At 38.1% G+C, this 144,179-nt stretch overlaps 1 protein-coding gene across 2 annotated transcripts; it reads left to right on the forward strand.

Moving 5' to 3' along the window:
- The first annotated feature begins 37,682 nt into the window (after positions 1–37,682).
- Positions 37,683–87,583, forward strand: LOC118781866 (cadherin-11-like). Of its 2 annotated transcripts, XM_036534988.1 has the most exons (12): positions 37,683–37,742; positions 70,611–71,029; positions 71,702–71,996; positions 72,862–72,981; positions 74,964–75,131; positions 76,545–76,732; positions 79,219–79,472; positions 80,605–80,741; positions 81,326–81,447; positions 82,015–82,132; positions 84,572–84,823; positions 86,210–87,583. In XM_036534988.1, exons 2-12 carry the CDS (start codon positions 70,799–70,801, stop codon positions 86,704–86,706), a joined length of 2,382 nt encoding a protein of 793 aa, XP_036390881.1. In that variant the 5' UTR covers positions 37,683–37,742; positions 70,611–70,798; the 3' UTR covers positions 86,707–87,583. The 2 variants fall into 2 exon arrangements, with proteins under 2 accessions (XP_036390881.1, XP_036390882.1); XM_036534989.1 differs by lacking the exons at positions 37,683–37,742; positions 70,611–71,029; positions 71,702–71,996; ... (4 more) ...; positions 80,605–80,741; positions 81,326–81,447 and adding an exon at positions 81,482–81,560.
- The last annotated feature ends 56,596 nt before the right edge of the window (positions 87,584–144,179 follow it).

A 144,179-nucleotide genomic window follows, 5' to 3' on the forward strand; every position in this document is an offset into this window, starting at 1 on the left:
GTGCTAACCATTCAATATCAAACACAGACCCCCAGATTATTAAAAGCAACATAATATGAAATTTTATTTTATATACATTATCAATGGATAATGTATCAATGAAGCACCCACATACACACATAAAAATACTTATTTATTGATTCCTTTATTTTATTACCTTAAAAGAGCATATTTGGAAAGGTCCTCTGATCTTTTCTTCTACCACGTTCATATCTCAAACTTACGTTTCAAGATTAGAGAGTTTTTTGTATGTGATTAGACATGTTGAAGTTTTTCTTATTATAAAAATAAAAGCAAAAAGAAACTGCTAATTTTTTCATTCTAGTTTGGCTGACCATGGTTATTGGGTTATTGTATATGTATACAATATCATGGATTTATCACTGAAGTCTATTTTCTGTGATTAATTTCCACTGATACGCGGATGACACTCAGTTATACATATCAGTCAAACCCGATGTCCCTCTGAATATTTCAAACATGGAGGCCTGCCTAACAGATGTAAAGAATTAGATGGCCCGAAACTTTCTCCTCCTCAACCCGGACAAAACCGAAATATTGGTCATAGGCCAAAATTCAATCAGGAGCAAACTCACTCATTTTACATTGGACCTTGATGGTGTCTCCCTTGCCCCGAGTGCAGCCATCAAAGACCTTGGTGTTGTTATTGATCCCGAGCTCTCCTTTGAAACTCACATAACTAACACCTCTAGGACTGCCTTCTTCCATCTGAGAAATGTTGCTAAAATCAGGAAAATCGTGTCAATTAACGACGCTGAAAAACTAATCCATGCCTTTGTAACATCCAGATTAGACTACTGTAATGCCCTCTTGTCAGGATGTGCAAACGTCTCATTAAAACCCCTTCAGCTGGTGCAAAATGCAGCTGCTCGAATCTTAACTAAAACTAAACGCTTTGAGCACATCACCCCAGTTCTGGCCTCTCTCCATTGGCTACCTATTAAATACCGGATCATTTTTAAAATACTCTTACTCACATTTAAGGCTTTAAATGGGCTTGCCCCCCCCTATCTTAAGGACCTTCTTCATCCATATCTTCCGCAGAGAGCCCTTCGCTCCCAAAATGCCGGGCTTCTCACCATTCCAAGAGTGGGCAAAACTACTGTAGGCGGTAGAGCCTTTTCCTATCAAGCCCCTCTCCTGTGGAACAGTTTACCCTCTGAGATTCGGGGAACAGACTCTCTCTCCACCTTTAAGTCTAGGCTCAAAACATATCTATATAGTAAATCCTTCAGCTGAGGGACATGGCCTGGTGCTGGCGTGGATCATAGAGTCTCTGGTGGACTAAGTGGTCATTGCTCTCATGGACCCTGCGCCGTGATCTGGTGTTGACTGTCTTAGGGTCGCCCTCATGACTATGCCGGTCCCTTGCCTCCCGTCCCCTAGGTATGCTGCCATAATGTTAGCCTGCCGGGGTCTTTCCTTGTTGCACACCTTTTTCTCTGCCCCTCCTCTCCTGCCTCTCTGTTCTACATCCCTGCCATTCTTATCATCCACTAACCACTGTTTTCTGTTTGCTTCCTATTCCCTGCTCCGGGCTCCTGTCCGGAGCTGTAGCCCAAGTGTCTCATCTCGTTTTCCAGTCCTGCTACCTCGCTGCCCTGCCCATCAAAGCCAACTGCATTCCAAGACCCGGACATTCTAGGAGACATTCTTATAATCACTCTACTGTTAACTGCTATTGTTTGTCAATAACAAATGTACATTGCATAATTTTGTGTCTAACTCTATCTGCCCAGTGCCGGCCAGAAGCAGATGGGCCCCCCCATGAGCCCGGTTCTGCTCAAGGTTTCTTCCTGATAGGGAGTTTTTCCTTGCCACTGTTGCCTTGTTGGCTTGCTCTCAGGGGGTCTCAGGCCTGGGAACAATGTAAAGCTGCTTTGTGACAACTTGTGTTGTAAAAAGCGCTATACAAATAAAAATGAATTGAATTGAATTGAATTAATATGTGCAGATTTTATTAAATCACCTTTGCAGGGTTGGGAGGACATTTTCATAACATCACTACATTTGAGAACCTTGTATTTACCATACCTCAGACAGGGGTCTATTTTGATCAAATGTGCATGCTGGCAAGGCAATAGGGAGCCAGAAGGATATTCTGTGAATGTTCTCTTCTATTCTAGTCTATGGTAGTTTGTTTAATCAGCATAAAACCCCTTTAAGAACAGTCAGATGCAGAACATTAAATTTAATGACACAGGTAATGACTTTGTTACACCAAATTACTGTTGCCGGCTGGTGCCAGAAGAAAGCTAGACCTTTATTGCTGGCTCATTAGAAAATGCATAATGCAATAATAGGACTTTTTCCATAGGTAAAAGTTCTATCTATCCCCAAGAAATGAGTCATCTTCTATGCCTTCAGTTCTATTGATGTTATGCTGCCACAACCCTTATCTTCAAATAACATACATGCAGAAATAAACAGGGCTTATTTAGCCTTCATTTTACAGTGTAGCAATGTGAAACATTTAGTTAAAATGAAACTCATATTTTTAGAGTGTCACATTTTAAGCTGTGATACTCGGTCATGAGTAATTCTCAATGCTTTTTTTTCAATGCAAGCCTTTTTTACAGTTCTGATAATCTATGACTGTTTTCAGAATATTGTTTAGTATTGTTGTCAGGATTTGTTTACACACAACCATTCATGCCGTTTTCATGATAAAGATTATGAAACAGTGTTAAATCATAAATCAAACTTTAAACATATAAATTTAGAGGCAAGCATAGAATGCTTCTTGACTATGCCCCCCCCCCCCCCCCCCCCCCCCCCCCGCCCTGCAGCTATAACAGCCTCCACTCTTCTGGAAAGGCTTTCCACAAGATTTTGGAGTGTGTCTGTGGGAATTTGTGCCCATTCAGCCAAAAGAGCATTTGTGAGGTCAGGTACTGGTGTTGGACAAGAAGGCCTGGCTCACAATGAACGTTCTAATTCATCCCAAAGATGTTCAATGGGGTTGAGGTCAGGGCTCTGTGCAGGCCACTGGAGTTCCTCCATACCAAACTCGTCAAACCATGTCTTTATAGATGTTGCTTTGTGCACAGGGTCACAGTCATGTTGGAATTGAAAAGGGCCTTCCCCAAACTCATGTCTTTATGGATATTGCTTTGTACACAGGGGCACAGTCATGCTGGAACAGGAAAGGGCCTTCCCCAAACTCTTGCCACAAAGTTGGAAGCATACAATTGTCTAAAATGTCTTTGTATGCTGTAGCATTAATGTTACCCTTCACTGGAACTAAGGGGCCTAGCCCAAACCCTGAAAAACAGCCCCAGACCATTATTCCTCCTCCACCAAACTTTACAGTAGGCGCTGTGCATTCCGGTAGGTAGCGCTCTCCTGGCTTCCACCAAACCCAGATTCGTCCATCAGACTGCCAGATAGTGAAGTGTGATTCATCACTCCAGAGAACGCGTTTCCACTGCTTCAGAGTCCTGTGGTGGTGTGCTTTGCATCACTCCAGCTGTTGCTTGGCATTGTGTATAGTGTTGTTGGGCTTGTGTGCAGCTGCTTGGCTATGGAAACCCATTTCCATAGCCAAGCAGTTGGGCTTGTGTGCAGCTGCTTGGCTATGGAAACCCATTTCATGAAGCTCCTGATGCACAGTTCTTGTGCTGATGTTGCAGCCAGAGACAGTTTGGAACTCTGTAGTGAGTGATTCAACAGAGGTTAGGCTGTTTTTACATGCTACGCGCTTCAGCACTTGACGGCCCCACTCTGTAAGTTTGCCTGATGTACCGCTTTGAGGCTGAGCTGTTGTTGCTCCTAGATACTTCCACTTGACAATAATGGCATTTACAGTTGACCGGGGCAGATCTAGCAGGGCAGGAATTTCATGAACTGACTTGTGGCAAAGATGGCATCCTATGACAGTGCCATGTTTAAAGTCACTGAGCTCTCCAGTACGACCCATTCTACTTCCAAGGTTTGTCTATGGAGACCGCATGGCTATGTGCTTGATTTTATGCACCTGTTAACAATTGGCGTGTCTGAAGCACCTGAACTCAATAATTAGGAGGGGTGTCCACATACTTTTGGCCATATAGTGTATATTTTTAGGACCTATATTATTACAAAATGGTGGATGATGCTAGTGATAATTAAAGTGTTGCATGGACTTCTGTCCCATCTCCCATCAGCACCACTGTAAAAAATCTGTCAGCATTAGTCTATTGACCTCATCCTTGCTGTGAGAGCAGAGATGAACTGGAGTTACCTTTATCTACAAGTGTTTTTTGAACATCCTATGGAGACAGGTCCAACCCAGTCCTTTAACAGTCCATCCCAAAACTATAGAAATTCTGATGAAATGTTCCAACTGTCAAAGTTTGACTAAGATAAGTCCTGGATGTCTATTAGACTTTTTCAATTGATACTCTTGATAAAGTAGTCTTAATTAGCTCAATCAAAGTCATGCACTGAATAAATGTCAATTGCTTTGTAAAACCTCACCTCGCTACCCAGAGCTTGGTGGCCTTGTTGCAGTACACATCTGGAAACTTAGTTATGAATGCTGAGCAGATCTGAGACAATAAAGCACTTCTGTGACTTAGATGAACCTTTTCAATATTTTTACAAACAAAAGTACATAATAAAAACGTAAATATCAAATATTTTTACTTTAAAAAGGAAAGCACCGCAGCATACTTGACACAGCAAAGACAATCAAAAATATTTTTATACACAATCCAGTCGTGCAGTATTTGAACAAATTATTGAATTCTTTAAATGAGATGGTAAATTTAAAACTGAATGAGGAGGAATTTTATGAAGGCATTTGTGTGTTGTAGCATAGTACACGGGGACTGGTCGAAGCACCTGGTCACTGATGGAAAGAAGGTTGTCTGTAGTCTGACCTTTTTAGTCTGCATTATCTTGCAAAGTGGCCTTTCAGGGACAATTATGTCAACTCTCACGTGGCACTGTGTGTGGTCTGGTATGATTTTTTTTTTCCTTTGCAACTATATCTGTGCAATATAAATGTAATGTATTACAACTTTCTCTATTTGCTGGAGAGCCAGCTGTGTGTGCATGCATGACATAACCAAATTCATTAATCATACAAGTTGAGTTAATTATCAAATGTTCATTAATCAGTGAATTGTATCTTGCCATGTGTGCCTCCATGTTTCAGACCTCAGAGAGAATATTATGCCTTTCTCCCACTCTATGCAACCTATTTCTGGAATGGCCAATTGTATACTAGGCTAGTCTCACAGCACCAACCTCTTCATTACTTCAGGAGCACCGAGGTGAGCTGAATGCAGTTCTTCAATACACTTACAGGCAGCCAATGGCTTTTTTCACTGCAAATCACACACCATACTACAGTGAAGTGAGATCTAATTGGTGTACTGACAGTATTCCATTGGCATCATTTGAACAAGTTGGAGACGAGTTGTAAGGTGCCACTGAGTGGTGTACTTTTGCCTCTCCATTGTACTCTGTTATTTCTATTGCATTATCTACTGTTTGTTATTTTGGACAACCATACATTGTAACAATAAATTCATTTATCGTAACTCGATGCTCATCGTCCGTCTTACTTGCTGCAGCTGATCACTGTACAGTAAGAGAACTGCTATTTACGCGCTCATAGAATCATTATGCTATTGGTATATTCCGTAGTCCCTCGCCTATTAAACTAGTGTCATTTTAGGTCAAGCTCAGGCCACAGGCATGTATGCATCTCCATGAGAGACTGCAACCCGTATAGAGCAACACTACGCGAGACCAGAGGCTACAGTCCCTCGGTTGCATATATAAGCATTCTATCTTAGTGATTAGCAGAGAGGCATCTGAGCAATCTGGTTACTAAATTGGAATATGTTAACAATAACAAAATTGGAGTCAGATGTATTAAAACAGTTATATTTAATGAATTCTGTTCCCAAACTGCCAAAGGTAAGATGGCACGCCATCCTTCGCCACTCGGGCACTTCCATCCTTGGTGTGATCGAGTGAGAGCTCTACGGGCAGCTCTACAGTGGTATTTTTATGTCCACCATATTCCCTTCATCAGGGCCGGCCTGACGCATAAGCAAACTAAATGCATGCTTAGGGCCCCCAAGAGCGCTTGAAATGTCCCACAAGAGAGCTTGATGTTTTTTTTTTTTTTGTGATACATTATATTATGTCAATTATATTATATCGTTCAAAAACACAATATTATGTTATCGAGCTGGCTAGCTAATACTACTGGTTTAATCAATTACCGCTGCCTCTGTCAGAGCTGGTGTCACGTTCCTGCACATGCGCACTGTAACGGACATTAACTGCATTTTGATGCAAGCACAGTCAGTCAGACCAGGGGTGCCGTAAGGGGGGGATTAGGACAATTCCAAGGGCCCACCACTGACCAGGGGCCCTCATAGAACACTGTGAGACTACTAGAACACCTAATAGAACTTATTATTATCATAAGTAAGTCAATGTCATTACAATTACAGTTTTATCTATTACTTAACTTACAGTGCAGTGTCAGTGTCATTTCACTTAAATCTTCGGCAGGTTAACTTTATCGCCACCGAAAATGAGATGAGTGCAATTTTGGTCCAAATATAATTAATATAGCTCAGTGAATTTGTAGCCAGCTAGTGCGCACTCTTGCTATAGCTAGCTAACTAGCATACATGCTAACTAGCTTGTTCACTAATCAGGTCTGCCCTCGTCATGCACAGATGCAGCTGCAGGATTAGGAACCCTTCCCTCAACCCACCTCCCAGTTGAAGGAGAAGGAGGTGAGCAGTATTTTGTTGATAATGTATTTACAGTGCAATCCATGAAGCTAAAAGTCTTTGGAATTAAGGCTCATACAAACTGGTTTTGAATATTTTAATGTATGCTGTATTACCATGTGAGCAGCTAGCTAGCTAGCAAGCATGGAATACAACTGTAGCTAATAGTCACATTTAGCTCATCTAGTTCTTCCAGTAATGAATATTGACAACTGGCACATTAAAATATAATGGTTATAAACATATAAACAGTTAAGATAGCTCATCCGGTGTAAAGGGGGTATTGCCACTTTTATCACCCTTTTTATGATTATTTTTTTCCAATCAACCACCGAGAGAGAGCAGCAGATTTGTATGGGGCCTTTTTTTACAATTTCAATTCTCTCCTTATCTGTCAATTTATCTGGCCACAATGCAGGGTTTTCACTAATGATGGCAGTCTCACTCACAGATTTGCTGCTCTCACTGGCACTGCTCAGGTTGCTCTGTGATGGTGGTGGTGCAATTGCTGCTGCTGGATGCTGAGCTGGAGCGGTCCGAGCGGGTGTCTAGTTTGTGGTGGGCTGCTGCTGTCTGTCAGTGTCACCTCTGACATTTTCCTCCCACACTGTAGCTGGTTCACTGCAACCAGCAGAGGCACTAACGCTAGAAGCTGTAGGTGCTGTGGGTGCACAACTGGCTGAAGCAGCAGTAAGGCTGCTAATGTTAGCTAGCTCTGCTTCAATTAATTTTACACCTGTTGTAAGGTCAGCTACTTGTTGCTCCTCCGTCGTGGAGTCTCTGGCTGTTTTATTAAAGAATTTCGTCAGTTTAGGCAAACTTTCCTTAAACTGGACATCTTCCTTCTTCCTCTTTCTTTTCTCAAATCCACTTTGAAAACGCTTCATGGCTTCACAAAGATAGTGACTGTCTCTCTGATGGTAACTCGAATTGCTACGTCATTTGATTTGGCGCAAATGCAAAGGTGGAAGGTCAAGGTGGAATAGTCAATTAATTGTGAAATGTGGGTGATAATAAATACTGTATTTGCAAATATAGATATTTAATTTGATAGGCCCACATTTACATGTAGACAGATTTATTTTTATCTATTACGGATTATCATTCGTTTGGAGTGACAAGAAAGAAAAAATGTTTTATAAACAATTTTAAAACAAGGAAACACAAATTCACGAGGCGGACGAGGCCCCAAGCAATTGGCTACCTATGCTGTATGGTAAAACTGCCTATGATAATGACATACCCTTAAGTGTTCTTATATCTAACTGTACGTAAATCTGCAAATCTGTAAGCATGTACAAGAGCACATTAAGATTGTTCTATGTTATCAATTGATGTGCATCTAGAATAGTTCTCCAAAAGAACTGAACCTCAGCTGTTTAAACAGATACACTTGTATGGGTTATATATGCAGTGTGCTTGTGATATAGTGCATCCCACCAAACCAATGTATTTTAAATGTATATTAAAATTAGGGATTTATCTCTTATTTGATATGGACATATAAAGTTGGTTTTTGGTTTTCAGATAATAATTCTAGATGTGTTTCAAAGACACCTCATGTTCATATCACAGATGAAAACATATCTACAGACATTATCCAGATAACACTGGCAAGAAAGTCAAGACTATACCACAACTGAACTATCACAGAAAAGACATGCCACTAATTGTACTGCACAACTGAAACAGAATTTTTATGCTGTCTTAAATTTGCTCTTTGGGTTATTTTGCATTATCAGCTTTTCAGATGTGTGTGGTATAGCTGAATATATGGATACTTTTCTCTAAAAAGAGATATACATTATCCTAGGAGGTTCCATGTCATCTAGAACAACAACAATAAGTACAAAATAAAAACTGTACATAAATATTTTTTGTTAGAGTCCAGCCTTGTAATTTTGAAAATGACGATAACATTCTTGTCTCTTGACAAAACTCCTAATGGCAACCCAGAGAGGCACATATGTGTATCCACGTAAAGGCAATGACATGCTGGTGAAAAATAAATCACATTCAAGGCCAATTCCATAATAACAAGGCAAACTGCACTCTTCAATGGCAAAATTGAATATAGCTCCATAACAGAATCCAGCAAAAGTGACTAATATGTCTGTATCGCTCAGAGCAATTCAGACCATGCCAGACCAGAGCCATTTGTCTTTAGCTTGACTATGAACTATTCCAAGTAACAAAATAACACAATCTGGAGTTACTGTCTGTGTATACTCTTGATTTTATGTCATGATCTCAATTTCCTCCTTACCATGTTTCCCACTAGTATTAACAGGAAATAATATGAAAATGATAAAACCTTTTAATTGCCCCTTCTTGGTGGATGGAGTGTAATGTAAAGTAATATGGATGTCTCAGTCTACCATGTGTTGTTAATCATGCATGGCAATAATTTTTCAAACAATTATAATTCACCTATTATATCATTCTTAGGAGGATATTTCAACAACCTGTTATAATGAAGTTACACTTAATCATCACAGATTTTATTGAGACAAATGTGTTGTTACTTGAAAAGCAGATTTGAAAGCTCTCTCTTGCCCTGGATGGATTTCTGTGGTGTGATGCCTCTTGGTTTACATGTAAGCAGCCCATTACACTGAGTGCCAGACAGCCAATATCATGTCTTTGGTGTAACTCAAGGGGACACAAACTTCAGGTGTCAGAGTGTCAAGAACAGATTGTTGCATAGTGTAAGAGACTCAAATGACTCACGTTAAATGAGTCCAAGGATTCAAGTTTTGGAATATATGTACCTGTCAGGATTAATCTGACTATAGGACTTAATGGTCCTGTATCCTTCATCCAAATGTAGCCCTCTCTTTTTCTGGAATAATCCTGCATTATTAATGCCACTAATGTGCCTCAGAGGTTCCATGTTGTGTTTCAGGAGGAGCACCTCTGTTGACTTTCACAAGTGAATTTTTCATTTCACACTAAGAGAATGCTCTTCTGTCTATTGCACATATTTTATTCAGGCCTGGCTTTCAAAACACAGGTTTAATTGAGCATGTTCTCCCCTTCTTTTGATTACAACCATATTGTCTCTCAGAAGTGTTCAGGACTATACTGTGTCTGACAGTGAGTAAATTACATCCTGGCTAAATAACTAAATATCACCTTTGCACTATCTGTAGTTGTGCATCTTCACTAAATGTCGTAGTAGGAACATTTCATTTCCCACCTAAAACTTGTAATGAATGCATACAAGAAGAAGAAGATGAAGAAGAAGAAAAAAAACTGCTGTGTCTCAAATAGTAATTCAAAAGATTCGAAAGTAACAAAGTGATATATTGCCAACTTTAAATAACTGGTTTCCTCTTGATAATCTGCATTTCGGCACGGCATGCATCAGTATGATCACTAACCGTGCCCAAGCACGGAACTCGAACAAGACGTCAATGATGCGACTGTCCCATTTAATATAGCAACAGTTAGCTAGATATCTGTTAGTTACATGGCCAGTTGTAATAATTCCTTTAAGCCATCATTTGATTAGCCAGCTGACTTCCTTGAATATGACAAGCTGGCTACCTCCAAAATGCGATTGGTTAGTTCTGTAGAGCTATACCTATAAATAACTCTGTGGATCCCCACATTAGCTTGATTACTAGCAAGCGAAATAAAACTAACCATACTTTACGTAGCGTAATGTAAGCATTGCTGTTGTCAAGTACTTAGTCAGAGTATCACAAAGGAAGCAGCCAACCTGTTTAAGTAGCTAGTCTTCAACAGTCGTTCAGATAGGTAGCCTGTTAGCTAACTAGCTATGTTTGTCAAATCTATCGCTAGATAGCTAATGTTAACTCCCCAGCCAGTTAGCATCGATTATGCAACGCAGCGATTTTCAGTTAATCGTGCTGCACGTATAAGAAGATTTTTACGGAGGCAGCTGACATTGAGGGAGGAATTTGGAGCTGCTTTACTTGCAGACTACAATTCACATTCATCAATAAAGTGAGAACCAGACCCATTATTAACCCAAATGTTCTCGAATGAATTGAAAAGTGTACTATCCAAGCAGTAATAGAAGATGTTTGTTGTTGTAATGATGACAGTAGCGCACACACAAGTAGTAGCCCTAACTGGCATTACCTAACTGGGCCTAACATTAGCTAACATTATTGTGATTAGGCTACTGTAATCTGACACAAAATATTGGTCTCTCCCCTTAATGACTGAAATGTCAGCTGCCTCCGTAAAAATCTTCTTATACGTGCAGCACGATTAAATGAAAATCGCTGCGTTGCATAATTGATAAATCTATACGGCATGTGAGAGGGCCGTGTGTCACTCCAAATAAGCCACAAAGTAAGTACAATCATGAATTCCATTGTGCTGTGCGAGAGTGCTTTTCTTCAACACAAAAAAAAAGTTGCATCGTGATGACGTAAGTGTGCTCGGGCTCGGAATGTTAAGCGCAATGTGAGCGCAGACCAGCGGGGGAGTGGGGAGGGGGGCAATCGTGCTTGGGCACGGTACAAGGAAACCGGGCCTAGTGTGAGTATGCCCTTACTCATGCAATGAAGCCCATTCTACCGTTTGAAAACCCTGCTGTTGAAAAACTGTGGCAAAACCATAGGCAAGTGAATGTTGTATAAAATTAACAAGCCATAACGATGAAATACTGTCCAGTATTTAAGACCATTTATTCCAGTAATTGCAATTAAAAATGAAGAAAGGGTTTTTAATACAGAGAGGAAGATTGCTGCCAGGTGCTTTTCCTAATGATTGGGCGGGGCTTTCTGTGCCAGTAATTTTCCAGGCTCCAGTCCCTCAAAGTGCCCTGGGGTTGCACCACATTGCACTGGTGTATCTCCCATCCAACAGCAGCTTTCTGACTCCTCATCTGGTTGTGCCACAGTATATGTGAAATTTATCTATTGAGCACATGTTTTATAGAGTGGTTTGTGGTTAAGCTGTACCAATTTCTGACACTAGAAGAGAATCTCAGCTGCACAGTTGTACAGTTACATTACTATTGGGCATATGTAGTTGCTAATGAGTCGAGATAGTGGTGGCTAATGCTCATATTTTATCCACTGTTCCTCATTTTTTATACCACACATATGGTAATGATTGTTAGCCAGAGATGAATATTTTAACCTACCACCACAATCCAGTTGGCCCCTTCTCAATATAAAACACACTATGTTAGGCTGTTCAGACATATAAACGAAAATGACGAGTGACTTGCAAACTTAAACAGGAAAGAAGAGGCAAAGGAAAAATTTCACCGTAACAGATAGAAGACACAGGTAAACACACTCATGTTGTATGAGTAGGAAAACTGCCGATTACAATTAGGCATGACATATAGTGATAATGAAAAAGGATAACTCAAGGATGCACAAAATTATCAATATAGGACCTTAAAAAGATACCAAGATACTCAAAGGTGTGCAATGGAAAATCTGTCTTACAATGAAACGTAGGTAACAAAAACCAGTGGGACCTCTCAAATGCTAAATGAAAATGAGCAGCATGATTCAGCAGTCACAGCGCCTGCAACAGGTGGTCTCACTATGAAGGGCTGGCACAACTGCTTAAGAGTGGGATGGACTCTAACTAGGCACACATAGGAGGCCTGGTCCTTTTGCATGGATTATTTTGCATTGTGTTGCAAGTGTATATTAATAAAACCTACTTTGTAAACAGAATCTATGCTGCATACCTAAAATAATGGCCATTCTGTAGGCAATTGGATGAATACTTACACCAGACCTTTACAATTTACAAATGTTTGAATTTGCTAAAAGAATCTTTACAAGATTTACTAAAATAATGCTCTTGTTAATCACATTTTTTTTTTTTTGCAAAAATTGAAGATGTGCTAGGATGTGCAAAAAAAAAAAAAAATCAAAAATCAAAAAATTGGGTTGAGTGGTCATCCTTGTGTCAGCAACTGTGGGACAGGAGTAACAGCAGGCAAGTGCAGGTGGTCAAGGTCAGCAGATTTCTGGGAGAGGTAGATCACCTCTTAATACAATGGTGCTAATCAACACCCTACAGTCATTGCTCAGATTGGGGAATTAGGAACTTGTTTTTATATACAACTTGACATATTTTTGTGTCCACCTTATGGAAGCAGCAATATTTCTTATGAATAAATCAAAAATTGTAACTCATGGAGAGATGTGAAGAATGGGAGAATTATTCAAAACATGCAATTCTCTTGTAACCTCTGTGCACAAATGCCATAGATATGCTGTCATAAATATTTTCAGACATTTTTTTTTCAGTTTTACCAGTAACTGTGATGACCAAATCAACCTTTTTCAGTGGGTAGAAATATTAATACTATAAGGGGCATTACTGATGATGATGGTAGAGGGGAACAGATCTTTGGCTTGTAGCCTGAGGAAGGGGACACACTTTACCGTGTGCCAAGTTTGTTGACCACCCATCTTGTCATCATATGTAGGAATAGAAACAATGAGGCGATGGGGAGGAGAGGGATGCCATAAATGCGTCTATACAATGAGGACAGAAGTCTTAAAACTAAATGCTATTTCAAATAATCCTATTCATTGTATCATGAACGCCTGCACAAGAATTAGGGGATAATAAAAATATGTGAAAGTGACAATAAAAAAAACTTAATCCATTATTTACGTTTATTCATTTGGCAGACGCTTTCATCCAAAGCGGATTACAAGTGAGGTAGAGTACAACACAAGAAAAAACAAAAGGTAGCACAATGTCCAAAAAGAAAATGTAGGTTTTGTCTTAAACTATATTTTCAGCTTAAAATTTCATCACTTTGGAACTTTACCATATCCAGTAGACCATATCCAGTAGATGCTTGATGTCAACAAATTAAGAAATTATAATAATCATTATTTTTTTTTTTAGTAATTTTTTTAGTAATTTTTTTAGTCATTGCAAGCTATTATTTTTTTTTAGTCATTGCAAGCTAACTGAAACTGCATAACAAGGTAAAAAGTGATTTATATTCTTTTCCTGTTGTGGTTGGTGTTTACAGCATTATTTACAAAATTATGAGTTGAAAGCAAAAAGAGAGCTGTCAGATGGTCACAGTGAAGTATGGGTACAAACATCACTAATGTCTTCCATCACCTTTTCAGATGGGTTGATGAAATCTCTTGACAAAAAAGTTCCTTTTTTCCCTTAATAACTTATAGAGTATGGGAAAATATGTACATAAGCAATTGCCTTTTAGATCAATAACATATATTTTGTTCTGAGTTACAACAAAGTTGGTAAATTAACATTTGTGGAACTGAATCACTTTCCCATATTGAAATAAACTGTCAGTGTTTGACAGTGTGCGAATTACCCTGCAGCTCCTGGGGGGGCCCACCTTACGGATGGCACTCTGTACACAGTACTGTATAACCTCACAACAATTACGCAGGAAACAACTACTCACAGCAATACAGCCTAGGTATACATTGCCATGAGCACTGCCACATCATAGATGAACCTCTGCCACACACCATAATAACACACAGGTAGCATGAATTATTACTAAATGCACATGGATGCATAAATGGAGAGATGATACGGAAATGAATCTCATTAGAGCAAATACTGTACGTGAGGCAACAATTACCCACAGCAATTGGCCACATCTATAGACCAAAAATGCCACACACCATAAACAAAAACAATAAGAAAATCCACCCAAATGCATAGAAAGATTACTATCACTATTAGTGCTGAACATAAAGGAAACAATGTGTTAACATGTCTGCAAGAAAAGCAGGCTGCAGAAAGGATCTGCCTGAAACATCTGTGCGGCATTAAAATTTTAAACATTAAGTTACAAGTCAAGTTGTGCACACCGTTACTTCATTTCATTCATTTTCACTATTAGTGCTACGCATCTCAATTATTACGCACAGAAATAATAGACGTTACAACATTCACATTCACTGACCATTGCCACTGACACACAAAAATACATCGTAGCACCAGTTATCACAAAATTCACATGCCTTGTGTACACACGACAGTTTATCAGCTCACCTATTGGAGGTCGTCCCAAAGTGGCCTCTTGTCCTCTTTCTTGGCATCTTTTCCAGTTTTCCACACAGTTGAAGGACGATGTCCTGCCTTAAACCATGACGTCACGAAAGGCTTCAGGTTGAATTGCTCCAAAGGAGGTCTGTTAGTGTCCAGAAAAAGAAGCGCCGTTAAGTTTTGCTCCCTTATACGGTTTCAGGCCTTGTTGTCAATATCATTAAGCGCAGAGAATCCTCTCTTGCATTCTGCTGAAGTGAGTGGAAAAGTTTTACCCGCAATTACAAATCTCTTCAGGGTGTGTCCTTCAGGTCCCCCCTGCATTTTCCAGGCCTGGTACTCCTCAACAGCCTTCCTGGATGGCTCCCCGAGCAGCTTGGCTAGGTTGTGAACCTCCCACTCTCCAGATGAAACCAACTCGCCACGATCAGCTGGCCAGTATCGTTTGTCCAGTGATTTAAGCATCTGCTCAAGGGTTGAATCGGGCAGGAGTTTGGCTAGATTGTCTATTACAGCTTGGTGAAACTGCAACCTGTTTATTTTCTCCTTGCCATCCACCAGTTGAACTCCTTTAAACGTTCCTGTTGCGATGTGCTCCTTGGCTGCCTGGGATGATTTATCGCCCGAGTCGTTCATTGCTTGTAAAACCTCCATAGTCTGTGTGATATCATGGCTTGTCTGGGTCAAGGTTGTATCCCTTCTCTGTAGTTTTTATGAAAGGCTCTGGAGTTCACGTAAAACATCCTTCATGCATGCAAGGTCAGCTACAAAGCCTTCGCATACAAGTTGCTTATGAAGACCACCGAACTGCCGCTTGTCCACATCCATGCAATTCGGGTCCTCACTTGCCTCCTTCAGCTGCTTGGCTAACACAGTATAGTCTTGCCACACTGCTTTGACAGTTTTGAAACTGCTGGCAACCCAATGTATGGTGAAAACCTGGCCTATCTGCAGAAGTCTCATATTGAGTGCCTGAGCAGCTTCTCTCAGAAGTCTTTTGTTCTTTGGGGATTGGTGGTAGACTGCATAAAGCTTTGAAACGAAAAACTCAAAATGATTGCACCCCGTTACGGCCTTAAGTGAGTCGTGGATGGCAATTTAAAGCCAATGGGCTAAACAGTGTACTGCTTGAACTGTGGGGAAATCGCGTTTGAGCCGTGCTATTAGTCTGGACACTTTCTCGGTGAGGACGGAAGCCCCATCTGTTGCGATACCAATCAGATGCTTTTTCAGCCACTCGTCATCCAATCCAGCATTCAGTAAGCTTTCTCTCAGAGTGTAAATGACGCAGATGTAAATTGACGCAGCGTCAGTACCACGTTTCAGTTCAACTAAGTCCAAAAAGATGTTTTCCATGTCACCATTACCACTGATGTCTCAACTAAGATAGATGATAAGATAACTAAGCCCATGTGTTGTGCTTTCATCTACAGAGATGCTGATAGGCGAGTTTGCTTTTTTAAGAATGGATATCATTGTACGTCTCATTTCATCGGCTATGTGTACTGATATTGTTGCACATGAGTGGTCGGGCCTATGTACCTGTCCCATTTTAGTCCCGTTTTGTTCTTGCAATGCGATCAAGTGATTCATTTTCATAAAAGAGAGTCACTCTTTTGCTATACAGTAAGCAGTTCGGAAAGATGCTTCTGTTTCCTTGAACTGATGTGAACTAGCCCTAATAATAATGTTAGGAAGTGCGTCTCTATTTCTCTTCTCAACTATTTGCTCTGCCTGTTTGTGCGCAAAACTGTCAGTATATTTTATTTTGCATATGTTTAGCATTGTCAGTACTCACAGTTCCTTTAATCCATCCATTGGATAAATGAACCCCCTTCTCTGCTCCAAGAAGATGTTTTGCTTCTTTACAATTCAAACACCCAACATGTCCTTCTTTACAGAATATCCAGGGACACTGCTCCTGCCATTCCTTACATTGGCTTGCGGTCCATACTTTTGCAAGGTCTGTCACTCGGTTTGGATGATCCACTTCGCTGCAGCTAGAGCTGGTAGGCACAGGCCCATAGATGTTAGGCTCATCATTTTTGCCATGAGGTGGGCTCAGGCTGTTGCTACTTCTATTGCTGGAGCCTGGTTGAGCCTGTAATAGTTTGCTGGCAGTCCCACCAGTTCCTTCAGGTTCTTCGTTATGCTTTGCACATTTGGTAAAACCAAACATGATTAAGTCAATTTGCTTTTGTTTTGACATTGTTGTTACTTCCTCTCTCTGTTACTAATAATTTATAATTTGGATTTTTTTTCAACTGCTAGCTAGTAGCTTGTGCGAACAAACAACAGTAAAGTACATGCGAGCGTGATCCTGCTACTGCCAGAGAGTAGCTGCTGAGCAGAAACAGTGCTCCCTGCAGTGTGGCTGAAAATTACACCCAATGACATGGCAATTTATCACACCAGTTATAGAATTAACGAATACAAGGAAAGAATTAAATGCCCACCCCCACCCCCCACATTGATTTCAAATGGAACTAGGGATGCCCTGGCCAGAACTAAGGGGGGCGGGCCATCCCGGGCCTCAGCGTAATTCGAACCTTGGTGCTTGATATAGACAGACATCCATAGTAATAAAGACAATGCACAGTTCGAATACCATGAATTGGGATAATGATGTCAAATAATTGAATGATAAATTATTAACTATTGGAAAATGAGACAGAATTAGATTCATTATAATAAAAATATGAAAATCTTCTCAGTCAGAAGAAATGTTGTCATAAATTATTTATGCAACAATACTAGAAGAAGATCTGTGGGGTTTTTGTCCTTGTCCTTGAGGAATGTAAAGAAACCGACTTGGAAACAGAAGCAAATGGAGGAAAAGAGATAGCTTCTTCTGACAAAGTTAAGGCCAAAGCAAACTGTGAATATGAAAACTGCTTGAGTCACTAGACTAAGAGTAGACATGCTATTGGCAAATGTAGTGGGACTAGATCCCACTGTATCGTAATAGACCCCCACCACATAGTAAATCTTTGCATAGCAATAAAAGCAAATGTTGCTGGTTTGATTCCCAGGTGTGACAATGCCATTATACCATTGGGAAAGGCTCTTAACCCACACTGCCTCAGCAACTATCCATCCAACTATACAGTAAATGGAGAATGAATATTTCAGTCTGTGTTGATGAAAAACCACCTGTGATTTGTGCATTTGAAACTACACTCAGAGACTACTTTATTAGGTATACGTGTACACCTGCTCATTGATGCAAATATCTAATCAGCCAATCATCTGGCAGCAACTCAATGCATAAAATCACAAAGACATAGTCAAGAGGTTCAGTTGCTGTTCAGACCAAACATCAGAATGGGTAGGAATTCTGATTTAAGTGACCATGGGATGATTGTTGGTGCCAGACAGGGTGGTTTCAGTGTCTCAGAAACTACTGATCTCCTGGGATTTTCACGCACAAGAGTCTCTAGAGTGTATAGAGAATTGTGCGAAAAACAAAAAACATCCAGCAAGTGGCAGTTTTGTGCGCAAAAACACCTTGTTAATGACAGAGGTCAGAGGAGAATGGCCAGCCTGGTCCAAGCTGACAGGAAGGCGACAGTAACCCAAATAACCACACGTTACAACAGTGCTATGCAGAAAAGCATTTCTGAACACACAACATGTCGAACATTGAGATGGATGGGCTACAGCAGCAGAAGACCCTTCCTGGTACCACTCCTGTCAGCTAAGAACAGGAAACTGAGGCTGCAGTGGGCACAAGCTCACCAAAACTGGATAGGTAGATGATTGGAAAAACATTGCCTGGACCGAAGAATCTCAGTTGCTGCTGCAACATGCAGATGGTATGGTCAAAATTTGGTGTAAACAACATGAGAATCCATCCTGCCTTGTGTCAACGGTTCAGGCTGGAGGTGGTGGTGTAAGGGTGTGGGGAACATTTTTTGGCACACATTACGCACCTTAATACCAATTGAGCATTTTTTAAATGCCACAGCCTACCTGACTATTGTTGCTGACCATGTGCATCCCTTTATGACCACGATCTACCCATCTTCTAATGGCTACTTCCAGCAGGATAGCACACCATGCCACAAAGCACACATCATCTCAAACTGGTTCCAGGAACATGACAATGAGTTCAGTGTATACCAATGGCCTCCACAGTCACCAGATCTAAATCCAATAGAGCAACTTTGGGATGTTGTGGAACGGGACATTCACAGTATGAATGTGCAGCCGACAAATCTGCAGACACTGTGTGATGCTATCATATCAGCATGGAGCAAAATCTCTCAGGAATGTTTCCTACCCAGTATTACAGAGGTGTACCTAATAAAGAGGTCACTGAGTGTGTATATCTATAAACATGCACCTACAGCATTATTAACTGATGACACTGAACACAAGATTCAATGCTTTCTGGGTGAATGAAGTCTTCAACCAAGCTGCAAGTGGGTGCTTTTCATAATGAAGAGCTGAAACTGATTCACAACTTTTACCATGGCTACACTTTCTATGGCATGGCCATTATAAAGGGAATAGGAAAGGAAGGAAAGAAGACCTGCTAATCAATGTCTGTGTGGCATGTACTAAAGTAATAGTGTACTTACGTTACCACTATAAACAAATCTCAAAAATTAGTGACCAACATGTGTCAGGTAATCAACCAATCAATCAAATAAATCAGGAAGATTTTTATATGAGCATAAGTGTTTTCCACAGATGTTACAATCTGCCACATGCCTAATAAAACAATAAATTAGTCAAACTAGAGACATTTGCATTTATTCATTTTTTGTATTTAGGAAAATGTGCTCTTTTTGTTAACTACTACAACCTCAGCACCAACATGCCATATAATGTAATATTATAATACAACCTGTACACTAGAGCTTTAGAGTGTCTACCTGTAATAGCAATTGGATATTACTTCTCTAAATACTTAATACTATATGCTCTGGTTACAATCAATACCTTTCCATGACTGGAGGGCATACACAAAAACAGTGGTGTGTCAGACTGTACAACTCTGTGTTCCATTGAGAATATATGGTTAGGTATCCATTGTGCCTCAAACTCTTAAAGAGAGAGCAACTCATTGCTGCCTTGAAGCTGAAAAAAAGTGTGCTAAAATGGAAACCAGGTACTCTCTGAATGAGCATTTCAGTTTGACAGAATCAGATATGACTTTTTGAAGTGACTTTCTTGATGTACCTGACTGTCAGTATTTGTTCTGTTCAAATTCATGATGAGCAGGAGCAGCTTTTGTAGATGTGTTCTCTGTCTTTCAGGAGTGTGACAAATTGTCCCCGGTGAATGACAGATACCTTGTTGGAGGAGTAATAGAATTCTAACAAAGATTCTTGGGCTTGTATTCCTTGACTTTAAATTCATCATGTTACCATTGCTTGTAACACACAATCAGAGACATGCAAAATAATAATAGTGAAAACTCTATGCAAGGTAATTTTCAATTAGTAAGGGAATTTTTTTAATGGATGTTCTTTTGTTTTGAGTTTTGCTTTTAAGTTATTATTGATGTGCACACTGATCATATTTCAAGGGAACCAGGCTACACACCAAATATTTACCAATACATTTTCATATTATTAAACATTAAGTACTGTTTCCCAAAAATTTAAGACAGAAATAACAATTGTATTTTTGTAGATCCAAGAGATGCCAAACAACAGTTCAACTGGATTTCAAGAGAAAAAAAAATAACAAAAAAGAAAACCCAGTGGAGACTCAGACAAACTCCCTGTGCTTATAACATATTGGTAATCAAGAGCAAGAGAGTTACCTCTTTTAACACCAGACACAAATCTGGAACAGAGGAAGTGAATACGTCTGCTAGGAAGTTGTGAAAAGCTTTCTCCTTAGGAGGAGAGTCCTCTGTAGGGTAGATGACATGGATACTTACTGGACCATATGTCTGTGGTATTGCTGCAAAGGGCAGGCTTCCTCCAGGAATCTTAATTTCTTTTCACTCAACAGCTTAGACAAACTGCATCAAGGTGACAGTGGCAGTAAACAAGAAAAAGGTTTTCATACTACATACTTTCATACTACAAACAAACCTTAAATTGTCAGGAGAAAGGGAACTATGATATACTATTTTTTTGCTATGTTCTCTGCTATGTACATATGTTGTATGTAAAGTAGTGATGGTCACCACCCTAAAATGACAGCGTTTATTGAAAAATTCACTAGGAATTCAATGTGATTAACACATTACCCTTTGCACATATTGAGCTGAATAATTACTGTTATGTCAAAATTAAGATATGCAGGTTATCCTGAATAAAACCTTCTGTTACATAAAAACATAATAAACTGTGTGATTTCAAATTTTGTAAGAGAATGAGAATGTGTGTTTGTATTGAGCTGCATGAGAAATAGTCCCGAGGTGCAAATAACCATACTAAACAGTAATATGTTGAAAGATAGTGAAGCTCAATTGTTCAGTGGTAAAAGATGAAAATTTGCAGATACATGCAAAGTCAAGGTGAGAGGACAGTACAGGATTCTTGTTGGCTAGGGCAGCAGTAATATAATTCCATGCTGTTCATATCAAATAAAAAACAGCATGTGCAAACAACAGGGATTAGAGTGGACCGACAATGTTAGAGACCCTCTCAATCAACTATTCTAATGTTGGAAGTAACCAGTGGCTGTCTATGCACCCATTATCACAACCATGTCAAAATTGTAATGGTTTTCTCAAAAATAACACTGTGCTACTAAGAATGTACATGACAAATTGATGTAATATTGTACTGTGGTCACAACACCACTTTTTTACTTAAATAAAATGTGTTCATCATCTTCTGCCAGCACAGGGATATTCTGTACAATGATTGATTTCAATGCAGAAGAAAACCCAAATTTACCAATATAATCATCAATTATAAAATAAATTAGTGATTTCCATACTGATCTTCATGCAGAGTATTTTGAATGAAAAGGGAATGTTTTCTTCTACTTATCCATGTGGAGTTGGAAAAAAAAAATAAATAAGAAAGGAGGCATTGCACAGAAAAGTAAATTGCACAGACATCGTGACATATATAACCACCTTTGGTTTTCATCTGGTTCTCATTCACTTTGACTCTGGCTGGGAATTATCATGGCTTAGAAAGGTCAAACCTTACTAGATTGTAGCAGGACACTAATCATCCCTGTCACTCCATTTCCTAGACTAACATTCTCTCATTTGTTCTGAGTCTTCGACTGGCTACAAAGTGTTAAGAGCCACAATTGGTGTTTGTTTTATGGATAAATAAGAGGGAGACACAGAGGGAGGGAGACAGGTGATGAAGCACAAGCAAATGCTTCATCAACACTGTTGCTTCTGCTGCTGAACAGAAGGGCAGACTTTATGTAAAATTTATTCTGTCTGTCTTGTAAATGTCTTTTGAAAATGTGACTTGTCAACTTGCTGTCTGATACCAATCTGTAATACTAGTGTTGTCCAAGCTGGGGCTCTGCTCTCCAATCTTTTTTAAAAATTATTTATGTATTTATTTATTTATTTTATAAAAAAACAAGTGGAGGTTGAGTGAGGATGATATATTATTTTTTCTTTCTGGCCTTCACACTCTTTGTAAATGATATCCCCTTTGAATTATTTCTGGGTCTAATTTACTCAGATTAGATTATTCCAACAAATTAATATATGCAGAGTAAAACATGTGCTGCACCAGATTCTAAGATTCTGAATTCTTATTAAGAATTCCATTTTGAGATTCAGACTGCACTTACACAAGTGCTAGTAGGGGTTATAAACAAAGCAGTAGATATAATATATTTTTCTTGTTTTCCTTTGTTCAGGTTCATTTAAACAACTATACTTTACATATCATACATTAAATGGCTGGACACATGCAAATAGTTACAAGTTCAGGTTCTTTGCTGAACAGCAATGTCCTGGGGATATGAACTTACAAAGTTCTGCTCACAAGTCTGGTTCTCTAATGAGTCTGAACTACCATGAAGACCTTGCTGTAGTATGAGTGGCTGACAGTTGTTACATCATACACAGTATAGTATCCCATTCCCCTGCATTCAATTTCCTCTTAATAGCAATCACCCTTTATTTTGCTCTCCAACAAGGTCCACATGACTTGTGTCCCATTGCAATTTCTCAAATAGTAGAAAGTGGAGTGAAGAGTTAACAGTTTTAGAGCAATACCTTCCATTCACTTAATTTTTCAGAGAAAAAAAAGATTACTTCATTTCATTAAGTACAATGTGAACCAATCAGAGGTAGTGAGGCTGATCCATTCAAGCATGCTAATTGAAGATATACACGTATTCTCCAATTCATGATCATATGTGCTTTCAACATTTATAAAAAAAAAAAAAAAAACACATACACACACACACACACACTACCAGTGACAGTTTGGTCTAGGTCTATGTTTATGAGGAGAGAGGGTGGTTGAGTGAGAACTTAGTAAGAAAAACAGTCAGAAGAAGTAGGGAAATAAAAGCAAAAGTGAAAAGGCAACAAACCCTCCCCACGCCTTACCGCCATATTAAGGATCTTTAATTTACCTTGATGTGCTATTGTTCTTATCTTAGATTTGTTTTTTTGATTTAGTAAACTCATCTTCAAACCTGAAAATGTTTTATCATTATTTTAGCAATTCAGCCATTGAGAGTGTATGTGCTTTCTTGATTATTGTGATCATGTTCTCTTCCCACTTGATCCTGTTGGATGATGGAGCCAAGGAATTTATAGGACTTCACTCTGCTGACCATGGTGCCATGTATTGCCAAAGACGGGTGTGGGGTGGGCTTTTTCCTATAGTCAATAGTCATCTCCATGGTTTTTGTGTGTTCAGCTCCAGGTTGTTAGCTTCACACCATGACACCAGAGATTTTTCTTGCTCCCGATATGTGGACTCATCACCATTTGAGATGGGGCCAGTCAGAGTAGTGTCATCAGCAAACTTAAGAAGTTTGACAGATTCACTGTTAGAAGTGTAATCATTGGTGTAGAGTGAGTAGAGCAGTGGGGACAGCACACATCCTTGAGGAGCGCCAGTACTGAGGAAGAAGGGGTCTGAAATGTAGTTACCCACCTTGACGTACTGTTTCCTATTGGTTAGGAAGTCTTGGATTCAGTGGCAGACAGGGGAGGGCACGTTAAGCTGTTTTAGTTTTTCCAGTAGTAGGTCAGGAATTACAGTGTTGAAAGCAGAGCTGAAGTCTACAAAAAGGATGCAGGCATAGGACGGCATGAGGGACGTCTAGGTACTGCAGTATATGGTGCAGAGTCAAGTTGATGGTATCATCAACACACCTGTTAGCTCTATCTGCAACCTGCAGGGGGTACTGGAGGGCATCAGTCGTGGTTTTGAGGTAGTGCAGGATTAGTCTCTCAAAGCACTTCATGACAACAGAGGTTAAGACAACCAGCTTGTAGTCATTCAGGCAGGAGATCTTCTGTTTCACTAAGCATTTTGTTAAGCAATCTGTTTTGCTTTTATCCAGATGGTCCAAATCATCACCATTATTATGTGTATGGATACTGTCTCCAGCCTGTTAAGGGATAAAAGCGTGGTTGATTTATTTGTTCACAGACAGGCACCTAAATCTGCTGTTGTCATGACTGTAAACAGCCCTCGCTGAAGGTTCACTGCTGTGGATAAAAGTCAGCAGGACAGTGTGTGCCAGGAAATAAGTCTCAATCAGTAGTGTAGAAATTGGTTTTCTGAGTATGAAAATGAATGCAGATCCAAGTCTTCTTTTTCATGTTTCAAAATGGAAATTTTAATATATAGTAGAGGTACTAGTGGGTCCTCTCCCCATGTATAGAAAAAAAAGACCCCAGCAATTAGAAGACACTGCTTTTTAAGTTTTTCCACCCCCTCCCATTTCTGGGGTGCACATCTAGGCCATTGTCCTGTTCAGAGTGGACAGTGTGTCTCATCATCACCACAGGATGGAATTGTTTGCATACACAGTTACCCTGGGAAGGAGTCTTTGCATTTTAAAAGGTGAACTTAAGCAACACCTTTCTTCAACTTCCCAGGATGAGACTGACCTGGCAAATGGCTAGCTGCAAGATTTTTTCACTTAATATACTGTATCCTTCCACACAACATTTCAACATGTAGTCCTGACTCAGAGCAACCAATAATAATCATAATAAGCCATTAAAAGTAGATTAGCACTCGTACTACCATAGATCTTTACATAAATAATTCATTACAATCAATGTGTTTTTAGAATCACGATTCAACATCCCATTGAGGTTACATATTGACTTGGTCTGCACATAATGATAATTTCCATTCATTTTCTCTATGCCACATGTATCACACATCTGCAATTGATCTAGTCTTGTGTAAGGCTGTGGGTTTGCATTTGGCTTTAGGAGATGTTGAGCAGCATAAAGGGTCACCATGGTCTGGGAATGCCTGGTGCACCAAACTCATTACTGTGTTGCGGGAGTGCATTTAGATATGTTTGGAATGTCTGGAGTTCATAGTGGTGACCAAAGACTGATTGTAATTTCTTGCAGGCCTCTTCATAATCTTTTTTAACATCATCGAGGAGACTTTCCAAATAACTCAGTACCCACTAATCTAGATGGAAGTACTGTAGCAAGCTGGGCTTTGACCAGTCTAACAGCAGACTTGGAAACAACAAGCCCACAGAGGAAAAACCTTCACTGCCCTCCCTTGTGAAATCTAGGGGTAGCATAGTCTTGAGCTGTACAACAGGCATATTTGCCATAGCTTTAAGCTTATGTTTTGCTGTCCTTGAAGAAATAAATCCTTCACCTTTTCTCTGTTGGTTTCTTCTCCTTTGATAGCTAGCTTGTGGTGATAAAAACATGGCAAGCATGCGCACAGCCTTTTAATGATAACTAATATCAATTTACAACTTACGAACAATTTGTCTTTCACAACGGTCACCATGTCAGAATAGGCAGTCATAGTGCCATAAAATCTTGCCGCGTCTTGGTTGGAAGACTGGCAACACTACAAGTTTGACCCCGACCAACCATCGTTCTTCTTGCGTGTCGTTGGGGAGTAGAAAGGTCAAGAAAGTGCCAATCATTGCTACAGAAGCACTATGTGTGATGCTGGCGGTCTTCTGTTCAGAAAAGAAGAAGAAAAAGAAAAAACAATTGTGGACCCATTCCTGGGTGTCACGAAGAGGACAGTATGGGCTGTCTATCCTTCAAAGAGAACTTGAGGTAACGAATGTGTTATGTCAAGACCATTACATAAATGTAGCTAGCTATAATGTTCGCTGGATGTACACAGAGGGTCTTGCAGAGGAAAAATTATTGGGTTTTGGCAATTGTGTACTCTCCCTGGTAAATGAAGATACAAAGATATGTTTTAATATCAGATGGTTTCACAATCACTATAACTGAAATCAAGAAAACGGTAAATACAGCTCCAGTTCTTTTCATTGACCACCACCTGAAATGATCCACATCCGGACCGACCCTGCCCATACCTCGTGTTATGAATAAAATAATACGTTATGAAGTGTAACTTTTTCTATTTTGAAATAAATTTTCTATTGATCAATAAATGTTAATGACATGGCTTATTTCCTTATCATTGACATCATTGTCATGGCGATGTTAACTGCTGGAGAGTGTTGTGTGTTGTTGCTGTCGAGCACGCATTAACGTTACATCGGAGAATTTGCTATCAGCTCCTAAATCGCAGACACACAATGTGTCTCGTCTCTAGTACAGAAATTCTATAACTAGTGTAAATGTAGTTGTAAGTTTAACAAATATAATAATAGGCCTACTGATTATTGTTATTACTGTAACAACATGCAACTGACAGTTACTGTAACACTTTGTGTGTAACCACAATTACAATAATATTACAGATGTTTTTCCATGTTTGCAGAGATCACTCTGTTATTCTATTGGTCAACTTCAGAACACGTCGTAGGAGATTCTCAAAAAATTCTGACATGCTAGACTTTTTGTTGGGGTGTTGTGGGGCATCCCAGACACCGCATCACTGTTCTTTGATTATGTCACATTACAAGACCCGTTCATCGTTTGGTGTTGTTCTCGATGTTCATATTTGGGCCCAACGCTGGAAATTTGTTGGCTACGACAAACTCGTATCAAAATCAGGCTGAAATTGTGTAGTCTGAACCTGACAAAAGTCACTGCAGAATTCAGAGGTGTAAACTGAACTCAGGTTTATTTTCAAGGCTATTCTCGAGGTTACTCAAGTCTGTAAAAATAATGAAAAAGGAATACGGAAAGCAGTCCCCATCTCCCATTTTGCCACTCTCACTTCTCCTTCACTTCCTCTTTCTCATCAGCCCCTCGACATCCTCACCAAAGACCGCCAAATCATATACAATAAACATAAACCAAAATCCAATATGCTGTGTCAAAATAAAAGTCCTGAAATAAGAGTCTCACAGTAGTTATGGTTTAGATATATGCACACTGCGGGGTAGGGGCTGTGCTTCAGGGGGCTACATAAATATATGGAACAAATGCTGAACTAATTTTTATTTATCTATATTTTATTTATAATTAATATCCATTATAAAACAGACAAGATAACAAAGTGGAGTTTTTTAGAACAAAAATGTTATCAGTGAAAACAAACTATATCCTCTGTCTATGTTACTATGTCTATGTGGTAATTCTCACTCAGAACTTTTCATGGTCAGGTATTCACCATTGATTTTAGAATTGTGTTTTTCAGACTACGGAAAGCAACCACAGCCAAACTTCATCCTGGACTATATTTAAATGTTTAAATACTTTTTAGATTTTTTACTATTATTGTAACTAAACATGATCAGACAAGTATACATATGTACTTGTATGGCCTTTGTTTGACATTTATATCCTCAGTTCTTTGCAGAGTGTCACTGTGAATAAATTTCTATTAGGTGATTAAACTGTTGTGTCCAAATTAAAACCACAAATACACTGCTGTTTATCTAGAGTGTGTAATAGGACAGGAGTGTGCACAGCTATTCCAGCGAAACCTTGATTTACCCAAGTGTAAAGTAGTTAAAGGATACACATGTTTAGAGGTTTCACAGTGGAATTGAGGTGGAAGCCAGAACATTTTCTGTGTAAATGCAGCGTATATCAGTTTGATATTTCCACCACCTCAGTGTCATGAAAGATTCCTTTTTAACAGCAGTGTGTCATTCAATACAAGACCATGAACTGTGCACTTCTTCTGAGACATTCATTGTGTGTAAAGTCATCAACTAGACTCTTCATTTTTATGGCTTAGAGGCCAATTGAAGCTCTCCTGAGAATACAGGGGATGAGAAGATTGCTCCATTCATGGCAAGGTCATTAGACTTTTAATGCTACTCTAACAAACAGCCTGACATCTATGTCATCCCTCAATGGCCACAGCCACTTACTATATGGCTATACACTTTCCATCAATGCCATTAAAAAAGAATGAATATGAAATGGCTCCCCAGAGGTCTCCTTAATCTGCTGCAGTGGCTTAGAGGAGGCTGTGTGTTGCAATGGCCACTTCTGTATCCCTGTTCCACTTCTCTTTAGCAGGATGTTTGATCCCTTGATCTTTCTTAATACCAGAGGCTGGATTCCTACTGTTATAGTTCTTTGAGGACTGCCTAAGCATACAAGTCAAAAAGGAAGAGGAAAAAATAAAACTCACTCCCTGTTTCATCCACCTGTTCCATGGCTTTGTCTTTCTTGCTCTGTGGCTCTTATTTGTTTGTCTAATATACAATATACATCTCATACACTTTATTATTCTTTAAAGTAGTTTGACAGATTACACTGAGCAGTCTAGGTGGACCTTTGCACTCAGTAGAATTAAAGGCATCATTTTGTTGTACAATGGATGTCAATTTCAGGCAACTGCTTTTCTTTTCAATCAGATTCATGAATGCTTGGTACTATACCACATATCCTTTACCAGTGCTTTTGAAATAAAACATAGTGTCTTGGTTTTGTCTGTTTAGAAAGAAACATAGCTATGTACTACCTACTTTAGCTATCAGGGTCTCTCAGTGAACCTAACCCTATTGTTGAGTTAACATCCCAGTTAGATGAGTTAACAAGTTTTTTCAAATATTCCCACATCTTCATCCATAAAAAAAGTAATTACAAACATAATGTTTGTTTTTTGAAGTGATTTCATTTTCCAACATCTCTTCTAAGTAAAAAAGAGATGTCTGCTGTATTACTGTATGTAAAACTATTTTCCACAAAACACCAGATGATATGTTAATGAACCTTATATAAAGCTAATAATTATGTCATTTTTTTCAAAAGACACTTGTTAAATCATCTTCATTTTACAACTCATGTCTGGTGGATGCTATTGAAGGCTTCAGGCTTTACATTTTCCCATAGAATGCTTGCACCAACAAACAGTTCTATTAACACCTGTATCACAACTTGTGTTTTTATGAAGTTCTATTATACCACAGCCTATCACTTTGTGTTTTTCAAATTCAAATGTTATTCTTTAAATGAACAAAGGATGAAAGTATACATAATAAACAGTGCAGTATTGCTGAGACCCATCCCTCTACCCATCAATCAATCAATCAGCATTGTCATGTTACAGTACTTCATTATATTACATCTTGTTCACAATTTGAAACCTTGGCACATATTGTGTATGACATATTTTTGCAAATTCCTATAAATGGAAGGATTTGTAGCCAAAGTTTATGAAAGTTCAAATTCATATAAAAGTAACCATGCTAGGCACATTTAGCTCCACCTTGGAGTAAACATCATATCACTTTTCAATAAACAATAACTGTATTTAATTTATTTCGAAGAAATGAAGTCAGTTAGAACTCAAAAAAGACACTTTAATTAGTTGAATTGTTAGTTTTCCTCCTGCCCAGTGCAGAATTTCAAGTAAATAATGCAGGAATTAATCATTTGGAAGAGCTAAAAGTGCATGTACCTTGGGAGGATTCGAGGGAGTCACCTGCTGTCTAATGTGAGTCCCCTTGGGCCAATATTCAGTCTGTGCCGTGTGGTGGAGCGCCATGGTGGCACAGTCTTGTCACTCAGGAGTTGCTCCATGCCCCACCTTGGCTGTGGGAGAGAGTTTATTGGAAGCCAGCTGGCTGCTGACTGCTGACTCCCACCAGAGTTGAATTTGGAACTCCTGCATAATAAAGTAGCAGCCTCCGGCTTATCTGTTATTGTTAACTGATGCACACTAAAGCAAAATAAAACAAATCATTAAACTCACTATAAATTTTCCTGAGGCACCACTGTCCCATAAATTTCCCTTCGTATATTCATTTCAGAATTATGAAATGCTAATAAACATTTGGCTGAATTGTGGTAGAATAATTGATGTTAAAACATGAGATTTACCAACAAGGCTCAGTTGTGAGCTGTTTGTGAACTGAGACAGAACTGAGGTAGAGTCAGTGCCCATCTTTGCACCTGATGTATTTTTTTCAAATACATATGTATAACTGAAATGAAAGCGGTAAACCCGAGAGTGAATTCTATGCATAGGGTCCATTAAGTATTTAGCAGAATCTACTAAAGCGTTTCTGTGTAAAGACCTCATAATTACAAGAGATTTCATGACCTTTCTTGTTTTCAATAGAGCAAATTTGCCAATAGCACCATAGCCTAAAACTAACTATTAGTTTAGAAATCTAAGATAGGTAATGTATACTTTATATTACCTTATCAATACAATACAATATTATTTTTTGTTAATTTCACATCATATAGAATAAATATACAAAAAACAATTAAACTTTTTACTGTCACTTTTTCAGTACAAAACCCAATTGTTTTAGTTAATTGTACTGTGTAATTGCTGAAATTCCTGAATGGAGTTTTTGAAGAAAAAAAAAATTGTCAAATTTAAGGACAATGTTTTATTGAATTCAAGCCTAAATATAAAATATAGATGCCACTGTCAAGCAAAATCAAATTCAGCTATATTTATTTGATCTTTGGATTACTGTTTTCCTATTCATGGACATAGGTGTTTCTTTGATTGATAAATATTTTTTTCTTAAAGGTATTGCCTTTTGCTAGTCTCTTGTTAGCATAACTGGACTGCAAAAGTTTGACATAAATAGCATGTATCTTTAATTACTAATTAACTGAAGCTTTCATTTTACCATTATGCCCTTATAACGTCAGCCAAGTAATGTGCTGTCCATTGTGTTTTGAAATGTTAATGCACATAATTTCTGTGTGGTTCCACCTATCAACTGCAACAACAGGGTGTTTCTTTGGATTGACTGCATAATTAGTTGTTTTGCGTAACTAGCCTTTGTAAATTGGTCATGTGTCCACAAACACATGAAACTGCATCTTCTTGTTCTTTCTGGTTGTGTGTGGACTATTCTTACTTTATTATTAAGTATTGTAAATAAATGTCACCATATAAATGCAATTAAATAAAAAAAAGATCATTGGGGTTTCTGGAACTCACTATCAAGGAAAGATAATGGTGGTGTCTTCAGTATGTGACACAATTGTGACATTTAAAAAAATGTGAAACTAAAATTAAATGTCAGATTTTTATTTCCTGTTAAATTGATATGAATGGATTTGGACAAAGTCTTGACTTTGAACCTGCAGGTTTGACATGCAGACACCTTTGCTTTGATGGACACAAATGGTTGAGGGACAAAGCATGGCTTGAGTTGTTCAACTCATGGCCTCCAGCTGAGCAGGGGAGCAATTCTATTACAACACTGGGAGAGTGATTGACAGGCATGGCCCGAGTGGAGACTTCCTTAATGAAAAATAACATTTTTTACAAATTACCATTACTGTCTCATCTTGAGGAAAAAGTACAAAAACAGTGCACTTCAACACAACCTTCTACAATCCTGGTAAGAAAATAAATTTGAGATGATAATATTAGATAATATATTAAGGCAATAAAAACATGTTCATTGAACAAAAAATGAGTAAACACACAAACCTGTACAGATCTTAATTGATTTCCATGTTACTTGCCACTATGATAATCCACATGTGATGATTAACACATTTATGTGATAACAAATCTTATGTTTAAATTGTTCTACTACTACCAGTCAAAAAAAAACACATCTAAAAATGTGCAACTGTTGTTTATCATACCTAAATTTAATTGATACATACAGTTTATTTCATTGGTTTAATGTCTCAGTGAGGTAACACAGAGAGATGGAGAGCGAAGCAGTTATATTTCTTCTAGCACTGCATAAAGACCAACTGTCTGCATAAAGCCTCTCTATCTAATCACAGATTATCTAAGTCAAGCATTATTAAAACTGACCATATACTAGGTTTAAAGGCCCAATCTGAAACCAGGACCTGAGGTAGTAATCTATTAAGAACAAGGTGACATTAATGTTAGAATAATGTTATCATATTATTTGCTGGTCCATGCGAGTATAATACATCCACCAAGTCTGGTCCATTAACTCCTTACCTGTCGTGAGAATGAGAGCTTCACAGGCATGTCAAACAGTAATGTTACATCTTACTTTAGTTCATTTAACTTAGTTCACAGAAGAGCTGTTCAAGTTAAATATCAGCCAAAATGAAGTCTTTCTTTATAGGAGTCATACAAAGTCATATGTTCTAATTTATACGTTTTCTGTTAAATTGAGCGATATGTTAACGGAGTCTAGAAAGTAGTAAGGCCGGCAGTCACTGAACTCCAACTCCAGAGTGTGTATTTTCGGAGCAGTGGGCTTTGTTTTCGGGATAACGGGCCGTCAGACTATGGGCTTTTGGTCCAACAGAACATTTTTCAAACCACTGGGGTTTCAGAATAATGGGCCTTCAGACCAATGGGCAGTCCCCCTGTTCTGCAGGCAATAAGGCTAATGCATGTAGCTAGCTTTAGCTTCACTTAAGATGGCTTTAGTTAGCTAATTTTTGCTAAAAAAAGACTGAGCTTGTGCTGAATCCCAAATCTCTCTAGGTTAGTGGGAAATTATAGTCACTCACACCTATAAAACAACATTGTTCTCACCAAAGAGCTGACTTTGTGGCCTTATGTGGGTGCTCACTGAGGTGGTCTGGTGTCTGCTTCATGCCTGATGTTACAACACATATACATTAGATTAAGTCTACTACGCTCAGTTACCATAGGGAAATTTGAAATGGGTAAGCTAACAATGTCTAGTCGCATTGTAACATTATAACCACTGTACTTTTAGTTTTGATTTACCATTAAACTGCTTTGCCTGGGATTGCTTGTTCAAAATATTCTCTGAAAATTCTCTCGAAAACTTTATTTGGGGGCGTGCAAACCAGGCTAATACACGGTTAACTTACGTTATGTTAACTAACAAGCTGAATCACATTTCAATTTTGTAGGCTATTTACGTTCAACTTACGTATTATGGATTAGTGGATGGACACCGTTGTTGCTCCTCTGCTTCCGTCATCAAATGCTGTCATGTCAAGATCCTCTTTCAAACTGCCTTGTGTAACGCAATCCGATATCAACAGTATTTAACTGTAAGAGGCATCATCTACAGTCAGAACACAACTTGCCTGTAATTTTACAATATGTTACTGTGGAAAAATGCTGTCAGCTACTGTAATTATTTTGGACCCATGAGCCATTGCGATATACAGTTTAACTTTGTAAAATGACAGAACAAGAAGTTACTGTAAAATTTTACTGTAGAAATTACAGCAATTTGTTACAGTGTAAGTACACAATATACAGTAAATAGTTTAAATACTGACATTTTAAAAAACATAAATGCATATAAATGTAAGCCAAAATATTCCTTAGAAAGAATCAGTGGTACATTCTTGCATTATTGGTTTTACATCATGTCTGCTTAGTAGACACTCTAATGGAGAACAATTTGCATACCCTTTACATTATTCATTTATATATCACGGATATGTACTGAGACAATTCATGTCGAGTACCTTGCCCAAGGATACAACAGTAGTGGCCATACCAAGGAACTGAACAAACAACCTTTGGGTGACAAATCCTGCTCCTTTTCACTATGCCACACTTACATGAACTAGCATTTTCTTTCAAGACTTTCTTAAAAAAAATGTGAGTAAGTAAGAGATACAGTACTGCCTTAAAACTGTTACTTTAAAGGTGTTGCCATGACTCAACTTTTGTGTTTTGAATCCACCCGTTTGGCTGGTAAGAGAACCTGTTTGAAAGTTAAACCTTTTGATTGAAACCAGGCTTTATTTTATTGCTTTTACTACAGTTTTCAGATGAGGCTGAGTGACTGTGAATTTTTCTTTCCTAATTATTAATTTGATTGATTTTAATACTGTTTTCTGGCCAGTTTGCACACTTCAGCAGAAATATATACAGACAGAAGCTGAAAGTTCAGCGGCAGATTGTTGCATTTATTTAAGGGGCAAATTAAGCAAACACAATTATTGCTTACCTTCAGTTCTATGTAAATGTGCTTATTGAATCAATATTCCGTTACTAATATTTACAATACTCAAGCAAGGATAAGCAAGCACATAAACCCTATTACTTGCATGTGTGTGTTTGTGTGCAGGAAACCACACAACATATAGTGAGTGCATGCTTTTATTTGCATTGACATTATCTAGCTCAATTAAGATGTAGCTTTTAGACCCCTTCGTTAGAGAGAAAACATCATTTTATCATATTAGGCTGGATTTTCTGGTCCCCCTTGGGCAATGGGAGGAGAAACATTAGATGGATCTCCTTTTAACAAGATAATTTTCTGGTTCTGCCAGGCCCTGCCCCCTCCACTGATGGATCCCTGCAGGGCCCAATCCTATTTACTTGGTATCACAGGCACAGCAGGCCCCTCCATGTGGGCTGTGAGATTCACACTTCAGCTCAGCAGCTTGTTTTATTTCCATTAGGCGGCACAGTAAAGCTCAAAGCTCATTTGATTACATCTCCTGTTCTGGCCACTACACCTCTAGTCCCCATACTTTTGGGATATTCTGACCATCAGCTGCATTGGCTTTTCAAGAGAACTGCCTATTTATTTACAGAACCTATTCTATCCAAATTGGGGATTTTAAAGCCATACAATGTCACTGTAGTATTTTATTGCAATAAAGTATTTTTATGTATTGAAGAGACAATTGATGAGACAATACAGTACTTTGTGTTCAATACAGTATGCTCAGCATTATCTTGACCCAATGGAGTCAACTGTTGTAAATTGTAATGAATGTCCCTAATCTGTGAGATGAAAATAATAGTAATAATGGTAATTTACTGAAAAATAGATTCACATTGCTCAATCATTGCTGTGCAGGTAGTGACACTTGTTTCCACTGCAGGAGTATTAGTGGCAGAAATGAGAATACATTTGATAGGCTGATATGAACTGTCAGAAGAAATTTATATGGAAAAATGCACAATTAAGAAAATTAAGTCAACGTTTCCTACAAATAATTTCTTTGTAAATACCAATTTCCCCATCTTTATAATATGCTACTTTATTTTAAGCATATCCCTCTGTGCTGTAAGTTGGCAGATATATCGGTTAATTGTGATTATTTTAGCTGTATGAAATGGCAACAGCCTTAATTGTATATTTGTTTGGTCTATGGTGGGCTACAGTAAGCTAATTATCTCACCACTTGAAAAATGTGTTAATGTAATTTTATCTCTTTTCATGATAACCCATCACTTTTAGCTTGTGATAACCCTTTCTCTTGGCACAGCATAATCACTAATGTCCAATCCAAATCTAAAAAAATAAAGTGAGCTCAATTTGATACAACCCTATAGCTGATAGTGTCAAATCTTTCCCTTCATGGGCTTATCAGCCTATTTCTGGTCTCTCTCTCTCCACCAAGACAAGTCATCTCTAAGTTTACATGTGACCAATGGAAAATATTTCATCTGTCATCAGAATATCTAAGAGTACCTCAAAAGCTGTCATGAACAACTCTGTGTGATCTTTCAAAAATCAAACACCTAATAAAATATCCTGCTTTTGTGCTTCAAGACATGAAATAGTCAAAGAATCTGGAAAAATCAAAATTTCCATATGTTTATATTCTAACATCCACATTTCCAGACTGCACTTGAAAGAAGCATTATTTTGTATATCTAACCATCTTGGGGTTTTGATGGACCAAGACTGATACTTATTGATTCAAGGCAAAGACCATACATTTACTTTCAGCCCAAAGAAAACAAGATATAAAACACTTCAGCATAGCAAGTATGCTTAAATGGTGTTTTAAAAAGAGGACATTGCCTTTACCTGACATCTAATTTGTGCTTTCAAGGAAGCTGATTAAAGCCTGACATATTATTAATTGCAGTGCCATCATGGACTGTCACCTCAGAAGCTGGCTTGTTTTTTTTTTTCCCCTCTTTCCAGATAGATGCTGCTAAGTACAGCACCATGATCAGTCAATCCATTACTCCAGCGACAGCCTATTTCAATTATTAGACAGGCTGATAGTCTAAACAAATTGACTGTTCGCAACATTTATGACCAAATGGCCATTAAGACATGGATGCTGTGCAAGATTCCAAGACATTTATACGGGAATAGCACAGTTTTCACCTTACTTCTGAATATGGGATATCATTGGATGCATGAAAATATAATGGCATTGTATTAATAGAAATTGCATAAAAATATTAATTTCAACCCTGACAACATGGGGTCATAATATGACATGTGGTTATGATATGATGTTATAACTAAACAATGCATTAAAGCAGATACATTTGTATGCAAATTGGCCATTTTTTTATCCTCAAAGGAATACGAGATTTTCTTTTTAAATTTTGTACCATTTGGCCAATGCATTGTAAATAAGGTTTGCCAAAGCCTTGGCACAGAAAGTCAGAAGAGGACAATAACCCTGTCATGTCTCATCTCATAATGAACAGCAGAGAGAGAAGAGAAAAAAAACGCCATCCACTACTTTCTCCCCATCTACAATGGATTCTAGTCTACATCTCACACTCTTGAAAAATACTTCGGGACGTCACCTCAAGTGAGTTACCACAATTGGCCTTAGACGTTAGCAAATGTGATTGATAGTTGTTGTGATCAGCATGATAATACATAAATCCACGTTCTTCTGCTGCATTAGAAGCAACTGAAATGACACCATAAAAAGTGTACGTGCGTTGTTCTTCTCCTGGGAGTTACATTCGGTGCGAGATACAAGGCGGCGAACAAATGTGTGCACATTCTATACGAAGAATAAAACACCTTAGTAAAATCATTTCAAGACGTGCTATTTGTTTACTTTAGGTAAAACGAGTGGGACATTAAATCCTGCTGGAGCTAGCAAATGCGTCCCTTCATTTTAATTTTAGATTTTACACACACACACACACGCACGCACGCACACACACACGTATGTGTATATTCATGCAATCTGCTTAGTCTAAATAATCGTTTAATTTGTCAGCGCACATACCTGGTAGGCTATTGTTTATTTATTTATTTCCACCGGACGTCTTGAGAAGGCGTGGATTTTTTCACAATACTTCCCCGAGTGCTTGGTCCCCAGGGAAGGCTTTGCTGCCACCCGAATGTTTTCATTGGGCGAAGGTTTCTGAACCCAGTTTAACCATTCGAGGTATTGCTGCGCGAACTGGGACTGCTAGACAGATGAGAAACTGCTTCCATCTGGAAACGGAAAAGAGGGCAGACTCGTCATAGTCACAACAGCAGAGCTCAGTGGCTTTCATTACATTAAATAAGCGTCATCCAGTCTCACTGAAGGGGGCGAAACGTGCGCTAGCCAGCAGAACGGATGCACAGGATTGATCGCGGAGGGATGCTACAGTTTTATTCTGTTATCCAGTCTTGTCTTTAACAGACACTGCGTTTCCCAATTTTGTATCTTTCCCATTGCAATTCGCAACCGCACAGCAAGCAAACCTGTTTGTGGAGCATTGACACTAAGACTGATGGTGTGGGATGTTCGTTTCTTGTCACAAAGAAGTAGTCGCAGTCTGTAGTCACTAATGGGACTGTCATTTGGAGCACTGAGGTGGCAACCGTGGCTGGCATTGTAGAGAGGTAAGGTCTGTGTTTTTTTGTTTTACTGTTTTGGAAATTTTGGAAAGTTTTTAAGTTTTTTCTTTTTTTTTTTTTGCTTTATATGATTATTTTCACAATAGTTTAAACCTGAAACCCGTGCCGTTTGATTGGACCTCTATCGCTCAAAGTCAACGAGCCAAGAGGCTCACCACTACAGGAAGGTTCAATAAAATATTTAGCTGAAAAGGGGAAGCACAGAAAGTTTAGGCGCAACTTGGATCCTGTTTCAAATACGATTTTAAGCATCTTGTCATGGATACTGTACTTCCTGTCGTCATGTGTGAAGAAATCACCACCCATTAAGTTAAAAAGGTACTTTCATTTGTATGTATCTTTGATATGTATTTTACCCAAAATGATATTCGCTACTTTAACAATACAAGAGAGCTATACACACAGGTACTAGACTGATATCTTACACTGTTCATATAGATTTCTCTTCTTCCATTTTCAGATAATGGAAGGATGGAAATACAATGCAGTGACATCAATTCAATGATATAGAGACGAGTTTGCAATGCCGTAACTCATGGAATTTTAATATATGAAATTAACATAAATCACGAGGAGTGAATAGGCACTACCGCATCGTAAGAGTAGCCATAAAATACAAATAATAATAATAATAATAAATTTAAATGTAAGGACAATGTACATATATGGTCAATTTGCTGGTGTCGTATGCGTCCATCAATTACAACCAAATATGAAAGATGCAATAGTTGTAGCCATGCGATACTTTCACATAATTCGCTGAAAACATAATTACAAGTGACATGGAGAAGAACAGCAGTAGTACTATTGGTAGGTTGTTGTTTTAGCGACGTTTGAACAAAATACAGAAAAGGCTATGCTTTATCGAAAAAAGACAAGACGTAAAACCAAGAGTGTAGTCCACTTCCCATCACTTCGGTTTTATGTATGACCCTCTCGGTATTCTTGCGGACAGCTCAAGATCACTGCGTTCAAGTTGTTAGTAATTTTATTGCCATCCCACCCTAACAATCAGCCGTGCCTAAACACTGTTCTCGGAGAACGTTCCATGGGTCATTTAGAATCGTGCTCTTTAATGAACAGGCAAAAACTGGGGCTGCGTGTTACGGAGGTCGCGCATATAGCCTTCCAGTGTATTTTAAGTAAGCAAATAACTTCTTGTGTCTGAAAAGAATCGGTACAGCGATTAGTCTACTAAAATTCGCTGGGGGTTTTCGTTCCATTAAACAATCAATAAATAAAAAAAAAATGTGATTCTTTATTAGTATGAGAGTTTTAGCACTACCCAATGACGTACTTCTCAGGCATAAATTGTTGAAGGCATTCTCTCTGTTCGTCAGGCTTTTGAGAGAACTGATGTCAGAAGAAGCGAGTCGTTTTCTTAGGAACGCGGCTATCTGAACAGTTTCGTCACTAAATTGATATTGTTAGACTTAGCCTCAAGAATCTTAAAGTATTCTGGGAAATAGTTAACTTAAAAGGGAGTTCTTTATATGTTGTTACTAACATACCATGCACAGTACACTAAAAGAGGCAACAAGGGTAAGTCTTATTTAGCTACAGCTGGACCTTTATTTGCTGTTTGTTGAATAAAAGGCCGCCAATTGTCAACACAGTGATACACTATGTTCCCTGCATTCATATTTTAGTCTATACCTGCTGTTGCAATCTTGTTTTACTCAAATTAATAAAGTAAAACAAACATGACGGTTAATAGAATTAAAATGTCATAAAATTCAGTTTCAAAGCACATACATTTCACTTGAAACAAAATGCACAAAATGTTTCATACTACATGGTCTGTGAGAAACCCGTTATATAACCAAATTAATTGCATTTATAAATTAAATAAACAGCTCCTCAAAATATGTTTAGGATATTACTGAGAATAGTGGACCACGGACCACTTACCTGCAGGGCCAAAGCTCTCGCAATAATCCTTGGGTCCACGTCGTCTGGAAAAAAAAAAAAAAAAAAAAGCATTCTCCTGAAGTGAGTCTTGGATTTCAATAGAGGGTGCTGTTGTTCTTCTGAGCGACCCAGTTTGGAACATGGCAGCTGTCTCCAAGGAGCACTCAAAAAGATGGAGCGCCACCACCAGTGTTGCCTGTGGTCCCTGGGGATGCAGAATTCAATCTAGCTGCGGCTCGGGCTAATGCTGTGGCACTTTGTCAGGATTAATATCTTTCTAGTCAGTGGCTTCTGTTACCTTCAGTGTCACATTACCACGTTGGAGTCCTAGGGAGAAAAAATGAAGCTCTCCCTTCCTGCTCTGGACTGCTATGCTAGTGTTCACATTAGTATGGGTCGATAGAGGAAGAGACTCAATCATTTTCAACAAATAAAGGCATTTGTTATTTTGCTGCTAGAGTTGTTTCTTTTTAAGGAATACTTCTGCCTTCACTGGGTGACATAGAATCACTGAAAGGTATTATGTTGGAAATGTAGGTTTACTGACTAGCAGTTTTCTGAATATGTTTCAAATAAATAGGTGTTTTCTGTCTGATGTCTAGCTGTATGGCAGTTTGGTATGTTGTGGCATGTATTTGCTGGCACATTTGCATTCCTCAATGAAATTTTATAAGAAAGTGAAGCTTCATGAATCCCAAAATAGGTGAAGCTATCATGGTTAATCAACGAGTCACTGCTTTGAACCAGTCATGCTGCTTGGTTGTGGTGAGTAAAATATTTTGGTTCCTACAAGTGAATCATTGACAGTAATCAACATTATTGCTGTGTACTCATTATCAGGATTGTGAAGCCTTAACCATCAGGGTGAATATTACAAGGATGTAACATTTTTCAATAAATAGTGCTTGTAGTCACTTGGCAGCACAATGCTAACCTTGATTCCCAGAAGGGGGTGGCTTTCTTGCATATAAATTTTATTGCAACGAGAGATTGTATTATCTTTTTAGGGTCAGTTGAAGCAATCCACTTTTCTGTGTGCTTCCACTGAAGTGCTTATCATTGTTTAGCACCTTTCATGTCATATTTTTGGAGGCACATGTTTAAAAAACAATGTAAATGTAATTTTTTTTTATCCTTACCTAAAGAGGTCTGCTTAAAATTGTTTTGAACAACAGCCTTTTCAGGATGTCTGTCCATTGAAGAGCCCAGTACAGTTCATAGGTGATGTGATTTGTGCAGATAAATTCATTTTTTTTCATTTCATTAGCCAATGCCACTGAACAATGCCTTCACATATCTCTGTCAAGGCTTTATTCTTTGTGTGAGTACTGAATCTCAAGCATGCTTAAATTAAACTGATCATATTGCTTGCTCTTTCCAGCTGACAGAGAATTAGGTCAGAAAAGGTTACTTTTCACAGGCTGTGGATGCTTCTGCATGTTACATGTATACAACAAGCAGTCTCCAAGAAATAACAGAAGGCTTGCCAAGATGGGTCTAAATGATGACCTTATGGGTATGTAGCAACAGTGTAAAAACTCAAAAATCAAATCAAAAAGCAAACAATTTTACAAAACTATATGTGGTCCTTTATATTGGTGAAATAGGGTTTCATTTTCATTGAGGCAATATTGTGTGACTCGCAGAACTACAGGATCTTAGTAAGAGGTGAAAGGATCTATTTAGTTCATTATTTTACACAGAGGGATTATTAGAAACAGCATGCGTGACTGCAAGAGAAGATGATCACAGTTCTTTTTACTTTGAGCAGTCTTGTGACAAACTGATGAGCATGGCTGCAGTGATCGCAGAGTGGGTGTAATGGATAAAATTTTCACTTTGAAAAACAACAATTACCAATGCTTGAAACATGTAATAATTCATAATAAATTTATCTCTGTGTGTAATGTTTCCATGGTTTTGTTTTCTTGTTGCATTGGTTATTTTTTTAGTAGATAATTGTAATGGAAAGTTAAGTAGATAATTGTAATGGAAATTTTAGCCAAGGGAACCTGGAAGATTTGCCTGTATAAATATGCAGCCTCAGAGAAACCCTATAGTCTCCTTTCATCACATCTGTGGGCATGTCTGCGATAATAAAGGATTCATTTGGTCAGAGCTTTATTATTTGTTTAAAAGGTTGGACAGTCTTTCCTCTAACTTGTTAGTATCATGCTGTCACAGGTGCTCAATTTGTAAAGGAACTGAAGTATGTCATCACAGTGAATTATCTCAATATACTGTATCTTCAAGGACATTCAATCTGTGACAATACATGCTTTGCATTGCTGGTGAACTTTGACACATGCTATTTGCTGATAATGCTAAATATAGCAAGTTCTAGCCTCTTAAAGCAGTGGCTCTCTGTTGGAGAGACTGGGGTCTGTTAGGAAAGGTGTCTGTAGGAAATTCTAGAATTGCATATGTGTTTGAGTCAAAGACACCCATTCAGAACATGATATTGACTGATGTTTGATGTATATGTATGCATTCATGAACATTCTCTTCTGGTTGTGCGGCTTACACTTTTCATGTCAATCAATCATTTGCAGGCTATAAATAAATGTGAATAAGTTAATGTGGTTCTGTTACCACCATGCAAAGAACAACTAATCACAGATGAGGTTAGATAGCTACATCTTCTCATCGCTACCATGTAGCAGTTTGGACAGCAATGTGCAGTAATTACAGCAAAGCTTTAGGACTTGAGGAAAATTTATAGCAATATTTGTGTCACTGTAAAAAATGATCTAGCTTGAAAACATAACCTCTGTTCTTTCATGATTCACACACTGTAAATTATTTTACTGCTGGTGAGATAATGTTGTTCACATGGCCATCTTAGATTAGTTAGCTAGCTAGCTATCACTCCAACATATAGATTGATTTGTTGTTTAATATCTCTAAAATAGCATCTATCTTATTAATTATCCCATTTGTTGGATAAATTTGAGTTAGCTTTCTGTTTATAGGCTATTAAATTCCATATGGGAGTTCTGATCAGTAAATAAACATGCTGACTGTATAGAACAATTGATTCTGGATATCCATTGCTAGTTTGACGATAGGAAGCCTCAATTTTTTTGAAGCAATTTATTTGGAAAATATGCACTACCCCTTCAAACTTTAACTGGAAAAAAGGAATGAAGTATATTGGTTTTCAGCAAGTTAAAGCATCATGGGGATGAATTAGGAGGCAAAACTGGGCACTATCCATGTTTGTAGATTGGTGATTTAACTGCTAGGGTGATGAAAAAGTCTTTTCTTAAAGAGTATGTTGCTTTCAGAAGCAATGTGCATACATGTGTGTGAGTGTGCATTAATATGTGGTAGCACTTACGTATCTGTGATTCAAGGGTATAACTTAAAAGGTTTCTTGGAGATATGACATGTTTTTGAGGCTTTTGATTTTTAGTCCAATACAAGAATACATTGAAATTGATTTTTGTGGAGGCAGCAATGAACACATAGTCTGTGTCTAAAGGGATGTCACATTCATGCTTTGATCAAAGCATACATTAGAATTTATTGCAAGATTCCTCTCTTTCTGCAGTGTGTGCTGGTCAAGATGATTTACCTTTTCAAAACACTGACAACCAGGGGTCATGCACAGCAGAAATGTAGCAGAATACCATTCCAGTCGCCTTGGTGTGATAGCAATTTTTGAAAATACATGAAAGCATACATGATTTCCCACAAGCAATTTTACACAGAGCTCTTCCTTTACCAGCTTTTCATAATCTTACCCTTAGGTCAGTAAGTCTCACACAGCCTACTGAAGAAGTTATCAAGCCCCCTGGATTAAAACTTCACCATGCACTGTCAGAAGTCAGGAGTAACTTGTTCCAGTTGGTATAGTGTGCACTGACAATCCAACATTTTCCTTATTTTACTCAAACATTACAGCTTTTCATATAATAGACTGATGGAAGAAACCCTAGAGCTTATAGATTTAAATTTTCAGAAGGAAATCTGTGGTTTGAAAATGTCTTTTCTTTTTCCTTTCAAAATGTATTTTAATCAGTCTGTAAAATAAATAAGAAAATAAACAAAAGGTTGTTTCAATGGTTCATGACTCAACCACATTACTTAGGACCTTACCCAAAATGTTTGTAATATATCCCAAAGTGAATTTACACATCTGTATTAATGCAATTATGTGTAATACTAATTTGGCCTCTGTTCATTCTTCTGAAATGTTGATTTGTTAACATTATATACATTTTAGGACCTTTACTTTGGTATCAAAAAAGCATAAAATATGCCATCAATATCCAGTATAAATCCTTTGTTGAGATTATCAGATCACGGTTAGTAAATTTAGTATTTTGCAGATTATCTATCATTTTACTTAGGCCAGATACGTTTACATAAATAAAGGAATGCAGAAAAGTTAATTATTATAAATATACCATTCCCATTCACATATTCTGATAGGTTTGTTTATCTTTCTGAATTAGAAATTCCTAACCAGTAGCCATTGAGGGCACTCTCTGTGTTCACAGTGAAGCTAACTGAGTGCACTACTATTAAAAAAAGAAAGTTTAAATGGCCTGACTGAAAAGGTTACACACATAAATAAATGTTATACAGCACAAACACTGTGAAGGACATTGAAGTACCTCAGTATAACCCCTGCTGACACCTTTAATGCATTATGGATCATCTTTGCACAGGAGCTGTGTCATATAAATTGTCTCCATTTAAAGTGTGAATGTTTCTTACTGCATGCAGTATAACTCTGGATGTCAATATATAAATATTGTATGTAAGTAAGTAAGTATATAAAGCTATCAAAATTAAGTTAACTTGTGCAAAATGGGCAGCAGCTAAGTTTGTTCATAAGCACATGATATTTTGGGGAAGTATTTATATTTATATATCATAATATCAGAAATTCACATCCTTGGTGGATCTGAGCTTACAGAAGTGGGTGATTGATTTCGAAGTGTTTGTCAAGGTTTAATTCTATTACTGAAAGAATGTATTGTTCAAACTGCTTTTTGTCTGTGCAAATGCTTGATGCTAAACGTTTTGTCTTACGGACCTTACTACCTACATATTTCACCATTCTTAAGTTTCTTATGTACTGTTAAGAACTTCTTAGGAAATTCTTTACTACTACTCTATTTGTCCACCCAGTGCCAGCAGATCCCCCCCCCCCCCCCCCCGTTCTGCTAAAGGTTTCTTCCTATTAGTCAGGGAGTTTTTCCTTGCCACTGTCGCCTTTGGCTTGCTCTGAGTGGGTATCAGGCCTGGAATACCGATGTAAAGCTGCTTTGTTACAACTCCTGTTGTAAAAAGCGCTATATAAATAAACTGAATTGAATTAAATTGAATTAAACTTCTGTGTGACTTTGAATGTAACACATTCAAAATAACATTATCATGATCTATATTTACATTTTCTAATTAAAAAATGTTGCTGCATGCTACTCTGCAGCTGAGGGTTCTTTCCAGGAAGATTTTTTTCTTTCTTTTTTAATCTGGCACAGATTTTTTCATTAATTTATACCTTTTAAGATACAATAGAAGTAACACTGCAGCTAACCTGGATGAGGACTGTTTGCAGGTACTGTATAATATGTGTTTCTGTCAGATTTACTTCTGTTATAATTATAAAATTATAGTTGTAAAAAATGTACTTTGGCAGGAATATTTTAACTGTTGCACTTTGATGCATACCTCCAATCTTTAAGTTTGTTCAGTAGGATGGTTGTGTTTGATACAATCTATGTTAGAAATAGAGTTATATTATTACAAAGTAATCCAAAGAGACTATTCTACAAAGACATTGACCAAAAAAAAAAAAAAAACACCAAAAACAACTTGGCCTGAAACACAGTAAGAGAAATATATTTACGCTCATGCCAAAGTGAACCTTTAGGGTGCTGATCCTACGAAGGTAGAATGATTTTGAATAGTGTTAATACTGCAACCTTAAATTATTTTTGTTTTGCAACTTATAACACATACATACCGTTAATATAATTTACACAAGAATTTTTTTCCAATTAATCTCACAGTCATTATATCATTTACAGTTATTACCATGCGGTATTGCCAGACACAGAGTGTGTATTTAAATGTGTTAGGACTTTAACCTCAGATGTAATGACACCATTCTCTAAGCTTAAGAGAGGGGCACTAAAAATGGATGAGCCAGCTATACAATGCTGTGTTTGACCTTTTGTACGATAGTATTACTCCCAGGATCCCATTAATGCCGCACTGTCATATTTTATTGTGTACTTTGATCAAGAAAACATTTACCCTTGACAAACCACTAAACTATACACCTTGTTCTTGATTTTGTTGAAATTTTAAGTCACACAAAAAATCCTACACTATTCAGCTACAACTGATTGTTCCAACAGTCCTTTCCATAACTTTGTAAAAATGTGATAGCAATGCTCCAAAATTTTAAACAATCGTCTTGGAATGATATGTGTGGTTGGTTTCTGGAATTCAACTTATGATGCACTGGAACCATTTGTCGGGATTGTGAAGGTTAGGAGGAGGAATTGATTAGCAATTACATGCTTCATTACCTCTTTCTACATCCGTAATCAGCCTAATTGTAGTTCTTTGCACCAGCCTGCCCCACACATACTGTAACACTGCCCCCACCCTCTCAAACAGGAAAAAAAATACATAGTTTTGGCTATTTGCTCCAGAGGAACCAATCAAATGCGACATCCATTTACAAAACCCTTCCTTCAAGCTTTAATTGTGAACCAGCATCTTTTTAATTTACAAAGCACCCATAGGCTGCAATCACAGTAGTAAGTGCATAAGGTTTGTTCATTATCTGGTGGCACATGGTGATACATTTGCATAATCAGCTAATGCTCACTTCTCCTCTGTCCCATTTATCGTTCTTTGTGCTATTGGCAGTTTAGGATTTAACACAATTAAACTTTTCAGAGAGATGTGTATTTGTTGTTCTGTAGCCTAATTACAAGTTGGGGGATAATAAAGGGGAGAGGGGAAAAAGCAAAAAAAAAAAAAAAAAATCATAACCTGTTTGCTGTTGTAAGTTTTGAATAAATTTTGAAAGTTGTTCTAAATATAAAAGATCCCCTTGTAAATTCCCATCTTAATTATTCAGTCGTACATAATCTCTATAAAATATTTATCTTGCTTCAATGGTTTATGAAATTGGTAAGCTGTGAAAAAGAGACTGCCATGCATGATAACTATGTCTCTTAACATATTTCAGCTTTTTTCTTTGTGATATTCTGCTGCAGCTTTGAACTAGGCGGAAGAGCTTTTTCTCCTGTTATCACGCAAATCAAGCATTTCTGCAGCTGCATTTCCCCCACTTTTAAATCAGCCTCTACAACATTTCAACAACGGGCCTACTGCTGTGGCCATAATTTTAAAATCAAATAAGATTTGACATTGATGACATCGAAACACTAGTGTTTTGTATAACAAGTATATAATATTAAATTGTAGTTTTGATGGATTGCTACCGTAAGCATCAAGCTGTAGTGCTACCCACATAGGTCAAAAGATCTTTCATTTTCTCCTTTTTTTCCCACAGTCTTCATAAAACCACAGCTTCAAAATCATCCCTCTCAATATTACATGTGATGGAGGGCCTGTGGGGCTTGTAATGAAGGCGCGGTCAAGAGCTGCGGCTGATTTCCCTCCTTCGAGTCAGAGTCTAAATGTCAGCCAGGCAGTAATGAAGGATTCTGAACTTTCCCTGTCTGTCTCCGCCTGCCTCTTCTCCTCTCTACTCTTCTCTTAAGTCAGAATTCATTACAAGCCTTCCCACTCTCAGCAGTTCATCCTGCTAGGGAAGGAAACTCCCTCGCTTTGCATTGCCACATCAACTAACGTCAATGCTCTTCTGAGATGGAATCTCTCACAATAATAAAAAAGCATGTTGGCTGTGTCTGCTGTCACAGCTACGTTTGAGTCAAACTGAGAGTATACTGATATTATTTTGAACCCATGACAGCTTTGTGAGAGCAGGACAGCAGGATATATTTGGCTGTACAGCGGGCCCAGTAAGACTCCTTCCACAGCTGAGATGATCAACAGACACTCTGTATCTACATAGGTCATTTGTGCTCCTGTGTGGCCTGGGTATCTTTTGTAGCATAAACTAATATTTAATCCCCCTGAAGCTAACAACATAACCAGTTTCCACATGGTTCTCTTCTGAGCAACTTCTACAGGAGGAGGCAAGGTCAGGGGGCAGCCATACTGAATGGAAATACTTTTTTCTGTCTACACAAAAGATTTTAAATTAAGGTTGGCGTAACACTGAAAAGATGCTGAGAGATTCAATAACAACTGGTCTAATCCTGGTTTAGTGCCTTGGTGGGAAAACTTTGATTTTAAGTAGCCCAAACTAGGGAAAAAAAAGAAAAATCCTACAAAAGATTCAGTCCACACCCACATGATACTGAAAGCAATCAGACAGCAAAGATTTTTGCACACTGACCTTACTTCTTTCATGAATTAAAATGATTGTTTGAATTTACTTATTTCTACATATTTGAGACTCATTTCCTTCAAATGTCAGCAGACACATGACACAGGACTGGAACATCTGGCAGCCTACTAATTGTTTCCATCCTTTTTATTGCTCAGATTCTATTTCTTGTAGAACATAGCAAACCCTGACAGAATAGGAATATTGGTTTTTTTACAGATTGAATATATATTTCTGAAGTCTCTTCAGCCAAGTAGAAGTTCTCTTTATTTGTTTTATTTATTTATTTATTACTAAAAGTCCGTCAAATATGCCCAAATAAATGTCTTAATAATTAATATAGTTAAGCTTCTATTAGTTTTGGGAATTGGGAATTATTTAGTTTCAATAGTATACATTTGTAAATGAGGCAGATGAGCTTTTGGGCTGACAAGGAGAGTTTTGTTTGACAAGAATCTTATTGTCCGCTGTTTTGGTTGTCAAGTGCTTAGGGTACGTAGGACATGTACCATTGCCACAAAGGACCTTTCAGCCAAGAATTTCAGATGCAGTGAGATTCTGTCCCACCTCTTTTCAGTGCTTCTAATCTCTTTATCAGATGGCAACAATGGAGAATTCAGCCCAGCACTGCTTCTCCAGGGCCTTCCTTTCACAGCATAAGATTGTGAGGGACATGGTACACTGTGACCGTAGGCTTACCCTTGTCAGCATGCAAGACTTTGAAAAATGTTCATGTTGTCAGTTCCCATTTCAATTCTGCTGAATGACAGCTGGCAAGCAAAACCAGAGTGAAAAAGCAGCAGGGGAAGATGGAAAAAAGAAAGATAAACTTCTTCAGAATTTACCCTAACTCTATTATAGCATGGTTTGTTTTGTGGAGAATGTTAAAGTAGCTCTGCATCAGTGAGTCCATTCATACCCCAGATATATGCACCAATTTAAGTCTGCAAGCTATATATCTGTAGGGCAGCATTTTGCTTTGGCTGCCAGTGCTATTTGTCCTCTTGTGATGATCGACTTTCCCATGTTTTGAAACATGGATAAAATTTCTCTCTGTGTTTTTGGAAACAGCATAAAGTATTGTAGCCTTTTTGTATATGCCTACTATTAAGTTAAACTACATTTACAATTCCATAAGGATGCAAGCACTATTATATGTGCTTCTTTGAAAGCACTGACATGAAGCCAGATTGGCTGTAAAACCAACTTAGGCCTGCAAAATAGTGCACATTATTTGATGTGAAGAATTTTAAGGTAAGGAATTTAATGGCCAAATCATAACTTTATTTGACAAAGACAGACACTCATTAAGGAAACCAATCATTTGCTTTTTTGATTGACATGATACTGTGTCTTCTTCTTTTGGCTGCTCTCGTTTAGGGGTCGCCACAGCGGATCATCCATTTCCATCTCTTCCTGTCCTCTGCATCTTTCTCTGTCACGCCAACCACCTGCATGTCCTCTCTCACCACATCCATAAACCTCCTCTTTGGCCTTCCTCTTTTCCTACTGCCTGACAGCTCCATCTTCAGCATTCTTCTCCCAATATACCCAGCATCTCTCCTCCGCACATGTCCAAACCAACTCAATCTCGCCTCATTTGCTTTGTATCCAAACCGTCAAACCTGGCCTGTACCTCTGATATATTCATTGATACTGTATAACGGGAGTATAATGATGACAATGCAGGACTGTGATTTGCACAAAGGCATCATCCCTCAGAGATCAGTAGCACATTCATGAACATATCAGTCAGCAAAGTGTTCAAAACCTCAGTCTCAGTATTCCAAAGGGACCTGTCCCCTACTGTTTAACTCTCCTCAGCCAAACACCCCCCAGAGGATAAACAGGGTCCAGCTTGTGTTTGCCTTTGTATAATTCAGCTGTCAATGGAGGTCCCATCTAAATAGACAGTTCTTATCAGTTCAAAAGTCCCTAGATCCTTTTCATTGCATGAAGAAAACACCCACAATATTCTATGATCTTGGTGTGTCATTGCAGGCCCAACCACAGAATTCTTCAAAAACTTTTTCTTTGGAACTCTAGAGCTGAAACCTACAATGTGCCATTGCAGAAAAAAAGAATGAAATCATAGTCTGTTTAATATTCTGATAACAGTATAACTATATTCAAAAGCGGCCCATTGTATCTGATATTGGTCTGGTCATGAAGTTACTATTTGCAGTAACTGGCAATAATTACAGAGAGTATAATGGTAGAGTTGTTCTGAGAGATGAAGCAAGGTCTTCCCTCTCTGCCTTAATTTCTGTTTGATCTCACTTATGAAGTCAATGTCCAAAAACAAGCAAGCCAGTCTTCCATATTATTAAAGTTGAAAAGAATTTGTGAACTGCATGTTTAGATTTGCATGCAGAGGAGACACTTAGGTGTCATGTAGTCTCATGCTTGGAGACTTTTATCAGCTCCCAGCCTATGTTTTGGATTAGGAGGTTGCCATGGAAATTATTTAATGAGTGATGTATTTGAGACTTTAAACAGTAATAAAATATCATATTCTCCGTTTGACTCATAAAAATCTCAGGCAAATATCCCATTGATAAGTAGTTCTTGGCTTAATGTGTGTGCTACCATGTGAGAACTACCATGTGGGACTATGGGATATCTTATGATGAGCTAGGACATAGTATAATTCAGTGATACATAATCTTCTCTCTTCACTTCGGAAGCTGCATAAGAGAGAAGCATACACTTCTTGATGGGCTATTAAGCGTCGGGGCAATTATGCTACAGTCTGAAATATTGACTGGATATTTGGAGTGAGCTGTGCAAAAAAGCAGCAGAGAAAAAAGGATGATTTGTCTTTAATCAAGGTTCTTTACCTGGTATAAGTCAGCCATGTGTGACTTTTGGCATGTGGACCTAATGTTAATAGAATAAATGCTAATGACAAGAGAGAGGTTGTGCTTTTAGATATTATTGTGCTCTTTTTTAAATCTCAGTCTTGTCACAACATAGTCAGTTAATGAATCAGATGCATGATTTGAGGCGTCAGTTTGATTTTAAATGCATATTGCTGCAGGAGGAATTTAAGCAGCACATTGTAGTTACAGCAGGCAAATGGGGTCCTTCATCACCAGCCTCTGCCTTGAAAGCAAAACAGCACCTGGGGGCCATACTGAGAGTGGAAGGAAGAGGAAAAGAAAGGTAGAAAAAAAACAGTAACAGAGAAGTCTGAGTGTCTGGGAAAGCCATTAAGAAATGAAATTGCACAGCCTCACCAACATAACAGAACAGTTTTGCCCTGACTTCAAGGATTTTCATGACCTGAAATGTTTTCTCACCTAGAAACCCAGCCCCATATTCATCTGCAGCACATTTTTAAACATCAACACATCCCTTGCTGCAATTATAAAACCCGGCTCCACACTCACACATCCTGACAGTGACAACACACAACTTTCTGAATGGATTCAATAGAACGGTTGTCTAAAGTCTGCAGATCACAGTTGAGGACCTCGGCTTGGCCTCAGACTCAGTAATGAGGTTAATAGAATTGGTCGGGGCCTCACATGAATTACTTTGCCCGTACTCACTTTCCGACACTGAAAAAATCTAGTCACTAAACATGGCTTTGGAATTACATACTGGAGCTGTTGGGATAAAGTTCTTGGAACAAAAACTGTGACATAAACCATTTATACTGCAGTTCTATCATGGCTCCAAGCAGCCGGGACAGTTACTTTTTAAAAAGAAGTAATCATACATGGTTTCAGGGAAAAATATAGTACATGGGAGCCAAGTGATGGTACCTCACTAAATTCATGCAGTGAAACAAACAATAAAAAGACTATCCACTCTCTGGGAGATGAGTAAGCTTTGGGAATTTCCAAAACTCCACTGGAGTGTGAGAACTCTGAAAAGTACATATGTGCGTTAAGAGAGTAAACCACAAAATATACCTGAATAATTGATTGCCTGAAGAGTTTTATAAAGGCCAGCATTTTCAATCATTGCAATTTCTGTGGTGTCTGCAATGACAGAAATATTTATTTTGTAACCATGAGACAGAATGTCAGTACTTTGAATTTCACAAAATCAGAAAATGTTTTGTGTATATACCACACAACTTAAATTAAAACATCATATCAACTTGTTAATTTTGGTGTCATAATTTAACGCAGTAAAATGTCAATCTTAAGTTCAGCCAATTATGGATCAATTTTATAAAAAATACACATGTAAACATTAATTGTTGATGTAAAAAATAATGCAAGTTGAACCAGTGTGAATGAATCAGAGGCAAAGAGTACAAGTAAAATTAGCGGTCACAAAGATAAGCACAGAATCCTTTTCAAGAATTTTTAAATTGAACACCCCTTTGTGACATTTGGAATACATCAATACTGCCAAGCTCACCTCTAGCCAAAGTGATGTAAAATAATGACTTTTCTGAACATGGAAGGCGACCTTAATGGAAGGTTATTTTTTGTTACGACTCTCTCTGACTCATGTCACTTGATACTCATTGGAGGTTGTCAGACCACATCCAGCAAAGAGCTTAGACTTGACAAGATTTGAATTCAGTGTTAGGACTTCCAAGTATTCAAAATAAATAAATACAGTAAGTCATGTTCAATAACAAGAAAAGCAAGGGAAATACATTCATTACCATTGACAAAGGAAGATAATTTATCTGCAAAGAATGACTTTGCTGGCCCTAAACATTTAGAAGGAGAATTATGTATGCATTAATGCTAATTACATCCCAGTCTTACATTGACTTTTATAATCAAATATGACAATGTTCAGTAACTTAATGTTCAGAAGATAAAGAGGTAGTTCAGCTTATTGAAAACATATATTTGCTTGATGAAAGCTGTGTGTGTGTGTGTGTGTGTTACACCACAGTGCCTGCAATATGCTGCTATATTGAAATTATTTCCTCATTTATTTATTTATTTTTTTGTAGAACACTGTTTTCATTGGGAATACAGAATAGTGCATTGACATTGAACTTACCAAGACTAAATACTTGGTCAAACCATATTTATTCCCTCAATGGCTGATTTCCACAAGCAATACATTGCAGCCAGAATTTCTCCTTGAAATCAGTTGTAGTGAAAAGGTGGAAGGGGAATGATTCAAAATATAAATGAGTTGGGTGGGCAGCCACAAAGACAGGTCCCCAACCCCTTCCTGGAGAAATAAAGGACGGTTCTTTAGTGCCATACCTTATAATCTGCCCAATATATATAAACATCCATCCATACACATCACTGAGAGGAAAGTAATTAAAGAATGCACAAAATGAAGTTACATCTTACAGGAAGCCAGGATGGGGAAGCAATTTTCTACAACTTCGCCCCCCCCTTATAATAGTACCTGTGAAACCTGCTCTGTGGTTCTTTTCCATTGTCATTATATACATTGACACTCCCAACTTGGCTCATTAAACATCAGGCTGGCTTAAAGAAAGTTGCACAGTGTCTTCAGTAAATAAAAGGATTTGGGGAGAAAATAACCTCTTTACTTGGTGTGCATCCATTCCTAAAATCTATCTAAAAAGGTTATTAAGGGCATTGAACCAGCCATTCCTACAGACCTCTTACACTTCTGTGCAGAAGGAAAAAAAAGGGGGGGAAATTGACTCAAATAGTCTCATTTTATCAACAACTCTGTGATAGCATAGGCCAGTGAAAATTCAGTCTTATATAAAAGGCTGCTATTTCTGAAAGGAATGGGAAATGAATATTTGTCAAAGCTTACGCTTAGATCGGCACTCTCAAATTATCTTTTTCTATGCAGGGGCTGATAATGGTTTGTTTTGGGGGATCCTCATGAAGCAGAGCTCTCAGAATATTAGAATGGAACATACACTGTTATGCCTCCATGTTTGCTCAGATTATTGTTGTGTGCACAGCAAAAAATCGGCTGGATGCCTGTATACCCAGGCTGCAATATTATCAGATTGGACTGTCCAGCGTATTGGGGCCTCTCCAAATTGATGGAGATGTATTTTGTTTTAAATGTGTCACTGAGAGTGCTATTCTATCTTCCTTGAGAGATTTTTACTCATTCAGCCATTCCATTTATCAGATTTGTGGATACTGTTGATACTTACATCATATTTGGATGATTCTATATTAAAGCCCCAGACAGAGCTTCTGTGGTGTTACTGTGCATGTACCTTCTGTGAATTACAATTTTCAGTGCAGTGGTTTGAAAGCACAAGTTACTATATCACTATGATCTATTCATGTGAGAATATTACAAGAGATCCTTCTGTTATGTCTAGTGTTACATTTTTTCTCTCATGACACCTATTCTAAAAAGTAGCTATGAGACAATGTAGTTCACAATATGAAATGATTACAATATTTAACAATATTTCTCATAGAAATATTGCTGGTAGGTAAATAAAAATATGACATAATTTAACATATTTTTGCCATTTATTCAAATGCCATTCTTCTTACAGGTTTCAGTGCTATTTCACTTTTACAAAACATATCCATAATTGGCTGAACTACTTAGCTGCATAAAATAAGTGAAGAGTTAACAATTTAGCTGCATAAAGTAAGTGAAGAGACTGAATTTAGCAAGTTATATTCATTACATAAAATTACCAACGATAGCCGTACCTAGTGTGCTACAATATTGTTGATGTAGTAACTTTCCTAACATTATCTAAATGGTCCTGTTGGATTCGTTAGCTAGCCAGTGAACAAGCTAGCTAACAAGCTAGGTTTTTGAAACTTCTTTGTATATTTCATAATTATAGAGTAGAGTCCAATTGCCTGCTTCAAGTTTCCATGTTTGGTAACTTAGCGCTTGGCAATGTGAAATGACGTTGTGTGGTAATTTTGGTTTTGTGGCATTGTTCTCAGGGCCATGAAATGTTTTGTCTTTTCCGATTCTGCAAAATTCAATATTGTGACATGTAGGGCTGTCAGGGTGAAGGAATTTCCCCTGTGGTGATTTAGGGTGGCTCAACACTGCAATATGTGATATTACCGCCAATTTATTTATTTTTTTTTTTTCAAATTACTTCATTTATCCTGATTTTAGTGCTATATAAATAAGCTTTATAGTTAGGCTATTATTAGGTATATTGTTGCTTTTTAAATGACAAAGATGACACAGTTTTAAAACAAATACCGTGAAACTTCCAATAAAGGCAGAGGCGTTTATTTGCTTTAATTACTTAACTTTACCGGCATTTATTGGAGACTCAGCGATAGTGAGACCTGCGTTTATTTCACCTAAAGCCCTTAGGCTTCTGCAGTAGCTGAACTGACCAGGAAAATTCACCATGTTTTTTTTATTTTTTTTTTACTTAATGAACATTATACAGCGCTCTTTGGTAGCAACTCAAACAGGAATCACTGATAAAATAAGTTAAACATTGCCATTGCAACCTATGATGGGACAGCACAATCTGTAAGAATAGCACTTACAGACTGTGTATAATTGAATTCACTAAAACAACCTCATTTAGCCTAATGTTAAAAAAAACCTCATTTAGCCTAATGTTATTTCGTTTTTTTAACCACAAAAAATAAATAGGACTACTGTAAGCATTTTAACCCACTGCTCTATCATTTTATAGTCACGAAAAATAAATACAATTTTTTTCCAGTGTTTATTTGAGGCAGGCATTTATTTCAATGAAAGGGTTGCACATACTGGTGACTATAAGAGGCCTGCGTTTATTGGAGACTCTGCTATTATTGGAAGTTTAATGGTAATTGTTTATTGCTAAATCCTAAACACAGAAGGGCAATGAGGCACAATAAAAACGCAAGGTAGGCTACACGCCTTTTCTCCTTTATCAAAAAAAAGGATTAAGCCTAGCCTATAGCCTAGGCTAGATATATATTGTGAAACAAAAATAAATAAAGCTATTGTTTAGGCTAAATCTTTAAGTGCAAATCTACGGAGCCCCTAAAGGGACATGAGCAAAAAAAAAAAAATTAGGGGATATGAGAAAAAAAGATTCTTGTGCACATGAGAAACTACTTTAATTTTTTATTTTTTTTTTTGCTCAACTGAAATAGTTTCTCGTGCACACGTGCGGTTGTGTGGTTGCTTGCCATCCCCTGCGGTTGGCTTGTCAATACCGCCGATGTTGCAATATTGAGGTTATCACGACAGCCCTAGTGACACGTATGCTTACTAAATGGTGTTTATATGTTTTATGTGTACACTATATAATAAAGTTATATGAAGCATGTGTAGGGAACCTTTTACTTTTCTTAATTCCATGTGCTTCAAAATAATATTTGGACCTGAAAAGTCATGAAATTTGTGGAAGCAAACATTAATAACTTAGGGAAAGGGTACTGATGAACTTCGCACATTGAGAGCTTATTAAAAGACAAACACAAAAACTGGCCAGTGGAATATCCCTAACTTTTCAGCTGTTCATTTCTAATTATATATCTTTGTTTTTTGTTATTGTTGTCTGGATGCCAGCTGGCGTGGTTGCCCATACCAGTCATCCAGTGCCTTCACTGCCCGTGTGAAGGGGTCTTGGGCCTTGGAGAAGGCGAGCACCAACCGCCGGGCCTGGTCGACCTTCAGGTGGTCCAGGAGGTTGTGGTACTTATACTGATCGGTCTTGTCAGGATCGAGCAGGTTGTTGAGGGCCATCCGGAGCATGGTGTACTCATCCTCCTTGGTCAGGTCCAGAAAGGTTGGACCTTGCACCCTCCTGTAAGACCGTCTCCATGCGTGCTGTTCCTGCTGTCTGTGGCAGAGCCGTCTTTACAGTTCCTGGGTGATGCATTTGCCAGTGGGAGGGAACCAGCTGTGGGTAGGGCGTCAGGTACAAGGGCACGTGTAACCTCCAGAGACATCTGTCTACTCTTTTAACCTCATTTGCATGCATCTGTACTTGGTGTAACCAGCCAGTTTGATATCCAGCTAGTTTGCTAATGATATGAAAAGCATTTAACAGCATGACTTGTCTTGGGTCAACCAGTGACTAACCGGTTTATATCCTGGAATACAAACATTAATGTCAAAGAGAATTAGTATCTCTTTGTGAAAACTAGGTCTTGGTTTCAAATGAAATGATATTGATAACGAAGTAATCTGTGTTCCTTTCAAACTGACCTGTCATGCAATCAACTGGAAAGTTGGAAGTTGTAATCAATCAACAGCATCAGTCCACAATCAGCAGAGGATTGAACGTTGAAACGGCCTGCTATAACCCTCCATATGTTGCAACTTTTAAGTAGTGGCGTGGCCAAGAATGTAGTAAAAAAAGGCAAATTCTGGAAGCCTCGCAACTGAGGCAACAGGGCTGTTATATGTAATTCACTTACTCCCCTTGTGAAAACAGAATTGTCTGGTATAGTAAGTGCATTTTTTTTCACATTTCAGATGTCCAGGTTTAAAAACAACAGGTCTACAATGCATTTTAACAGTCAATGCTTTGTTTAAATTTCCTCAGATTTACTGCTACCACTACTTTACAAGTTTTCTCTGATGTAAATCAAGTGAAGGTAATGTGTCTCAACTTCCATGGTATAATTGTGGAAATGTCTTTGCAATGCAGAGACCACAAAAGAAAATGCATGCCTTGTACACCTACTGCATTGTTGCTGGACTCGGGCCAGATATTGAGCTGTTCATATATTGGAAGTTAAAATGCAAAACAGACGGTTGGGTTGTCGAGGTAGAGCTATATGTCTTTGTGGAGATTGAAATTTGTGCCTGGGGATGGATCACAGTACCTTTTCTTCTGGTGTCCTTTAAATTTAAATAAGTGATATTTCAGGGAGGAGGTTTCATGCCACGATGTCACTAACCTTGTGAGTCTTTGGAATGTGGCAGTAAACCAAAGGATCCAGACATAATCCAGAGAGACACAACAGCAACAGCATGTAAACTCAAACAAAGAGAGATGCAGATTCAAGTCCAACTCTGGATTTATGGGACAATGGGGAAGAGGAGCTTAATTACAAAATTTTGCAGTAGAGTGACAACCTTTACAGGTAAATTATTACTAAATTATGACATTGTTTACAGCTGTACATGGAGAATAGCCTAACAATATAAAAATAAATAATACTGAACAAATAGTGAATCTCAAAAACCTCATTTAAACTTTAATTTATGAACAGCATAAATATAGCCTGGAAAATAGCCTACTCATTACACTGTTTGAGAACACTACTGTAACAATTGTTCCTGACTTGATTTGTGTAAGTTGAGAAAGATGGTAAGAAAGGTGGTGTCTTGCCTTTTTATGAAACTTTTGAGAAGAAGCATTCATCTCCGCCAGTATGATAAATTAATCTGTCTACCCTAACATGCTCATTGGTCATATGTGAGCACACATGTACATAAATACCTGAAAATAATGACTCCCGTCATATGTGTTCTATACAAACAACTTGTCATGTGCCCTGTAGGTGCTATATGTACCTGTAGTTTTTGAATCAGGAGAAAAAACTCAGGGTTCCTCTGAAAACAATGCACACACAGAAAATGAACTAATTTTATTGTAACATTTGCACTATAATGCTGTGTTTTGAAAGGGGAGATGAGCATGATGATTCAGTCCTCTGTTTGACAACATTGCCTATGATGTAAAAAGTAGCCAGCTCCAGACATGGTACAGTACTGTGAAATAGCTGACACAGTTGGAACAGTTGAAAAGTGTCTGTCACCACATTGCTAGTTAGCTACCTAGCTAGCTATATGTTTGAAGTGCAGAATATTATCTTCTGTCTCTAGCACAGGGTCTATACAAAAATTAATTGAAATGGGGGACATTCAGTTTTAACTGGAAGGCCTGCTTTGCGCACCCATTTGAGACTAAACTCACATATGTTCCTACATTACAGACACCATCATTACATTTGTGGGGGTGGACAGAGATGACAGACTGTTATTACACTAACACAGAAGGAATATGGGAGAGGAAGACTGATTTCACGTCAGCAACACAAAGCAAATCATGCAAGTAATAAGCAGTTGTGGAAGCCTCTAATTTCTAACAGGAGGGATCTGATGTCCTTAATCCACAAAGTGACTACAGACACAGTGGCTAGATAGCCCGTCTGTCTCTGGTCAAGTAGTCACTTTAGGCATTCTCCCTTACACTTCAAGGCAACAGAAGACTTTCTAAATAATTTGTGCAGGGAGCTACAAATATCAAATAAAGTCCATAATTGATTTCTCTATTAACAGTGACAACCACCACATGCAGCTGGTTATTTAGGTAATGCACATAATGTTTACAGTATTTATAGTTATTTATTATACAGGTTTCTTTTTAAGTAACTTTCAGACCCCTCCATGCTCCCTGGACATCATTGAGGCACCATCATACAAATGTCCCTGATGCTGCTCCTGATGCTGCTCCGGCAATGGCAAATGCAGCAGAGCTGATTGGTACACAGCTTCTACAGAGCATGAGAGTGAGAAACCCCGTTGCCCCATTGACTGTGTGGCTCTTCTCTGAACCCCTGAAATTTGCACTGCAGTCTTGGCTATGCTGATAAAACAGTGTCCATGTGTTTCAACCAGTTCCCACATGGGATGCTACGGCACATAGATGCCTTCATAAAATTCCTCCACACTGAATTTTAAATTGACCATGTCATATAAAGAATGCACTAATATATGTTCAAATATTATTATGATTATGGCTGGCTTGCATTTACTGTCTTATTGAACTAATGTTACCTGATGAATAATGTGAGCAAAAAAACAACTTTGAAATAAGTACCCTATCATGTTTTTTTAACAATGAAAATATTTATTGGTATATTATTAATTATTATTTGTGTTATTAATATTTATTGTTAACTTTTGCCATTTATACTGAAGTATTGAAAGTATAGTTACAGAAAGTATTGCTCCAGAAATGCTTTATTTCCTCAGAAGTATCTGCTCAGTGTCTTGCGACTGCATTTTTCAATGAGGAATGCATATATCAGGCGTGCAAAAATTACTTATGGCCTTACAGCCTGAATTGACTGTGATGGTCTCAGTTGAATCGGTCATCTCGCATGGACCCCATGACACTGTTTTTCCAAAGGGCAGATCTTTAAAACTGTAGGAGTATAGGCCAAGAACAAAGAACTTACTGTTTTCCAGCAGTAGATTATAGATTTACTCATAGCATCGCAGTGGATTGACTAGATTTATTGTTTTGTTGCCATGGCACAAGACTTATTGTCTTCTGGACAGTACTCAGTTTGTCACTAGAAATAGACAAACCTGCTTGCTGTCTACCTAAAGACCTTTACCTTGCCAAAGGCTTTTATAGGATTTTTATTTGGGCTACATTTATTCTCCCAGTATACCTGTGTTATTGATAGCTAGGAGTTTGATTAAACAGAGATACAAAACTGAGATATTAATGTTAAAGTTTCAAAGATATAGCATGATGCTTATGCCTCTTAACTGAATTTGTGTGGGCAGACTGAAAACTACAGAAGGATACATTTATTACATTATATTATGTTGTGTTTCAGACATTTTATAATCAGAAGCATGGAAAGTCGTGGCCAGTTAAAATTAAAATTCAGAACTAATTCATTATTCTAATTAAGAGTATCAATGAGCAACTCTCGCTCACATTAACTTTTACATTTAATCATTTAACTCATGCTCTTATCCAAAGTAACTTCCAATGTGGAAAAAAAAACTTCTTTTTATTTATTTGTACATTTCAGCAAAATGGAGTGAGGTCGATTCAAAATAAAGGTGTCCTTGTGGATATGCTTTTTAATATCAACACTGTTCGGCAAATAATTCGAAATGGTCTACAAGTATTTGCCCAACTGCATAATGATATATTTCAAAGCAATGTCATCACAGCCCCAGCAAAGGAAAAGACGCTGTTTGGTGGATTAGCAGAGTTCATAAATCCCAAAGAAATCAAATTCAGAGATATAGAAAACAAACGTAAACCCTTGAGGATTAACAATCTCATCTTCCCCACTCATGAGAACTGAAAAGAAGATTTCCTAAGTTCCTTTGATGTCTGTCACATTAATAATATCTCATTCATTTCAGTGGTTTCTGTGAAAACATACTTGGGTAGACTGTGGTTTGGATGGCTCAGGTCAAACTTTGTAGAACCACCTTCCTCTCCTCTTTACGTTAATGCCCCTTACATGTAAGATTGTGCTAACTAAGTCTGAAAGTCCTAAACAGCATATAGAATCTTGTCTTTCCTCTCAGAAAAGTCCTTTATATGTAATAAAGAATGATTGGATAAACCTTGAGAAGACCATTCTAGTACAGAATGTTAGATTAGACCTAAAGAATAGGGAGAGTTTAGCAGCTCCAGAGAGATGGACCTAATGACAAGTCAGTATCATCTGTAAGCCACCCCAGACGTTAGTGCTTTCACCAAGCATAATAGCAACATCACAAATGTTTTGAATGCATCAGTTGATATCTGGTTTAAAATTGATATTGTGAAGCTGACTTTGATCATAAATGTACGGGTATAATAGTAACAACACCAAAACAACAGTTGTTTTGGTTCATTGGCTGTTTGTTGTTGCAGGTGTCTATTGTTGCACACTTTATGCATTAAAAATTAATTCATTTGCCAATTATTTTTGTAATGAACACTTGAACACTTAAAATGAACATCCTATCAAATTGGAATAGCAAGGGAAACTATTAACATCATTAGATTTTACCTTGGATCTTGAGAAGCATAAACAAACAAGAAAATTGTGTATTGAGAAGAAACCCTCTGTCTTTACACTTTACTTTTAATGAAGAGCTAGACCTTGATGTAGTGGGAAATCATTCAAAAAAATTATACCAAGGGAATGAACAGATCATAAGTCTTCAATCTAAGTCATCTTTTGAGATACAACTCGCAATGTTCCAACTTTCATTTTGTGTCCAATTAGATTCCACAATTACATACTATTCAGTACAGTGCAATGGGTATTTTCCTCAGCTGAGACTCCCAAAGCTTTAAACTAGATTTAATTGACATTGTAATATGGCTCATTAACTTGGGTCTGTGGAATTGATGGTATATGATCTATGGGATTGTTATTCACAAATAGACATATTAGCCCTGGGCATGAAGTACATTGCTAATTAACCTGAATAGCTATACCCAAGAAGCATCACATTGCTCTTTCACCTTATTTTTAAAACATTACCTATTGCTCAAAGCTTGTGATTCAACAACAGAACTGTGCATATTTTGAAAGATCTGCTCGAAAATACATATGGGAGCCAGTCTGAGAGGGTACTCTCCTGAATGGGCGTTATCAACAGATGTTTTAACAGAGAGGAAATGCCTTTGCTGAATCTGCATCCTGTGAGGCCTATAAGAACACTCTCCCCTCTCTGTTAAAAGGAAATCACATGGCTTTTTAAGCCTTAATAAGAAAAAGGTTTAATTGCAATGTTGCCTTGGTGGAAGCTGCTGTCCTGTCCATTGTGATGGCATTTCAGATTTTTCAAAAGCAACTTATGCTTGCCTTCCCCAAGACACCCTTGGCACAAAGTGCAATCATTTTCTGTGGCATATTCTGTCATCATTGGAGGAGGTTCATTTTCATTTTCCTTATTTTACAGTAATGTCTAAGGGCTGAGATTGGGTTGAGATGGCCAGAATTTTTTAGGATTAGCTGTTTAAGTGACATGATGTAGCAGAGAGTATTTAAGACTATGGACAGGGGACACATTTATCTAACTTGCATCATAGTCTAACACATAAAGGGTCATTTTATGTGCAGACTTAGAGGAATGTTTTTGTCACAGTGGGATATTGGCAAAAAAAAGAGATTTTCTCTATACACAATCCATGCTGTCTTCATGTTGGCTGCTGAAATTATAATGTACCAAAAGAAACACACAACTGCTTAACCATACAAAGTTCATTAATGATAAAGCACCCTACAGTTATACTAATTATGGGCCTTAGTGGGACAGCTAAACATTTCCTGCTAAGACAGACAACGTCCCACTAAGACTAAAAACACGTTAAAACAAAAAATGGCCCTGTATGTAAGACAGTGATGTAAGACATTGAAATGTAATCTATTTTGTAGACTTAGCCTTCAAAGGTCATCATTGAGAAGAACACATGAGAATCGCCATTGTAGTCTCCAACTGTCTTTTTCCCTGTGATTTCTCCTCTCTGCCCTTTTTTCTATCTTTCTCTGTCTCTCACCTTGATGTCTTTGTTTAACAGCCATGCTGACAGTGTCAGGTTTGCTGCCTGGAATAAGAACTGTCCAGCAGCTATAATAACAAAATGTTATCATTTATATTTGTGCTCCTGGAAAACCAGATTTTGTATCAGAATTTAAGACATGCCGGCCACATGGCTGACATTATTATTATTATTATTATTACTATATTTGTTCTGTAGTTGTTTTAAATGTATAATTTTAAAAGTATATCAGTTAATAAACATCAAATAAAACCAGTGGCGAACCGTGCCTATCAGAACTGGGCCTTCTGTACCTCCCAAAAAAGTGGGGCGTCCCTGCCCATTTTTGTGCTTTGGGCAAAATATAATTTGCGATTAGAACACGAGATTGAAAAAAATTCTAGCTAATTTTAGCATTGAGGCAACAGCGATTTAACATTAAAAAATATAGCAAATGGGGCGGTGAAAACTACAAGAAGCTTAATAACACTAAAGAAAACGTAACGCACCATGTAATGTAGACTAACACCCGCTATATAGCATAAAATACGTGAAGTGCAAAAGGGTTGAACTGATCTGCTGTGTTTTGGTGTTTTTGTGCAGCAGTTAAACAGCTAAAATTCTCGTAGCCCTTCCAGTTCCTCACACCCTTGCTGGTCCCAAACAACAAGCACTCCCAGCAGTAGAGCCTCTTGTGTCAAACTCCTGTAAGCCTGTAAGCCAAGTGTATCGTTCCCAGTTATAGCCTGGAAATGACGAACATAGCCTGCTTTTGCAGGTTGGGCGGCCTTTTTAAACAATGTCCATCTTTTCATTGAACAGTCGTCTTGAAAAGGGTACTGATAAAAAATCCGTGACAATATCATCTCCAGCTGTTGCCATTTTCGACGTTGGCTATCAATCGCTAGTTAGCACTGAGCTAGGTCTCTTGTCTGAGGGTCTCTTGTCTTCTAGAATACCTGGAGCTGTAAGAAAATCTGAAAGAATACACCCATTGGCTACAAATCCAAATATGATTGTTTCATACGTTGGAAATTCATGTTGAAAATTGGGGGTAGCACTGGGTACGTTGCTGGGCCCAGAGGGCGTCCTGTCATTGAACATCAAAATTTTATTGGCTGATGATTCTGTTACTAATGCTTATTATAAATCAGATGTGTGGTCTTTCAACAAAAGGCTAGCAGTATCTGTAGTGCTGGCCCCAGCGAGCTGAAATCACTGTGAGGTGTTTAAGTGACTTTTTTGATGTAGGATATTCCAGTTCAACCTCAACAAAACTAACCATAAGAAATTTTGTGGACATTTTACTAATGAAACTGATAACTAAATACTCAAGAAAGACATTTTACACACACTTGATTTTATTTTTTATAGGGCCAGCAGAGAAGGCCCTGCTGGCCCTGTCAGCCCACCACTGAATAAAACATATTAAATGCATGGAAAGTTGAGAAGTAAAACTTATCTTGTGTCACAGGTGAATTACCCATCCTTCAGAGATGAGTCTATAAAGCACAAAAATTTTGCCTTGCAATCATGAAATCACTCATAAAACGCATGTTGTGCTGTGTACACTAGCACCATTTAAATACAAAATTTACTTGGAAAACCTTTGATAACAACATTTTTGCCATGTGTTTACACTACCTAAATAGGGAACAAAGTAGTTTTCAAGTTATTGAAAATTTACATTAATACAGATGTCTCCAATGACTTCCTTTACAATCAAATCCTTAACATTAGTGGATATGCTTGAAAACAATAATTACATTCTCAGTGTTGACAGTTCAATTAACCATCTTAAATTTGTGGCACAAAAGTTTTTCTGACTGAAGATGCAGCTGTGGTTGGTCCTAAACCTGCTATGGAAACTCTTTTTATGCTTTGAATGCAGAAGGAAAGGAATTTGGCAGATGTTTTTTTTTTTTTTTTTTTTCTATATCGATGTACTCTGGATTCTAATTTGACTGGTCATTTTGAGCTAGTTTGTTCTGGGTTCTCAGATAGTACTTCAGCTGTGTGTGCTCATTTCATATTTTATGGTTTTGACCCAACTAGATGAAAAAATAGTCAATCTTTAGCTGATTGTTAAAGGACAGTAGTTGAATGTAGCGAATTAAAATTAGTCAATTGGTATCATCAGAATAGCTTGGCTGGTATTCCTGTATTTGTATCCGAGCATTGTAAGTCATTTATTTGTCAATCTAGTTTGGCGCTGAGCAGAGATCAAACATGGTGCATTATAGAATTCATTGGGGAAGATATTATTCATTGGTACTCATTAGTATATTACAGTGTTTTACAAGTTCATTTGTTTTCGTAAACATGAAACATGAATTCTAATAATAATTCTCCACATTTAGAAAGATGTCAGAGCACTTGATCAGCCACATTGTTTGGATTATTCAGGGAAGGTGCCATCAAATTTAAGAATTTCAGAGTGAGAATTCAGACTGTTGTCAACACTAATGAATGAGTATGTGTCCTGCATGAATAAATGATGATATAAAGTGTTGTGAACTGGGATGAATAAAATAAACATCATCATAACCATGTAGGTGCTAATCTAGATCCTTAATTGTTGCTGTAAATACTGCTAAGCTTGTGTACTGGCTGAAGAAGACTCAGAGGCTCCCTCTCTTGCATAGGCATGAGAGGCAAATGATAGACAAATGATTCAGGCCCAGAGACAAAACCTAAAGTGGCAGTTTATGTTGCAGAGTCATGTTTGCATTCAATGTGGAACCCAGTGCTCCCCTATCCCCTATCCCCTTGTCTATTTGTGTGAATATGGATGCACTTTCCTAGCTCTGGTAGCTTGTCTGGTGTCTGGTTCATGTCCTTCCTCTTTGTCTCAACTCTTCTCTTTCGCTCTGTGGTTGTTCTTCATTTAACATTGTAAGGAGTTGCTGTGAGCAGCTGAGTTGAATATGTGTTTGTTCTCAAATGAAAGATAGATTTTCTGCTTTCAGCTCCCTGACAGAACTTAAAGGCATGTATTTAAAAAATGCTGAGATTTTCCTGTTGACTCTCTTCTCTTACACATCGTTCAAGGTAACTGAACCTGACTGCTGAGCTTTGTTTGGCACGGTAAGGTGATCCGCATCCATAACGCTTTCAACTCCAAGGGCATAAACTGCCTTCTTGAACATTGAGGAAGAGCTGAGTCAAGGGCTATTCTGAAATAACATCACTTAAAGTGCAGGTCCTCTGCAAGGTCGCCACCTCCCAGCTATCCTTGGTCATCCACTGTCCATTGAAGCTGTGGTTTCCGTAGCAATGCTGTCTTTTCCCCTGAGCAACAACAAGATTCACAATGTTCCTTCTCTTCTAGCAATTCTGGAAAATACCATGATGAGATCATTACCATATTTCCTATTTTGGTACAACTTGCACATCAATCACCTGTTTGAATACAGATTTCTTTGGCTCCACAATGCAGAAAACCAGTTCAGGTTATTTTGGTTTCAAACACCTACACCGATTAGTCTTAGTAATTGAACGGCAATTAAGAGTCGGGTTCCTTTTTCTGAACAGAAGGTATTTTCTTTAAATTAATTTCTATTAATGGCCACAGGAAGCAAGCTTCAGTAATGAGAAACCAAAAGCCTTCTTCTTGACAGCAAATTAAATAAATAATAATAATAATAATAATAATAACTACTGGCTTAAAGACCCCTCTTTGCTAAACAGGAACAATAGAATAATTTCTTTTTTTTTTTTTTTTTTTTAGCATTTTTCCTTATTATTATAGGAAGATTTATGGATATATTTTCTTGTTTTGTGAAAAAAAAAAAATTGAAATGTATTTTTCTTTCTTGAAGCAATTCGTTAAGGTTTTACAGTAACATAGCTGCATTGAAAATCTGCAGCAAGATAGCATCTTTTCACAATATTGCATCCAGATTATGTTTTTCACAGGCAAAAAAGTTTCAGAGTATGCTCTTTGAACAGGCTTGAACAACTGCAGGAGTGGGTGCACTTGCCTGTCAAAACATGAAAGATCCAAATGCCAGAGTTCATGAGACAACTGCTTGCAGTTTTGAATATTTGACACCGATCTACTTAATTCCCCATCAGCAACAGAGTGATGTATACATGTCTATCAGCAAAGGTAGACATTGAGGTGAAGATGAAGAATGCATCCTCTGATTGATGGGTCATGAAGTGCACTCTAAAAATAGAGCACTCTTAGAGGAAATGATTCCAAGATATAAAACATTCAGTGTGTAACATACAGATGCAAAATAACCTGATTTCTCCATTGAAATGGTATACCAATAAGCATTATAAAATGAAGTACAGAGGGGGCTTTTGGTCCAATGGACATTGTCTTTAGCAGGATGTCAAAGAAAAGGAGAATTTAGCTTCCTGTTGTAACACCAGAATGGCACAATTTTCATTGAGAAACATAGTCATATTTGTTCCATTTCTGTGACAATATTATCTTGGCCACAAGACTCTGTGTCCTTTTCATTTTGTATTAAAGGGACAAAGATGTGAATGCTTCCTTTCATTTTTTTTCTCGTGACTGTTATTAAATTTGTTGTGAATAACAAAAAGAAAATAAATAAAAATCTAAACGTTGTGGGAAATGAAAGGAGTCTAGGTCTAGTAGCTAACAGAAATTAATTTGCTTTTTCTCTGAGTATTTCTAATTCAGATCAGTCATGGCAAGATGCAGCAGTGGAAGTGTAAGCCAGTCTTGAAGTTAATTTTTATTTCCTCCCAAGCTGTATTTTATATTTTAGCGCTAACCTTTTCTCTGCTGCTTTAAACCATGCCATGACACTTTAGAGACTGAGTAGAAGAGTATGGAGAATTAATTTAGATGTTATAACATCCCTTGTGGCAAGTCAGTCTGTAATGATAGTGACTCCTCACACTTGTGACAACAAATGTCTTGCATGTCTTCTATTTCATAAGACATTCCAAGTTTATGATTTACTTCTGAAGGTGAATAAGATGCTCTATCACCCAACCCACTCTGCTGTGGGAAAATATCAGGGATTATTTTACAGAGCTGTAGGGTTTTTTTTGTTTTGTTTTTTTGGTACTTTAGCTGTAGAGGGTAGGAACATTTCAGACCTACATTCCACTGAGTCTTTTTTTCTGCAAATAGCATATAAATTGTGAGTGGTTAACGTTACATAATAAACAGCATTAACATATACTGAGACTGGTAGTATATACGGCACATTATATGTTTAATGAAGCAAGGTTTTTATTGACAAAGATTTTGTCCCTTATTTGCAAGGTTAGTGGTTCCTTGTAATTGTAGGCCTTGAATGTAATTCACCACAGAAATTATTGCATTTTTTCCTGAATTGCCAGTCTGCTCCATTTTTCTTCTTTGCTGACTCTGCTCCTGACTCCATATGATGGAAGCAAAAACAAAAGGAAGAACTACTGATTAAACCAATAAAGGCAAATGAATGAATGAAGTGATGACAGACTATGCCTTGAGTTGGAATTCAATTAATAGAGACCTTGAAAGTGGGGTGGGTCAAGCCTCAAGAATAAAAGTTGCTCATATCAAAGAGCTTCTCAGCTCAGTAGATGACAGTCATGTCAGTTTAACCTCAAACAAGGAAGCTCAGTATGTGTCTGAGACTTGTTTAATGTCTGCCTCTGTCCTTTGATTTGACGCGAATTGAAAATTAATTTGCCTTTCTGATGCAAGCCTGGAACAGTTACCAATTTCTTTTTTTTTGTCTCAGTGCTTGGTCAGAGGACATCTCAATTGAGAGTGTGTTGCTGGACATGTAAGGAAAACAGTATGTGTTATTTGTGAAAAAAATTCCACAGCAAACCTGCCTCTCGGGATGTAGGCCTCAGACAATGAAATCACATTTGTTTTTTTTTTTCCTTTTTCCATTTTCTCCCCAATTCGGAATGGCCAGTTCCCTGAATTCTGGAATGCCCAATTAGTTATCATCGACGTTTGGTCCCATTGCACAACCCCCACTGTCAATCCTGGAGAGCGTGGACAAGCACATACCCTCCTCCGGGACACGTGATGTCAGCCGCTGCTTCTTTTTGCACTGTGGTCCACAAGCTAAGCTAGCACAGAGATGAGTCGAAGGAAAACGTTTCATATACAGGTTGGCACGTGGACCACAGGCGCCCGATCGACCAGCAGGGGTCACTGTTGCTAATGGGACCAAATCCCCTGCCGACGTACCCACCCCTATCCCTGGCGGAATGAAGCCAATATGCTCCGCCTGTGAGCTCCCGGTCACTGTTGGCTAGTGACACAGTCGGGTTCTAACCTGGGCCGTAGCATTCAGTCTACACTCAGAATGAGTGATTTTTTCTGAGCCACTCGGGAGCCATGAAAACACATTTTAACACACAGCACAGAACTTTGATGTTTTGGTGACCACTCAATAACATAAGAAAGAAAAAACATCCTCTTTTCAGAATAACTGCCAATTTACAGCCAATTGGAAAGCAAGAAGTGTTATCAGGTGTTTATTATGGGGGCTGACAGAAGAGTGGCTAGTCGAGAGTTAGGATAGCCATTTTCCTATTTCACTGGTAGATGCACTTTATTTGGTCTAGATTTATTGGTCTGACACAGAGCTGGAAGATTCGGTTTGCTTTCTGCACTTGACCATATATTGGCCATGGTGAGCTCTGTCTTTAAGCAATTTGTGAAACTGTAGTCTTTGAAGCACTAGGAACATAACAGTCAACGCAGCTGAATGTTATTAGCAGTTCAGTGGATAAGAAAATCCCCTGCAGGCTCATTTGGTACACTGTCTATCATTGATTGGCCAAGCAAAAAACTGATGAAAACATATCATGGGACTGGCTTTGACACCTCCTCTCCACAATTTTGTGGTGTGAAGCACCAAAGCCATTTACATCAGATAAACTCTGTATTGTTGCTACAGATGTTTAAATTAGTGCCATATTTTTAGCAATTATTTAATGATTTTAAATCTGTTGTTTGCACATAACCAGGAGTTTAGTGAGCCATTTGTTTTAATTTATGTATATGAAGTAAATAATGAATATCTGTTTTCATGCATTGAAAAATGCTGGGTACTTTGAAATCATATGTAAAAAGAATCTTGAGATTTTCTTGCCTTTGTGAACATGTCTGGGATGATATTTCAGCATTAAGGCTGAAATCTTGGATGTAGTGTACTCCATCCTCCACAGCTTTAGAAAGGAAAGGCATTTTTTGTTAACTCCATTAATTAGAGCAGCATACAGGAGAATAAAATTATTGGTTAGATTTTGTCAAAACAATTAAAATTTCATTTCACCAAAGGCTAAAAATGACACACATATATACGGTATTTACTCCAGGATGTCCCTTTTGATTGATAGTTGTCTTTTCTGTTTTTTTTTTTTCTCATAACAGAATCTGATCCAGAATCCAATTGCATAAGAGAGGGAATGGTTACAATGATTCACAAAGCAAACCTTGGAATTCGGGGGTGAGGTCAGGCCTGGCCTCACAGCAAGTATCAGGAACGTCTTTGGAACTTCTCCAGGATTGTATCAGGTCCCAGAAGGACACACAGGAAGAGACTGGCGAATATTGTCAGGATGTGGGAGGGCTTTGGACTGCAGGTGTTTCTGCTATGTTTGGGTTTGGCAATATGCAGCCATGCCTTCATTCCCTCGGAACACACACACCGGCGATGGCTATCATTGCATAGACACAAGGAGAGGGGTAAGGAGGGTCAGGTCCTCCATCGCTCCAAAAGGGGCTGGGTTTGGAACCAATTCTTTGTTATTGAGGAGTACACGGGACCAGACCCTGTACTTGTGGGACGGGTGAGCACAATTTCAAACTTTTTTTTCCTCAGGTTAACTGATGATGGGGTTTTCATTGCTCACAGAGTCCTTGCATTATCCTCCATTCATTCCAGAAAAGCAATCAGTGCCCTAGTTGATTAAAGGTCATAAATTGGATTTCCTTCTTCCCCCAAAGATACAGGCATCTGGGAAAAGGAGTGATATATTGGTCCAAAGAAATAATGATTATGAATTTGCTTCTTTAATTCCTCAAGGGCCAGGCTGGTGCAGTTTTTGGATGGAATTATTTAGGGTCAAGAGGTCCTATTGTTGTATTATGTTTTAATGATTCACAGGCCTTTCTGGAAATCAGTCAATAAACTACAATAAGTACAGTATGAAAAGAGTACCACATGCTGAGCTTGTCAGTTTTCCTCCAGTCTGATAAATAAAGCATCTGCAACTCTGCAAATATAGGGCACAACCAAAAAAATGTTGACTGTGGCATTTCGAATGGTAAAAAATGGCAAATTTATTCAATTTATTCATGTGACATTACTGTATGTGCTTACATTTAAACAAATTATTTTAATTTACACTATTCTACACTATTCTCTTTAGTTGTGATGTATGGTTCGCAGCTCTTGGCCTTTAAACTCAAATACTGATTCTCTCAATGTATGCCATACTAACTGTTTTCCATCTCACCAGCTTCATTCAGACATTGACTCTGGAGATGGGAACATCAAGTACATTCTTTCAGGGGAAGGTGCAGGTACTATTTTTGTTATTGATGACAAGACGGGGAATATTCATGCCACAAAGACATTAGACAGAGAGGAGCAGGCCCAGTACACGCTGACAGCACAGGCAGTGGCCAGAGACACCAATAAACCCCTGGAGCCACCTTCGGAGTTCATTGTCAAGGTGCAGGACATCAATGACAACCCCCCTGAGTTTCTTCATGGCCCGTACTATGCCACGGTGCCAGAGATGTCCAATGTGGGTGAGTTTTGTTTTGTCTGTTTAAATGGAATCTTTTTCTCTCAGCAGTTCTTTCCCAGAATCAGCTTGGTGCCATGCATTTTAGACAATGTTTTCAAATATTACCAGGGCAAAAAGAGCAGAAAGTGTTACTGCTGTGGTTAGAAAGGCCAGGCCAGGTCAGGTCACACCCATGCTGCTGGCACAGTAGTAGTGAGTGGGTATGAGCTGCATAAACCCAGCTCCCTGCAATGCATCATCCTTAATGCAGACCTGTCGCTGAGTAACGATCTGTTACCTTGCGATTCCGCCAGCTGACAATGTAAATGATGCTCCTGTGGGCTCAGGACAGGATTCTGAGCCAGGCCAATTTCAAATATATTTATATCTGCTGGCTGCTGTAAACATTGTGAGTGAATTGATTTGAAATGATCAAGACTTGGGGAATTAGTTTTGCTCCTTATAATTCTTTCTGCCTTTCATTGATAGACAATAAACTCTGCACCGTGCACTGGAGGACATTGTCTGCACTAACTGATTATTTAGCATGATGCATCAGTTTTAGTTAACTATACTGCCATATTTTCAGATCACAATTTCATGTTTTAACATGCTTGTGTTTCTGTTGCTTTTGTTTGGGCAAGACCCATGAAACCCAAAGAAGCAAACCCTATCAACTGTGAATTGGTTTGGCTCTGATCAAATTCCATCTGATCATACTATAATTCAGGGCTTGATTGCAGTGGATTTGTTCATAATCTACACAATGTATTTATTACTTCTTGTCACTCCATTAAGGGTGTCTGAAAGCTGTTTGCAGTAACTCCCCACATTGCTTGAGTGGTTGTTTTTGTTTTCATTGTATTTTGTGGTCTTTTGGTGTCCAGGTACTTCAGTTATGCAGGTGACAGCCACAGATGCGGATGACCCAACTTATGGAAACAGTGCCAGACTGGTATACAGTATCCTGCAAGGTCAGCCATATTTCTCAGTGGAGCCACAGACAGGTATATGATTTCAAAACCCTGCACATAATAGAAGTGTATATACAATCATCACAGTAATGGGAATATATGATACCTTATCGCTGTAATTAATATTGCTATCATAGCAACTAATTGGATTCTACATGCTGAAAAATAAAAATGCAGCATTTTTTTTTTCCTTTGATTTTGTAATTCATTTGTTAATGCTGTTGTAGCTATATCACACAGTATATATTGTGTTTTTCTATCAAGTGCATTGTAATACCTCATTGGAGATTTGTTCCAGTAAGAGCTTTATGAGGGTAGTTCTCTCCTGCCTTGGGATTCTTTTCATGCTAGGCCGTAGTCCACCTGTTCTCTGCCAGACCATTCAAAACCCTGCACATAACAGAAGTGTACATACAATCATAACAGTAATGGGAATATATGATACATTACCCCTGTAATTTATATTGCTATCATAGCAACTAATTGGATTCTACATGCTGAAAAATAAAAATGCAGCATTTTTTTTTCCTTCGATTTTGTAATCTATTCATTAATGCTGTTGTAGTTAGTATATATTGTGTTTTTAAGTGCATTGTAATACCTCATTGGAGATTTGTTCCAATAAGAGCTTTGTGAGGGTAGTTCTCTCCTGCCTTGGGATTCTTTTCATGCTAGGCCTTAGTCCACCTGTTGTCTGCCAGACCAATGTAACTTGCAACTAGATTAGCCAAGCAATATCCTGATTGGACAAAAACCCTCCAAGTGCCAGACCTGCTAGCCAAATGGAGACAGCTCAAAGGGAAAAAAAAACCTGCTAATAATCCAAAGCTGAAACTATATTGCTGGATCACGTCCAAGATTCAAATTCTAATTCGTTTTGGGCTTATCTGCATTTCAAGCATAAGGCTCAGCTAAATATCACAGAGGAACAACTGTCCTCATAATATTCTGTGTTACAAGGAGTGCCAGCCCGCTTGCTGAAGAACCTGCAGCTTAATCACAGTTCCAGTGACAACACAATTACAAGCAATCCTTAAAACACACATAAAGTCGTATCATTGCACAGTTACAAAAGTTGCAAAAAATGAGAGAACATAAAAACAGGCAGACAAAATGATCAAAAAAGCAAAATTGCTGATCAAAATGGATTTAGTCATGACATCTTTGTAGAAATGTATATTCTTGGTTTGATCAAAAAGTGAACATTCTTTTTACAAAGTAAGCACCTGCATAGTAAACAATATTCTTCTGAGTAACATACACAGTCCTTACAGGTTATATTTGAGTTATATCAGAGTTTTTAGTCATTCTCATTCTTATTAAGAAGGTAGGTTAATAAAGACCACTGTTCTCTTAATCAGTGATCATCAGAGGTGGACACCCTGGCTTCAAAAAGTAAAAGTCCTGCCATGTATTTGTTCCACCCATGCACTACACCAGCTGAATTTAATTAGCACAACTCTTCAGCCAGGTAGAGGAGCTAATTAGTGAAATCACCTTATTTAGTGAATGGGTAGAACAAATACGTGGCAGGAATTTTACACAGGGTGTCCACCTCTGGTGATCATCTAGGGAAATGTGGAGTGTAGGGAAGGACTACATAGCCTGTTACCTCTAGGGGGATGCAAAGTTGTTTAGGTGACCAGATTTCGAAATAGGCTATGACACTACCAATCTTTTGATAAGCACAATGTGTTCTTGTATGACCACATTTAGTCAAGAAGTCAATTTAATGTTTCATCTGAAAGACAGCACCTCCTACAATACAGGGTTGACATCACCAGACTGAGGCCCAGATTCAGATTGATCCAGAGAGAGGGGTCCTCCCTTCTGGCCCAGTATACCATCCAGCTGCAACCTTGTTTTCTCAGGAGGTCCACTATCTAAGTGGTAACTTATCCCAGCCCTGCTTAGCTTCAACCACTTGACATCAGAATGCTAGAGTAGTATGAGTGCAGTTTGTAAGTTTAAGGTCACATGCAGAGCCCACCTGACCTAATGCCTTGTGTCCACAGGGATCATTAGGACAGCCCTTCCCAACATGGATAGAGAGGCGCGGCAGGAATATGATGTGGTCATACAGGCCAAGGACATGGGGGGCCACATGGGGGGACTGTCAGGGACAACAGAAGTGAAGATCACCCTGACAGATGTCAACGACAACCCTCCCAATTTCCCTCAGAGTGAGTGCGGAAGAGTGGTGGTTCTCCCCTTAACGTTGACCCCACTCTCAGTATGTACACACCCATAGGTTGTCACATCAGTCCCTATTTACATATTCAGCAGGAAATATTTGCTTTTGGAAGCTTCTCGGGGCTCTTTCAGGTTCACCCTCCAATATTAAGATATCAACATAACCATAGATGAGTAGTCTTCTTACATCATGTGAAATGCTTTTATTTATAATTTTTATTTGTTCTTTAAATGGAACTTCCTGGAAACCCTTCAGTGAGGGACTCATGATTTGTCTCCTGGCAAAAACTGCTGTTAATGAGTGTGTCTCTGTGTGTAGACTTGTAAATGAGAGGAATCTGTGTATGTGTGTGCGTATATATGTGTGTATGTTAGCACATATATCTTATCTCTCCTCTCTTGTAATATCACCTTCATTAATTTCTGTGGAGCTTAGGGCTATGCTCCAAAGACACCCCTGTCTTTTTCATGATCTCACCCCCCCCCCACCCCCCCCCCAAAAAAAAAAAAAAACTTGGCTCACCTTGCCCAACTGGGAGCATTCCCAGTTAGGACTGGGGTCATTTGCTGAAAAGACAGAGAATCTGTATGTTGGCCCTGAGCAAGTATTTAGCACAATGCTGCCACAGTTTGTGCTTGTTGGCCTTTTCTAAGGGTGCTAATGCACATACACATAAATGCAGTCGGTTTATCAGGGCATGTGTGAAGAGTTGATCAGTTTCTTTTGTTTTCATCTGAAAACATTTCAAGGTGAACTGTGTCAGAATAATATGTATATTTGTTTTCTACACTGTATTCCTTAACATTTACATTGCACGAAATGTACATTAATCTGTTCCACAAGTCTTCCTTGGCCATTTGAAGTATTATTTAAGTTGTCTCATGAAAGGAGCCTTTTATATTTATGTAATCTGACTAAAGTGGCAGACCTGGCTTTCATTTTTTAAAGGCTCTCTTCCCATGTCAAAGATATTTTTACATGTGGTTGAAGCATTTGGCTCCAAGCACTTCAATAGTCAGAGCGGAGGAGGTGGGAGCCATATGGTACACTTGCTCCGCCAAGACTTGTGTGCCTGCTGCAGTTTCATTGGCTGAGTTTCACATGCCAGGCAGGTGAACCATTCTCTACTGTAAGAATGCCTTGGCCAATGTTAGAGATTGCAAATATAATTTGATCATGATTTAAAGAAGCCCTTTGACTTGGCTCCAGTTTTTCAGCAGCAGAGGATTTTTTTTTTTTTTGAAATGCGAAATTTTGTGTGAGGAAAATAGGAGCATCACAAAATCAGATTTTTTTTCTCATAATGAAGACACATATTTAAAGATTATTTTTTTTCTTTGGTGTAGTCTCCAATAACTGTTTTATGGCATGAACTCTATGCTACTTTTGCCCATCATGCCAGGTGTCTATGCCATGTCCATCTCAGAGGACAAAGTGCCTGGTGAGGAGGTGGGCAGGCTGAAGGCTAAGGATCCTGACCTGGGGGAAAATGGACTGGTGACATATCGCCTGATTGAGGGAGATGGGATGGGCGTGTTTGAAATCACTACAGACACTGAGACCCACGAGGGTGTCATCAAATTGAAAAAGGTATGCACGAATAGCTGATTCTTTCCAAGTCTGGCAGGGTCCTGTTTCCCATTTTTTCAATCTATGATTGCAGTGACATCAGCACAGTTTCTTATTATGTGCATGAGCACTGACTTTCATGCCTGGCTGTCACAGTGAGAGCCTCCAGGTCAGTGGTGAGATTTCCAGCTAACTCCCGTAGTCCTCTCTGCCCACCAGGGCAAGGATTACTCTGGCATTGACACACCTGAAGAGGTCAGACCTGCCCTGTGTGTGTTCAGAGGCAAGTGTGAGCCTGGAGCTACCTGTGATGGACAGGCATTAGCCAGCTGTGCAGGGAGAGGGACTCAATGCCTCCTCACACAGCAGTAGGTGGGTTGGCATGATGCCCCCTGGAGGAGTGCCTTTCATTTCAAAATTCTGCCAGCTTTTGCTTCTCACTGAGAGGGATCACAGACCTCAGTCAAGATCCTGTTGCCCTCCACCCCCTGCTGCTGCCCCTCTGCTGAAGCTGCATTTGAAATTTTGTACTTCCTCTCTGCCCAGTCTGTGTTATCTATGTCTCAATGAGACAAAAAGGGCGCTGCTGAATAACTGACATGGAAGGGTTTGTCAAGGAACTTTATGAATTGTTGAAACTAGTCACATACAAATTTTTTGTCCCTGTGGTAAACTGAGGTCAAGTTGGATGAGACACCACAATCCAGTGCCACTTTGCCTGAAATTTCTGTGCAACAGTGACAGCAAGTAACTTTGATGTCAGGCTGCTTTTCAGTAAAATAATGTCTCCCTGATACACCTCTCAGGAAATCATCACCTTAAACTCTTTAATGCATATTGAAAATCAAGTCAAAATTACTGACAGAATTGCTGCAATTTTAATCAAGTATTCTGTTTCAACTGCAGGCAGACAGCACTGCCTGAATATTAAGAGGCGGGCAAACATTGTGGATATTATCTACTGCTGATTACTCTGGGTCAGAGTTATTAGGTGCCAAAATAAAGGATTGGAGGGGGGATCCATGGTGTCAGGAGATGCAAAAGGCTTCTCTGAACCTTTTGGAAGAAAGAACTGGGTCAGGCTTGTTTTTCGGTCTTCACAACTCCATTACAAGAGATTACAAAAGTGAATGAGAAAGAAAGGGGAGAGAAAAAAGACCTTGTAACCAATCACTGCAGCTGAAGTAGGGGAATCTCACAGCACTTCCCCCACCAACTGCAATTCTCATTTTGTAATTGGCTACTGACAGGCTGGAAGACAGACCCTTAAACTGACAACCGGAGAGCAGAGCCACCTTATGAAAGTTGTGAGGGTTTGCTCACACAATATATATGTTTTTTTTACATGAAACAATTGTTTTGGTGCACAGTCAAGCTTTCTTTTATTTCTGTTCTTGAAATATAAAAGGTAATGAAAGACTTGTGTACAGCACATAGCTAAACAAGACAAATGAACTCCCTTTCAGCTTGGTCCCTTTTGCGATTATCTTTGTGTCAGCAAACTATGTGACAAGTATGTTATATTAAGTATAAGTAGTAAAAAAAAATTAAGTAGTATGATATATTATCATTATCATATAATTATTATGTTATATATTAAGTTACATAAATTACATTGACACAAAGACAGATGCTAAAGGGGCCGTGCTGAAAAAGATTTTATTTGTCTTGGTGGTACATATTCCACTTCCAGCTTAAAAATCTTTAGCAACAGCGCCATCTAGCCATTCACTTTTATACCAACACTGCATGTGCATTTCAAATAAAACGAATAAATAACACAGGCAAGTAAGTGTAGTATACTCCCAAATTTCACACATTCATTGCTGAATATTCCATGCATATTTTGCAATGAAAGTTTAGCCATCCATATATCTGAAAATGGTAGCATTTAAATTATAAATCTGGAAGATTCAAGATAAAGTCAGGATAAAGAAAGCAGTCAGGGTAAAGAATGTACAATGTACCCTGTTGTCTACTTGTACCAAATGTCAAGATCTAATGAATAGTGGCTTGAATTATACAAAGGCTTAATTGTGCATCATGGCAACAGATTGTTTTTAAAAAGGAAGGGAAAAGAAAGATAATTCTAGATAAATCTACTATAACATCTTCATTTTCAAACCTAATTTTATTTTTTCCCAGTATTCTCATGGAATACAGTGACAGCATTTTCTACATCTCTGCATTCAGCAATCCATACTGTTAAATCTGCTTTGAGTCATGAGTCAGCCTCCATAAAGACAGAAAACATCTCTCCTGTCTCCTTTTCTGTAGTCACTACTTTGTGTGCCAATAAACTAATGACTACTTTTCTGTAGTCATTAGTTTAATGGCACACTTCACTTGTTAAGTGATTTTTATATATAATATTTGTAGTATTAATACAGAGAATTACAGTTGGCAAACACTATGATGATTTCATTTAGTTGGATTTCTTCTGGGCATGTGTTTTGTATGTGAAAAGGGGAAACAAAGTGATTGATCCTTGCATTTTGCACTTGTAGGCAGTGGATTTCGAAACCAAGCGGGCATACACCCTGAGGGTGGAGGCATCCAACATGCATGTGGACCCTCGCTTCCTTTCCTGGGGCCCTTACAAAGACACAGCCACCGTGAAGATCATGGTAGAGGATGCAGATGAGCCTCCCACCTTCACCGCACCTTCCTATACTTTTGAGGTGGAAGAGAATGCCCCTGACGGGACAGTGGTGGGACGGGTGCACGCCAAAGACACTGACCTCACTAACAGTCCTGTCAGGTTGGAATCCTTGCCACACACTTCCAGACCATTGATGAGAGTTTTAACTTCTGTGTATTGAATTAAGAATGCATTTATGTATAAATAGTAGACCTTTGCGATTTCATTAACCATTGTCCCTTATATATGCCAGTTGTGTTGACAATATTTTTATATTTAAAGGAATATAACTGCACCTGATCCCAAACTTTATACTTATAAATCACTCTAAGACAGTGTTTCCCAGACTTTTTTTCTGGGGACCCACTTTTTAAAAATGACAAACTATCACGACCCAGTTTACAATAGGCCTTATCTATAAATCGTGAGAAGAGCAGATTTGTGCATAAATGAATGTTCCTGACCATTTTTACTGCCATTTCCGCATCAACCTATAATATCTTGAATAGGTAAACCAGCCATTTCGAAGAGACATACCTTTGATAAATCACAACTTCGTTTTATGCACGTGTTATTGAAAACATATACATATGTTAAATACTTTATAAATGAGACAAAATAATTGTATTTAGGTGGAGTAAACAGACTCTCGTTTTTTTCCTCTCATCAGTAAAAGAAACAGAATGTACGCTAGCCTTTCATACTAGATTCAATGTTATAAGTACAATTATCAGAACAATACGAACATCAAAAACATGCTTCTTGTTGAAAGTTTTTTGAAATGCTCATGCCTATTATCAGAACAAGTGTGGAGCTATTCAAACAATCAATCAATCAATTTGAACAGTCAACAATCAATTCGTTAACCACATCAGGTCTATTCCACATCAAATCTCATTCGGCACATTATGTGCTATTTACATGGCTAACCCTTTTTCATGTAACTTATTTTATGTAGCATTAGCGTTATTAAGTTTCTCATATTTTTCACCGCTGCATTTGCTACAGTTTTTAATCTAGTTTTCTAATCACACCAGTTTTAGCATACGTGCTAAACTGCTAATCACACCAGTGTGACTGTATACGCGAAAGGGTGTGATAGGTGGGCCATGGAAGAAATTCTGCAAATTTGTTTGACGACCCAAATAAAATCTGCTGCAACCCACCTGTGGGTCGTGGCCCAATATTTGGGAAACACTGTTCTAAAATACATGAATGCCACTGGAAACTCACTGGCTGTTTCCCCAAATAGGTACATGATCTCTCGCTACACGGACTTGGAACAGCTCTTTAGCATTGGTCCTGAGGATGGCGTCATTAAAACAACAAGACCACTGGATCGCGAGACACTGCCATGGCACAACATTTCTGTCAGTGCCACAGAAATTGGTATGTCTGGGTGCTAATGCTGAAACTCGAGATGCAATCTGGTTGGGTCAGCATTCTTCCCATAATGTGGGTTCAGAGTGGCCTACCACTGTATTCTTATGTGGTTTCTGTGTCGCCCTCTCTGCTATTGGTTTCTGGCCAGGCCTCTATGACTAACAAACATACACGCAGAGAGACATTGAACGTTGAACCAAAAAAAGGAACAAGCTGCCATGAATCCAGTGTCTGCCACTAGAATCAACTAGAGGGAAATAAGTGTTCATGTCTGTGTAAGAATTCATTAGTGATATAAACCATTTGGCTGCTCACATATGGAATAATGTAGCACATGTAAAATATATATGTGATGCTTCAAGAATCAAAAAATTTCTTTGTAATATACATAGATGTCTTGTCTATAAGTAAAACTGTTCCATAATGTGTAACCTAAATGACAATATCATACATCGTTTGAAAAATACATACTGTTGATGTTTTGGCCAACATTAATAAACATGTAATTAATTCAATTTTCAATTAAGGCTACAGTACTTACTTAGAAACATATTCATGCATGAATATTGATTCCACGTTGTTCTGTACAGGTGGACATCACCAGGATGCAAAAGTCCGTGTCAACATCAAAGTCAGAGATATAAATGACAATGCCCCGGAATTCGCCACCCAAAATGAAGTCCTTGTTTGTGAAAATGTTGCACCTGGAAAAGTAAGTCTCCTATTGACTGGATTCCATTGGAATAGTGGTGAAAAAATTTGGCTTGTAACCAGTCTGCAAGTGTGATTCCCAGGCTGGATCCTGCTGTTTTACACTTGAGCAAGGTACTAAACCCAAACTGGTTCGGTACATATGTAGTGTTATAAATGGATATGACAAATGTGAGCTGTATGAGTTGCCCAAGAAAAGGGCATCTACCAAGGAAATCATTAACCCTGCTCTATTCACAGTATTGCCGCTATCAATAATAATAATAATAATAATAATAATAATGTGATTTTGTGTTAACAAACTGTAGTTGTGTGTAACGCAGAACATTTCTTCAGAAATTCACTGGTAAATGTAACCTTAAATGAAAATACGTGACAAAGTTGCACTTTGTCACTCAAATATATTTTGTATACCAAGCAGGGTATATTAAATGTAAAGTTGGTTGGGGAAAAAATGAAATGTTTTCAGTGTATGATTGTGTGCGTTGTGCATATGACCGTGCATGTGTGTATGTGTGTGTGTGTGTGTGGGATGTGTGTAACATCCTTCCAATACTCTGTCCTTCAGCTTATTGAGACCATCAGTGCAGTGGACAAGGATGAGATGGCCCATCGGCAGTACTTCCATTTCAGCATTGCACCTGAAGCTGTAAACAACCAGAACTTCTCTCTAAAAGACAACAGAGGTGGGTGTGCAACAGAGGTATGAGTATGAATGCAATCCATAAGCCACCTGACATGTGCCTTCTCTGAACTGTATGCCCCTCGTTATTGTTATTGTGACGCTTTTTGGTTCTGTGGCTCTGTGTACTTCTAGTGAGCATTCAAAAATGTTTTTATTTTCACATGAGACAATTTAAGTCTACATCTAAGCACGCATGTGGTGTCTCTGTCAGGCAATGTCTCTGATGTCATTTTGTGGTTTACTTCTGGAACTTCTCAAGAGAAGCTCCTTTAAGTCTGACAATAATACAAGAAAAGTAAAACAAGTATTTTTTTTTCTTTTTGCATTGTACCTGGCAATTCACATGATTTGTCTTATAGAGAGTGTTACATCGTAACTAGCATATATATTATATTTACCAACTTATGTGTGATATGGATCTTATTTTAACTACCTTTGCAAAGAGTGAAAATAAACAGAAGGACTCAATATATGAATAGCTGTATGCTGTGAAAATATTTTAGTTAATGAATAGTTAATAAATTTTGGTATATATTTAGAATCAAGTTTTCATAATCTCAGCCATAAAATGGATTACATGGTCCTTGTGAGTAACAGGGATTTCCTGTTGAGGAATGGATTAAATGGTTTGTTTAGTTTCTGCTAGAGAACACCTCCTCTCCACATGACACTGTTTGCATTTTAGTGAGTCCACTCCAGAGAGTGTCAGCAATTGCTGGAATGAACCTCTTTCTGCTCATGTTGACTTTGATGGAGATGTTTAACAGCTGCTGAGAGTAATTATGCACAGTTATCATTAGACTGGTAATTACACACTGTCTCTTATAATGGCACACATCAATCAAAAGTTTCTACAATGAACTCTAAAAACTGAAAAGTAAAATGAACCTTTTTTGTGCAGATCCAATGCTGTCACAGTCCTTGGCCCTCATTTTTCAACATTGCATACACACAAATCAGCATAAACCACATGCAATCATTTCAAAAGAGTGAGAGATTCAAAGTGTGAGATTTACAAATATCTAAGTTCTATGCTTGAGATCAAGCATAAATCTCTGCACAGCTCCAACCATGCATGTGCATGAATGTTGTAATGTAGGCAAAACTGTGCTGTCCTGTCTTCTGTCTCTCTTAGTAATGACCAAGGCAGACATGTGTATTAGATGATATGACAGATTTTTATTCAAAAGGAGGACATTAACATGACTCTTTCTTTCATGTTATTACTTGGATAACTAGGATAACTTGGCATACATTGTACTGTCGCTTCACCCTCTTACCTTCCTACACAGAGCAACAGGGTGAGCATGTGGTCATTACAGCTGCACCAAATTGTAGAATAAGGAATGTACAGCACAGCAAGTGATTGGACACGATACAACTTTTCATGCATAAACAATATTATCTGTGTTCATTTGGATGAATTGCCATTTTGCCTGAATTGAGACAGGTGTGTAATTATTGCCATATCCTACAATGCTCCCATGCATTTTTTTACATCATGCCTGTATTAAGTGATCCAAAAAGTAATTCATGCTTGGACTCAATCTCGGTAACTAACATGTCTGTTTCTGTTTTTGAATAGTTTCTCTTCTTAGATTTCTTATTGCAATTGGTGTTATATCCTATTTCCATATTTATCAACATTGATTACTTTCTGATGTGTGTACAACATGTATGTAACATTGACAAATGAAGGCCCTGATTATAAAGATACATTAAAGTATTATGGAGTTACAAACCAGCCCTGGATCAATGTATAGGTGGGTATTTAAAACATATTAATTGCCATTTAACAGGATATGTTTGTCCCTGCATGAAGTCACATCAGGTATTCCAGACAATATCAGTGTTTTTTGAAGTGCAAGTATTGTGAGATGTCTCTCTTGTCATTGATCCTATATAATGACAGGGGAAGTGAGAGCTTTTCAGAGGTTACTTCAAAATCTAACATGTGAGTGAGAATGATTATGCTTGTCCAGCTAGACTGTATTTATCAAGAGAGGGAGCATTTTTAAAATGGGTGCTGATTTTAGCTCTTCCTGACAGAGATTTATGTCTCTCTTGCATTCAATGTGGAAATTCAAACCCAGTCTATTTTTACTATGTTGCTTTTCAAGGCATGTTTTCACTGATAATCGTTATAGTATAGCATCAAAATACACTATTTATGCATGTTTTCAAGAAAAAAAACTAACAGATTATGGATGTTGATTGAATGTTTTTGAAATCAATTGGATTAACTGATGACTAACTATGATACCCTGTGATACTTTGACTACTGAGTGCCACAAGATGCCACCTTTTTTGTAGTTACATACTTTGGTATCACTTGTTGTTAGACTACAAAAAAGAATCCACATATTTCCATATTACTCTTATAACACTCTTTATTTCTCTCTCCACCTCTATTATCCTCTCTCCCTCCCTCTCTGCACAGACAGCACCGCCAGCATCTATGTGACCCGAAAGGGCTTCAGTCGAATGACCCAGGATATCTACTTCCTGCCTATAGAGATCAATGACAATGGACACCCTCCTATGAGTAGCACCAACACATTAACTATCCGTATCTGCAGCTGTGACAGCAAGGATACTATTCTTTCTTGCAATGTGGAGCCCTACATCCTGCCTGCAGGGCTCAGCACTGGTGCACTCATTGCCATACTGGCCTGTATCGTCATTCTGCTGGGTAAGCATTATTTTTAAAGCATTAACACTCACAGAATTTGAGGGTTTAGTCCAGGAGCAGTTTAATTGATTTAATTAATTCTTTTTTTAATTAATTGATTAAATTCTGGAGTACATTAAAGAATAAATATCTGTTGACAGAAGAACCTTTTTGGACCATGGCTGATGAATCTTTATTTCCATGAAGAACAACAATTTACTGTTTATAATCTCATACATGTGCAACAGTGGATTTACAGAGCAGCCTACTTGTAAACTAGCTACATGAAAACAGAACATCCAATGGTTTTAACATACTAAAATAACATTTGAAACATGAAATTTGGCAGATCATTAAAAAAAGGTTTTGAAAAGCCAACCTGCAAACAGGGATTAATTTATCTGATCGTGTGTGGAAGAACGATTAGCGGAAGAATGATAGGCTGCCATTCGAATATGATAACCTATTCAGACTGAAAATATACTGCACAAACTAACAGTTGCCTTCCCCATATCTTCACCCACAATGAAGCCTAACAAACAGTAGACCACCTCAAATTAGGCTTGAGTTCTCTTTATTGGTGATGGTCTCTAAACCTTTTGTACCCGCTTGTTGATATCCTTAAAATGTCCCTCTTTCTGAGTTCATTGTCGCATGCAGAAGCTTTACCTTTTCAACAGACAACTGGGCCACTGATAAAGGCAGCTACCTTTGGCTCTTACCTGGGAATCAAAAATGCATGTCTTTATTAAAGCTCTCATCCTCAACTGTTCTCACCATGCAAATGATTCATTTTATCTTGGTCTTTTTTGATATTAGAAATGATAGCTTTCCCTGTGTTATACATTACTGCTATGGTGCAGTAGAGTAATCCTATCTCCCTCTATAGTTTTGTTATTATTTCAAGTTGTGTTCCATTGACAATGCTTATCGTTTGTGTTTAGTTGCCACTTGATCTGAATTGTCAATTTCCCAAATGTATTGCATAGTTCTGGTTTCATATCCTATCTGTTGACCAAGGTGTTTTTAACTTTGAGGCTCAGATCTTCAGGCTTTTACTGAATTCATTTTTCATTATTTTATCCATATAACTTGCTACAATGTTTTTCATTTAAATGTATTTTTTAGGTTTTACTTATTATTCACTTAATAATGAAAGTAACGATTTACCAAACAGCCTGTTCCAAAGTGACTACATAGCTTTGGTAAATTTTGCAAAACACACAGCTGGGGATGCACTGAAGTAGTAAGGGGTACATCCATTAGAGTCCCATTGGGATTCAAACCTGGGAGCATCATTCCAGGACAATCAACAATACTGCATTGACATTTGTTGTAATACCCTTTTGTGAGAAAAATGCAGTAAGAGTAGACTGATTGACATTTATACTCTCTTTCCTTTGGCAGCCATCGTTGTGCTGTTCGTGGCTTTACGCAGACAGAAGAAGGAGCCCTTAATTGTATTCGAGGAGGAAGACATTCGGGAAAATATTATAACGTACGATGATGAGGGTGGTGGTGAGGAGGACACAGAGGCCTTTGACATTGCTACACTGCAAAACCCAGATGGTGCCAACAGTTTCCTACCCCGCAAGGACATTAAACCTGAACTGCAGTATCCACTGCGGCCTGGAGTGCAGCCTTTAGCCAACAGTGTGGACGTGGATGATTTCATCAAGACCAGGGTCTCGGACGCAGACAATGACCCCACTGCACCACCCTATGACTCCATCCAGATCTATGGTTACGAGGGACGTGGCTCCATTGCTGGCTCACTCAGCTCCCTGGAATCGGTCACCACAGACTCAGACCTGGACTATGACTACCTCCAAAGTTGGGGTCCACGCTTCAAGAAGCTGGCCGATATATATGGCACCAAAGACTCTGCTGATAACAGCTCCTAACAACTAGGAGATCTTCTTTAGCACCCCTGTAATGGCATTTAGTGTGTGAAGTTTACTATAAGTATACCACAAGTTCATCTATTTATAGTAAACTTTGCTTTTATTTGTTTCAAGTATACTTGTAGTATACTGCATCCTTATAAGGGAACTCAATTTGAACAGGGTGATGAGGGGAAGCCAAAAGAAAAATGATACTTTAGTGGGACACACTGATACATTAGGGTATTAAACAGATATGAAATTTTGGGATAACAAGATAAAAGAACCCCCTGTATTCTGGTTATGTTGATTTGCTGGTTGCTGTAGGTTTGGCTTTACAGAAACCTCTGGGTAGTGGCACATGGCTTACAGAGGGACATTGATCTGTTGATACCGTAAGGGTGCTCATGATGGAAAAAAAGGTTGCCTTATTAAAAAATCATACAGAGACAGTGACTGCTTCCGTAGCATGTCCATCTTGCAAATGGAGAATGTGTCCTGCCTGGGCTTTTTTTTTTTACAATTACAGGATGATGGATTTAATAAAAACAGACACGCACTGAAGTGTTCTCTCAATTCAGAAGAAATACCCACTTTCATCAAATGAAATATCAATAAAAAGCAAGCTGTGAGCTGAAAAATGGCCTTAAATTATGGACACTTGCTACGCAGTGCATTTTTATAACTTGAAAAATATATCCTAAAGCAAGCGCAAACCCATCTAACACATGTACAATAGTGTCCCTTGAGGATCAAACTTGTGCCCATTGATTATTGTAAATTTATTTTTTGTGGTAATATTATTAAGATTATCATTTTGTTTTTTTTTTATTCCTTATTTTCATTATTGCTGTATGTTCTTCTCCCTCTTGAGAAAACACCAATTTGTCCTGTTGCAGAAAACCCTCATTTCTATGTCAATTTTATGGTACCTATTTGTACAATTTAAAAGTTATTTTAGTAAACATGCAGATATCAGTATTTCAATGTTACAACATCATGCTTATATTTTAAGAACATTGTACTGTTGCTTTACTATGTGCTTCAATCTAAGAAGCAGAAAACTTTGAAATAAATGCTCCTTTTATAAAAATCAATGCAGCTAATTAATCTATAACAGCAAGTTCATTATTTCAGCAGAGTATCTCATGCTGTTGTACGGTGTGTCTTACAAATGGTAAATAAAATAGGAAAAAAGGAGCATATGCTGGTCTGCATCAGAACACATTATAACTAACAGAAACACAATAAAGGATATTGGCTTCAGTTTTTATTATAGAAAATACTGACTGTACAGTACACAATAAATTATTTCTTAGATGGACAAATGGACTGCACCCAAGGCTGGAGCACTTGTGAAGCATCAGTGTTCAAAGCCATGCTCGAATCAAAGGAGGTTAAAATCTCAGGGAGTCCCATTTTTCAATGAACTAGTTCAGTCTCTCCGGTGTTTTCCATCTGTTACTAAAAATACATGCACCTGATGTGGCATTGACATTGCAACAGCATGTGAGAGGTGTTATATATTATATCCAGATCAGGTGAGTATGATGGCTGCTTTATCATACAAATGCTGCTTCATCCTGAAGCTGCCATTGAACTGTACAGAAGCTAATCTGGCCATGGTCCTGGTGTCTGCAGCATTTCTGTATGCAAGGTGATATTGATCCCAGAGTTGCATCAATCAATCAGCTCAAATACATGAGTAATGATGCATGGCTCTCCTGACCACTGACAGGCAAATTTTTAGTCTATCTGCATTTTAACTACAGGCATGAGATGGTCGACCTATACTGCCTGGAGTTTCTGGGGATTCTGAAAGTCAAAATTCTTGCCCCCTGCATCTTAATGTCTTATTCCACTGTAGTGGCAATCATTGAATTTTGGTTTAGTCCTTATAATAGCAAAAGTAAAAATTGCCATGGTTACATACACCACTATTGTATAAAAGTGCTTTTAAAATATTTAACATATAATGCATCCTCTAAATTTGCAAGCAACAGAGATGTGTTTCTCAATTTTGGTGAAATGACTATAAAGAATTCAACAGGGTGAAAAGATTTTTTTACTCGTAATTTATGAATGTACAAGGTACAACAGTACGAGGTCATGCCCTTGACCAATTTTTCACATTTTACTGAATTACAAATGATACTGAATGATACAAATGATACTAATTTTTATGTGTGTTATTATTAAAACACTAAAACTCAACATTAACTATTTTAAGGTGACATTGGTTTATGTTATTATAATACTTTTAAGAAAAATTAAAAAAACTGAAATATGCTGTTTGTATAAGTGTTCAACCCACATGGCCTGAAAGCTCCAGCTTACTCCGATGAACAAAATGGCATAATGAGGACACAGTTACCTTATCATTGGCCTCTCTCTACCTATGAAACATTAAAGTAACTGTCACATTTTCTGGATAACAACCACACTCTGTTCAGGATCATTGGTCAGTCTGTGAATCTGAAGGGTGTGAAAGTGAAAATGAAAATGAAAGGGTATTTAGAGATGAAGTAATACAAATGCATAAATTAGGAAAATGGTATAAAAAAGGCTGTCCCTCATAACTCATATAACAAGCAAGAAGGAGACTTGTGAAAGAAGCCACAGAGAAGCCAACAGTGACTACCTAAATAGCTACAGAGTTTAGGAGCTGAGAGTGGTATAAAAGTGCAGCAGTCAACAATACAAAGAGCTCTGAATAAAACCTGGGAAGATGGCAAAAAAGAAGCCATTACTCGAAATGAATGATGGGAAGGCTGAGGGAGTAAAATTTACATATCAGAAATATTGACCTAGAATGAAAATGTTTGTGCTTGCTTCAGGTTGTCATATACATTATAATCCTGTTCTTCTGTTAATCCCAGAAAATCCTTTCCCTTCCAAGAAAGGGATTAGTTATCTTTTTTTAACGTAAGGCTTTAAGTTTACAGAGTTACTCTACCACTACCTATAAAATCCACCAGTTGCAGCAGGCATGTTTAGTTGAAACGGGACAAGGTAGAGAAACAGAACTTAAGACAGCAGGTGAGGAGTTTCATGTCAGTCCAGGTTTCAATTGTCCATGTGGGGTCATTATGTGGAGATATTCAAATAACAAGGACACTGGGTATAAATCATGTTCTGAGCTCCCTAACATATGCCTGTTCACACCTGGCATTAACATGCATCTTGGGTGATCCGATCACAAGTGGACAGCTCTAAGTACGTCTGTTCACACCTGGCATTAAAATGCCTCCCCACATGCGTCTCGAGTGACCACTTGTGATCGGATCTCACTTCCCTGCTCTATATGCAAATAAACACGTACATCATTTCCGTTTGCAAATCTAAGTTTACGCATCATTTAAAGGTCTGTTTGAACCAATCTTGTTATGACTGTCACTATGAAATAATGAGTGTTGTATCTGTAAATGAAAACCTAGTTGACTAGCAAGCTAGATTCCCTTCATCACTGAAATTAAATACCCTTAACTCAGCCGCAGCTGATCTTTTGTTATATTCTGTTTATCTTTGGAAAAAGCATAAATGTTCTAAAATAGCATCCAGTGATCACCAGATTTCTCTAGGAAATGTCTTGTCATAAACACTTCCACCTGTCAAAAAATCAAAACCAAAATCCAAGAAGAACGGACGTTATCTTACATTAAGCATTCTCCATTGATGCCCATTATAAGGAAAAGGCTTAACGTAAGATAACGACCATATTCCTTGGACTTTGGTTTTGATTTGTTGATATGTTAAAGTATTTATGACAAGAGATGTGTGAGAGAAATTTGGTGATCATTGATCGCAGTTTTGGAACATTAAGCCACGTTAAGCGTTTTAGTATGTCCCCTTGATATTCATAATATCGTAAATCTTGACTCCCACTAACATTTATTTGTAGAACTACAACACTTCACGTATTATTCATAATACCATTTTTCGATTTAATATATTGCATTAGCTACACCTTTGGGGCTTGGAAGCATTTGCGGTAGCTTGCAAACTCTAGTTGTTGTTGTTGCCTGTTGTCGCACTTTAAAACCCTTTCGCACGTAACTTATTTTTCATGCTATAGAGCATGCATGTTAGGCTACGTTACATGGTTTGTTACGTTTTCATTAGTGTTATTAAGCTTCTCATAATTTTCAGTTAGCATGTGCTATTTTTTTAACGTTGGATCGCTGTTTCCTCAATGCTAAAATTAGCTAGAATCTCGTGTTCTAATCGCACCGCTTTTAGCATACACGCTAAACAGCTAATCACACCGGTGTGAACGCTGTTGGTGTTCGAATGTACTTCCATTTACGCAGAGGACATCAGTTGAATAGGCGGTCCTTCAATGTGGCTCAGGACACATTTGTGTTCTCACTGCTAAAAGAATGTGGCCATATGTGGTCCAGACCTCCTCCGAATGTGGTCTGAGCGATTGGATCTCAATGCCTCCTCAATGTGTCTTGGGTGCATTCACATCTGTATTTAGCGCTGTCCACTTGTGATTGGATCACCCAAGATGCATGTTAATGCCGGGTGTGAACAGGGCCTGTATCACATGTTGGTTAAGGCAGGACAACAGCTGATCTTACTCATAGTCACCCAACACTGGTGTTTGAGAGGCCCTGCTGCTGGGCTGTCTGGTCTTTTGTTTCTTTTCAATGGGAAATACTCTTGGCTGAACCCTGTTTCTATTAGCCAAGACACATTGGTGATTATTCTGCTCTAGAGGCTCCTTAAGCAGTCTCACATTCATCCTAGGGCTTCCACCACATTCCTGACCTCTGTGTCACCTCTGCTCTGAGAGGGAGGTGAGGCACTTCAGACTCTGGGCTGTCTGTTATCTCTCTGGGCCATAAAAAAGTGTCAGAATCTTCCCCAGGAACCATGAATCAATAGTTACTTTCTACAGACATTAAATAAGGGGTCTGCATTGCACCTCAGGCACAAAGAAAAAGAAGCCCAGAGAGTGCTGGGAGGATAGGCACTGTGTGACTGGTTAATTTGTCTTGCTATTTTGTTGATCGTGATTCCTGTTTGATAGGAAGGTGTGTACCACATTGCAGTCATATTCGGAAGATAGAGGCAATCTTGCATTGGGGGAAGGCGGAAGAGGCAGAGTCACTGGGCAAGACAATACACCTACATGTGCACCCCATTCCAAAGCTTTCTTACATAACTGACAACTAAGGTTTCTAGTTAAGTGGCCATTTTTTGACCCAAAATTCCCCCACATTACAAAAAAGCAGAGACAAAACCAAAATCCATAAGCAATCACAAAATGCCAGCAACACAGAAAGCTACCAATAATATGTTTATTCAACAAAACCAAGCGACAACATCACATCAATAGGTGGATGTAAGCAGGATGGAGACTGAGAAAAGAAAGGGTGTCAGACTGAGGGTCTCTCCCACATAAATGTAAGATACATGAAAAATAACAACCAATGAAACAATGGTGCTGCTTGTCATGTCAAGAAAGACAACAGAGGGAACAGAAGCATCAATACAAAAAACACAGGAGCTGCTGAGCCAGAGAGATCCCGTTCTGCAGACAACCACCTTATAAAAGGTGATAGCAAATAGTGCATGGTGATTGCAATCAGGTTCTCTCCAGTCAGCGTAGACAGTAGCCTTCAGCACATACATCACACTACCAAACAACCCTGAGCTTTTGGTTCCAGTGACTGTTGATAACACGGCTAACATGATGTCACATGATGGGAGCAAGAAATTAATGCACAGTTCATCCATTCTAATCCATGTATTTGATGATTTATACTTTTAGTTCAGAAATATATAATTTTATAAATAAATGCGTGAATCACTTTAATGGAGAAAATACAGTATAGATAATGCACAGCAATTATTTTTTCATATCTCTTCTGTATATATTAGCAGACTAAACTCAGGCATCTGGTGTACACTCCTCATGGAACTAATGAAACAAATGAACCTGGACTAAGCTGACACACCTATTTTGACACTGTGACTTGTTGTGGGTAACTCTATTATAATACCTTTAGGTAGGCAGTTTAGAGAAGGTATGTTGGTGCTGCATTAGTATATTGGCATAAAATCATGAATGGAAAAAATGGGTTCCATTTTTCCATCCAAAACATCATGGCAAGGTTTCTAAGTTATGGATTTTGATCAGACTAACTCAGACATGAAACACAGTCATTAATGGAAGAAATGCACTGCAGTGGGATAATGCATTCTGTAATGTTTGACATAAGTTGAAATAAGACAAAATTAATAAGGTTATCCTCATAAACTGTCCTTATAAGGTTATGCTTACCTTTTGTATAGAAATTGCATTGTACCCAAAATCATCTTGTACACACTGCAGCCATGCTTTCAATATTAATTCTTTCCCATGACATCACCCCTTAGCCATTATTTGCTGTTTTTTCCATTTGGCACAGCACAGCCTTTACAGTATTTTAAATGTCCCTGACTGAACCTAGCAGAAAGCGTGTTTGTTTTCAGTGTAACCTGTAAAGTAATTACACATGCCAATAATGACAGACACATAACATGATTACCTGCAACTTTAACCCTATACAATGTAAGGCTTGTGAAAGCACAAAGTGAACTCAGAACCTTGAAGGAGCATGACAGTTATATGAAATCTGATTACAGCATAAATACAGTAGCTCCTGCAAATCAATGTTGACAGTTGTGTAGGGCTAATTACATGCTATTTCCAAAATACCTCTGAACTCATGTCATCTCTCAGCTACCAAACGACCTCTAGTCTCAAAATTAGGCAATGAACTGACAGATATTTCACACCATTCCATTGTTAACAGTCCACTGTTTTTCAAGAGTCATTGACTACCTTTTCCTAGGGGCATGGAGTATTTTTTCTGTTGTTTTTTTTTTTTTTTTTTCAAATGGCCCTGGGGTTTTTGACTTTACATTTTGGAAAAGTCACTATATTCAGTATTCAGTGGTGTTTTCCATTGAGAAAATGTGCTATTACATTAAAATGTGCTATTAAAATTTGACTGATTTAATAGCACAGGTGTGTACATATACCTGTAGGTATATATAGGTACCTGATACTTAGGCCCCTATTCACAAAGCTCTTGCTACACCATAATTCCACCACTGAGCACATTTTCCATGCAGTATCTATTAACCACACATTAAACACATTTCAGATGAAGAATGCAATACCTTTTCTGTGTTTGTGTGCAAACCCCCCATGAAGCTTCCTGCTTATGCATTGCTAGGATATTCAGTTTCCTAGTATTCAGTCAGATCTTGTAAATTTTTGCTGAGAAAAAAATGGGAGGCATTAATGCAAAGTAATGCATTTCAAGATGCAGTGACATCTATCAGAGCGATTATAGTTGCTCCTTTTTCTTATGCTTTTTCAAAATCAGAGAGGTGTATCCTGGGACCAAAAAAACTTCAGGAAAAAGATCTTCAGCTGGGGGCTGAATATTGTACACTAATTTTCTTTTTGTCTTAAACAAAAAAGTCAGTTGTTTACTACATCTAACCATTACGCCATTGCAAAACATGATGGTCTGTCATCAGTATTGTTCTAAAATTTTAAATTTACTGACCAGTTAGTCACAGATTTAAAGGACACTGAATACCATTTCATATCAAATAAATTTTGCTTCATTTAACCAACAGCATTATTCATTCATCTACATGATTATTATAAGTAAACAGCTGGTATGCATGAAATTATTAGCATGTTCAAGCTCAGTGGTAAGATTCATTCTTCTGTGCCCTTATAGATGATACCCTGGTGTATGACAGACCATGTTTTCTGGTTTCACAAGTTTAGTGAGCTGGGACTGAGTCACTTCTACCAAGACAGTTAATATATATTAGTTTCAGTGTCACTCTGATGTCATTCTTGCAGATTACATCATGCCCATAGTCTACAAATATATGTTAGCAAGTGCCTCAGATCCCTTTGATTGCCAGCTGCATGGCTAGCCATCTAGAGGTGTGTTGTAAGCACCTCTCTAAAGCAGTGGCAAAGGCAATGCTATAAGTAACATTGGCTATATGAATTTCTTAGTCTTGTTAAATGTTCTTGTATGTTAAACTGGTTTAAAGACAATGGAGCTTGGTGTGTCAAGAAGGCTTGTGTACATATCTGCAAGAGGTTCTGTCTGAAACCACTTGATCCATGTATTAGCATAACAGTCACCATGTACTTATGGGATTATGTTTATCAATCTCGACACACACTCAATTACTTTCCTTAATGCTTATCCTCTGTCAGCAAGGTGCAGACTGTCATTTTGAGCATATGCTGAGCCCTACAGAAGAGATTTAACACCAGCAATATTTATCATCCGACAATTACTGGGAGCACATGCCAGGAGAACAAACTGACTTTGTTCCACCACTGATAGAGTTTGGTAGGTCAGCTAGGGGTTTCTTTGCCTCATTGGTGTCAGCCACTCTTTGAATAGCAGGTGCCTGTGAATTGCTTGGATGAGAATGACATCAGTGACACATAATTTGCTGAAAATATGAATTTAGTTACCAGGTTGGTCTTCCAAAGTGGAATAAGCGATCTAAAATCTAAAAGTCATTGTGGGCTGGCAGGGGCCAGTAGTATTTATAATAATATTATATTATATTATATTATATTGTTAATATTAATAAATAATATTTCCTTCTTCCCTTCATTTATTTAAGATACTTTCTTACACAGATAGACATGGTGAAATTACATGAAATGCTAAGTGGAACAAGAACAACACAGGAAGTTGACTAGAATGACTAGCAACAGTAGCATGCTAAATGCAAGCATGCAAATGTATTTTCTCAATGTATATTTAACATCTATCAGTAGTTCACTTAAATTAATAATAAAATTTTCTATGATTTTAAAGCATATGTTAAATGTCTTCTCTTTGTTTTGTGTGCTGTGCTATTATGTGACTGCAACATGAATTGACCATCATGGACAAATGCTTTACAGATTTAAATGGGGGTAGAGTTAAGGTTATGTGTTATCTTGACTCTCTTAGTGGGAGAAAATAATTGAATTGATTTGAGAAAGAATGGAGGGAGACAGAATGAAATGATGGTCAAGTGGTATTATGAAATTGGTGTTTAAAATACAATCAGTTATTCCTCTCTGATGATAGACCCTAAGAATAATGCATTAACACTGGGAGTGCATTAACACTGAGAGTTCGGGGTTAGACCAGTTGAGTGAAATTGTGATGGAGATTTGAAGTTTCCTCATTATGTTGGCTTTTACCTGGAGAGGAAAATAATTTTGGAGAATTATTCAAGCTTGGGGTCTAGATAGGATGCAAGTGCAATGAGGGAGTGAACATTTTACTATCATACATGTGAATGTCAGAATTTACATTTAACAATTTACACTGAAAGCGCAACTATAGAGCATTTGACAAAGTAAGGGATTAATAGCTCTCCATGTGTTGTATGGTTCAGAGGGGTTTTAATTTGAATTCTTGGGGGTTTGTCTTTCCATTAAAATCGGTTAATTGCCTCATCAAGTAATGCAAACCAGTTTCAGTTTTGGGATAAGTGGATTTTTTTTTCTTAAATAGGTTATTGCTCTTTGGTACCACAGACGGGTGATATGCACATGTTACAGTGACTATCTTTAGAATAGGAATACAATTATTGTGATGTGGAACATTGAGGTTTCAAGAAAGGCGTATGCCAAAAATGTTTTATCATATTCAGTTTATTAGAGGAATCATGAACTACAACAACTCAGGTCAGTTTAAGGACTTGGATTTGGATCATTTTATGACCAGAAATTTGTCCAAAGCTTGCTGATGATCCAGAACAAATAAGAGGGCTTTCATGTGTCCATTATGGCTTCACAGTTGTAAGAGGTGTCAGAGAGGCCTATAAGGTTATGTAGACAGTCTCTTTGTGCTGCAACTAAATTAGTTTTTTTTTTCTTTTTTTTCCACACAGCTGGAGGAAAAAAGGGGAAAATAAAAGATAAAAAAACAGGTTGTCCAAGTCTTGTGATTTATGGTGTGTCAGCTGAAACCAGCCAGAATCAGCCTTCATAATTCACAGTCTGTGGAAAAGTGAAAGTCTGTGAAAGTCAATGGATCCAGTATAAAACCTTGCACTTGGTAAAACATAAACTTAACTTACTATTCAATTTGAATAAGAATAAGAATAATTTGCACTGAGGCTTTTTAACGGTTCAGAAAATGTAATTCAGGAAGATCATTCAATCAGTACTCCTTAAGTGCAATTATTTTAAGTATTAAGAGCACTTAAAATAACTAGCATTTAAAGTCTTCAGATTCAATTTGAAATATTAACCTTTGAATATTTCCATGCTGGTGATATTTCTATTTATATTCTATTATTATATATTCTCTCTCCTTTTTCTCTACCTCTTAGCTACAACAAAACCAGAGTTACTTGCTTCATCCACACATAGGTGTGCGTCCGGCACTGGAAAAATGTAGATATGAATACTGCATTGAGTCAGTAAATAACTCTAATAACTCAGTAATTAACTCTAATAGTTAAATACTACATGTATAGGCTTCTGCAAAATGTAATGTTGAGATAGTATGTCGGATCACTTACCGTATTAAGATAATACAGAGGCATTAATTCACAGTTCACAGTTGAATGATATGTAAGTGCATCTTATCTGTTTGTAGAACAAGATTAATTATATAGGCTTTAAGACTGGCTGGCTAGTTGAAGAATCTTGGCCATGACCATCTTATTTTGACATCCTGCCACAATGTAGAGACAATTTATTTTACACATTGGTTTAAAGGCAGCAAATAAGGATTCCAACTTCCAACTCATTTTTAGGTTGCACATCAATATTTGATTTGATATGATTAGCTTGCCCTCTTAATTTTAACTCTTGTCCAAACATTATAAAAATCACAATGTGTCAACCATGACTGGATATCTGTTTATACTTATTCACAGACTCTGCACAAATGCAAAAACCAACAAGCCAAAAGTTCCTTTAATGATAATACATTAATGATGATACAATGTATCCAGTGTATCCATTTTCAGTTAAAAACACTGTTTTTATAGACATAATTATACAAAATCAAATAATACATATATTAAATAAAGTGTGACTAAATGTTTAAAAATATTGAAATAATGAAATTAATACATCTATTAATAAATAATAATATTCAGAAACCCTGGTGGTACAGAAAGTGCTACTATAACAATAGATGTCGGCTTCTGAGTAGCTCAATGGTCAAGTCATGTGCTTTGAACACAGGCGTAGCTATCCCGTGTCCATCTCAGACATGGCATTTGCTGACAATGACTAAGAGGCCACAGTGGTGGAACAAATTGGCTTCATTCTGCCAGGGGCAGATCAGCCAGGGTCTTATCGCTTTCAGGAACCCTGCAATTTGTCAGGTCCCTGAACGTTACTCAGAATACATCAGCAGAGTAGCACCTGTCTACCAATGAGTGCTCACTCCAATGTAGTACATTGTGTGAACTGTAGTGCAAAAAAATATCCATTGGCTGCATGTTACAGTATCAGAGAACTGCATTTGTCTTGCCTCACTGCACCTGAGAAAATGAGATGTTTGTTGAGGTGAGATGAAACTAACATGCAATTGGCAATTCCAAAAAAAGGGAGGTATAAAGGGGAAAAGGGCAAAAAAGGTGACACTTCACATTAAGGTTACATGAGATAATATGAAATATTTCTTAGGTTATCATGAATGAATGATCAACTGATACATTTACAAAGCACATACAGGGCTTTAGGTAGGTGTAGGTAAGAAAAAACATACAACCATGAATACTGTGCACTGAATGCCAAATGTTCTAAAACTGTACACAATTATACTGCATAGAAAGCTGTCATGGCACTTTAATTCACTGTTGGTGTGAATTATACATTAATTAGAATGGCACATTAATTGTGTGGGTGGTTGCATTGGCCTTTTGTGTGGGTGGTTGCCATTTTACCATAGGTACACAAAGAGGATGAATTCATGATGAAGTATCATGAGTCAATCCTTAAACTGCCATCACACTCATACACTAGTTCAGGGGTCAGCAACCTTTTTGATGTATGCCAGTTTGAAATGTTCTTGTTAATTAGTGTGCCATATCAACATTAAGTTTAACATCAAGTTTAATTATGACACCAAATCAAAAAAACTTTTCCAACAGACCTGGAATTTTATTCCATCCATATAGGCTACATGCATAGTAACAACATTTAAAAAAAAACATTTTTCTCTCATAATCAGGACATTATAATGGTCATTTAGGTCATTAACTCCACCAACCTCCCGCTCGTCTTGTTCATCAGCAATAATCTTAATTCTTAATTCTTGTAAAATTTGTCGCCGTCCCCCCATAGGATTCTGCCTTGTCTGCCTAATCTTTGAAAGTTTTCTCATGCTGTGTCTCAAAATGGTGCTTAACACTTGATGTTCCACAAAAGTACACACGGCACAGTCCTTCTGAAAAACAAAACGGCACTGTCCATGAGGGCTGGAATGCCCAAACTTTTACTGTAGCTTTCTTAGCTAGCGGGGTTGCCATCATCTACCAATCCTGAACCTCTGCACTGAGATTCCTGAGGGAAATGTGAGTGGGAGGCGATACCGTCAATCACACTAAATAAGACAGGCCGCGCAACAGCCAATGGCTGTTCAAGAGGTGATTTGGCATGCAGCTGAGAGTGCACTTGAACATTTCTTAACCTTTTTGCACGTACGATCACACCTTTGTGATTAGCTGTGTAGTGTGTATGCTAAAACCGGTGGGATTAGAACATTAGATTGGAAAAATCTCATTTTCGCTTTGAGGAAACAATGATTTAACGTTAAAAAATATAGCAAATGCTAACTGAAAAATTATGAGAAGCTTAATAATGCTAATAAAACATAACGAACTATGTAACGTAACACGCACGCTACATAGCATACAAAAGAAGTAAAAAAATAAATTAATTAAAAATTCACTCTTATGCCGGGTTCAGACTACACGATTTCAGCCCGATTTTGTCGTAGCCAACAAATTTCCAGCGTTGGCCCGAATGTGAACATCAAGAATGACACTGAATGACGAATGGGTCTTGTAATGTGACATAAGTCTGGGACGCCCCACGACACCCCGACGAAAAGTCTAGCATGTCAGAATTTTTTGAGAATCTCCAACAACGTGTTCCAAAGTTGACCAATAGGATGACAGAGTGATCTCTGTAAACAGGAACATTAGGAATAGTAACAGTATATTATTGTTAAACGTAGGTAATATTATTTTAATTGTGGTTACACATAAAGTGTTACAGTAACTGTCAGTTGCATGGAGTTACAGTAATGACAATAATCAGTATTTTTATTATCATATTTGTTAAACTTACAACTACATTTACACTAGTTGTTGAAATCGGGAACTAGAGACAACAATTCTCCAGTGTAGCGTTAATGCGGGAACTCAGCAGCAACAACACACAACACTCGCCAGCAGTTAACGTCGCCATGACAACGATGTCAACGATAAGGAAATAAGCCACATTAAAACCACATTCACCTGGGGACAGGATCGCTGTGAGTGATCTCCAGCTACACTGTATTTTCAATGTCATTAACAACTTATTGATCAATAGAAAATTTATTTCAAAATAGAAAACGTTACACTTCATAACGTATTATTGTATTCATAACACGAGGTATGGGCTGGGTCGGTTCGGATGTGGATCGAGGTCCGGACTTTGAGCCCTGCTCTAGGGCTATGTGACTTTTGTATGTAAACTGAATGCATATGTGTCACTTCAGGTGGTGGTCAATGAAAAGAACTGGAGCTGTATTTACCATTTTCTTGATTTCAGTTATAGTGATTGTGAAACCACCTGATATTAAAACATATCTTTGTATCTTCATTTACCAGAGAGAGTATACAATTGCCAAAACCCAATCATTTTTCCTCCGTTAGACTTTCTGTGTACATCCAGCGAACATGGTAGCTAGCTACATTTATGTAATGTTCTTGACATAACACATTTGTTACCTCAAGTTCTCTTTGAAGGATAGACAGCCCATACTGTCCTCTTCCTGACACACAGGAACAGGTCCGCAATCGTTTTTTCTTCTTGTTCTTTTCTGAACAGAAGACTGCCAGTATCACACATAGCACTGCTGTAGCCATGATTGACACTTTCTTGACCTGCCTCCCCAACGACACGCAAGGATGTGAACGATGGTTGGTCAGGGTCAAACTTGTAGTGTTGCCAGTCTCCCGACCCAGACGAGGCAAGATTTTATGTGACTTTTACGTCATTGAGACTTATGACTGCCTATTCTGACATGGTGACCGTCGTGAAAGACAAAAAGACAAAATCGTGTAGTCTGAACCCGGCATTACACGCTTATCGCCAGCGTGCCAATGATTACGCTGCCGCGCACCAATGATGGCACGCGTGCCTAAGGTTGCTGACCCCTCCATTAGTTCATGTTAATTAATGTAAGCTTAATGTAAAGTGTTACTAAAAAATAAATTACAACACTTATTTATGAAAGAAAGTGGTTACAGTATTATCCAACAAGTACAAATGTACTTTCTGAAGTGTCTATGGTTGTCTGTCATGCTAAGTAATTGAAAATTTCCTTCCTGGGTAATATGTAATTTCATAGGAACTTGACTGTAATATAAAGTGGTACCTTTTACCCTATTATTATGAAACAGTGGCTTACTTTCTGTGATACTTCCTTTTTGTACAACTATCCGAACTTGCTGTGCTTGTGTTGCCAAAGTTATCTGGTAATGCCATTGGCACTGGCAAATTCTAGGTAAAGAGTGTATCATAAAATAAAGCACTACCACAATGACAATAAAGCTGTTTATTGTACAGGAGGAATTGCTATCTTTGTTTCACTCATGTGTGCTACTTTTTCTCACCATCACCCCCAATGATCTAGAAAGACCCACTCCCAGTCAGAGCTACAATACCTCCTGCTCCCTGCATCATCTATAGCATTTCAGCTCTGCATTTGCATTAATGCTTTTATCATTGCCATTAGTTTGATTATAAATTGTAAATTCCTCGCTCTGCCCTGGCTTATGCCCTTTTTTCTCTTAAGATTTAAATGTTCCTGACTATTTTCAAAGGGGGAGAAAACCTTTGCTTATATATTCAGTCTTTTTCTTTTTCCCCTTTTTATATTGATGTCTGAATGATATATGTATTATTGCTCTGGCTCTTGTGCCATCCTATCTCCTGAGTGATCTGGCTCTGTACTGCACACTCATTTCTGACTGATATTTAACAGTATAGCTTGCTGAATTTATTACATGAGCTGCTTTAAATATTTAAAGCAAGGTGGAAGATGTATTACTGAGACACTGGGTGACTGTCAAGATGATAACATGTTAAGAATCTGTAACCACAGAGGTCTCCTGAAGTAAATGTCTACAAGAAAAGGAAGTAGAATGACTTTACTATAATGAAGTTATTGAACATGATGCCCAGCTAAAAAAATATTTAGATGACATTTTTAACTAAAATATCATTAATCTTTTGTGAAATCCATATTTGATAATCTAACATTTAATAATGTGAAGGCAAAGACTGGTATCTAAGCACACTGCTGAAGACATAAAAGAAGAACTTATATATTGTTGAGTAGAAGAAAGATATTACATTATCTGGAAATTAATTTGTATGCAACAGGGGGTTGTCTTATGTGTAATGGCAGGTAAATGACAAAAGGTTGCCTATGTAGGACAACCAGATATATCAGGTTAGGAAAAGCTTAAACTGATTATTTTTGGATCCACAAAGGAGTGCTGGTGAGAGAACAATTAGGCTTTTTCTGTCAATGTAATTGAAACTTTACTTAATTTCGATGTCTCACAAGTCTAATTCACCAGAGGTATTGCTAATTAAAACATATACCCTTGTAGCTCTTAATAACTAGGTGTATCTTCAGCAGAACCACTCTGCTTACTGATAGTATGTGCTGATTAAGTGATCATGGTTTATGATCTTTAGCAGACAGCAGCTGGCGCACACTTGTGTGATGTATTTCACTGTCAATGCAATCTGTGATCTTTCAATTAAGGGAAATGAACGGAGCAAGAGCTGAACAGGTACTGGCCAAGGGTTATGACTACTGCATTGGCCTTTTCACCATCTAATAGTGAAACAACTACAAACACTTTAGGACAAGATGCTGCATCTGTAAGTGAACAAGTGTGGTTCATTACTGATTCCCTAGTCTCTACTGCCTTCCCTAGCTGAAGCAAAACCTATACAAACATCATAAAGAACATACACCTTTTTCAATTCAGTTGCAACAACCCCAGAGGTGCTTGTTACCATAGTATTTCCTTGTAATTTTGTGTTTTTGTTAGGGTTAAATTAGTCTTCCACACTGGTGGCTGTTGCAACATGCTAAGTGCCTGAGTATATCCCTGCTTATTCAATTCATTTTCAACAAATACTGAGATTCTGGTGAATCTTAATTTTGATGTAAACAAATTACCACTTTCAGACTAAGAATTGCCACAGTATCTGTTGACTCATACTGGCCCAGCTAAATGTTCATGGATATGTAAGGTGTTTAACATTAAATTACACATTAAATTGTCTATGTTGAATACAAATACAGTACCTTGAAAAAGTATTCAACCCCCAATACTGTCTTCACAATTTATTGTCTCAGATTCCAAATTTAAAATATATTAAAGTTAGATTTTTTTTTCCAGCTGGTCTACACAGTATTCTACATCATGACAAATCAAAAGAAACATCCAAAACCTTTAAGAAATGTAGAAAAAAATGAATGAAACAAAAACTTTGATATTTAAAAGTATTCATACCCTTCATAATTATAAGGCTAACCTTGCTCAGGTGCAAGATATTGTGTTATAAACTCATCCAATTTGTTGATGGTCTCCACCTGTGTAGGAAATTAGTGGATCATCTGTTTTGAATTACTTCATGAGCATAAATACCTTCCCTTAACCAAGTTACAGAAATCAGTGGCTGCAACTGAAAATGATGTCCATGGATCAGCAATCTCCAAGCAATTGCACAAAAAAGGCCTTTATGGAAGAGTGGCAAGGAAGAAGCCCTTAGTGAAAAAAGCACATGCTTGCTCACACAGACAAAACGTCACTTGGAATATACTAGAAAGATAATGCAGAGGTTCTTGTGATCTGATGAGACTAAAGTGAAACTTTTTGACTCAAATACTAGGCAGTATTTGTGGCGTAAAGCTAACACTTCACATCAGCCAGGAAACAGGAGATTCTGGATGAGAACCCTACTCCCCTATGCCAGGTAGTGTAAACTAGGGATAAAGTTTGTTTCAGCAGGTCAACAACCCAAAGTACCCTCCTAGAGCAGCACTGGATTGGCTTAAAAATGAAGATACTGGCATCCTTGAGTGGAAAGAGTCCTGAACTGTCAGTATTTTCTGACATGCAAAAAACTCAATTTTTAAAACTTCACACTCTTTGCAAATGTCAGTTGTTTGTTGCGACTTTAAGAGGGAAATTTAGAAAATATAATTCATTCAATTAAATTAAGTATTAATTCAATTTAACAATTTAAGCAGAAACATTGAATGCTCTCTCATTTTGATCAGTAAAGTCCAAGGTCTGAATAATATATAAATAAATGAAAATACTTGCAGCAACACATTTACATCATACTTTCCTGCAGATTTGATTTACTTTTTGAATTTGTTAGGGAATTGGATCTCATGCACAACTGCCAGCAAATGGTTTCCCTGTGTAGACTATTTGTGTGCAGTGATGTGGACAGATCTGAGAGCTCTAAGTTTGAACTTTTATGACTGTAGATAGCTAGCTATTGACCCTACCATCATCATTTTTTAGATTAGTTTGGTATTTACCAATGATTATTTGCAACCAGAGTGCAATGGTAATAAAAGCTGTGGCTGGTTTGTGTGCTAGGTCTCAAGGTGAAGGTTTCTCAAGCAATGTAAATTGCTAGCTTACTTTGCGTATTTTCCCATGAACTAAGCATTAAAAAGTTGAATATCAGTGGGGTTGCAGCTAAGCGGTTTGTACTGCTGATTGGACAGAAAATGTGTGATCAATTTGGTAATGAATGACTGAGAAACAATAATTAGCCAGGCATAAGATAATAAACATGGACAATTAAATTAGTTGACAGTCCATTCGGTACAGAAAGAAAGGTGTGAGAGCAAAAGTAAGCACAGAAAGTTGGCAAATTCACTGTCGCAAATTGGGCTAACTGGAGTATTACCACTGACATCTCTGTAGTAGCAGTTAAGAGCTAGAATTGGTTCCACTTTTGCTACTGCTAGAAACTACTATGGATATTTGTATACAGCATGCCCTTAGTAACTACAGTGAAATAGATTGAGAATATTAAACCCAATTAGGCATCAAACCTTTACGTCATTGAGACTTAAATGTTGTGGTGTGAACTTCCTGTCACCTCACAGAAGTGATACATCAATTTATACAGAAAGGGCTTTTTTTAGGTTAAGGAGATGGCACAATTCCAAAATACAAATATTATTTAATTACATAGTACTGACAGAATATGAAGTTGAAATGCAGACTGAGAAGGAAAAAATAAATTAATATTCAAACCATGATCGGCTATTAAATTAATGTCTTAGCAATTATCACTTCATTGTGCTAATCATATCCTATTAGAATTGACCATATAACATAATTTGATTGTATTCTGCTCTGGTTAAGTAGATTCAGCCACTTTGATTCAGAATGTGTATTAACTGAACAATACATGAATTAAATGTACTTTATTTTGGATTTACAAATAATGAATGAGGTTATTATAAGTCACAATAACTGAAGTTATGCCTAATGATGCTAAATGCCCTCTAATCTGGTGATTTTAAAATTATTACATGCAATTTAGTTGATTAAACAAGTGTTCTTTGCTTTAGCATAATTGGAGGTTAGACATTTGCCTCATCTGATACAACATAGGCATTATTGTCCAAACCATTGTACGCCTTGATATTTTTTACTTCTATCATTTGTTCACTGAATATAATTTGGAATATAGAGGGGATATAACATCATTTTGCATATGGATGCAAAATAATAACACTATAAACACAGATGCTTTGAATGGTATTCATGGCAAATATGTTAGACATTAATCAATCACATTGCATTAGCTGTATTGCATTTCTTACAGTTGCCATAGGCACAAAGTACTATACAGAATAATCCTATTCAATGATGGCCCAGGCATCCTACAAAGTGATGGAAGTGGGTTCAATAATACAGGATGAATGTTTTTTTTTCATGATAACCTGTTAGCTGGGGGCTGGGCTTCAGGTGTAGTTCATACTCTGAAACCAGAGGAACAGAAAGAAAGACAGAGAGAAATAGAAGGAGAAGAGAGAAAGAATGAGTGATCAGAATAGGAAAATAGAGTCATTGAGCAGAATATGTGCCAGGCAGTGCAACACTTTGTAGCATCAGCAGGAACAGACAATGGCAGCCAAAACAGGTGAGGGATAAGACATGCAGCCATGAAGGCAATTTTAGACTGTCCCACCTCAACAAGAGCAGGACAGGACAGGAACAGATATAGGTACATTTACTAAGAATTAAATGACAGCAAGGACAGTTCCTTATATGTGAACTCTCTAAGGCAGCCCATGTGCATCTTTGTACATGCAGCACCCAGATGGACTACAGGACTCATTGAAGAGATATTTTCAAATCTGGAGTTAAAGACTGTGATTGTGGTGGAACCCCCTACATAATTTGGTGGACTGATCTATTGTAGAGAGGATCTTTTCGAAAACAATCTATCACCAGATTTAGTTTTTTGCTTTTTTGGGAAAATATCAGATAAATTGATATCAGACTGTCTATATGAAAATTAATATTTGGACCATTATTAGTTCTTATTAACCATTAAATCCACAAATCCATGTCCGTTATTCTGTATTTGTACTGTTTTGTGTTTTGACTTGTATACCCTTTTCAGCACCATCAGAGGGTCTTTCACACCCCCATGAATCACCAGCTTCACAATGGGATGCAGTACTGTTTTAGATGTATACATGATGCAGTCTTTATTAGGAACATGTTCGGGGAAATGCACCCTTATTCCCCACCATTACCCCCAAGCAGCATATGGTCCAGATGGTGCCACATATCCCCTTAGGTTGGAATTTTTTTTATTTTCAACCTTGATATGGGAAGGCTATTATATAATCTCATTTTCCCACGTTTCTGCATTACAATATTGTCTGTACTGCCTTAGCTCTTAAACTTGTGTGATTGTGTGGTTTGATAAAAAGTACTAGATAAATATATGTAATATGTAATATGATTTGATAGAAAACTAGAGTGTTTCAGGTGTGTGTGTGTGTGTCTACTGCGTATAATCACTCATGAAGGCTATTTAGCTGTGACATGTTGGCCACCAAAATACAAAAGAAGAGAAAATGAAGACCTTTTAATCCACATGAGTGCCTTAGAATTTTTTTCTCTTTTTATTATCAATGCATGCTTTTTTAAGTTACAAGTTACAAAAGCCCCCATACCTCAATTTAGCCTATTCATGATTGCAAATTTGATTATAATTTTTGAGTACAACAACATTAAAATAAAAAGAACATATGTGTTGGATTAATGGAAGAAATTGTCTTTTGAATGGGTTGTTTATTCATACCATTATAGATCATTCACTACCTACACACAATATTGGCCATTTGTGCTTACATAAAAGTAACTGTCTTATTAGAAGGTTGTATCTTCAAATGACGACTGCTTTTGCTCCTAGGGAAATGTACAATGATTTAAAATGGCAAAATTTTCAAATCCATTTTTGTGAACAATGAAAGATGTTAGAGCTCTCAATGTAAGAAATCTTGTCTTCAGTGCTACCATCTCTGTGCGGCCTTTCTAGACTAAAGAATAACAAGGACAGGAATATATGTGAGACATTCAACAGGACATTCATGGGGCATGTTGACAGTAGGGGGGAGATCTGGCCCACTGCCTACACAACCATTGTATTCCTGCCGACAGTGCAGACAGGAAGTCAAGTTATGAAGAGTCACATCAACTCACAGCCCAAAGATTTACAGCCAGATGGAGCTCTATTGTCTTCTTTGTGGGTGCTGTAGACATTACTTGACAGATGCAGACAAAATTGAAATGAAAATAGCTATTTAAACTGATAGTACATTAAATGAGTTAGTTGCATTGGCCTTTATCAGACAGAAGAAGACTGCCTTATTTTTAGCTGAACTATGCTAGTATTACAGTTTATCACAGTGTATTCTGCTGCACAGTTTGATTTTATTTGTATGAATGATCTATGACAAATGACAAATTAACAAATGAAATGGACAATTATATTTAAGAAAAAAAATCCTTATGTACATCTAAATAAATTATCCAGACATGGAATGCAATGTGTTTAAATGTACAATATATGTAAAATGCTTCATTAAATGAATTAAAAAATATGACTCATGTTATTTACTTGTGTCATCATTTGAAAGATATGCTGCATATGTAGGGTCTATTACCATAGTGTATCCTTAACTCATTCCTTTCAAATAAAAATGATAAGTTAACTCACAGTAATTATTTTTTGAGTCTGTCTGTAATATTTGTAATGGCTGCCATTGTATAGGCTACAATGCTGTGGCCTATTCTGTCACCATTGTTTTTAGTGATGCTCTCTTGTCTTAAGACTCAAGAAGGTAGCATTTTCCAAGAGATGTCAAAACAAGCATTGTGTGTCTAAAATGCAGTGCACACATTTACAAGGCACATGCAGAAACTATCACCTATTGTCAGTCCTGTCCTCTACATGAGCACACATAAAACCACCATCCGATTGTTGATTGTTGAACGATTGATTGTGAATGTTGTTAATGTTTCTATTATAGTTACTATTGTTGTTATTTTTTCTATGATATGTTCTGTGATATGGTAAATGTGTAAAAAGGCCTAGGCCTATGTCCTTTCTTTACTAATAAAGTCACAACGGTCAGATTTGACCGGAAACACCACAGATGTTAGTTTGTGCCACTTTTTAAAAAACTGAAATGGTTTCAAAACAAATTCCCTTGTTAAACATTAACACAAAATAGTCTGTGATAAACAGCACAATATGTTTCCTCTGTTATACTCCTAGTATAGTCAAAATAATCCATAAATAATGCTACTTTTACTCAAAAATTTGTTGTATAAGCTCAGGTCAATGAGGCCTACTGGCCAGAAGTTCCAAATAGAAATACAAAAGCTGTCATAATTACAAAATAAAGTTCAAAAAAGATCTAATGCAACATCTAATGATAAAATCTGCACAATAAGAGATTTATAAATACTTAAAAGGGGTCGGTCATTTTTGACCAGGAACACAAAAGTAGGTAACATGAAATGAACACAACACAAGGGTTAAAGTCCTATTGGTGTCTGTAGTAAAACTGTCAAACTGGTACACAAAGAGGTCATTCTAAGGCTGTTTTATATACGGTGGGTTTTGTTTTTAAATGTAATTTTGGATTTTTTAGACCTTACTGTGGCGTCCTGTTGTAAGGATGGCCTCATTCAAGTGTCTACAGGTTATCATTACTGTTTACTGAGTCTTTTTATTTGTGAGCAACCACATTTTAAGATAGTCTTCGACACTGGAGAATGATAAGACACAAAAGAGACCTTTCGTACCAGGGAATTCGTATGTTTTTCTTTGAAACTGCCTTTCCATGTAAGACATAAGAATAAGTTCTTAACATGTTGTTTCAATCTACTCCCTGGAAGCACCTAAGGTTTATCTTGGTTTTAGCAGATATGGACTTCAGGATGACTGTAATTAAGTTGAGATAAGGGTTGTGATTAATACATCCAACGGTCATATCATACCATTGGCAACTAAGCTGCTGGCATCAAAAAAGGAAATATTATAAGAATACACAGAAGGTTATCACATGAATTACATGGTTTCTGCCCACTTTATAGTCCATGTTCTATCAGGGTAGGTGTTTTTAACATAAGCATATAGATATGGATGATCACAAATGCATTTTTAGCTAATTATTGTAATGGGTCTAACAGATTCCAAAAGTGGTCCAAGAGAAACAGCACAGAGTGAAATAACGATAATTTAATTTTTAATTCACATGGTCCCAATTAGAGATCTTTTTAATTCCAGAATTATTGAGGACCAGGGATTCCTTAATTATCTTCAAAGGAAAATTTAAAGAATGAGATCAAGAACAAAGTATATATATATATATATATATATAGACCCTAGAAGCTAAGACCTTTGTGGTTTTATTGATAGAGACAGCATGAAAACTACTAAAAATCAAATATGGTTTGGATGGGCAATTGATAATATATGAACAGTAACTTAAAAATTACTGAAAGAAGTAAAAGGAAATTTAGAACTTAGATTCAGTTATATCAGATATGAGTAGAAGAGTGCAAAATTGCTTTCAATTAGTTATTTTACTTTATTCAAGCATTACAGACAATGACATCAACAAAGTTTTGTTCATTTGACCTTCTTTAGGCTGCAACAAAGAGAAAATAACTCTTCCAGAGTCAAGTAGTATGATAAATTGCTCATAAGGAGCAATTAATGAAGGGCATCAGAGTAGGAAATCAATAACTTCACCACCAATTAATACCAATACTAACTAAATCAACTTTCAAATGCCTTCCATCCTTGCCTAGTATTGTGCAACAAGAACATTGTGAATGAAATTACATCCAGGCCAGTTGTTTAAAAACCAAAAACAATTTAAAATCAACTCAGTGGCTAGACTGAGTGGGAAGAGAAATAATTGCTTTTTTCAGAACTTATCTATAAAAGTTAGGTGAAAAATATTAAGAGGTGCATAAATGAGTGTTTAAATGTGCTTCAAATATATGTGAAATTGTATATGTCAAGCTTTTTAAAAATAACATTTTTTTGTTTTATGCATGTAATACAAAGTTAATTTCATGCTATACCAATGTAATAATTATCTGATGGCTTATAAGAATGAATGTAACCTCACTGAGTACAGACAGAATTATGCACATCAGTAATGAATCCTCTGCACACCCCTAGTTTCTATTGTAAAATCCCTCGATGAAGGAATGAAAATGAGGGAATCAACTACCATCAAATATGACAAAATAGTTTCCATTCGCCAAAGCAAAGGCCTTCATCAGCCATGGGCTGTGGCAAGCATATCCCTTCAGTTAGAGGTTTTAAAGACTATCCACACTTAAAGCTGATTTGAATGAGTAATTATAAGAACACTGTTAAACATATTCTTCAAGTCCTTGTTCCACGTGGCCCTGTTCTTTCAAGTTACCATTAGAATGTTCATACCATTAGAATGTACATTAGAATGTACACTGAATGCAAATATTAAGCATTAGGTTTTCAGACACTCAACAAACACAAAACACTGTAGCATCCAGACAAAGTTATTATTATCATAAAATTAAAGTATTATTATAAAATTATTATTACTGTCCACTGTTACTAAGAAACAGCATTTGTCAGTAAAGTGAAAGCTTCTGTCTAGTTTCTCATCTGTATTGTGGGCTCATTGTCTTCCTGCTCATTCCTGAGCCTTTGCTTTTTCCTCATTATTCTCCCAATAGCCTTCCTGCAGCGATATTTAATTGTCTCCTAAATTTCAATTAGGTTGCCACTCGTGAACAGAACTATAAATAGCAACTGTGGTCAATTAGGTCCCATTTATGATCAAATCACAATTTCCTTGTCTTAAATGGGCAGCACACATTTAAAATAGGATCGTCTTTTTAAACAACTACTAAATTTTAGCTTTTTTTCTGTTAGTCTACAATATCAGCATTGCCTCTGAATGCTTCTGAAATTGCATTTTGGTCATGTTCAGGTATTTTCAGTATATATTATATTAGTTTTAAAATATGCCATGTGCCAGGGTATTTTTTAAAAGGACCATGTCCAGTCAGGCACATGGGAATGATCATTATTACAATGTGATCATTCAGTAGTATTTCATATTTTTTGTGGTTTGTGGTATATATATTTAGCAGTGTATTGTACTCATTATGAGTAGGGTCTCCCAGAAAGCTCTTTTTTCCCTTCTGAAAGGCAGCATTTTCATCTTTCAAGAAATATTACAGGTCTTGGTGCTCAGCATTAGATCGAACCTTGGAAATGTAGACGTTGCTTTGGGTTAAATAGTGATTTGTAGAGCTCATTATCATGTGTTAGAAATGCAAAGGGAATATTGATTTTCTTCTGTAGTCTGTGGCTGATAATGTGTGTTGAATACTTAGGCCTTCTTTTTGCAATGTACACAATACTATACTGGGTCTAGTGAGGCTCAGACTCAGAGATCACTATGCACAGATAAATGGTAGATGATGAATAAAGAAATCCAAGCCTCAAATTCCAACTTTCAAAAGGCAATACAGCATTTCAGATGTTCAAATGGTGACAGAGGGCACACAGATACAATACTATCTGCAGGCCCAGCACTGAAGCTTTTCAAATGCTGGTATAAAGTACTTTGTAAGGATAACCTGTTATGGGAAACCAGTTCTTAAATGAGGAAAGCATTGAGTAGTTATATTAATCATATTCATGGTATTCATATTTCACAGTCACGCATTGTGTAAAGATGAAAAATGGTCTTTAAATTAAAGAAATGTAAAGGATACCTTTAAATATATTGAAAACAACATATGAGAAGGATGTAGTTTACCAACTGCTTTGTGGCTTTTTTTGTGAAAAATCATCCTTATCAGAAAACATCAAGGAAAGTAACTTTCTTTAGACAAAGTGTCTATAGTTTCAAAACTATTCATGTTACTGCAAATTATTTGAACATATATGTGCATGCTTTACACTTTTATCAGGGTGATATTCAATACTGTGCATTATTAGACCTTTCCATTGGTGAAACACACTGTGCTAGAAGGTTTTATGTTCTCAACCATTCACTTCAAAGGCTAAATATGTAGCCTTCCATATTTCTGTAAGGCAGTATTTGCATATCATTGAGTGACAAATAACTGTTTTCCTAAATTCTTGTCCCAACCTTTTCAATAGAATATAGCAGTCCTTCCTTAGTCCAAGAGGATTGGGCACACGATGTACTCCTCAGATTCAGTTTCCTAGTGATATACTTTCATTGTGTAAAAAAATACATTTTTATAAATTATTTTTATAAATTATTTGATAAATCACTTATAGGGAACATTCTTGTGGTCAAACATATTCTGCTTTTTCAACATCTGGCATGGGTTAATGAAGAAATTGGAAGATATGAAACACACCCATCACAGCAATCTGGACTATCCAGCATTAGCTGGATCTCTCATTTGGTCAGACAACACCTTTCTGTTTGCAAATGTAGATGTGCTAATGTTCCCAAGTTTTTCTTTAATTGTGTGAAGTGGAGATAATAGAGGCCTTCATCTGCCCTCTCATTGGCTGCTGGTCATATCTCGACTTGGCCATACACAGTTGTGTATCCAAAAGTCCAGAGGTTGAAATGTATTATTTGGGAGGTATGAGGGATCCACAAAGTATGTGCTTACCTACATATTTGTCTTTTGTTCAAGCCAATCATGCTAAGTCCACCTTTATTGACAACACCAAATATTTTAGATTGAGAGCAGAGAGAAACAAATGAGATGAGGGAAAGACTAGAGGACTTTTTCTATTTCAAACATGCCCTGCAAACTTCTCCCATGCTGATTGATCTTAAAATATGCCCTCTACTGACTTTGCAGTGATAACTCAGTTTTGTAGCATTATGACTTGTTTCCTTCCAGCAGAAACATGATGAAGTTAGCCTACAGTTGTTCTGTTAGTGAGGGTAGGTAGGCAGTGTTCTGTTCCCATGTCGATGTGTGGGAGTGCGATGTGAGATAAGGCACACCAGCTAATTGTGATCCTGTGATTATGTTGGCCTTGCTGAGGTAATGAGCATAGAACACTGTCTGTCAGCTGCTTACTCTGCTCATTGTTCTCCCCAACACTCCAGAAGATAACAGAGAAATATAAAGTTGTCTTTTCCTGATACACGATAATAAGGACTCCCTGTTGAGTTCATACCAGTTTCATGATACCAGTCTCTATGATATAAGTCTAAACAAAGTATATTGAGTACAGGGGCTGAATACTTATGCAAACAACATATTTCAGTCTCATTTTTCTTTTATTTTTCTATTTTCTAACATAAAATCAATGACACTTTAAAATAATTAATTTTGAGTTTCAGTGTTTTTGAATAAAATTTGAAAATGTGAGCATTCTTCAAGGGACTGAATACTTTTGCAAATCACTTTATATATGATTTTTTGCTTTGGTCACACTAGCAATTGTATGAAATCAACATTCTCCACATCAGACTATGGCTGCAGTGCCATTGCTATTTTCTTGTCAACAGCAGCCTGAGTTGGCTGTCTGATGTCCACTGTTGTTTTGGGCTGCAAAGTCCAGGAATGCCTTTCAGCTTCTGACAGTTCTGACATGCCTGTAGCAAGGTCGGCAAAATTATTGCTAGTGCTATTGGTAATTTTAATAGGACTGTCACTGGCAATACAAATGCTATACTGCAGAGAATATGTCAGGTACAGGTATTTCAACAACAGCAACATTACACACTTTTCTTTACCATCAACAGTGTAATTTTAATTTGTATGAAGTTACATATTATATCACTGTTCATTGTGTGATGTTCACCACTGCTACAAATACAGAGCACATATTCTTCCTCTCCATCAATGCAACATTTACCTTCATAATTAATGTGTATACAGCTGAATTATGCAACTCCCAAGGGCAGAATAGTAGTAAATAATGTATTTGGAAAACAAATCCCACTCAGCCTTCACACAGTTCATTATGTAAACAGTGCTTTGTATGATTGAACATGCTGTTTCTAAATCTCATATGTAAATCACTGCTGATTTTTAACAAAATGGCATGTGCAATCTCACCATGAAATACAGTCTCAGAAAAGGAATGTGGTATAATGAACTCATGCAAGAAGTATTTTGGACTTAAAAGTGGACTTCAGAAAAATGTCACCCTGTTAAAATACTTGGTTTAACTATTTTAACAATATTTTGTGACAGTTAGGAAGTATTGTAGGTCTTTCATTGTCATCCTCAGCCTCTTTGTTGCTGCTCTGACCAATGCCATTCTTCCCTGGCTGCTCTGTTTTAGAGCATGACTTTGTTGACAAAGATTCTGGGTAGTTTTGTGTTGCTTCCACTTCTTGACAATTGATTTGAAAGTGCTTTGTGGGATACTCAAAGCTTTGGAAATCTTTTTGTACCCCTTCCCTTACTTGTGCCTATCCACACCTCTTTTCCTGAGTTGTTGGGAAAGCTCCTTTGACTTCATGGAATGCCCAATGGTGGGACCCCACACAGAAAGACAGTTGTGTTCAATATAAACAGTTAACCACTTTGGTTACACACAAGTGAATACATCCAAACTAACTGAATTCTGAAGGCAATTGGCTGAGCCAGAGCTTATTTAGAGGAGTTACTGCAAAGGGAGTGAATACTTTTTCCAATGAAGATTTTTAGGAGTTTTGTTTTCAATGCATTTATTTCTTTTAGTTTATATTTTTTATCTAACCATTAATCTGTAAACAATAGGTTTAGCCCATGCTTTGTTAATTTTCTGTATTTATTAATCATTAATTCATGTTAACCACTACAACACCAATTAATTGACAACAATTAATGTAGCATCATGGGTAAGTTATCATTACTTCTTCATAAATCAGCAGAAGCACAATTATATGTCTGCTATTACAATAATTGATATCAAACAATTATTCCCACATAACCATATTGAACAAGTACAGTTCCACAGCAAACATACCCAGTGGTTCCTAAATTCACTCATGTAACACCCTGCAGTTATTAATTGTATGATTGAAAAAGAATGTGTTCATACAAACTTTGTGTCACAAGTGTAAAACGCAGAAACGCAGTCAGTCAATTTTCAATGTTTTTATCCAGCTAACAAGCTAAGATAGCTAACTAATGTGCTATCTGGTTGAAAATTAAAATTAACTAGAGATATAGCTCACAACTCAGACAGACCATTATCAAACTAGAGAGGTGACTATCTGAAAATTAAGGGTCTGACTAGCTGGCTTCAACAAAATCTAGTGATTTTACTTATTTTTCATGATTAATACTTTCTTAAATCATTATCAAAATAACAGCGATTGAAGAATTGAAGACATGGTATAAAACCCCCCCCCCCACACACACACACACACACACACACAACTCTCGACTAACTGGTACACATAATAAATATCATTGATGGAGGGACTTTAAACAAAGACATAGATAGTGATATCAAATTAAAAATATGGATTGTGTTTACTAGGCTACTCTGTAATCATTGCAGATATTTTGGCATGGACCTCTTTCCATGTTCCAATCAGAATAAAAGAAGCGTGATCAATTCTAGCAGTACAGGGTCTAATAAAATTATTGAAAAGAAAACAAGTATCCAGTGTCACCTTGATAGCAACTGAAGAGGAATCCAGCATTGAACCACACGTTTTTCAGCTGCAGCAAGTCATTGTTGAGAAGAAACAGACTGGGTTCCAAGAGTAGATCAAAGCGAATTATTTATTCACTATTTTAATTAATTTTGATCCAAAATCATCATGGTGGGACTGTATGGTAGGACTGCAACTTTATTTAAATAGACTAAATTACTCAGGCCATCCCTCATGCATTTCCATCTGTAATGTAAACAAAACCTAAAAAACTGAAAGAAATCAAGGCGTAAAATGTGATTTTAGCGATTAAACAGCTAGGACTAAATCCGATGTCTATACTGGTTGGGTATCTAATTCTGCCAATATGTGGAAGGAAAAAAAATGTTTAAACTGGTCTGAATAACCATTTTGTAAAGAGGCAGGATTTCTAGAGATCAGTCTCATTTGATTTAGGTAAACTCCTTGCTGGTTTGCAGGTTAGATGGTCAATCAGCTGTAGGGGGAAAAAAGAGTGAGGTGAGTTACACCTGGGTGCTATGAGTGTGTGCCATTCACTAAGTTCTCTTTTGATTAACTAATGATAGTTTATTTGGGTGAAGTTTGTGCGGTGTGTTGAGCTGTGTGTTTTGTATTGTAAGTGCATGCTTTATATGGAGGTATCTGTGCTGCACCACAGAGCTGTCAGCAGCTGGTGCTGCCTATTAGGGGAGAATGAAGATGAGGTCCACTATTAGAGAGGGGACATATGAGAATGCAACGAGATCTAAGAGAGTGCAGCTAGGAACACTGAAAACCCATAATACAAGGCAAGTGGAGGCAGCATTTTCTTTCCGTTATTTTGGTCTGATCAGCATTTTCTGTTTTGTGTGTGCTTACCTGAGTGGAGGTAAAAATCAGGTCTGCCAGGAACCAGACTGAAGATGCCCAGCCAAGGATGGAGTTCAGGGAGCAATAACCAACAGAGACCTAACATGTAAATGTGAACAAAAAATGACAACCTTTCTGGGATGCACATTTTTGTTTGACAGTTTCTTTGTCAGGGCATGTCTAGAAAGGAAAGTATTTCATATAAATCCATATCCTCACAGGCAGGGAGATGAGTAGCTCCCTGCTTACTGGTTTCTGGACTATCAGTACCCAGTTACTTATCCAATTCTTTGCTGCCCAGCTGCTTCCTTCATATCCCATGTCACATTCTCAGTTTCTTTAAAAACTCTGGATTGTAGATTCAATTTGAAAAAAAAAAAGAATAAACATGTACCTAATTATCTGCTTTTTGATGTTTATATCTGCCATCTTTGAGCATAGAGGCATTAGAAATCCCACATTCTAATGATACTAATCTGCTTTCAGTTCACCTTTTCAATACACCTGAATGCAGTTATTATTACCTAACTTAAGACTGCAAAGCTGTATGTATCATTTCTTAACTACATGCCTTTCACAGTTGGTTTAAGCATAGAATAGCATAGTTAAAATAGCTTGAAATCACACCATGCGTGGGATATTACTTGGTTAACATTGTATGGTAATGTCAGTTATTTAGGTATTACATGTATGAATCAAATTTTAATTCCATTATGTTATTTATGGAAAGTTAACATTTTTTGCAAATTAAATTTTGTGATTTTTTTTTTATATATGACAAGAATGTTTATTTTTCCTCCGCTTTTTTTTTTACCATAATACTAAACACACATGGAACACAAAGTTCATCCCACCACAACATCTACAGCCAAGCAAGAGCACAGGACAAGGCAGTTGTAATCTTCCTATACCCATACAACCATATGCACTATTGCTATGCACACTATGCACACAATTCCACAGTGCATCTGGAAGAACACGCCAAATGGAATACAATCCTCTTGACACTGTTTGAATAATAATAACTGAATAACTTGCAGGAGTCCGACTGAGCTGTAAGGTACAGTACAAATGGTGCAAAAAGTTTACATTGGCTGACCTACCCACCCTTATCCCTGTTAGAATGATGACAATGCGTTATACCATGGTGGGCTCATAGTGATCATCAGCAGATGACATAGCTGGTTGCGAACCCCGGTTGGCCCATTAATTTTCGTAACAGCAATGGAGTCCAAAAGGTGTGAATATCAATAATATGTGGTATTTTCACTCTCTTCTGAGGATATGAAAGCCATGAAGTGAAACATTTTGAGGCAAGTCTGGTATTTACTCTTCATCATTAAGGCATCTGTGGGTACAGAAACTTGATTAATTTTCAGCAGCAGTGAAGCACCTCTAGTGAGCAAAACCTGTTCCCAGGGCATTCTCCTTCCCCATACAAATGGACCTGATTAGGTTCTGAAGTTAATTGGGTCTGACAAAAATTGTGTGTACACATGCCAGATTGCCATTCTATCATCAGCATAATGAAAGGCCTGTGCAAAGGATGTTTCCCATTCCATGCACTCCAGCGTCACTTTCATTCTAGTATACAAATCCATAGAAGTGTATACTTTCTTGGTTATCAGGCTGATCACTGCAGTGATGTCAATAGCCATGTATACCATGACCACCTCCTATCTGAATGCCCCAGCAAAGTTATTTTCATGATGAGAAAATAGGCTTTATTTGGCATCAGGTATTGCTGGTAATTCCTGTAAGTAAGAAACACTTTAAAAGGCTGAGCAGTGCACACTGCAGGTTTTCTGATATTTGTTTCAGGATTTTAATACACAATAATTACACATTGTTAAAACTGTACAACTGCTTATTGTTTACATTTGTATTTCTTTCTTGAATCATTTTTTCCCCTTTTTTGTCAATGTTTTGAGCTCACATTTAATATTTGTTTGCACATAAGGTCTGACTCTCTTATTTATTTGTTTAGAAATCAATATCATTTCACCGACAAAGATTAGGAAATTAGGGCATTCTAGCATTGTGATGTATCACCTTGGTTTGAAACACAGTATGATAAATTAGTTAGAGAGACAAGAGAAACAAGAGAAAAGCAATACTTCTGCTGCCATGGGGATCTGGGATATAGTTTGCTTTTGTGTCAGCAGAATCACATTTAAGGTCACAAGTCTGAATCAAAGAACATGTCAGTTCACCATTTGTTTTTAGCTGAATATCTGTGACTTGTAGTTTGCACTCTCTGAGCAGTACACCATAATGGTGAGTTGATTTTACCAGATTAGGTGGCTAACCATCTTATTTAGACATAATTGCACAGCAATACTTAGTTATAATATATGTGTGATGGAGGAATTTTTTTCAGACATTTTGTTTCACTTCACCAGGACTTGACATTAATGGTTAAACCATGTGGCTACAAGTGACTAAATTTCACTAATTAAGAGGTTTTGAAAATATTTTATATTGTTTGGTTGCTCATGTTGGCAATCAAAAAAGTTCCTACTACAGTTTTTCACAATTGCTAAGACATATTTCTTGAAACCTTCCACCCTTTTCTCAAAACTGTAAACACAAAATCCAATTTTCAAACTACATTCACCAAACTTCTGACTCTTCTTGCAAAATCAAACAGTCTCCTCAAGACAGTTTTATCTGTGCTCAAAATCAAACGATGTTTTCAGATCATACACAAAGCCAGTCAAAATAAAAACACTACTGAGCGTTCATTACACACTACATCAAAAAATGGAAAGCACAGTGTTCAGGGCATGTAGCTTCAGAAAAAAAAAAATGTTTACTGTTTACAATACAGTAAATGCATTTTACGTTTTCAAAAAAAAAAAATCACAAATCAGTAACACAGTTTAGAGATTGCATACTGTAAGTACTGCAAGCAATACAGTATTGAATGTCTGTTGATTCAATACTTGCATACAGTAAAAATACAGTGCTGCAAAAGGCCAAAGAACAAAGACAAAATGTAAATGAAAAGCACATTACAGTACACTGTAAATGTAACTGCAAAATCAAAGTCAACAAGTGATTCATTCGGTCTCAGCATCATGTCTTTGTGCTGGGTCGGGCCAGAGGACTTCATCTACATCACAGGCAATGTTCTCTCTAGCCAGGCAACGGGGGAAAAACCCTCTAGTGTGCCGGATCCAGCCTTGGCAAGACTCCACACCTATGTCACCACAGGCCAATTCCATGGCCTGTAGGAGATTTTGCGTGGTATAGGGTTTCAGTCATATACTTTTCACCGCTATGCAGAGAAAAACTCTTCTATTGGGTTGAGTAAAGGGGATTATGGTGGAAGGCAAACATTTATGAATCGCTGGTTGATGTTGAACCACTCCCATATAAGGACAATGCGGTGAAAACTGATGTTGTCCCAAACTACGACATAGACAGGATGCTCTGCCTGCTCATGATCCAGCTGCTCACGCCCAAACAAGACATCCTGAAGACCACCCAGAAATGTGAGATGATGTTGGGTGTTATATGGCCCCAAGGTGGCATGACGGTGGAGAACCCCACAATTACTTATGGCTGCACAAAGTGTCACATTGCCACCACGCTGGCCAGGGACTTCGACAACGGCCCATTGGCCAGTTATGTTCCAGCCTCTCCTTCTCCTCTTCATCAGACTGAACCTAGCTTCAACCACAAAAATGTATTCATGGGGTCTTTCCATGGAATCCAATTCAAACACTCTCTATATATAAAAATAGATATAGTTTTGTAAGTCCTACAGAAAGACAGACCTATACTGTAGAGTGTATGCACTCCTGATTTACATGCATTACAATATAGTGCAGCTTGACAGTAGTATGTAGTATAGTATTGTACCGTAAACAATCAGCACTAACTGTATCTGTTTGAATGTACACTTACTTGCACATACTGAAATCGTTAATCTTTGACCCTTTCTGAGTTGCGCTCAAAGGGTACTCTACACTTGCTTCATGTGCACCTCGTTGCGTTGGAGGACATGGTCAATGGTGGAAAGGCTGACACTGTTGATTCCTTCAAAATTTGCATTGTCTTCAACAACTCGGAGCTGTATTTCACGCAGTGTAATGGAATTGTTTTGAAGGACCATGTCAACAATGAGAGCCTCTTGCTGTTGGGAGAACATAGGAGTCCTTCCACCCTCACGTGGCAGTCTTGCAATTCTACAAAAAAAGGAACATGCAGTTACAAAAATATACATGCAGTAAAAACAGTGATGGACCCCACCCCCCCCCACCCCAGTCTCCTTTATACTGGCAAAGTGGTGTACTGAAACATCTGTATACAGTAAATTTTCAATGACCAAAAAAAAAAAAAAAAACAATTACCTGTTCTCTTCTCTGAATCTCCTGATTATGGTGGCCGCAGAGAATCTGCTGAGATTGGGTTGTACTCTTTGTCCTGCTTCCCTCATTGTCATTCCATGAATACATGGTCTATCACAGTTGCTCGAATTTCATCTGAAATTACTGTTCTTGGTCTTGGTCTTACTCTTCCTCATCCTCCTCCTTGTCCTCCTCATACACCACCTCTTACACACACTCTTCCTCCTCTGCCTCTCAGATTGTTTCCATCCATTGTTGGTATCAACCTTCAACTCACCCTGTGCACTCTGAACTGGCTTATATTGGTTTCATCACATCATTAGCAACAAGTGTGAAACATTTTGAGTCGTTTTGTGTAAGCTACGACATTTGTGCTGTAATTGTGTTTAACTTCTGCCACCTGTGGTTACTATTATGCATCACAAGTGTGTCACAGTGCAAACTGTTTTTTAGTGAGTGAGAATGTGTTTAGAGTTTTGCAAAAAGAGTAAATGAGATCTGCAAATTGTGTCTAACTAGATGAAAATTGTTTATGGTTTTGCCAAAAGATTAACTGAAAATCACTGCGTTACATAATCGATAAATCTATAATGCATGTGAGAGGGCCGTGTGTCACCGTGCCCAAAACGACTCAAAATAAGCCACAAAGGAAGTACAATCATGCACTCCATTGTGCTGTGCGAGAGTGCTTTTCTTCAACACAAAAAGTTCGCATCGTGATGACGTAAGCGTGCTTGGGCCCGGAATGTTAAGCGCAATGTGAGTGCAGGGGAGTGGGGAGGGGGGATAATCATGCTCAGGCACGGTAGTCAAACCTAGGCCTAGTGTGAGTAAACCCTAAGATTTCACAGAAGGTATTTTACATTGTGTATTATAATGTATGCCTCTAACAACAAGGGCAGAAAAACAAAAAAAGACACTGAATAAAATAGACACCAAGAAAAAGCATAGCATCAGTAGGGGTTTTGGTTGAATAAGTATTACAGTGCATTTACATTAGAGGAATTGTATGACGCGTCTGTGATATTAATCTAGGAAGCACTGCTTCAAAGTGTATCACTGACAGCAATATTTTCCCTAAAAACTCCCCCTTGAGTCTGATCATCTTGTGGTTTATGTTACTGGTATTAGCTAAGTAATTATTGTTAACTTTGCTTGGTATGTCACAGATCACACAAAGGTTCATTGTGCAATTTATCCAAAATATGAATGAGTCTTATTTTCTCATACTGATCATCATTGATTAGTTACAGAGATGGAGCTCTTATTTAACCTTGGGTTTTTAACATCAGTCATCTTCCATTGCTGGAGAAAAGATGAAGTGGCTGTGGCTGTGGTAGTGTTGAGACTTTCTGAACCTAATGACTAATAAGGAGAAATGATGAATGATTATGGGATATGCCTTACAATGAGAAAAAGTCAGCTCTTTATAAGTCCGTCAAGACTCAACAGCCTGATATTTTACATATTACTCACTTGTTTCTTGCTCCAGTGTTTCCTCAATTACTGTTCCAATCATGTCTTAACAACATGAGGAGATTTTTTTCCACCCTGTCAGTAATGTTGTGCCTGATGCCACTGATTACTGAAGCAGCAGCAAGCTGTGTCCAGTGGGTGCTCTCATGCACATCTTAAACTGCATTAATAAGCACATCAAAACTGGCAAAGCCTGGATTGCCATCAAAGCCCTGTGTTTGGTTCATTCAGTTTGCCAGTCAGACCTTTCATATGTGTTCTTTTCACTCTATTAGCCAGGATTATCTGTGCCAGCCAGGGCTGTGAATGGCTATTGAGGTATTTGATACACAGATATTTTGCCGCATCAATCTGTTTTGCTGCTTTTTTTTGCTGCGTTAACTGTGACAAAAGACATACATAGTGTTGACAAAATAGGAAATAATTCTAATCCTAAAAATATAAATATTTTATTCTGTGATTTACATAGAAATAGCATGGGTTTGGTTTGCAGAGAGAGAATCTCTGCACCATAAATGGATATCTTTGCAAAACAAAAAGGATTTCTTTTAAAGGCTAGCTCTGGTAAGCAGACTCAAAAAATAGCACTTGTGAGACTCAGAGTGGGGGCTAGGACCTGAGGTATTGACAGATTCATTCTTTTGCTGTACAAAGACAGATCTGCTATACACAATGCTGTATTCAAACAAAGTAGTCACGAGCCATTGGACTAATCTGTTTACATCTATGTGACAGCAGTGTAGCATTGTGGCAATCCTCTCCTTTTCTGGATTGGGTGAAAGGAAATAATAGGCAGTGTTTCCAATTATGTGGGTGTGAAAACTCATTTCTGTAGCCACACTGCTAAAAGTCCTCTATTGTTTGCAGGGTCAAAATGATTTGTACTCTAGAATTCCGTGTAGAAGCATTGGATTCCACAGCCCTTTCGTGTGCTTTCAAATTGGGACTTGGCCACCTAATCCACATTAACTACCCTTTGGTGTGCAGTCTGTTGAAATTCAGATTAAGCAACATACCCCCTGCCCCCATACACAGACACATACACACACATACACACACACGTTATATAGTATATATGGGAGTCTAAATGGAGTTTACACATGTTTCACATTGATATTGATATTAATTACCATTTTTCTGCTATAAAGACATTTTAAAATGAGCACTTATTTTGAGTTTCCAAAGCACCATGAGAGATCAGCACATTTTGAAAGAGGTCAAATAGTTGCCTGAGTTGCAGATATATCAGTCACAGAAATGGGAAAAAAAAATAATGTGTTGAATATCATGGAATATACTGGAAATTACCACATAACTGAATTCTATACCTCTATGTGTCAAGAACGGGGATCGGGACACAAGCGCGGACCACCGGGTAAACGAAACCAAGCGTTTAATGAAAATCGTCAGGCAGTTCGTAGTACAGGGGCAGGCAGAGTTCAAAAACACGGGAAGGCAGTCCGGGGGCAGATCCAGGATCGGGAGTCGGGGCAGGCAGAGTCGGTAACCAGGAGGGCAGAACAGGCAGACGGGACCAAAACGGCAGGCGAAGGACGAAGTCGAAAAACAGGCAGGATTCCAAAAACAGCGATCAGGCTTCAGGTTACTAGAGCGGGGACGAGACAGGAAAAACTCACTGCAACGAACTAGCAACGAGACAGAGACACGTAGGGAAGATATAGGGCTGGGGTAACGAGGAGATGGGAAGCAGGTGAGCAGGCAGGCAGGTGCAGGCAATAAGGGAATCAGGTGGGCGGGGACCCGGCAGGGAGCCGGGCGGGGCAGGAATACAAGGAAAACAAAAGCACAAGGACAGGGAAAACAAAAACACTGCGGCTTAAGGGGGCGGAGCCCTGACACTATGACCTAGTTTTGGAAAAAAAATTGTATGTTGTCTGCTTCATAAAGCTAATATTTTTATGGGAGGGATGCCATAAAAATATTAGCTTTATGAAGCTAATATTTTCATGGGAGGGATGCCATTCATAACTGTAACCAAGGCCAATGCACAAAAATGTGTCACCTGGTGTAATGAGCACAAACCTGGACTTTTGAGCACTGGATGAAAATGATATGGTCTGATGAGTCATCTTTCACACATTTTTCTGCATCTGGATGAGTTTGTGTTTGGATTAACTGAAAGGAAGCCTTCAACCAACATACTTTGTTGCCAATTGTTAAATTTAGTAGAGGATCTCTTGTGGCATGGGCAGCCAACCCAAGACAGTCACTGGGTCTGATTATCGCTACATGGTAGAATTATGGCCAAGGAATATGAAGCAATTTTGGGTGACCAGGTACACCCAATGGTGCAAAAATCATTCCCATATTTCAAGGTGAACCCCCCCACCCGCTAAATAGATTCAGGAGTGAACACCTGCTGAAGGTGAACGCTTTATAGCCTCACCAATCACCAGATCTATACATCATTAATCACTTTTATGTGAAAAATATAGTGTAGAGTAGATAGGACAGAAGCTGTTCTGAAGGTAAGAGGCAGTCCTACTCTTGATTACTTAATAAATATTCATATATTGTTGGGTATTTCCATTATTTATTATTACATTAGTACTTTAAATAGTATGTTTTAAATTATGATCATTGTCAGAATCTAATGCAAGGACTGTTGAACTGGCCCTGAATTTATTCCATGTAGGTTTCCCAGCCTGCAGATTTCCAAATTTAAAAGTCACTGAAAAGAAAGACTTTCTTTGCTTCCCCCCTGCCCCCAACCCCACAAGCTTCAAAGGAGATCTGTAAAATAGTTTCAGATATGATTCAGATATTATTCAGCTTTTCAAATAGATTCTCTCACATTGAACACATGGCAACTTATAATTGAAGACTTCATTGCAGTTTTTTAAGATAACATTATCATTGGCAATATTGTGTTACACGTTTTGCCTTCAGCTGGGTTGTAGCAACATGAATGAATAAAACAAACTGTCTCGATCAAAAACAGAAGTCTGAAATACTCAAACAGAATTCAGTTAAAAAATATTTCACATTAAGGACCTTCCAAATATTTATTTATATTTTTGGCCCACAATCAGGGTGCGAAATACGGAGGGGGGGGGGGGGGGGTGTCGGGGTTCTGAGACCCCTTGATTGACACTTGAGACCCCCTGAAAACAGAACAACAGAAAAATTTTGGGCGGTCTCTGGAAAAATCTTTAAAAAATTATTTGTCACTTGCAATTCTCACTAAAAATGCCTTTTAATCCTTAAAACCCAACACAGCCTGCGTCCAAATTCACATCCCTTCTTCTTGGTTGAACTGCTCACTAAGTATTCATCACTAACAATGCTAGTTGCTTGTCTATGTGACGAAGTGTTTGTGAGAAAAATAATTTTGAATTTGCTGAATTTTTTTTAAATTTACATTTAATCATAGTTACAATCTGCATACAGCTCTGCATCCATCTCCACACCCATTACTCTTGTTTAAATTACTCATGAACTCATCATTGCATAGATATGGAACACATATCACAAGAAAGGGTGGAACCGGAGCTTTGTAAAGATTCTAGTCACATATTTGTACATACCGAAGTAATCACGTTATGAAGACAGATCAAACTTCTGCAAAGTAGGATCTTTACTAATTTCTTCACCCATTTTCCCACTCCAGCTTCTCTGTTGAATGATTCACAAAGTCCCTATCGCTTCACAACGTACCGCATATCAAAATAAACAGCAGAACTTTCCCTTTCCGATGATACTAGTTGCTGAGTAATAAGCTTTTGAAATCACAGTACATTTCTGCATTGTCTCCAACATAGGGCTGACATTACATCCCACTTTGTATGAAAAATAAACACAACCCCCCCCCACACACACACACACACACACACACTGAAAAAAGGTCCTGTATTTTGAAACCTATGTTGGCAGGTATGGGTAGGGGGGACCCCCCGATTGCCACAGGGTATTTTGCACAACAACAAACAAGCAAATATGCATTCCTTTCCTCATTGTGAAGATAATCCTTATTCAGAACATGATTTGTTACCTTTATTACTATTGCTTAATTTGTCATATTGAACATGGATAGAGACATTATTGGTTTAATCTAAATGACTACTTCAGTGACATTTACTGCAACAAATGAATGGAAGGACACGTGGGGAAACCATTTCAGGAAGCTAGCTTTGCATTCAATCTGGCAAAATTCTCAAGTACCTCAACAATTTCACCAAAATTTTACACCATTATACACCAACTGTGACCATGTCAAGCAACAAGTTGTGACCATGGTCACACAAGTCAAGCATTTTCATCAGTGTACAGTTTGGTCTAAAATCCCAAACTTTTTACTGAGTAGTTTACAGTCTAGGAATTTGTACCATGAACAGTAACAGTGCCTTGTGCTATCTGAGTAATTATAGGGACTGTGGATTTTATTTAAATAAATTAAATATTAAATTAACTCCCCCACTGGATTTAATGGCGTTCCTATAGCAACACACTTACATTTCATAACTTGAGGCTCCACAGACTGAACCGAACAGCTGGATATAGCCATCACCACTGGCAACTAACAAAACAACTGAACAACAGCTGAAACAGCCAATATGACAATGAGTACACAACTTGTCAATTTTCCATTGACTATAATTCAGAAAGTGAAATCATGTTGCATTAAACTTATATATTAATATTGGTATTTTCCACCTGGCTGTATTCAGAGTAAATATAAGAATACAGGACTTGTGTGTCAGGGCTCCGCCCCCTTAGCTGTGGTGTTTTGTTTTCCCCTGTCCATGTGCTCTTGTTTTCCTTGTGTTCCAGCCCCGCCCCGCTCCCCGCCTGGTCCCCGCCCACCTGATTTCCTCATTGCCTTCACCTGCCTGCTTGCCCCCCTGCATCCCATCTCCTCGTCACCCCAGCCCTATATCTTCCCTGCGTGTCTCTGTCTTGTTGCTAGTTCGTTTCAGTGTTTCCGACCTGTTTCGTCCCCGCCGTAGTTTTGTCTCCGTGTTGTGCTGTTATCGCTTTTCCTGCCTGCATCCTGACTATGATTCTGCCTGCCGCCTCGATTCGATTGCCTGATTTCTCACCTGCCTGGTTCCTGACCCTGTCTGCCTTGATTCCCCGACTTTGGATTTGCCTCCAGACTGCTTCTCTGTGCTTTGAACCCTGCCTGTCTCTGACCGCTCTACTGCCTGCTGTTCAAATAAACGCCCTGAACCTGCGGATCGCGTGGTCCGCGTTTGTGTCCCGGTCACTCCCATGACATTGTGTCTTTTGTCTTGACAAGAATCCAAAGTTGAAGATGATGCTGCTTTCCACTTTGTATTCTGAAATGCATAAATCTGATCAGCTGAATTCACTGTACTTGATAGGTCAAGGACGAATAGCTGGCAGCTATTCGGTAATATTTAGTGGAAAAGTTGGCAATAATGCGCCGACCTCCATCAGAGACATTATATAGGACATTAGCTTGGTACCTAATATTACTCATTGTGTAGATTTGCCCCGTTTGTGTGCTGTGTAGCTATAATTGTGACAGTAGAGTGGGCTGTGGGCGTTCATTTTTTGCCTTAAGAATATGATAGGCCTGCCTTTTTCTAGGTTACGCCTTTACCAACAACGCGATTGGCCGTTTGGTGGAAAAGCGGGACTTCTCTTAATGCAACCGCCACATTGAGTGTTATGGCCAGTGCCATTCATATTTCAACGAGTGGTCTGTCTCCCCCTTTTTAATGTCTCTGACACACCTCTCTCTCCCTCAGTTTTCAAATTTCAATTCCAAAGAGCTTTATTGGCATGACAAATATACACATACACGTCTCTGTGCTCACAAATGGGGAATCTCATGGTACACACTGTGCGTACAGCTGCAGGCATCCGTGTATATATACACTAACTGAGCACTTTATTAGGAACACTATACTAATACTGGGTAGGGCCTCCCTTTGCTCTAAAAACAGCCTCAATTCTTTGCGGCATTGAATTCCACAAGATGTTGGAAACATTCTTTTGGGATTCTGGTCCATGTTGACATGATTGCATCACGCAGTTTCTGCAGATTTGTCAGCTGCACATTCATGCTGCGAATCTCCCATTCTACCACATCCCAAAGGTGTTCTATTGGATTCAGAACTGGTGACTGGGAAGGCCACTGAAGAATATTGAACTCACTGTTATGTTTATGAAACCAGTTTGAGAGCGCTTTTGCTTTGTGACATGGTGCATTATCATGCTGAAAGTAGCCATTAGAAGATGGGTAAATTGTGGCCATGAAGGGATGCACATGGTCAGCAACAATATTCAAATAGACTGTGGCATTCAAGTGATGATTGACTGGTAGTAACGGGCCCAAAGTATGCCAAGAAAACATTCTCCACACCATTACACCACTGCTACCAGCCTGGACTGATGAGAGAAGGCAGATTGGGTCCATGGATTCATGCAGCTGACACCAAATTCTGACCCTACCATCTGTGTGCCTCAGCAGAAATCGAGATTAATCAGACCAGGCTACGTTTTTCCAGTATTCAACTGTCCAGTTTTGGTGAGCCTGTGCCCACTGCAGCCTCAGATTTCTGTTCTTCTGACAGAAGTGGAACCTGACGTGATCTTCTGCTGTTGTAGCCCATCCACCTCAAGGTTCGACGTGTTGTACATTCTGAGATGCTTTTCTGCTCACCACAATTGTACAGAGTGGTTATCTGAGTTACTGTATTTTTTCTGTCAGCTTGAACCAGTCTGGCCATTCTCCGTTGACCTCTGTCATCAACAAGGTATTTCCTTCTGCAGAACTGCCACTCACTGGATGTTTTTTGTTTTTGGCACCATTCTAAGTAAACTCTAAAGACTGTTGTGCATGAAAATCCCAGGAGGTCAGCAGTTACAGAAATATTCAAACCAGCCTGTCTGCCACGGTCAAAATCCCTTAGATGACTTTTTTTCCCCATTCTGATGGTTGATGTGAATCTGAAGTTCCTGACCCGTATCTGCATGGTTTTATGCATTCCACAGCTGCCACATGATTGGTGTGTATATATACACACAGCACATTGATTTCATACATGCTATGATTCTTACACAATGTATACTCAGACCGTGAAATATATAGTCTGCAGAGTAATAAAGGAACTATATATATATATATATATATATATATATATATACACTATAAGTGTAAATGAACAAAGCAAATGAAAAGAAATAAAACTTCTATTAGTAACCTGTGTGTTCATGTGTTTAGAAAAGACCAATTACCGTTGGTGCTAGGCGTCTAAATGCCTCATGTAAAATACTGGTATGTCAATCCTTCATTGAAAAAAAAAAAACTCACTTATTATCAGCTTGCGCTGACAGCCAGAATTTTATGTTTTATCTTCATCTTCATGAGTCCTGGGCTTTTCTTTGTATTATTTAATGTAAAACAGCACTGCACCTTAGACATTTAATGACAAATGCACGCAATACTGGTAGGCTACCAATCAGAAAGACTGAGGACTCCATTGTCACGATCCAGGCAAGGACTCAGTCGCAGACCACAGGAGCGTCAAATTCCGAGCGGTTTATTGAACACAGGCAGGATCGTAGAACGAAAAACAAGCAGGGTCAAAACCAGAGAGACAGTCCGAGAGCAATCCAGGTTCAGGGAGACAGGAGCAGGCAGGGTCGAAACCGGGCAGGCAGAATCAATCAGGCGATCAGGGCAGAAACGGCAGGCAGGAATCAGGTCGAAACAACAAAAGAGGTCAGCGGATGAGAAAAGTGTGCAGACGAAAAATGGCGGGGACGAAACAGGTGTACACACGCTGTTACGAACAAGACAGGGACACACAGGGAAGATGCAGAGCAGGGCTAACGAGGGAATGGGAAGCAGGTGTGCAGGCAATTAGGCGGTGGGAGATCGGGCGGGGAGCGGGACAGGGCTGGAAGACAAGGAAAACAAAAGCACATGGACAGGAAAAACAAAGACACCACAGCTAAGGAGGCGGAGCACTAACAGTACCCCCCCCAGGTGTCACAGCGGCTGTGCCAGGGTGCCGGTGGTGGAAGTCCCTGATCAGGGCAGGATCTAGGATGTTCCTGGCAGGGACCCAGCACCTCTCCTCAGGAGACCACGTCCCCCGACGCTGAACTTTCAGCAGGCAGCGCACAGTGTACACCGCCGATCCGTCGATCAGGCGGGGTGGCAGAGGAGCCCGGGGAGCAGGGCAGAGCAGACTTCGGTCGACGGGCTTGATCTTGGAGACGTGGAACGTGGGGTGGACACGGTGGAGAGAGGGCGGAAGCTTCAGCCGGACCGCTGCAGGACCAATAACCTTGGCGATGGGAAATGGGCCGATGAAGCGGGGAGCCAGTTTGCGGGAGTCCACTTTAAGGGGAAGGTCCAGGGTGGAGAGCCACACTCGCTGGCCCTGATGATAGTGAGGGGCTTTGGAGCGGTGGCAGTCGGTGTAGGTCGAGGAGCGGAGCAGCGTGAGCCGTGCATGTTTCAAGGTGCGGCAGCAGCGTCGGACAAACGCTGTTGCCGAGGGGACGCCAAGCTCCTCCTACAGACAGGGAAAAACCAGCCGCTCAGGCTGGAGTACTGACACCTTGCTACTAAAAGGGACTGTCATTCAGGCACTGGCCATCACTCCAAAATCTCGACTCACTTTACCAACCATTGTGGTCTCTGTTGAAGAATGATATTGCTAGATAGAAGTCCACATGTACTGACGTTTTTGTACAACATACCATTATCAGATTGGTGTAGTTCCACTGGCAAGCCAGTTAGATCCCTAGTGTGGTAGTGCAGAGGCTGGCTTTTTTTGTCCATCTGGATGACCATGCACACCATAGCTGGGAACTCTCCAACTCAATAGAGCCAAAGCAAAATGCACGGACATTTAAGCAGAACCTACTCAAGTATGTCACTGTGTCATGGGATCTCAGCCCATCAGAGATACCTCAAGGGAGCAAGATACAACCAGATATAGGACATTCAGTTATCAGGGAGAAACACAGTGCTAACCAGAGCAAGAACAAGTTCCACTCCATTATCCAGTATGTTTGACTGCACAGTTGGACTGTGAGGTCACATTGAATGCTCTTGTGTTGTTGCTATTTATGCAGCAGAAATTCCAGGTTGAAGAGTGTGCAATGTCTTGTGCAAGCAAATGTGTGCAATTAATACACATGTATTGTATTTTTTGTACAATATGTGTACATTAATTGCACACATGTAGGGTGTTTATTTATTCATTTATTATTATTAAATTTCAGTGTCTTTAACCTGTTCTTTTAAATTGTTCTTTTTATATACCAGAAAGAAATTTGTCCATTCTCTTCTGGAATTGCTAATTAGTGACTTTTTCTGTTCGTTGTTTATTTATTTATTCTTTAGTAACAGGCAATCTATAGTAAGAATGAAAGTACCTGTAGTATACCAGAACATTTATTTATAGAACACTTTTTACCACACTAATTAACCTCTGACTGATAAAAGGCATTCTTAAGTAATTTAATATATAATATCCAATTATGAGAAAACAATAAGCAATTATTTGTCTTGATTTATTTGATTTATTATGTGTTCACAGGTATGAATGTTGAGAAGCATACATTTTACTGCGTTGTTATAGATGTTCTTTTATCTAAAAGAATGGAAGATATATTACAGAGTGTTATTTCTTTTCATGTTTATCCTGTTCTGCTGAGGAAGAAGGGCTCTTGCATGGTACTGTGTGCAGCTCCAATTGTTATCAATAACAATCCAATGATTCTTTTCCTTGTTCCAGTGAATACAAATGTAGGCCATATATGTATTACACCATACATGGACTGTACACATGTCCTGAGGAAAGCAAGTATGCCAAAATGCATACCTGTTTAGCCATGTAAAATAAAGTCTTTTTCATTTTTCACTCACTAAAAATTGTGTCTTGTACTTCTTTACATGGTCTTTTTGTTTTTAATTTCAGTACACCTTTTTTTTAACTGAAAAATCATTCAACAACAGCAAGGGATGCCTGTTCCAAAGAATACAGATGTAGGTATAAGTAAAACAAAACAGACAATACAACTTTTTTGTTGTAAATTGTTAATTGGTTGCAAAAAATTTAGTAGTTGAGAGATGACAGATAATTTATTTTGTGTTTGAAGTATGCTTTTCACTACTTTGTACTTTATTTATATATTTTTTAATACTATGATTGTACAGACATTGTTTTATATTACTGTTTTCTTGTTATTTGGTGCAATGAGAAAGGGATCCTGAGCAAAAATGCAAAACAGGATCTTTTTTATATTCAATGCCAGTATAACAGTAGGTTTCAGACAGTTCCAGAGTGTCATGTTAAGGGGTTAATTTTAAATGTTTGTGCATAGTAATACAGTTGTGATAAAATTTTATATAAAATTGTTATGATCTGAAATGAGGAAGAGCAGACTGGAGAGAATTATTTACCTGCTACTTGGCTGCAAGGGTCTGAATATGGCCCCTGGTTTTTAAATCTGAGATCCTCAGTATTTTCACCCACAATTTGAATTATTCAGTAAAACTCAAGATTATATTTTTAGTGGATTGCATTTCATTGTATTCACTAAGATGATCCTATGAATGTCCCTACAGTAAAAGGCTCATGTCTCTCTGTTTGCTCCATAGAAATGCTTTATGTCCCCAAATCAGTCAAAATATTAATTTTGTGTGATGTTTATCTCTTGTGCAACTCTCTTGCTAAATGTGACTAATTCTTGCATTCTACACTGCAGCCCAAGGTCCCTTCATTAATTAGCCAGCTAACGATATTGTGCACTTTATACATAAGCATTTCAAATGCTAAAGGCACAGATTACTATTATTTTATTGGCATTTAGCAGATGCTCTTATCCAGAGTGATTGGTTACAGTTTTTAATGCTTTTCTTGAATACTTCAATAATAAGAGAGAGGTTGTCTGCACCCAAAGTCTAGCCTTTTCAAGTTTGCTTGACTCAGATCTCAACATTTACATTTACATTTATTTATTTAGCAGACGCTTTTATCCAAAGAAACTTACAAAAGTGCATACAGTAAGTATAGCGACAGTACGGGGACAGGATGTGTACAGTTCTCAGCTGAGAGCAAAGTCTGTTTGAGGACACAGTACTATCAGATTTGTACAACTACAGCATATAGGGCAACTAATACGATACACCTTCAAACAGCAAACTTCAACAACTTCAAACGGCACAATGAGCGTCAGGGTAAAGGCGGCAACAAGAAACAATTTAGAAAGCACAGCAATTTACGACAACACTGATTGGGGGGGCAGCAATTGTGTGCTGGGTCAGTCCAGGTAGAGTCTGAAGAGGTGCGTCTTCAGGCCCTTCTGAAGGAATGGGGTGAAGGAGCTGTCCGTAGCAGGACAGGGAGTTCGTTCCGCCACTGGGGAGTGATGTAGGTGAAATGCCGATGTATGGCAGAACGAGGCCCTCATGCCTTGACCATGCAAGGAGTGAGGCGTCCAGTTGCTGCTGAGCGCAGGGGTCGGGCTGGTGTGTAGGGCTGGATGAGTTCTTGGAGGTAGGTAGGGGCTGTCCTGTTGATTGCAGAGAAGGCGAGGGTCAGGGTCTTGAATCTGATCCTGGCAGCAACAGGAAGCCAGTGGAGGGATTTAAGCAGGGGAGTAACATGGGAGAATTTGGGGAGGTTGAAGATTAGTCGGGCAGCTGTGTTCTGGATGAGCTGGAGAGGCTGGGTGGTACAGGCTGGGAGGCCTGCGAGGAGAGCGTTGCAGTAGTCCAGTCGAGGGAGAACAGTGGCCTGGATAAGGAGCTGCGTCGCGAATCCTCCTGATGTTGTGGAGGAGGAATCGGCAGGCCCGTGACGTGCGAGCGATGTACTCCTTGAAGTCCAGGTTGTTGTCGGGGATGACGCCCAAGCTCTTTGCTGACCGACAGAATGGTATTGTGGTGCCATGGACGGTGATGGAGAGGTCATGCAGGGGGGAAGGGCCGGCTGGGATGAAGAGCAGTTCCGTTGTTCTGAGGTTCAGCTTTAGATGGAGGGATGACATCCATTTGGAGATCTAACAGCCTTGACCCAAAGATTTGAAGTAACTTACTTCCAATTTTTATTGAATCTGCTTTTCCATCCCATTGTTTTAGAAAATGTTTTGCTACTCAGAGTCACCTACAAAAGAACCAGCTGAATGAACCATTTCAATCTGGCTTGAAAGATTTACTCAGAACTGACATTGGACAGTTAAAATGACTTCTGGATGCTGCTGACTTAGGCTCCTGGACCATCCTGGTGCTTCTAGATGGTATCTTAGCCTTTCAAATCATAGACCATACTATAAGACTGACAAAGGTAGCAGTGTCCATTCGTTTTATTTAGTTTTCTTTTTTTTTTTTGTTTATCTCCTTTACTCATTCACACACAGATACATACACCACACACATCTTTAGACTTATATCTAGCAGAGGTGAGGCAAGCTTAGGTGACCAGGCTGGATTCAGGCAATAAAAAGAAGCTCTGCCCCATCTCTGCCCACTCATCCAATGAAAGGTGAGAGTCTGCTTCCACAGGTTACCATTATGTAGTTTTTTACCATTTTGAAATTTTAACAGCAGAAACATGTATGACAGTTACATTAGCTAGCTAACTACACAGCTTGCTTGCCAGCTAAGCGACACAGATCAAGACACACTCAAACTAATTTTCTAACCAAACATTTATCTATTTACTAAGACTAACCTTATAGCATATTATAACATAGTCATTATGATCATCCAAAAAAAAAAAAAACAATTTCATTGACAATTTTTTTTTTTTTTTTTTTAGCAAAAGGTCAGGAGGTTTCCATGACATGCACTACCTTTTGCACTACATACATGAAATTATTTGGTTATTGTAACTACAACTGGCAGTCATACTATGACAATTGCTATTACAGACTTTTACATTTCATTCAGCATTTTCTGTTCATGATAGAACACCTCAAGACCATTTGTCAGAGCATATTCATATACTGCTGTTCTCAACATATCAAAAAGTTGGCAAGGTAACAGCATTTGTGCTTTGAATTTAAAACAGTACTGCTTTGCATAACACAATGCAATGAAATGTTTACCAATTCTGTGAGACTAAACATATTGAAAGCTTAATTAAATCTGCAGTAATACACATCATAAATCTTTTTCCAACTATAACAAATGGTCCACAGGCAAGAACACAACACATTTTTGGTTATTTGCAATAATAAATTGGCTTGCTAATGACAATGTCATATCTAAGCAGAAAATTATGTGCCATTCTAACTCTTTGAGGAATCACAGATACTGAGTTCGCAGAATTAACCTTTTGTCACTCAGACATGTCAGATATTTGTCTTTTGTCTTGACAGTAAAATACTTGAAGGTCTCAACGGACTTTTGACTTTAAATAACATTAAATCCCAAATTAACCAGACGTTATCCTTTGTTGCAGAAATATAACGTTTGGCAAGTTCTTTATAGTTAGCGTGTGGGATATTATGACAGTTGCTATTTTCTACTCTTGTCAGTGGTGCAAAAATGTGATATAGTCAGTTAGATATAGGATATGGTGTGCACGCTGTGTATTAGATATACTGTAAAAATATACTATGAATACCAGGTTCATTTTCAATATTTGCCACTTATTATATTGAGTGCAAATGATAGCTGATGAACAGATGGTTTCAGCATCATAATGCATATCAGATGGCTAGATATAGTTAATATGAATTACTCATAAATCAGAATGTGAGAACCTATAGCAGTCTAGCATTACACCACTGCCGCTCCTGGGGGAGGGAATTTTCATGACAATAAATACCTTAACTAAACAAAAAGCTAAATAGGTCATGGTAATGTTCCTCTTGTCTGTGTTCATGTGGTGCCCCATGACATTGTAAAGCTACAGGCTTTAGGGGCTCTTGCATTGCTCAGAGGTGTCATTTTTTTCCTTGTTATGTGAAAAGTCTGCTGGTGGAATAGACTGCTGCATTTTTTAGACACAAATTTGATGGCGTGACATTGCCCTTTTGGCGCTAACCCATATTTTTAACCCTGGGAGTTTTAATCAGAGACAGCAAGCTAGGATTAACAGTTCATGCTGTTGTGAAATACCATACAATGGAGACAATAAATTGGGTAATGGCGTTGGTGCAACACTCCTGTGTTGCTCATGTATTACAAATTGTGGCCGGTGGTAAAGTTGGGAATGACAATTAAATTTCCCCACTGAGGTATTCAGCTGAATGAACAAACACTGAGACTGGCATACAAAAATAGTTACACTGTTTATTTTGATACAAAGGTAAACTTTTAATTCATAAAACAACATTCCAGGAGTTAGTTAAGTTTAATCTAGCCAGGTATGCATTATATGGCTCAGAGCAAATTCTACAACTGCTTCGGCTTGGACTCATAGATCAAACACTACTGACTCTGAGATCTTAGTGTGTGATTCTCATGAAGCTTTACTAAGCATGTCCAAGTCATATTTTACATAAAAAAACACCAGAGAGAAGTAACTTATTATATTTTCTATAAACAAAATGAAGAGTACTTTAGGAACAAAAAGGTTTTATAGGATTCTAACATTATTTACACATTTATTTACAAACATTTTCCACTGAATTCTCATTACCGAGATCTGTCCAGATCCATTATTGTATGCTGTTCTTTTATTCTCTTAAAAATCCTTTCTCTCTACATCCATAAAAATCATGCAATGTTATGTAAAAATATGTCTATTTATGATGTGTAGTGGTACTTATGGTATTTAACTAAACTTTGTGTCCACACTAAATGTTGCTCATTACCGCAACACATTTTCATCTGCCTATAAAAACTGTGCTGTCACTTTAAATTGACAATCAGTCCCATGATGCATCACTCGAGGTAGAAGATCCAAAATGGACACAAGGTCAGTACCTGCGTGAAGTTGGCACCCCAAGTATTTAAAAAGTTCAAAATAGTATTACTGCTTGTTTGTGCTACGTTTGTGCTGTAAAATTTTTCGTTTGTGCTGCTATGGATTTGTAGATATAAACATTATATTTTTGGGCGATGACGTCACCCAGCACCCCAAGATTCTCCGAATTGTTCATAAATGGTCACGTTTCTGCTATGTTTGACCTGGTTTGTGCCATGATAATTTTAGTTTGTGCGGTACTGTAGAAGCTTGGGGTGCTGTACTATCTATACTTTTAAAAATTAATTAAATATTTTTTGTGATAGTAGAGGAAATACAAGCCTTAAACATCTGGCAGAGGAAGAGGTCATGTAACATGCTAGTATTTCATCTTATTTGCTAACTTAGCTAAGTGAGTGTCATTACCGTTACTTATGTTTCTCATAACCACGTACTTTAAAGGCTCATATTGGTAATGAGAAGCAGCACTGCGGTAATGAGAACCTTATATAACATTTATAAATGTACAGTTACTTTATTAGAATATCATTTTATTAACATGTTGTAACAATATAGTAGTTATTTGTAACTTGTTAATAACAATATGAAAGCTATGTTTCTGACAACTTACACACAGTTCATCAGAGAACATACTATAGGCCATTGTTTATGATTATGCTGTTATTTGTAACTGTTGTGTGATTAAAAACATTCTGGTTGCTAAGACTGACAGATAATCAGCGCAAGAAGGCTGCAGCCAAAGCTAGGGTTCAAAAGCACAGGGAGAAATTATATGGGAATCCTGAGCTTCTCAAGGAATACAGGAGAAGGGGAAGAGAGAGGTATATGTTCGCTAGAGTGAAGGAATACTTGTTCACACTGATTATCTATTTACGTTATAAGCACACTTGTACTACATTTATCACTGTATAATCAATGTGTTATTGTTTATTACTGTTGTAATTTATTACTAACTGTAGCAACAGCACTTGATAAAAAGACATTTGAATAACTTGACTTGTTTTGCTGTACAAATTATAATACTGTTAAAAATCAGTGTAAGTATTCAAATCTGGTTCATCAATATGTCAAATTTTTTGAAGATATCAAAAGCGCAAGTCTCAAGGAAAACTGAAATGCGCTAAAGACCTGGTTGCAAAAGCATTGAAAAGGCAACAGAAAAAGTGGAGAGAGAATTCGGCCAGGTACTACAGAAAAAAAAAATGCTGAAGGATGTTTTAGATCTTTAGACCCTCTTTCACTGATGAGATGACAGAGAATGCTGTACAGTCTGGGCCATCAAGACGAGTCTTGAATCCTATCATACAAAATATTGGACAACCTCAGGCTTGCGTAGCTCCTTCCCCAGTTGTCTCCCCAAGAACTTCAACTCCAAAAAGAAATCGGACTACTGCTTTGTGGAAGCTTAGACACAAACACAAAGAAAAAACAAATCCCTGGAAAATAAAAACAGAGAAATTGACAGACTACCAAAGCAAATCAAACGAATGGAGATGAGAAGGGAAGTAGTGCAAAGAAGAAGTACGCATACACATGTTCGTTCATCCATCAACAGAAGAAAACTGACGGGAAGTGTCATCAGAACCTTCCTTCATCGTGATGATGTATCCACCATTGTCAACGGCAAAGCAGGGGAGATCAGGCGAGGTGGGCAGGTTTTCCGGAGAAGGTTTCTCTGTGACAGCATAGAGAACATTCACAAGCGTTTCCTCACAGACAACCCAAGTAAGAAAATTTCCCGCGCTCAGTTTTTTTAAACACTGCCCTTTTTGGATCACTAGTCCAACACTATCGGACAGGGTAATATGTGCTTGTAAAATCCATGAGAATTTCAAGAACAAAATAAAGAAGTTGCATCAACTGGGAATCTCAGGTGCATCATCTTCTTCTGAGGTGGTTGACTCTGTGGTGTGTGAGAGAGGGAGGATGGATTGCATGTACAGGCGATGCAAAGATTGCCAGGGCAATTCATTCTCCCCAGTGTTGGACCCAAACACGAAAACCAACATTGTCCACTGGAAGGAGTGGGCAAGCAGGTCCATGCCTATCAGTAAAAAAAAAGGGAAAATGGATCTACTGTGGAGGTCAAAATCACCACCCTCGAACAGCGCTTTGCCTCAATTGAGAAGCTTGTGACTTTCACCCAAGAATCACTTCCTCGTTTCTGCAAACATATATACAACATTAAACATCAATCTGAGTGTATTCAGCGCCTGAAATCAAACCTGCAGGAGGATGAAGTTGTGGTTCATATAGATTATAGTGAAAACTATAATTGCAAATGGAGCAGGGAGATCAAAGAAGTTCACTTTGGAGGATCACACCGACAAGTGACACTCCACATGGGGGTACTCTATCTAAGTGGAGGAAGACTGGAGTCCTTTGCCTCTGTATCAGAATGCCTCAGGCATGGTGCTGCTGCAACATGGGCACACCTGGACCCAGTTTTAGAGTACATCAGAGGTCACTACCCTGCTGCCACAAAAGTCCACTTCCTGTCTGATGGGCCTACTTCCCAGTACAGGAACAAAAGTGCCTTCTACCTGGCTTCAACCGTGCCATTCCTCAAAGGTTTCACATACATCACACGGAACTTCACCGAGGCCTCACATGGCAAAGGAGCACCTGACGGTGTTGGAGGAGCTCTGAAGAACCTTGCTGATCAGATTGTGGTACGTGGGACAGATATTCCAGACATGAGGGCACTCATAGAAAGGCTATCAAAGCATTCCGCTGTGAGAATAATCAAGGTTACAGAGGAGAAGATTCTCAGAAGTTCAGAGTTGGTTCCTCCATGACTCAAACCTGTACCTGGCACAATGACTGTGCACCAGGTAAGCTTCTACTCTATACTTTATTTTCAATTCTTTGCTTTCTATACTTATCCTGAAGTGTGATCAAGTTCTTTCTTTTGTGTTTTTCAAAGTTGTGTTTTTCCCCTCTTTTCAAAGCTCATCGCCAAGGAGGCAGGCCACATCAGGGTTCGAGAGGTGTCCTGCTTCTGCAAAACCTTTTGTGACTGTTTCTGTCCAAAAGAATTTGTATTTTCTGAGGACAGCATTGAAGCACAAAGGGAGGGAGTAGGAGTGGAGAGGAGAACCATTGAAGTTGGGACATGGGTGCTGGTAGAGTACAATGGAGACCTTTTCCAGGCACTGTTACTCAGGTATGCAAGTCAAATGACAAATATCACATATGAAAGTAATGAAAACATTCAAGTCATAAGAAACACAAACCTGATTGTATGGAATTACCAGTTTTTTTTGTATCAATAAGTGTTCTTGTATTGCATAAATCACTCTCTTAAAAGGAGCTCCTGTTCCACCAAATACTAATTCATTTAGCAGATGCTTTTTTCCAAAGCAGCTTACAGGTGATGCTGTTAGTCAATGTCGCTACTTTTGCGGTCCAAGCTTGACAAAGTACAAACATTTGAATTCAGTAACTAGTTGAACCTCATTCAGCCTAACAACAATTCTGTCATTATTTGGTTTGTTTTTAACATACAGTGCTTAACATACTGTGCTTAACACACAAATCGTTGCCGAGTAGTTTGAAGTTGACACCATGTACAGGGCAGGGCAACTTCTTCTACCCTACTGTCAAAATCCCAGGGGACAAAGTCTGGTACTTCCCAGAAGATATTAGGGAAGTGATCCCAGAACCAATGCCTGCAACTTCCTCTAGTCGACATTATTGTGTCAAACCTGAAATTTGGGCAAAGCACAAAAAAAAACTTAAATTTCATTTCTGTTACATTATTTCATTCATTCCTATATTTCATGATCAGTTCCTCAAGGATTAATACATTTTAACTTTAAACTGTCAAAATGTTAAAATGTTTTTTTAACGTTTAGTTTCCTGATCAAATGCATTCACATTACCGTAACATAAAATCTCATTCTCCATAGTGGGTTTCTAATTACTGTTATGCATTAAAATGAATATATATTTCCATATTCTTATTGTTCAGAGAAATAAATCTGTTCATTTAGTATAATATGTTCCTTAACTCTGATCCTCATGTATTTTCTGGAAACAATTTGCAGTTAACTTTATTATTTGAAAAATTAGGCCCTGAAATACTGACTGTATATCGGTAATGAGATTAATCTGATTTTAAAAGAGAGTTAATGTCAGGGCTCCCGCCCCCTAGCTGTTGTGTTTTTGTTTTCCCCTGTCCATGTGCTCTTGTTTTCCTTGTGTTCCAGCCCCGCCCCGCTCCCCGCCTGGTCCCCACCCACCTGATTTCCTCATTGCCTTCACCTGCCTGCCTGCTCACCTGCATCCCATCTCCTCGTCACCCCAGCCCTATATCTTCCTTGCGTGTGTCTCTGTCTTGTTGCTAGTTCGTTTCAGTGTTTCCGACCTGTTTCGTCCCTGCCGTTGTTTGGTTTCCGTGTTTGCTGTTTTCGCCTTTCCTGCCCATATCCTGACTATGATTCTGCCTGCCGCCTGGACTCGATTGCCTGATTGCTCGTCTGCCTAGTTCCCGACCCTGTCTGCCCTGATTCCCCGACTTTGGATTTGCCCCCAGACTGCTTCTCTGTGTTTTGAATCCTGCCTGTCTCTGACCGTCCTTTTGCCTGCTGTTTTATTAAACACCCTTAACCTGAAGATCGCGTGGTCCGTGTTTGTGTCCCGGTCACTCCCGTGACAGTTAAAATATATAAAACGCTACTTTTGATGCACTGTGTTGTTCATTTCATGTAATTGTTTGTGTAAATGTGAAAAACTCAGTAAATATGACTTTTTAAGTAATTGTCTGCTTTCTTCATACACCATATCGGTAATGAGAATTATATTGGGGCGTGCTATAGTAAAATTTGAATAAAATTTAAATAAATTTGTTTTACTGTGTATTTGTTACCAAAACTGAAAACATATTTTCTGTTTCATTAACTAGAATAAAAAATTGGTCAAATTAAGCTAATTATATTTTGGCAACACTTGGACACATTTCGTGAGAATCACCCTAGTAGGGGTTACAGAGTGACAAAGACTTGAATTTACAACAAAAGCTCTAAACTCTAAACCAAAGAAAACCAAGGATACATAAATGAGAGTTGAGCTGGCAGGACTAAATACAATTACTAGGGGAGGGGGAGGCGTAGGCCTGAATTATATTGGTGTGCACCCTAACAGCACCATCAGAATGTCACACTCTCTGGAACATTACATTACATTATCAGCATCTCTTTCACAGAGCACCTTACATCAGTTATAATGTTATCCATTTATACAGCTAGATATTTACTGAGGTAGTTTGGGGTTAAGTACCTTGCCTAAGGGTACAACAGCAGTGCCCCAGCGTGGGATTGAACCAGCAACCTTTTGGTCACAAGTCCTGATCCTTAACCAAAATGCTACACGGCCCCCCAATGCATTAACCATATACCCCAATATAAGTTTAAGGAAAAGGGGGGGGGTTACCCGAAAGAATAAAGTTACAGCCACCCGACGAATGAACCTAGAGTAAAAGAAGTGGCCAGCCCACTCAAATAATGCAAAACAGAAAATAAAATACATCAAAAACTCAAAAAAGACAGTCCAGTCACACCAAGACCCATCCTATGGAGTCGGGGCCTATCACTACAAAATGAAGATGAAAGAGGCTAGCAGCAGTCTAGAAGAAGGGAAAGGAGCTCAAGTTGTCCCTACAAAATAGTAAGGAGCAAAATGGCAGTACAGACCTGTGGCAGGGCAGGTGCTGCAGGTGTAGGTGCAGCCAAACCCAAACCTGTGACTGAATGCAATAATTGCAGTTTATGTTTCATGGCCATCCAAAGAATAATCCTACACCACAAACACTCCAACAGCATTTCTACAATCCATCAACTTTTGAGGTGAATGTTATGTTGCCGAATGAGATTCCACCACTCCAAACAAATGAAGCAATCCAAAATACTCACATTTGTTACAACAATGCGGCTATGTACAAACAACAAACTTCCAGCTGTTTTAATCAATGAACCATGTGAGAGTTCTTTGGGACAGTCGTGCTAAACCTAAGTTTGGGCTTGTTACACAGATTAAAGTATTTTCAAGCATTTTACTCAAGTATTTTTACTTTTTGAGAGATTTGTAAATCTTTCTCCTTAACCATGACTACCAAGCAAAGTATTTACTCAATGAGTAGCAGTTTGTACCATTACTGAGTTTTGGAGGAATTGCAAAAATGTAACAATTGATACATTTGCTATTCAAAGGGATGTAGCACATGGCAGTAAGATTGAATCTGGCTTCTTGTATTCCCTATAGTCAAAGTTATTCCTATAGCATTACCAATTTAAAAATCAACCAACCATACAACCTCTGAAATGCATATAGGTAGGTGATTTATTGCATTCTCTAAAAAAATGATTCCCTTATGTTCTCTCAAAAGAGAGAACATAAGGGAATCATCTATTATCCAGTCTCTC

This window comes from Megalops cyprinoides, chromosome 8 (genome assembly GCF_013368585.1).
Source record: "Megalops cyprinoides isolate fMegCyp1 chromosome 8, fMegCyp1.pri, whole genome shotgun sequence".
NCBI lineage: Eukaryota > Metazoa > Chordata > Actinopteri > Elopiformes > Megalopidae > Megalops > Megalops cyprinoides.

Bases quoted from the DNA above. Each gene is read 5' to 3' on its own strand.
- LOC118781866 (XM_036534988.1), top strand. From the start codon at position 70,799: ATGTGGGAGGGCTTTGGACTGCAGGTGTTTCTGCTATGTTTGGGTTTG. The intron at 71,030-71,701 runs GTGAGCACAATT...CCATCTCACCAG, and splicing joins ACCCTGTACTTGTGGGACGG to CTTCATTCAGACATTGACTC. The intron at 81,448-82,014 runs GTAAGTCTCCTA...TCTGTCCTTCAG, and splicing joins AAAATGTTGCACCTGGAAAA to CTTATTGAGACCATCAGTGC.